This window comes from Cryptomeria japonica, chromosome 4 (assembly GCF_030272615.1).
Source record: "Cryptomeria japonica chromosome 4, Sugi_1.0, whole genome shotgun sequence".
NCBI lineage: Eukaryota > Viridiplantae > Streptophyta > Pinopsida > Cupressales > Cupressaceae > Cryptomeria > Cryptomeria japonica.
In genome coordinates, this window is record NC_081408.1 from 769,992,305 (window position 1) to 770,136,483 (window position 144,179).

The window sequence follows — 144,179 nt, forward strand, 5'->3', positions numbered from 1 at the left end:
AGAAATAACATCTCCTATGCCAGAGTATAGTTCTGGTTAAGCTCAATACCGGAGGACTAAATCCTCATACACCTAATTTGATCTTCAATGATCAACCAAATCCTTTGCCTGAATGATATTACATTATTCACACATTATATTCCTTGACCATGACCTCTTACATTAACCATGATAATCTACAATGAGATCTTACATCTATATAGACAAACCCTCGACCATAAACAATCTGGCCAGCCACCAGACAATAAACCAATTACGTAATTACTAACCATGTCGGCCTTAGACCAAACAAATATTAACCAACACATAAGACATCCCGAAAATACAACAATAGGTCTTATCCACACGTTACACCAATGCCTGTCCATAACCCAGATCAACCGAGACCAAGTATAGGTCCACACGCTTCAGCAATGATGTCCAAACACCAAGTCTCAAACATGATCACCAACAACATCCTGAAACTCTATAAGAAGTTACACCAATATTACATAAGCAATTCATCGAAGATCTCCACCAAAAGCTCTGTCAGTGAAACCCTCACTGAAACCAGAAACCAAGCTTCTTAGCAAGAAGGACAACATCCAAACACCAGACCAAAACCAAATAACCAAATATGAGTGTAAGCATCATGAACAAGCTGATTCCATCACCAAATCATACCAGAGTCTATCGGATCATGCCGGATCTAAGTAAACCAAAAAATACTCAACTTACCAGGACCAAAAGGGTGTCGATAAAGCATCCAAATAGATAGTGTTGACATCAATGCAACACATAATCAATTCCACCAAATGGCCAATAATCTCTCCCTTTGGAATTGATGGCAACACTAGATGTGAAAAACATCTAAGTACCAAGAAATGCCAAACAAGTCTCCCCCTATGGAAGAAAACCAACAATCTCCCATAGATAGCTCTGAATATCAATGTCTCTCCCCCTGTGAATAATATCTTTGTAAAGCTCTAAAAAAATTTCACATCACCATCTCTCCTCCTTTGACATAAATGCTAGAAATCTGATAGAAATATCAAAGCAGAAGTATAAACCTATGAATCTCAAAAGATGACTACTCCCCCCTAAGCAGCAACATCCCACATTAGTGCCGAAATGAATAATATCTCTGATAATGCATGTTAGATTGATGCCAAACCCTATCAATCAAGTCTTCCCCGGAAGGGCAAAAACCCCCAATCTATCTCTAAGGTACTCAAATGATTCCTTGGATAAAGGATTAGTGAAAATATCTACAATTTGTTCTTTAGTGTTCACATAAACCAGTTTAACTTCATTTGCTTGCACCTTCTCCTTTAGAAAGTTATACTTGATAGATATGTGCTTTGTCTTAGAATGAAATACCATATTCTTTGATATATCAATAGCAACAAAGTTATCACAGTGAATAACTATCAGTGCATCACAATCCACCTTTATATCCTTCAACATTTGCTTCATCCATAAAACTTGTGTATAGTTAGTAGCAGCAACAACATACTCAACTTCAATAGTAGATAGAGAAGTACATGACTATTTCTTGTTGATCCATGAAACCAACTTCTTTCCACGAAAGAAAGCTCCACTAGAAGTACTTTTTCAATCATCAACATCTCCAGCCCAATCAACATCTGTATATGCACATAAAGTGAAGTTATCATCCTTAGGGTATCATAAGCCATATTTTGATGTACCTTGCAAGTATCTAAAAATCCTTTTCACCGCCATCTCATGATTTTCTCTAGGATCACTCTGAAATATTGAAACAATACAAACAACATCCATAATGTTAGGCCTAGTATGAGTCAAATAGAGTAGACCTCAAATCATAGATTTGTATCTTGTAGGATTTACCAGTGCGGAAACATCTTTTTTTGTCAATTTCTCACTTGTAACCATAGGTGTACTTACCAGTTTAGAATCTCCCATACCAATTTTTTTCAACAATTCCTTCGCATATTTAGTTTGATAAATAAAAATACCTTTGTCAATCTGAGTAATCTATAAACCTAAGAAAAATTTCATCTCACCAATCATAGACATCTCAAATTCTTTCTCCATATTCTTAGAAAATTCTAAGCATCATTTGTCTTCACCTCCAAAAATAATGTCATCAACAAATACTTCAACAATCTGTATATCATCATCAGTGATTTTATAATATAAATTATTGTCAGCACTGCCCTTAGTAAAACCAAGTTTCAAAAGATATTTATCTAACCTTTCATACCAAGCTCTAGGTGCTTGTTTCAATCCATATAAAGCTTTCCTTAACTCGCAAACCATATTAGTATCATCTGATAGTGAAAAACCATTAGGTTTCTCAATTTAAACTTCCTCATCAAGGTCCCCATTCAAGAATGCATATTTAACATCCATTTGATAAACTTTGTAGTTTTTATAAGCAACATAGGCAATAAATAATCTTATAGCTTCAATTCTAGCTACTGGTGCAAAGGTTTCTCCATAATCAATTCCTTCCTTTGGAGAATATCCTTTACAAACCAATCTAGCCTTATTCCTTATAAATTTACCATCCTCATTCAATTTATTTCTAAAAACCCATTTAGTTCCAATGACATTTTTATTTTTAGGTCGGGGAACCAAAGTCCAAGTGTTATTTTTCTCAATATGATCTAATTCTTCTTCCATAGCCTTTAACCAATGTTCATCTTTACAAGCCTCAATTACTGATACCAATTCAACTTGTGAAATTAAACATACCTCATTAGTTTCTAGTCTTCTTGTCATCACTCTATTGTTCTTATCCTCAATGATTTGATCTTCAGAATAATTCAATCTCACATACCTAGGAGTCTTCTGACTCTTTGTTCCTCTTCCATGTTCTTTAGTTACTATAGAATTCTTTGATGTTGCCGGAGTAACTGGTTAACCTCTCTATTCCGGTAAAGGTGCTACAGGTTCAGATATAATCATTTCCACTGTCGGTTCCTTCTCATAAACTCTGATTTGACTTTTGCTTAGCTTATCTACTTTGACATTAGCACTCTCAATAATTCTCTACAATCTCTTGTTATAACATCTATATGCTTTAATTTCATTAGAATAACCAAGAAATATGCCTTCATCACATCTAGGATCAAATTTCCCAATAGTATCATCTCTCTTGATATAACATTTTCTACCAAAAATTTTGAAATACTTAACTGTAGGTGTATTGCCAAACCATAATTCATATGGTGTCTTACCAGTTTCTCCTTTGATATGTACTTTGTTGAATGTATAAACTGTTGTGTTGGCATTTTCAGTAGAAAGAAAGATTGTTGATATTCATTAAGGATATTGAGAAGGTTGTTGGAGATTATTGATATAACTGAAAAATGATGATAACTATCTTTATAAAATTATTTTGTCATTGATGTCAAGAAATTGATTTTCTGATTCAGTATGATGTTGCCATATCTTGAGGAGATTGATTTGAAGAGAATTAAGTGGTCGGTAAGTGACACAGAAAGAATATGAATAAGGGGAATAAGTTATTCAATGGGCAACTATTACCGAGTTAGACAATGATGAGATCATGATGTTTAGATTGTTTTGATATCCTACATATGTTGTTAATTGTAAGGTTAATACTATACTATATCACCGAGCAAAGAACCTAGTCGGTAAACCCTAAGGAACCTAGTCGATAAACCCTAAGGTTATTGATATCGGTTAATGAAGGTGGAATGTCTACTGAGTAAAGTTTAGTATTTATCGAGTTGCAACCGAGTTATGACAAAGCGCATTGAATGAATACAAGCATTATTTAATGAAGGACAATGATGAGCTGGATATGTATAAATGATTGGAATGCCGCACATAAAGTTTGTTAAGAATCTATGGCAATGAAAGATCGGCAGGAAGATCTATAGCACAGATTGAACTGCAATAACCTTGTGCAAGTTCCAAGAAAGGACTGCAAGTCCCAAGGCAAGGTGAAACATTTTTAGATCGAAAGATGCATTGAACCTAGTCAAGATTGAAGATCTGATGGCTAAGATTGATCATGGGAAATGTGATCAAGGAGATTAAGACATGATAATTGTTTATAAATAAGAAATTATTGGTAAACAATGTATGTGGGCAAGTGTAAGCACTGGGATGCTACATAGTGATTACCAAGCACAGAAGCTTGAAGACCTATTTGAATAAACAGAGTAGGGAGCCCAGTAGAAGACTAGATTATTTTGAGCAAATAAGAATCTGCTTTAGCATTTTAGATGTGAAGTTGTAGATATATTTACTACTGTTGTTTATTCTGAATAATAGAGAAATCTCTTAACCGAGTGGACTTAACAGTCTTATTTGTAAACCCTCTAGCAAGGTAACATTCTAAATGAGTGTTTGAAATCCTTTCACAAGGTCACTTCTAACAAAGTGAAGATCCTAACAGATCTGAGGGAAATCCCTTAATCGGGCCACATCTAGCAATGTGTTTGTAATCTTTAACAGGATTTGCTTTTAACCGAGCATACTCTAAAAGAGTATATTTCTTAGTGGGTCTAAAATCCCACAGTGGTTTTTACCTATTTGGGTTTCCACGTTAAATATGGTGTTATATATGTTGTGATGATTATGTGTTTATGAGTTTGCATGCTTAGCAACTTTTGGTTATATTGTTGAAGTATATGTTACCAAGGTTGAATCTGTTGATTTCATGGAAGTTTAAGTTTGTATGATTCACCCCCCCCCTCTCATCTTGTTAGCTATTGGCGTCAGTACTTTACAATTAGTATCATAACTATCACATTGTACTTACTACTTCTCTCCAGTAGATATGAGGTAGATTAGCTTCCATCATCATTGTTCTAGTAGCATCCAAGATAGTTATGTTCTTCCTTTCCACAACTCCATTCTGCTGAGGTTTTCGGGGAGAAGAATATTGTCTTCTTATACCATACTTGTCACAAAAGTTATTAAACTCATCGGAAGTGAATTCTCCACCATGATCTGATCTCAAAAATTTAATCTTCAATCTTGTCTTAGTTTCCACTTTAGCCTTAAAGATTTTAAACTTTTCAAATGCTTCAGATTTTTCTCTCAGAAAAGTAACCCACGCCATTCTAGAATAATCATCAATGATTATCATGAAATATTTATCACCATGAAAACTTTTTACTCTAGCAGGGCCACACAAATTATTATGAACAAGATCAAGAACATCATTTGATTTATCTTGTGTACTCCTAAAAGAGGTTCTGACCTGTTTACCCATTTGACATTCTTTACATACTAAATTATAGGGCTTCATAATCTTAGGTATATCCCTAACAGCCTTAGTTGAACTGATGAGGAGGACCAGCAAGCAAACTAGTACTTTCTTTCATCCGGGAGGCAATCTTCACAATGCAATCAAAATTCACATGACAAGACCTTTTATGCCATAACCAACTCTCATCAATATGTGTAATCAAACATGTTTTCTCACTGGAGTTCAAATGAAAGATATTACCTTTTGTCTGTGTACCGGTTGCAATCTCCAAACTAGATTTGTTAATGATTTTGCATTTCCCATCCTTGAATTGTAATTGAAATCCTTTATCTACCAATTGTCCTACACTCAAAAGATTATGCTTCAAACCTTCAATATAATAAACATTGTTAGTATTGTTCTTACCATCCAATGATATAGTTCCTTTTCCTTTGATCATACATGCCTTGTCATCTCCAAATCTAACTAGTCCACCATCAAATTTTTGCAAAGACAAAAACTTCCCTTTATCTCCAGTCATATGATGTGAATAACCATTGTAAATTACCCATTCATCCTTGTCCTTAATTTTAGCAGTAAGTGCCTTCTCTTCCGGTACATCCAGTGCCAGATCATCTTCCTTGATAGCCAAGAATACCCATTCTTTCCCATTGTTGGATCCACTAGCAGAGTCTTCTGTCGGTTCATCATCTGAATCAGTAATGCCTTCCTCATCCTCTATGTAGCATGATTTGTCTCTGTTTTTCTTGAATCTATACTTAATCTGATATCCAGGGTTAGGCTTAAATGATCTTTTAACTCTTTCTTCAAATCTTGAATTCCTTTCAGGACATCTAGATGTAAAATGACCAATCTTATTATATGCAAAATATTTAAAAGGCGCTTTTCCTTCATACTTACTTCCTATCGGTCCTTTCGGTACTCTTCTAGCAAATAGTGTTTCAAGTTGCTCAAACTCACCATCTTCTCTCTTCATATCTTCTAACTCTTTTGCATATAAAGCTTTCCAATCTTGCTTACCGATTGCAGATGTAGATGCATGAAAAGTAGGTTCAGTCTTCACAACTCCATAAGGTCTAAATTCCTCAAGCTCAAAAGCAAATAGTTTCCCAACCAAGGTATCTCTCTTGATAGATGTATTAGCCATTGTTCTCAGCTCACTGATAGCAGTAGCCTTCATTTTCTAAGCCGGTGGTAGGGCTCTCAGGACTTTAGAAATAATTTCATCTTCGCTCAGAGTTCCACCACAATATTGAATTCTCATAACAATCTCATTTACCCTTTCCATGAATGCATCAATCCTTTCATCTTCTTCCATCTTTAGGTTCTCATATCTCACGTGGTAACCATCACGTTTAACAATCTTCACTGTAGAGTCACCTTCATTAAGAGTCTCCAACTTATCCCATATAGCCTTTCCAGATGATTTGTTGGTTAATCCCATTATTTGTTGATCAGAAAGTGCACACAAGAGGGCTTCTCTTGATTTGCAATCATTCTCAAGCTCCTTGTCCAGGTTTTTGAGAGGAGGATTGCTAAATCTTGGATTATAGGGTGTGACACCATTCTGTGCAATCTCCCAAATCTCTTTGCTAAGACATCTCAGATGAGTCTACATCTGAATCTTTCATACTGTGTAATTTGTTCCATCAAGCCTTGGTATATCCCTTCTAAAGATAGCTCTAGAAGAACTGGATGAACTCGAACTGTTAGTCGCCATAGGATCTTCCTCAAGAAGTTAAGCTTTCTGCAAAGAGGACCAAAGCTCTAATACCAATTGTTAGACAATTTAGATAACTAGAAGACTACTGAGAGGGGGGGTGAATTAGTTGTCACATATTACTGAAAGCATTAACAATTTAAACATTAATATCAAAACCCAAAACAATAATATCGGAATAGAAGTTAATCCAATTAAGCATAAACAAAATAAAAGCCATTCACACAACACCAAGATTTGTACGTGGAAAACTCGGTAAAGGGGTAAACCACACTGGGAAGCCTACCCACAGTCAGATAATACTTCTGTAGTAAGTATGTGAATTATAATGAAGGGGATTGCACTTGCAGGAGGACCAACAACCTAGAGCACATTGCTTATCAGAAAAGGAGTCTCGCTGACTACATACAAATCCAGACTACAATCCGTAGAAGTGTTGAACTACAAGAAATATCATCTTCTATGTCAGAGTACAGTTCCGGTTAACCTCAATACCAGAGGACTAAATCCTCATACACCCAGTTCGATCTTCAATGATCGACCAACTCCTCTACCTGAATGATATTACATTATTCACACATTACATTCCTTGACCATGACCTCTTACATTAACCATGATGATCTACAATGAGATCTTACATCTATATATACAAACCCTCGACCATAAATAATCAGGTCGGCCACCAGATAGAAAACCAATTACATAATTGCAAACCATGTTGGTCTTAGACCAAACAAATAATAACCAACACATAAGACATCCCAGAAATACAACAATAGGTCTTATCCACACGTTACACCAATGTCGGTCCATAACCTAGATCAACCGAGACCAAGTATAGGTCCACATGCTTCAGCAATGATCTCCAAATGCCAAATCTCAAACATGAACACCAACAACATCTTGAAACTCTATGAGAAGCTGCACCAATATTACTGAAGCAATTCATCAAAGATCTCCAACAAAAGCTCTGCCGGTGAAACCCTCGCTGAAACCAAAAACCAAGCTTCTCAGCAAGCAGGACAACATCCAAACACCAGACCAAAACTAAATAACCAAATATGAGTGTAAGCATCATGAACAAGCCAATTCCATCACCAGATCATACCGGAGTCTACCAGATTCAAGTAAACCAAAAAATCACCCAACCTACTAGGACTAGAAGGGTGCTGGTAAAGCATCCAAACAGATAGTGTTGACATCAATGACAAAACATCAATGCAACACAATCAATTCCACCAAATGGCCAACAAATCCATTAAAAAAATATTTTTTGAATTATAAATAAAAATAATAAATTAGTAAAATTATTAATTAAAATCAATTCTAAATAACAAAAATGCAATGTAAAATCTTAATTTATATTTGGTATATGATATATATCATTTTCAATAAATTTGTAATAATATTTTTTATCATGATTTATTGTAATATACTTATAAGCCCCTAAAAAATAATGTATTTAATAAATGATTTTTTTCTTTTAGTTTATGTTTTGTTATATTTAATAAAAAAATATTCTATTGTATAGTATATATATATTTTTTAAATTAACATTTTTATATAAAAATAAGACCATATTAATATTTTATGTTATATTTAATAATATTATTAGATTAAAAATATTATCAGAACTTTTAATAATCTGTGAACATTTACATGATTTAAAAATTATTTTGCGATAAAAATTGATTAGAAAATATATGGAATCATTTTATTACAATATGTAGATTACCATCTTTTGTGATTTGAATTACTATTTTTTTTATCAATAATAATATGTTTTATTAACTTTAAGAAAATTTACATTCTAATTGTCCAAAAATTACCAAACCACCATCCAAAAAAATATTACAAAATCACCATCTAAACCACCATGTATTTGAAAACCACTAAACCCCACCACTATACAAACCACCTTGCAAAAAAATTACAGTTTGAGCACTCAAAAAGGTCTTGTTGCAGTAGTCAAATTATATAGACTAGGCAATCCAAACAGATTAAAAGCAAGGATTCACAAAAAAAAAGGGATTAATCCTTGAAACCAAAATCACAATGAAAACTCCATGAACAAAGCTACCTAGAGGAGGAGCTAGGGCCCTAATGCTTTCTCTTCCTTGTTCAACACTCTACATCTCCACTTCTTCTTCTTCCAAGGCTTTGGCCTCCTCGATGGCTCGCTATAGCTCCTCTTCCACCTCCATCAAATCAACAAAGGTCTTTAGAGTCTCCCACCTAATTCGAGCCTCCTCCCTAAAACTTTCTCTTGGCCGGTAATTGTTACCGCGTTATTTATTCTTCATGTCGAGAATGGGTCATATTTTCCTTTTTTATGTTGGAGTCCTAGTTCATACCATATTACCTTGGTTCAAGTCCTTAAATGTGGCCTCAAGTCCTTTCTCTAGTCATTTTCATTCAAGTTCGGACAATTCATTGTACTCCTTGAACGCGTCAAACCGTTGTGAACTAGGTTCACGATGTTCATTTAGGTTCAATAGGTTCTGAAGTGTTCAGAAAAGGCTCTTCATACTAACATTTTCTCTAAGTTTTTGCAGCGGCTCTTTAATAAAGTTTTTCTCGTTCGGTGATATAACATTTGTGTTGAACTTGTTGAACTAAGTTCAAAGGGTTCAAATATGTTCAACGTGTTCAACACGGCAAAGTGGTCAACAGTTTGACGCGACATACATCTTGAACTACTTAAACACTCAGGAAGTTGGTTCAAGATGTTCACACGGGTTCAATGCTGGTGGGTCCCATGATTTCTAATGTTTCGAGAAGTGCATTTATTGCTAAATACAAAGAGGCAGAACCATATTGTAAAGTGATGTCGTTCTTTGTCTTTTTCGAAGTGAACGTTTCGGGAACTGGCAGTTTCTTAAAGTACGCCGCCATGCATTCAATGCATGCGTGTAGGGGTCTAATCTATCAATTTGCCGCATTCGGAGTGAAATTGTGAAATCATTGCATTTAATGTGTCTGTATTATTACCTTCCTTTATAAGGTATGAAAATCATTTGTGTTTTGTGTTTGCTCTTGCTGCTGGATTTGTGTTTATATTGTCCCTGGATAGGAGTTTTTCTTGCCGCTAGCCGTCATCCGATTATACAGCTGTGAAGGTGAGTCTTTCCTTATTTTCTTCAGTGTTTTCCCTTGCATGTTCTTTCATACAGAGGTTTGGTTTCACTGCAATCAAGTTTGGGTTTCTTGTTTTGAAATCATGAAGTCCACCCTGCACTTGTTTGGAAACATCTTTAGCATGGCATCCATAGAAGCCATAGTTAGTGATACTGACCTGAAGGGTGAGAACCTTGAAGATTTGAAAGAAAGGGTGTTCAGGGGTGTTGATAAGTCTTTTTGTATAGAGATTTTAAGTAGTGGACTTTTAGAAGCTGCAGCCTTTCCTCCAGCAATTCCTTGTCCAGAGCTTGTTCGGGAGTGTATTGCCAGATATGACCCTGTATCTGAGACTATTGTTGCATCGAGCCAGAGGTTCTACCGAAGCTTATAGCTTTGATGATTGGATATATTGCTATGTACAATTAGTTCTGGAAGGAAAACAATATCTGGATTGGGCGGAGTTAATTGTTGATTCGATGAGAGAGCAGTTGAGTTTGGCCAAGCAATTTCAACAAAACTTCTTCATGTCCTCGTATCTTTTGTATTGTCTGGCCTGTGTTAAGGAGTTAACGGGCATACCCAAGCAGCCCACTAAGGAAGATGTTCCAGTGTATGAGTTTTATCCAGTGCTACAAAAAGACAATGCCCTACAGGATTTCAGAAGGGTACATAATGCATTCTTGGGCGATATGTGTCATGAACTGAAAGGTACAAAAGCCAAATGGATTTCAGATGATGCACAGTCCTTGATTAAGAAGTTCAGAAGCTTTTACATCTAGTTGCCACGCTTTTGCTATATACGAGTGGGAGGCTTTGAAGAGGAACCCTTCAAGCTTCCGCATTTCTGTTTTGATTGTTTTGTCCTAGCAGAAGTATGCAGACAACTGACTTCCGTGGTCAAGAAGGCACAACCTAAGGACAAGTGGGAAGGTCATTTTCCAATACATTTGGGAGTGTTATCCTGTAATTCAATGTCTGATGCACTAAGTATAGGAGCAGACCTTAGAAATTTTAATTTCTCTCTGTATGCTGAAAGAAAAGGGTTTGACAACAAAGGATTTTCTTGAAGCCTTGGCTTAATGCCTTATCTTCGCACGCCATAGTTAGAAGATTTCCGGGAAGACTGTTTAGATGAACTTGAAGTCTTCAAAAGAGAAAATATGAGACTGGTGCTAGAACAGGTTATTTCTCTGCAAATAAAGATAGATATTAAAGGGCTTGAAGAAGATTATCTTGAATTGTTTGAACCAGGGTATTTAGCCCACGCAGAGACTGAAATGCCCCCAATTAATTGGGATGAGGAGGAAAATGATGACATTCAATCGAGAACCAAACGAGTTCTGGACAGAACAGTGGCATGGGTGGTCAAGAAGAAAGCAATGAAGCCAGACGCCAAGTCTCTTTCTACGAGAAGTATGTCTTCACCAAAATGTCCTTCTAGTGCTCCTGTTCGTGCAGGTAAGGAAATCAAGTCAGCTCAGCCTAGACGCAGACCTAGCCCAACTCTGGATTTCAGTACCCCTCGACATACTCGATCATGTAGTGTCGCCCAGAAGAGGATGGACCAGGTCAAGGATATGGGAGCCAAAGATGTTGTGCTTGAAGCTCAGATCTTTGAAATTGAAGATTTGGATGGTGAAGTTGCTTGTGCTCTAGACTCCCAAATGGTGACTGTGGCTATGATGCCACCCCCAAAGATGATTGAAGGAACTTCTCATTCTGCTGCGACTCCTAAATGGGTAACAACCTCAGTGAATAAGAAAAGGAGCTTTCTTCCTATGACCATTCCAATTCAGGAGATGGTTGCCAAGTACTCCGAGAAGAATCCAAAGCCAAAGAGGTTCAAGACCACCGCACACCTAAACAATGATGAGGAAACTGGTAAATGGATGGCGGAAATTGCTTCTTACAAACCGAAGGATGAGAACAAAGAGGCCAGGTCTGATGATTTTGAAATAACAAAAGTAGAGTTGGGAAAGATGAGCAGGGATACATATAACCATTTTTTCCAAGTGTCAGCGAAGAAGATGCTTACCCGATCAGAGGAGGATGGACGGGAGAAAAGAGAACTTAAAAGACATATAAGTGTTTTGGCTCAGTTCATCGATAGCATCGGTTGCCTTGGAGCAATGCCAATATCCCATGCCACTGAGAATTTTGACCCAACTTCTCCGGAAAACAAGAAGTTGATGAATCAAGTTCAATGGGCTAAGAGCATCGCTGAAGCGGTTGAAAAATGGATTGAACAAGTAATCAAAGATGGTGAAAAATACATTACCAACTCCCGGAAGTTGTGTGATGAGGTACAGGGCCTGATTTCTGAAATCCAAAATTAGCTTGTACCATGGGAGAAAGAAGAGCACAAATGGCAAAATGTCCTGCCTCTGTTTACCAAAATCGAAGAGTATGGAACTACCAGATTTCTGACAAAACATTCAATTAAGCTGGTATCTGATGAATGCCAACTTTTCATGCTAAAGAAAACTATCATGTGGTGGGTGCTCACCTTTCAGTTGGTAATTACGGATGCGAAAACCTCAGTCTATGAACTCCAGGATTTGTAGAGTAGTATTGTCAAAGATAATAAAGTGGTTAATCCCGATCACGACTGGGAACTAGGAATCTACGGGGCAAGTACATAGGAAGCAGTCAAGTCATTCTGGTTGAACATGCAGAAGATCAGAGTTAGGAGTAGTTTCACGCTGGAGGATTTAACCAAAGTGGCTAGGATCGAATCTATGGTTTTCATTGGGAATGATTAGCTGCCGAAGCACTCAGAGAAAATGGTGCAACATAGGTGGAATAAAGAGGTGGCAAAGGTGAAGCTTAATGCAATGAAAGTCCCAAGCCAATCTATGATCCAAGAACTCACGACTGTTCATGATGCTCGCGAAGACGGAGAAGAGGGTGATGATGAGATATAAAATAATGCATCCGCTTTGGTCTTGTTTTCTTTATTTTAAAAAATAAAAAAAACATTTTTCATAGTTATGCAAAAACTTCAGGACAACTGTCCCAAAATACTTTCTGTTGGTTTCGTAACTATTTTATCGGGGAGTGGTCGAGTTTTCAGGGAGACCCCCCCCATTTAGACTATAAATTAAGTAGACCCGATGGTAGAAGGGTTAGATTTTTAGGAACTGATTTAAAAAAAAACTAGAACGTGTGTTTGTTTTGGTATTTTCCTATTCCTAATCAAAGGAGGAATCAGATGGTTGAAATCTGTGGTGGAAAAAGATTAGCAGATGTATCATTATGTCTTTGATTACATATATATATATATATATATATATATATGAAATCTGGTGATATTGTTTTTGGGGAGAAGAAAGATCTGTGTATTTTGAATCCAAATAGATAACATGTCTTTGCATATGTTCATCCGATCAAGAAACAGTATTTGATTATTTCATTGCAGTTTTTCATTATTCCTCTGATGTTCTTTCCTTTGAATGTGTTGTTTACTCTAGAAAAGATTCATGTTTGCGGGTGCATTCATTTTCTTTGAATCTATTCGTCTTTATTTGGAAGAAGTATATTGAACTTTGTTTCAGTTACTGTAATTACATGCTTTGAAAATTAAGAAGATGGTTTCCGTTATTTATGAGATATGAGAAAAGTTATAGCCTTTCATCCAAGAATGATATAGGCGGCCTTATATGCTTTCTGGTTAAAAGCTTTCATTTGGATATAAATATAAAAACAAAAACACACTTTATGAAAAATCTAGATAGGGAGCTGTACCTAGGCAAAAATTCAGAGGGAGGTGATTGAACAAACGCCTACCCAACTGTTCAGTGAACCATTTGTTCTTGAAAAGAAGGTAACAGAGTCCTAAAATTAATCATTTAAATGCAAAGAGCAAAATTTGTTCACTAACAGTAATCCAACCACCTTAGGAAAGGGGTGTAATTCTGCCCTGAAATACGATGAAAATTCAAAATTCCTTCACACAAGTTGAATCCTCTACTAGGGACTACCCATTTGAAAATGGATTCTAACCTCATACTATACTCCTTTAGGACAATAACATCCACCACCTTTTTAGCCGGCTCCAACGAATGCTCCAGTTCCAATCCCCATGCCACAATTAAGGAATATGCATCCATGTTTGTCTTGTAACGATGCTCTACCACCCTAATACTCTCGCACATCAACCTCTTAATGCATTCAACCAGCCTTTCATCTCTGTACAAGAACATGCCATTCAATCTCCTCTTCGAAAACGACCCAAGAAATGGGCAAAGTTGGTCTTTCTGGTCTTCAAAGTAAAATTGGCTTCCATGTCTGCCTGAACCGTCTCAGTACTCGCCAAAATTCACTCTCTCAATTGAAAATGGAGATGAGGATGAAAGCCAAATCACAAAAAATGGAATAAAGACCATTAAAACAATCAATGCATTATATTCAGATCGCTGCCTATTAAGCACGAAAAGATAATTCACATGCTTCCCAAAGAATTGAAAATAGCTTGCATTAAAGGCTTGTACTTGCTCGAGGAATAAAATCAAGCCAATATACAACTTTTATAAATCTCCCCATTAATGCCACTTCCTTGTCAAGTCATTGTTCACTCATTGCATTTGCTACAGTGTCTGATACTCTTTGACAATTACTCTGTTAAATTTCAAAAAAATCATCGAATGCCACCTAAGTAGCCCAATGTACCTCTTCATCTGCATTCCCCCACCACCTGGTTGCAAATTAGTCCAACTCACACACCACATTAGATAGATAATCCGCTACCCCATTTCTTGCCCTTTTAATGTGCGAAATTCGAAAATCTTGAAAAGTACGTAATTTATAGATATGAACTTACTGATATGCCAACATGGGGAGGACCCCTTAACAATTGCAACAACAACAACTTGTGAATCTCCTTCTAAATGGACATTCAAAACCTTCAAATTAGTAGCCAACTCTATTGAGGATTTTTCCTTCCTCATTACAAGCAACACACCTTGCACCTGAGGTGCCTGGGTTGCCCCTTGAAGCTCCGTTAAAGTTAACTTTTATCCACCCTTGCTTTGGTTTTGTCCAAACATAGACCGAGCCAATCTCAACAATAAGATTAATCTTAGGCTACCTATGAACGAGCCAATTTGAAAAGTGTATTTGGTGGGAAATTTGAATTACTAATTTTAATCTAATGCAATATTTTATTTATATTTGTATTTTTTTGATAGGTAATGGGCCGAAGTCGATAAGGTGTACATACCCTACCCCCTTGTGGGATTTGAACTTGTGACCTCTCTTTCAAAAGCACAAATTCTCCACCACTAAGCCAACTTGAGTTGTACTAATCTAATGCAAATATTAATTAATATATACCAAAATTAAATAATATGTATCATCTTTTAATTGTAGTAAGGGTTGGGATTAGAGGTTGGTTAAAATTATGGTTTTCATTCAAAGATAAAACTTGGATTAGAGTTAATATTAGGGTTCAATTTGAATTAGAATTAGTGTTCTTTTAACTTTAAATTAATTACTATCCTAAAAATATAAAAAATAATATTTTTTTAGTTTTAAATTATTATATCAATGTCTTAACATTCCTCCCTAAAATAAGTAATAAACAATATACAAATAGTTTAAATTTTGAAAATGTATAATGTTTTTATTTATTTATTTTATATTCATTTTTACAATATTTTAATTATCATTTTTTTTCTTTTATAAACAATAGTTGTAATTCTATCATCATTTTAGAAAACTTTATATTTATATGTAGTATTAAATAATATTATCATTAAAAATAATTTATTAGATTTTTTTTTTTTTTGAAAATTTAAATGATTTAAAATATTATCTTGCAATACAAATTAATTAGAAAATTTATAAAATGATTCTATTACAATATGTAAAATGCTATCTTTTATGATTTAATATTAAATACTATTTGCCAAAATTAAATAATATGTACTATTATAGTTAGACTTAAGATTAGTGTTAAAGGTTGGTTAAAATTAAGTTTCCAATTTAAGATAAAATTTAGATTAAAGTTAGGATTAATATTAGGGTTCAATTAGGGATAGGTTAGTGTTAGGATTCAAATACATGATTATCATTCTATCACAAAGTTTAGGATTAGATTTATAATTGAATTAAGATTAGGATAACATTAGAGTTTAATGATAATTGAAATTGGTATTCTTATGTTTTAAATTAAGATTAATATAATAATTAGAATTCATGCAAATTAAATTAAAAAAATAAGATATATTTATTTTGTGCATTACACCTCCTTTGAATCCAACTTAGTAAATAAATAATCCTTTCCGACAAATTATCAACCAAGCCTAAAACAGACTTTAGGCAAAATGCAACCAAAATACATTGGTGTAGACCCACTCAAGCTAATGTCCAAAGGATTAAAACTACCAATTGCACCTTAGTGTGCAACGGGTACGACGAAGAGATTTTGGAAGGTCAATTAGGAAAAAAATTGTTCTATTATTTGTACACATTTGTGGATCACATGAGGTCAATTGGTAGGTTATTTAGAAAATAATTTTGTTTGTGCAAAAATGTTCTAAATGGATAAGTGGTAACTTCAAATCAACTATTTGTCCACTTAGAAGGATTCAAACATGACTGAAATAAAACATTTGAATTAGGAACATGCTTGGGCTCCATTAGCAATATGGAGCGGGGTGCAATGAGATGGAGATGGAAAAGGAAAGGGATATGAAGAGAAGTGGAGGCACATAAAAAGAGAGGAGATGGTAATAGATATGGGTGAAAGAGATAAATATATAGGAAGGAGAGAGGGAGATAAAGAAAGAGATATAAATGAAGATAGAGGGAGAGATAAAGAGGAAGAGAAATAGATAGAGTGGTAGATAGAGGTAGAGAAAGAGACAAAGATATAGAGGAAAATCTAGAGAGGAAGAGATAGAGAGATATGAAGGAAAATGATAGGAAGAGATGGAGAGAGATATAGATGGTGAGATAGAGTGATAAATAGAAAAATATACAAGGAGATATAAAGGGAGAGGAAGATCAATGAAGATAAAGAGATAAAGAGAGATACAAACAAAGAGAAGTAGAGATAGACAAATAGAGATGAGAGGGAAAGATAAAGAGAGGGAGGGAGAAATAGGGGATATGTAGAGAGGGAGAAAAAGAAAGAGACATGTGGTAACTTCAAATCAACTATTTGTCCACTTAGAAGGATTCAAACATGACTGAAATAAAACATTTGAATTAGGAACATGCCTGGGCTCCATTAGCAATAGGGAGGGGGGTGCAATGAGATGGAGATGGAAAAGGAAAGGGATATGAAGAGAAGTGGAGGCACATAAAAAGAGAGGAGATGGTAATAGATATGGGTGAAAAAGATAAATATATAGGGGGGAGAGAGGGAGATAAAGAAAGAGATATAAATGAAGATAGAGGGAGAGACGAAGAGGAGGAGAAATAGATAGAGTGGTAGATAGAGGTAGAGAAAGAGATAAAGATATAGAGGAAAATCTAGAGAGGAAGAGATAGAGAGATATGAAGGAAAATGATAGGAAGAGATGGAGAGAGATATAGACGGTGAGATAGAGTGATAAATAGAAAAATATACAAGGAGATATAAAGGGAGAGGAAGATCAATGAAGATAAAGAGATGAAGAGGGATACAAACAAAGAGAAGTAGATATAGACAAATATAGATGAGGGGGAAAGATAAAGAGAGGGAGGGAGAACTCGATATATATGGAGAGAGAGAGAGAGAGAGATAGAGAGAGAGAGAGAGAGAGAGAGAGAGAGAGAGAGAGAGAGAGAGAGAGAGAGAGAGAGAGAGAGAGAGAGAGAGAGAGGAGGAAGAGATAGTGAGATACAAATAAAGAGACAAGAGTGAGAGAGAGAAGAAGAGAGGGAGAATATAAAGACATATACATATACATATACATATTAATCATAATTAAATTGATTGAGGGGAGATATTGAGAGGGGAAAGAGGGTATACAAAATATAAAAAGTAATTTTTTAAACTATGATTTAAAAAATATTTTTTGAAAAGTTATACAATAATATTATTAAAATATATATATAAACTATCATAATCAATTAGTTATATGTAATAATTATTAAAATAAATAAAAATACTATTTGAAAAAATTAAACATATAATTTATTATTTATATATTATAATATAGTAATTATTATTAAAATATTTAAAATAAAAAAATTAGAAATTTAAAAACCTAAATATACAAATAGCCGAAAGGTCCAAATATTAAAATGTTTTTTTTTTCTTTAATATTTTTGTTTGCTTTAACCATGTGTAACTCTCTCTACGAATTAACTAATGTTTGACTCACAAGGTTGATAGTCATTTACCTACTGTAGTAAAAATAGAAAAGTTAGATAGATTCATGTGTTTTGCTTTAATTTATTTTTTATTTAAAATTCAAATCCAAGCGGATTTGCTTTATAATTCATATCATGACTAATCATTATTCCCGACTAATTCACATTTAATGTTAGTATGACTATTTTTCTTTTTCGTCTATGCAAACGCGCGTAAATCTAGAATATCTCCCTGGCAATACCGGCTACAACCAAAAAAAACGTGTACGAAAAGCTAAAATCGGTGGACTCAAGACGGGCGGAGGAAAGATAGTACAAAACCCTACGAAAACCTAGCGCCGGGACGTGAAAAAGGGCAAAACATCTACGGCCAAATCCAACGGTCATTGCGTTTCGAATCGTCTTGTACGTTTTTCACACGCTCTGAACCGTCGATCCGGAAAAGCAACTCGTTCATCTCGAAAAAGATACGCCGAAAAAGAGGGAACAATCAAAAGCATACGAAAAGGAAAAACCCTCAGACAAGCTCCCGCCATTTTTTTCTGGCTAAATTCAACTCTCGTTGCTTATTTGCAGCGCCTTCAAAGTTAAATCTGCGAGGGTGAAGATTTTACAGATTCAACAATTACGTTCCAAAAAATCACAGCATTTTAAAGGTAAACAGGTTCTCTCCCGTTCTCCCGGTTTAACCCTCAAGCCTTTCGATATTCTTTTCGCATCTTTAACTCTAGCAATTGAATTCTAGAATGTTTGCGTTGTGGCTAAGTTTTTAATTTTTGTCGGGGGTTTGAGTGTAGATAAAGCTCTTAATAAATTTCTAAAATGTCTGTGCTCTGGGAAGATTAGCTTCAAGGGCTTTTCGACCCCCCTCCATGCTAAATTGTTTTAAAAGACGAGGTTAAGACCTAAAGAAGAATTCCATACTACGAGTACTTGGGAAGAAATACAAATATTGACGTTATATGAGTCCGGTAAGTTGTTGAACACAAAATGATTTGTGTGCTGTCTTGTAGGCCATATTTATTAGTAATGTTTGTTTTATGTGACAATTAGTAACATTTCAGGCCTCGATGGTACATTAATGGATGTTGGAAAGCTGCGGGTCTTTTACACTAGTATCAGACTATGTATCTTGATAAGTTGAATTCTATAATTCTGCTCACTGCATTGAGCATTTCGGTATTCCTGAAATTAGGCTTATGGAATACAAAGGTGTGCCTAATGTTAGAGTACTTATCTACCAATCCTTCGAATTTTTTTAATGCATTTTTGTAGGTTTTCTCTAAGGCCAAAAACGTTCAGCATAATTTGGATTCTATGTCTGAATTGCGGTCTTTGCTGTGGGCTTATTATGAACAATTTTAAGCCAATGTTTTCTGGAGTTGCTTTTTGTTTCAGGTGAAAGTCAACCGTACGAATAGATGAGCTTAAAGCAGTTCGAATACATTTCTTATGCAAATCCAAGCCTTTAAAAACCTAGCGTAAGTTCTTTAATTACACATCTCTATGGTAAATAGTAAAGCAAGCTAAATGATTTTTAAGCTGATCGTACGGTGTTATGAACTGTACATTTATAAATTCTTGTATCTGACACATTGTAGCACAAGGAGTACAGTTCTTCGATATCGTGTGCAGTTGGACTCTGCATTTGATACTGCAAGAGTACGAAGAACAGCTATTGCAAGAAGGATGTCAATGCAATCTTATTGTACTGGTGGCACTAAGCGAGGAGCTCTGATTGTGTTGGAAGGACTTGATCGAAGTGGAAAAAGTTCTCAATGTGCTAAGTTGGTCTCATCCTTGAGTGGTCAAGGGTTTCCTGTTGAAGCATGGCATTTCCCTGATCGCACTACAGATGTGGGCAAGATGATATCTGCTTACTTGTCCAGCAAAGCAGACCTGGATGATAGAACAATTCATTTGCTATTCAGTGCCAACCGTTGGGAGAAAAAGTAAGCTTTTAAAATTCCTTTGATAATTTAATATTTAATTGGTTTGCTTTGGATGTTGTTTTTCTCTACAAATGCTAGACCTTTGCTCATTTTTTATTTGTGTCCAGATATCCATGTAACCCGAGTAACCAATTGTGTTGATTATTCTGGATTATGTTTGCAAATCTACTTACCTACTGTTCATGAAGGGATTTTGTGATTTTGTATACCTGTGATTCCAAGCAACGATGTAAGTAATGACAATTGCACACCATGTATTTCAATTTCCAAAACATGTATGGGCTATTGTGTTGATTGTAACTATGGGTATAGGGGTTCCGATTGCCTTAAGGCAACATCCGAACCCCCTTTAGGACCGGGTCCTACCCTAACGTGACCCTATCTTAAATGCCACGCTAAAAACACACCAAAATAACATTAGGGCCAAAAATATCAAGGAGGCCGACTTACAAGGAGGTCGACTTACAAAGAATAAAGATGCATATAAGTAAATGTCAATTTGCAAGTCAATGACAATCAATCAAGTTCAATTATATCAGAAGGCGATTTAGCTCTGCTGTGCGAACCTAAGGAAGAGGGCGAACTTATTCAGTTTGGTGTAATATTGTCCAAGGGGACATAGCATATCTTGAGGCAAGTCATTGAAGCATACAAGGACAGATCTGATATGTGAACATCAGATTCGAGCTAAGTATTGTACTTATATTTAGAGGAGAATATATAATCTGACCTGTGGGTCTTTCATGTTGGGTTTTTCCTCCTTGGAGGTTTTCCCAGGGTATGCTTGTTTGCCTTCTATTCTATTTCTGATTTATGTTGTCTTACTAAATACTGCAAATCTGATTACAATCTAGGGCACAATTTAATCTATGTTGGTTTACTAAACTACTGCAAACCTAATACAACCTAGGGCATAATCAATTAGATAAATCTGGTTATTATACCTAGGGTTTAAATTAACATGGTATCAGAGCTCTAGGTGTTACTAACTTCTGATTTTAGCAGATCAATTGTTGCATATAGCTGTTGTTTGTGTTCAGATTAAAGATGTCAGGTTTGAAGGCTGAAGATAGGCTTGAGGGAGCCATTGATTTTGCTGCTTGGAAAGTTCGTATTCTGTTGATCCTTGAAGAAAATGACCTACTGGAATTTGTAGAAGAAGAAAGGCTGTCTCCTCCAGAAGATGCTGAAGAGCTGAAACTGTTCAAGAAAGATTTCCTCAAGGCTAGAAGGATCATAATTGAGTCCGTCAAGAATCATCTTGTCACTGTCATATCAAAGTTTACATCTGCTAGAGAAATGATCAAACACTTGGAAGGGATCTATGAAGTCAACAATCTCAGCAGGGCTCTTGCCCTAAGACAACAACTTTTACACATGAAAATGAAAGAAGAAGACTCAATCATAGCCTACGTCATGAAGATCAATGAACTAAAGGACAAGCTAAGCACTCTTGATTGCCAAATCTCAGATAAAGACCTTGTTATGATTGCATTAAATGGTCTACCAGATGAATGGGAACCATTCATTCGTAGCATTGGTGGAAGAGCTGATCGTCCCAACTTTGAGCATCTTCAATCTAATTGCATCGAAGAGGAATCTCGAATTGAGGTAAGAGGAAAACTCAAGAACTCTCTCAAAGATAATCATGTTCTCTTATCTAAATCTAGGAAAGGTGGTCATTGGAAGAAAGAAAAGAGAAGCAAAAATTTTAGATCCTCCTCCTATGATCCAAGTAAAAAGTCAAGAGATTTCTCTCACATTCGTTGCTTCAGATGTGATAAGTATGGTCACTATGCCAGAGATTGTCAAAATGACCCAAAGGAAAGGGAAGCTAACTTAAATAAGGTTGTCGAACAAAGTGAAGACTACCTTCTTATCTCTGCTCTTTCCAGCAATATTCCTACGGATAGCAATACGTGGATACTTTCCAGACACATCTCAGGATTTCGTGAGCATCTCTCAGATCTGATTGAAAAAGACACCAATCTTCATGTTGTAATCGGTGATGATGCTCGATACTCAGTAAAAGGTTCTGGCACTACCTCTCTAAAACCAGATTTTGGTATTTCCTTACAACTCTGTGATATTCTATTTGTACCTGGTATTAAAAGAAATCTTCTTTCCATTTCGGCTTTAGAAGATAAGGGTTTGCGAACAGCATTTTTTGAAGGGAAAGTACTCGCTTGGTCTAAGAAATCTAACTTCAAATCTGCTCGTATTATTGGAAATAGATGTGCTAGTTTATATAAGCTTGCAGCCAATCCAATTCAAGCTCTCATTCATGAGACCCCTGAATCATGCGTGCTATGGCATAGAAGATTGGGTCATCTTCACTTTCAAGCTCTTCCCACTCTTGGTAAAATGGTCAAAGGTATGCCTAATCTCAGTTTATCTCATGATGATGCTTGTAAAGGTTGTGCAGTGGGTAAGAATGTAAAGAATCCCTTTCATAAAAGCGATAGTAGGGCTAAAGAAAGGTTAGAGCTTATTCATTCAGATTTATGTGGTCCCATGTCAGTAGCATCTCCTAGCGGTTTCCTATATTATATTATCTTCATAGATGATTTCTCTAGGAAAACATGGATCTATTTTCTTAAAACTAAAGAGTCTGAAGAAGTCCTAAACAGATTTAAAGAATTCAAAGCCTTAGTTGAAAATACTACAGGAAATCGAATTAAATGTTTGAGGTCTGACAATGGAGGTGAATACACCTCAGGTAGCTTCTATGACTTTTGTGTTGAAGTAGGAATTAAGAGGGAGTTTTGTGTTCCCTACAACCCTCAGCAAAATGGAGTTGCTAAAAGAAAGAACAGGACCATTGTTGAAGCTGCAAGAGCCATGATACATGATCAGGACTTGCAACCTTTTCTATGGGCAGAAGCATCCAAAACCGCAGTTTATATTCAGAATAGATGTCCTCATCAAGTCCTAAAGAATGTGACACCTGAAGAAGCATTTTCAGGAATCAAACCTGACATCAGTCACCTAAGGATATTTGGAAGCCTTGTGTATGTTCATGTGTCTAAAGAAAAACGAACCAAGCTGGATCCATCTGGAAAGAAAGGCATCCTAGTAGGATACAACGAATCTTCCAAAGCCTTCAGGATCTACATTTCAGGTCAAAGCTATGTTGAGGTAAGTAGAGATGTAACTTTTGAAGAAGATATTGCTTTCAAAAGATCTAAAGGTTCATTAATCAACAATGATGATATGGTGATGGAAAAACAAGATTCAATTGTTGATGCTAACCCTGAGTTACAGGAGGAGTCTACTGATCTTCCAGATCAAGAAGTTCAGAATGACTCATTAGAACCCATGCAATCTACCGATATACCTCAGGATATTGTGGTTTGCAAGAAGAGACCACTTTGGGTTAGAAATACAATTCAAGATTCTGAAGGGTTTGCTGCTCCCAGAGGAACCTTCAAAAATAGCAAGAGTGTCCAAAATCATGCCTGTGTATGGTGAAAATGGATACAATAATAACGATATTGAAAGGCTAAATGAATTCAACCACAAAACCCTAGCCTAACAACAACAAAGATCCACCATAACATATGAAGATTACCTAAGACAATGCAAATCAAATGAAATCACAAAGATTATACCATCACATGTCCAATAGGGTTTGGATCTCCATTCTTCCTATCTCCATTGATCTTGCTTGATATATTTGCTCTCAGATTTTGTGTGCACAAGAGCTCAACAAAAAACGGAATGTGGTTGCAAGTAGGATCGCATATGCTCAAAAGCGTAGTGTAGTTAAGTGCATAAATTGATTAGCCAGGGTTTGATAATGAAGGAAGCATCTCCTTAAATAGAAGACCCTATATGAAATGGAGGGATAAGATTAAGAGGTGTAAAAGGAGGTTGGCTATGATTAGAGGGTAGGTAAAAGAAATAATAAAATAATGAAAGGGGTAGGTAGTGTATGAATTAAGAGATGAATGACATGTGTCATGGATAGAAAAGGCTAATGAATTAATTAAATAAATAAAGATTTATTTAATTAATAAAAGAAGTGGGATAATTAAATAAATAAGATATTTATTTAATTTAGAAAAAAGGGTAATTTAAATAAATAAATGTATTTATTTAAATGAGAAATAAGGCTAGAAGAGGATAAATGAATTAATTAAATAAATAAAGATTTATTTAATTAATAGAAGAATTAAGCTTAGATAATTAAATAAATAAAGATTTAATTAAATAAAGATTTATTTAATTAGACTGGACAATTTTGGGTGTCTACAACGCCAACGACATTTCTGTGATGTGCAATATAACTGAGTCTGAACCCCACAATATCGGAGAAGCTATGTCCCATCATGCTTGGAAATTAGCCATGGATGAAGAGTATGGGTCTATCATCAAGAATGATGTTTGGGACATTGTACCCAGACCCAAAGGTAAGTCTTTCGTTTCCTCTAAATGGTTGTTTAAAATTAAACATAATTCTGATGGTAGTATTGAAAAATATAAAGCTAGGTTTGTAGCTCGTGACTTTTCTCAAAAGGAAGGAATAGATTATGAAGAAACCTTTGCCCCTGTTGGTAGATATACCTCTATTAGGTCTATAATAGCTATTGCTGCAACCAAAGGTTGGGAGCTGCATCAAATGGACGTTAAGACAACCTTCCTTAATGGAGTCATTGAGGAGGAAGTCTATATTGAGCAACCACAAGGTTATGTAATTCATAAAAGAGATTCTCATGTTTGCAGGTTGAAGAAAGCTTTATATGGGCTCAAACAGGCTCCTCGCGCTTGGTATGAAAGAATTGATAAGTACTTACTAAGTTTAGGGTTTTCCAAGAATGATGCTGATGCTAACATTTACTTGAAAATTTATAATAATGAGATGCTTTTTTTAGTTTTGTATGTAGATGATTTATTTCTTACGGGTGAAAATAAATTAATCATAAGATGTAAAAAGGAATTAGCCTTAGAATTTGAAATGAAAGATTTAGGTCTAATGCACTACTTCCTAGGGTTAGAAGTATGGCAAAGAGCTAATGAAATCTTTCTAAGTCAGGGAAAATACACTATTGATATTTTGAAAAGATTTAGAATGATAGATTGTAAACCTATGCGTACTCCTATGGAATCTAACTTAAAGAAGTTAAGTGTTTCTGCAGCTAACTCAGATTTTGCAGATCCTTCTGAGTACAGGCAATTGATTGGCTCCCTGATGTACCTAATCAATACTAGGCCAGATATCTGTTATGCTGTGAATGCTCTCAGTCAGTTCATGAGCTCACCTAAACATGTTCACTTGGTTGCTGCCAAGCACATTCTAAGATATCTACGTGGCACGATTGGTTATGGGCTGAAGTATTCACTTAATACCTCAATCCTCCTGAAAGGCTACTCAGATTCAGATTGGGCAGGAAGTGTCAAGGACGGGAAAAACACTTCAGGCATCTACTTCAACTTGGGCTCCGCAGTAATCTCTTGGGCATGCAGAAAGCAATCTTCGGTAACATTAAGCACTGCAGAACCTGAGTACATTGCCGCATCTGTTGCATCCAGAGAAGCAGTGTGGCTTCGTAAGCTTCTTGTTGGATTATTTGGTCAAGTCAATGATCCTACCACCATTCATTGTGATAATCAAAGCTGTATAAAGATGTCAGTAAATCTTGTATTTCATGATCAGTCCAAACATGTGGAAACACACTATCATTACATTCGGGATATGGTGCAGAGAGGCGCCATTCATCTAAAGTACATTAGCACAGATGAACAGATTGTTGACATTCTCACCAAACCCTTATCCAGAGTGAAGTTCGAGTACTTCAGAGATAGACTTGGTGTCATGGAAAACGGAACCCTGATTGAGAGGGAGCTTCAATCTCAGTGACTATTGGTAGCACTTTGAATCATTCTTTGCTTGTGTGCAAGAATGAATTTCATCCAATCTATGCTTGTGTGCTAGATGGATATTTGTAATAATGTAAAGACCCACTGGTGTATTACACTTTCTATGCTTGTGTGCTAGAACCATCCTATGCTTGTGTGCTAGGTGGAAGATGTAATTCTATGCTTGTGTGCTAGATGGAACTTAAAAGGTTTGGATTATGTATTCTCCTCCTCCCTAGTTAAGAGGGAGTGTTGATTGTAACTAGGGGTATAGGGGTTCAGATTGCCTTAAGGAAACATCCAAACCCCCTTTAGGACCGGGTCCTACCCTAACGTGACCCTATCTTAAATGCCACGCTAAAAACACACCAAAATACCATTAGTGCCAAAAATATCAAGGAGGCCAACTTACAAGGAGGCCGACTTTAAAAGAATAAAGATGCATATAAGTAAATGCCAATTTGCAAGTCAATGACAATCAATCAAGTTCAATTATATCAGAAGGCGATTTAGCTCTGCTGTGCGAACCTAAGGAAGAGGGCAAACTTATTCAGTTTGGTGTAATATTGTCCAAGGGGACATAGCATATCTTGAGGCAAGTCATTGAAGCATACAAGGACAGATCTGATATGTGAAGATCAGATTCGAGCTAAGTATTGTACTTATATTTAGAGGAGAATATATAATTTGACCTGTGGGTCTTTCATGCTGGGTTTTTCCTCCTTGGAGGTTTTCCCAAGGTATGCTTGTTTGCCTTCTATTCTATTTCTGATTTATGTTGTCTTACTAAATACTGCAAATCTGATTACAATCTAGGGCACAATTTAATCTATGTTGGTTTACTAAACTATTGCAAACCTAATACAACCTAGGGCATAATCAATTAGATAAATCTGGTTATCATACCTAGGGTTTAAATTAACATATTGGATATCATATATTTGAGTATTTTCTAAATCATTTGTCATTTCTTTTTACCGGGACTTAGATCTTTTCATCTCTGAGCAAATGTTAGCAAGGTCAGGAGGAATTAACTTACCGCTTGGGCACTGACAAGATTGACATTTGTCGACAAATGAGAAGATGAAATGAAAAACTTGAAGAAAAGTGGGCAACTATCTTAAGACTGACAAGTCTATTTCAAACAAAACAATAGTATTTAACTTCATCTGATTGATGATGGGCAAGAGACATTTTCTCTATGGTGGTTGCAGTCCTTAGATACAAGAAAAATAATCAGGTGGATGAAACCTAGTTGAATATATTTGATGCCATTAATAGGTGCAGGCTACAACCTTTTTTTTTTAACAAGTAAATAGCTGCAGAGGGGCAACACCTTTGTATTAATCAAAATAGGAGAATACAAGGCCTGGTTCAGTGAGAGCGGTAGGGGGAAAGAACCAGGAAGAAAATTCCTTACCCTAGCTCTATTCCTCATACAAGAAGAATCCAGCAATGGAGGTTGGACAAGTACAAAATACCAGTCGACAACCGATGGAAGTAGATAACAAAACTGGCCAGAGGCCTTCAAACAAAAAACAATAACCAGAAAACAGAGAAACATGAGAAAGGTGACACAACCGAAATCATTGGGAGTCTTCAGAGTCATCGTCCACAGGTGCACTAGCCGCATCCAGGATTATTGGGCAGTGCCACAGGTCGAGTGAGCCGCCGATTCAGCCTTCTCCCTAGGGAGTTGGTAGTCATTTGGGAACCACTCCTCGCCAAGCCCAAACCCCCAGACATTGCCATCAACCAAATCTCCATTCTCCAAAATGCCAAATCCTTCTGCACTCGCTAACCCTTCATCTCGAAGATATTTTTCCCTCCATTCCGACATGAAGTCATTTTGAATGCCTACCGCCTTAAAAATAAATTCAATATTCCTAGTAATGGCAGGCCAGGTTTCTTGAAGAGCATCATAGTTCAGAGAGTTCACAATCACAAACTTTCTCACCTCCGCCCTGTTGCCCAAGAACATATAGTAATTTTGGGGAAGCGGTATTCTCAATTTGCCATCAATATTGTCCAACACGGCATCAATTTCCCCCAGCAGGCAGTGTTTAAACACCATTTGAGTTAAAAGCTTCGCTCTCTGCTTGCTAGTCCCCATGTATATCACCATTGCAAGGAAAAAGGTCGGGATATCGGGCATTGGTTCTGTACCTGTGATAAGCCATAAGGAATTCCTTCCCCAGTATCATTTTAAGGCTGTGAAGAATAAGAGGGTGTCGAGAGTAGAGGACCTCCTACGTTTGTCAGTGATTTCGCCCAAGAAGGCCATCTGTTGACAAGTAGCTTCAAGGAGAATTGGGGATTCCATTGCAAGTCACCGAGCGAAGAATGCAAATGTTTGATGGGGAAATGAGGGCATTCCTTTGTTAAGTAGCAAGACATCAAACCAGGGGATGCGGGCGCTTGGCAAGTAGTTCATGCCAATTGAATACACACACGCGTGAAGTGACAGTGTCCAATCAACTTCTGAGACAAAGTTCATCAACTTAATGTTGATCGTCTTTATCCATCAAGTAATTATATGCATATCTTGATAGGATCTAGTCGTAACTAGATATCAATTAAAAGTTCACACATGTCCAATTGCCACGGGGCGCATACCGACATAGACCAATATTGATGGCAGAGAGCCACGTCTCGGTGGCAAGAAGAAACCTTAACTGGTGAACCAAATCAATCAGTCGATCAATCCACCGGGATCACGACCATTAGGTTAAGTAAAAAATATAGAGGCCCAACCGAGGAGGCAATACAACCGGTTTGCGCCACAACTGGTAGGTCAATCAGAGAAACATCTCAACCAGAAGGAGAAATGGAGAACACAACTGACAAGTAACTCAACCGATGAGCACCACCACTGATAAGATAATCGGGAGTCCATATCAACTGGTGGAGGCAATACAACCAGTTAGCACCATCACCGGTAGGTCAATCGGAGAAACATATCAGCCGAAAGGAGAAGACAATCAGTTGAGACCACAACCGACAAACTCAACTAGAAAGCACCATTACCAGCAAGATAATCAGACCATATCAACCGGTGGAAGCTCATCTGGGATAACAAATCAGTCAGAAAGACCCAATCAGAGTGCCTAGGGGGGGGTCACCATCGACAATCACCATTTTAGAGAGTCTGTCAGCCTCTCCATTGCCTTCCCTATAGATATGGCTAATCCGAAATTCATCAAAGGTGGCAAGCAACACCAGAACTGATTGAAGCCACTGGTTAAGGCGTCAACTAGGGGTGTTGTTACAGCGGACAACATTAACCACATTTAGTGAGTCTCCCTCCAGATGAATTTTCTGCACCCCAAGCTCCATCCCTAGCTGCAGTCCTCTTAAAGGCGCTCTGAATTTAGCTTCGTTGTTAGTAGCAACTCCAATCTTTTCAGAGATTTCTTTTATACAAATACCATCAGAATTCCTCAATATACACCCAATACCACTTTGACCCAAGTTACCAGCAGAAGCACCATCAAAGTTTACCTTGAACCACCCAGGCTTTGGCGCTTCCCATTTAACACCCAATCTTGGATTGACCTGATCCACCGGGGATCCCTTGCCAAAAAGCGGTGGAATGAGCAGATTTGGAAGTGCCAGCTTAATCTTCCAATCCCAGTCCGTATATATATTTTTCTTTAATGATTTGGATTGAGTAGCCTCATTCAGGAGCTCAGTTAGATGTTTCTCAATTTTCCCACATAGAGTTGTTAAGCTCATCTCTTTACCCTGGAAAATTTTGCGATTCCTTTCTTTCCAAATTTCCCAAATCAGAAGAGATGGTAAAATATAAAGTAAATCAGCAAACATAGCCTTTCCTTCCGGTTTAGGCCATTGCAGAAACCACTCATCCAACCTTGATGGAAAGGGGCCAAAGATTCTTAATTTTCCCATGAAATGCCACCAATAGTGACTGGAGAACTTGCAGTGGAGAAGTAGATGATCCACAGTCTCTTCTTGTTGTTGACATAAAATGCATCTACTGGGCCCATTGATGCCCATTGAATGGAGTCTTCCTTTAGTTAGAATCTTTCTTTGACAAGCCAGCCAGGCAAATGAACTTGCTTTGGGTAGGATGGTGCAGGCTACAACCTTAATCCTATTAATATTGGTGAATATTCTAATGAAATGCCAGATTAATTTGGGGATCTTAGATAGATAGAAGAAAGAAATAAATTTGGAAGAAATACTAAATCTACTTGGAAACTAGAAGGAAATGATGTAAATTAATCCAAGCATTGAATTGTAACATATTGGAAATTAAATCAAAACAATGATAGTAACAACAATCTTATTATTAACTATTCAATCTAAATATGAAACAATAATTAAATAAAACACATACATATAAACTAGTATATCTATATTTAAAAAATATAGCTAAATTATGCCGAGAGGTATCTTATAATAGAAGGGAATCTGATGATTGCAACAATATTAGTAGTATACAAGAGTGTCAAAAATATGGATAATAATAGAGTTGCCACTTGATTTTATTGATTGTTCCCTTTTAAATATTATGGCACTCTTCCACTATCATTTGAATGTAACGGTTTCATATGGTAGGAAACAAGTGGCGAGGGTTCTATTTTATTTGGAGTAATAAAATAACACCTCCACAAAAACCAAAAGATGACATATTTCATGCATTTACCCGACATTTGCATGTCAAATTGTTTCAAATTTGAATTTTTGTTTATAGACATTTTGATGTCATTGTAGATGCCTCTCGGCATAAAAACAAACTTAAGTAGAACACCAATTCTCTTGAGTGGGCTTTTTCCTAAATATATCTTAGTAAAGGTGGCATTATTGTTTTAGATGATGGCATTTGTTTATAATATCATCTAAAACAATAATGCCACCTTCACTAAGAGATAAACAACTCTTACACAATCGTATAACTTGTTACAACAAATTTGTCCATTACCTAACTTTGGTTCAGGCAGTTTTCTTTCCCAGCAAGTACCAAATAAACTCTCCCACAAACTTTTAGGTTGTTGTACTACAAGTGCAACTTCCTTGCAGCATAGTATAGCCATTTGGAGTGCTGCTGTTATGGACAGTGTTTAGATCTTGTGCAACAAACTACTCAACAAAAATAGTCATATTGTGTAGCAGGTTTCTTGGCTCGCACGCCATTTTTTCCTTGCGCAACAAAGGTGCTGGTTTGCATTGGAAAGGGTGTTGGCTTTTTTCATGTAAAGTTTCACTAGCTTGCACAACAAAACATTAGATTGCACCAAAAAGCCATTCGCTTCGAGGACAAAAGAAATAGCTTGTGCAGCATATAAAGTCTGTACAGCTCAATGAATCTGTTATAATGGTCATGTATTGCCCAATGGAAGAGTCACCTTGTGCAACAAAAGCATTTAATTGTACAATAAAGTATAAATGACAAGTGCAATTAAAGAATACTTGCATAACAAAGCTGTCAAGTAGTGAACAAAGGAATCCTCTTGCATAGCAACGGCAACAACTTGCACAACAAAGAAACATCTTTTGTATCAAAAGTGTTGAAATTAGACTTTCAGATTTAATGGAAAACTCAGAAACTGAATCTTAATTGATTTGCTGTTTAGTTTAGTCACTTTCAGAATTAGGCATAAACATAAAGACGAACAATAATGAAACACAACACGCAAATACCCGGGAAAACCTCCTAAGAGGAAAAACCCAGCAATAAAGACCCACAGGTCTGATTATGCATTCAATTCCAAAAGGTAACAATGTGTACTTAGCTGCAACTCAGATCGGAGATTTGTATTCTGCACACTTGCATAAATCTGATCTGCTTCTTTATCATGAACAGGTTTGCACTAGGTTCTTACTTCCACAGGGAATAAGTCTGCCCTTTCAAGTGAATATATTTGCTTCAGGTCTGTATCAGATCTGCACCTTGAAGAACTTGCTATCAACAGCAACAAAGTATCAGATCTGCACCTTGAGGGACTTGCTATCAACAACAACAGTATTCGCTATGATCTTGAACAAATTCGCCAAGTTCAGTAACAACTTTCACACCTTTAAAGCAGATATCCTTTTTCGCTGTTTGTGTGTGTATTGAATGGCAAATGACTTTGTTATATATGAGTTCTAACGTGCAAGTTTTCCTTTGGGGTCAGCCTCATATTTTGGCGCCCATATTTTATATTTAACCTTCACACGTTACCTTAATTGTTCTGCCCTATTTAAGTGTCACATGCTACATGGGAATAGGATCCAGCTGAGTCTCCATGTTACATCAAGAAGAAGGGCCCAGTCCTATAAGGATTTGGATCCTTATTTATTTTCCTCACTAAGTTACAATAAACTAACAAAAAGATTACCTTGCATAACAGAGAGGGTACCTTGCACAATAGAGATTGTATCTTGCACAACAACACGACTTGCTATTACTATTATTTTGATATTGCACAATTAGTAAAACATGTAGAAGCCCACAAATGCAACTTTGCAAAATCACTTAATCATATCCTATTTAGATCAGTAATAAATTTGACCTTTTCCTACTTAGAAAGCAATTGATTTATCAACAATAATTCTAACATAAAATAGGAATCACTTTAGGGATATATGTATATGAAATAGATGGAAATGAACCGATTAAGTTGGTTTTCTAGATACAAAAGCATTTTAATGGATATAAAGAGTGTGCAAAATAGTATACATTTCTAAGGCTGATGCAAGACAGTTAACACTCCCCACTGTTGCAAACACAAATCTCAAGAACTAAACAGAACAAAGACTCTCTGTTCATAAACAATAGAAGATTGTAATAATTAAAAACAATCAATTTATTATCAAATCTGTGATTACACAAAATGTCCTCTCATAGGCCTCTCACACATTTCTCTATACACTTCACCATCTACACTCTTCCTAACCAAGTCTATGTAATTCAAACCTTTCTGTGACTGCAGACCCACCATACATTCCTCTTCATTGGGCCGATTCTTACACCTACGCAGCCCCTCAAGGAGTATTTCCTCCACTACCTCCCCTTCCTTCTTAGCTGATGCCTCCTTTTTTTTTTTTTGATCGGTAATTGGCCGAAGCCTGAATAGCTTTTGACTGGAGCTATGAACCAGTGGGGACACAGTAGGGGCCCCCATCGCCATTACATATCTTTGAATTATTATTATTATTATTATTATTATTATTATTATTATGTTTGATTAGATTGACCCAAGACCTTCCCCATCCTATGGAAGGCCAAGAGTCACAGCTTAGAATTCCACTTCAGATGTCCCTATTGGGAATTGAACTTGGGTTTCCACAGTGAGAACCCAGTGTTTTAACCAGTTAAGCTCAACCCCTTGGACAGCTGATACCTCCTTTTTATATCATAGTCTGCTATTAATTCATATTCCTGATTTCTTTTTATATTTTTGGGCAGATAATACTATTGGTGCCCTGTTCCTTGATCTTCACTTCGTTTCCCTTTCACTTCCCTTCCATTTCAATGCCCATTCACCATCTTGGTTTGGGAAGCTGTATCGGCAGGTTCATAAAGCCTTTTTTAAAATATATTTTGTAAAGAATCATGATCGTCCTGACATGTGTTTGTATATGTTGGCAAACGGTTGCTCAATCACATTTGCTTTGAAAATTTCATTTCTAAAATCTTTTCACAAATCCATTTTGTATCCTTCAATCGCTGCAATCGATGAGATCATCATACGAAGAGGCATTCTGTCAAATAGTTGGCATGCCTTGCAAAACTTTTCACAAATCCATTTTGTATCCTTCAATCACTGCAATCGATGAGATCATCATACGAAGAGGCATTCTGTCAAATAGTTGGCATACCTTGCCTGTGCCTCTAGATTTGCAAACGTGTCTACCAGGGCAATTCTGGCATCTTCAACATCTGACAAAAGTTTCATTCTCTTTATACTTTTGATGGATGCCACACCCTATTACAAAGGTCACATTTTGGCATGGGTTGGGGAAATGATGGCAAAAATGGTGGAATTTGGCTCTATGCCTGTCAATGACATTCCATGAGATCACATTTCTATCAGGCATTTTTGTCAAACAGTTCACAGGCTGTGCCTCCACAACTCATTTCCAACTATGGAGAGATGCCAATAGAAACAAAAGCAAACCGAAACTAAACCAAAATTTGAAAAGGATAATCTGGAAATGTTTTTGGGTGGTGCAGATCATCAGTTCACCCAGGTGCTCCTGCACTAGACACGCTGGGTAAGTGAAATGTTCCTTGAGTTGGGAACTAAGGAACATTGGAAGATGCATGGGACAGTAATCCCATGTTTATTTCTGATCCACTTTTGCTCCTTGTCCATAGGAGTCTTCCCTCTTCCACTTTTATGTCCAACGTACAAGCTGCCTTCATTGGTGTTGTTCCATATATCTGAGCAATTTCCTGCCACATTCTCTTTCCTTTTACTGTAGTGCTGCAATAAATGGGAATCTAATTGGCGTTTTTCCCTTGAAATTGGACTTTTGATTGTTTGGAAATCAATATGTCCAGCCCTCTCCTCTTCCTCTTTTCGTGGCTTTCCAGCACTATGACAATCTACAGAGCTTAATTACTTTGCTTGTTTCTCTTCCTCCCTTAGAGGATTCAATTTATATATTTGACCATCTTTTTGGATGGTGTACACATTCTTGCAACCATCATGAACGGCCTTTTTATCAAATTGCCATGGCCTACCCAACAACACATGACAAGCACTCATAGGCATCACATCACACGACACCTCATCATTATAAGAACCAATATGAAAATTAACCAAACACTGCTCTCTCACTGCCATTTCATGTCCCTCTTGTAACCAAGAAACTTTGTACGGACTAGGGTGTTTACACCTTTTCAAACCTAACTTGTTTACCATCTTGTCAGAAACTAGATTATCTGTACTACCACCATGTACTATAACTTTGCAACACTTACCTCCAGCCTTACATGGTGTGAAAGAGAGTCCTCCTTTGGAATGGTTCCTTCTCAGCCATTTGGGTTCACCAACACTCTCCTCATCATTAGAGATTTACCTCCATCGGGGTCTTCTCCTTTTGTGGATGCATCACTTTCTCCATCCTCTTGTGCCAAGTGGGTTTTGGCTGGACTTTTCTTATTTCCTTTTGTATTTGAGGACACTCATAAAAGCACGATAACCAGCTTCTCCACACTGAAAACATTTACCTTGGAATCCTTTACTACTGCTACCATATCCTCTTGATAGAAACTCCTTTGCCTTTGTGCTTTGGCCCACTTCCTTCCTCCATTTGGGCTTGGATTCTTTATCAATCTACTTTCCTTTATTGCTGCTTGCTTTGTTGAATTTAGGCAATCAGATGTTAATGTAATTAATTAAATTATAATCAGACTGAGAATAAGCAGAAATAACAATAAAGTACACAACACAAGACACAAATACCCTGGGAAAACCTCCCTCTTGGAGGAAAAACCCAGCATCAAAGATTCAGATCAGTTCCTTTATTTATAAGTAGATTACATGAACAATATATATCAGATTACTTATCTGATTGTAGTGCCAATCTAGGGCAGATTAGACCAAGTATATGCAGCTGTAGTATATCTTTAGAGAGAGCAGAATATCGACACCACTTGGAGAAGGAGATCGCTGAAGTATAGAACACCACCTTGCCCAGCAAACTGTCCAATGGATTTGCTCAACGAACGGATAGACTTGCAGCAGTATGGAGACTTAGATCGCTTTCTTTCCTTCCAAGTTCGCTGAATAAATTTAACATAAGGCTAACGGCACTTGATGAAGATGATGCATTGTCTTTGAAGTGTGAAATGAATCTTGTTTATATACAAGATTCATGTTCAAGTTTTCCAAGTCGGCTTTAACAAAATTGCCGCTATTTTACATATTTTAGTTTTGCCCTTTTGGCGCCCAATTTGGAGGTTACATAAATTGCAAGTTATACCACATTTCATTTTGGGCCCAGCCCTATTAGACATGCAATCACTTAACTTTATTACAATATGATTAATACTTTAATTGCCACAAGGCAACATTAAAATATAATTCGAACTAGCTATCCATTTCAACACTCCCTCTTAGCTAGAGAGGATTCTATGAATAATCAAGTCACATAGTGGCTACCACCATGGCTACTCCCATGGATGAAACAAATGATAAATTCACCATGGCTACTCCCAGAGGGTGAACGAACTTATCATGGAATTTCTTCCATGATACCCACCATACCTACTCACAGAGGGTGGGACCACCATGCCTACTCGTAGAGGGTGGAATTTCTTCAATGATGCCCACCATACCTACTCGCAGAGGGTGAGTCCACCATACCTACTTTCAGAGGGTGGAACGAGGGCTTTCACCTCAAACTTCTCCCAGAGAAGAATGCATTACCCAAAAGATGTGGCTTCCTTTGAAGCTGAAAGAAACTAGCTCCCTCTGAAGCTAAAGATGTCAAGCTCCCTCTAACATTTCCTCCTTTTAGAAAAGGAAGTCTTCTTTTGACCTTTGCTCCTCCTGAGATGTCCCTATGCCAACTTCTGCAGAAGAAGCAAGAGGAGTGGACTTGAATTTGCAATCCCGAGCAAAATGACCATACTTGTCACACTTAAAGCACTGGATGTGAGATAAGTCCTTCTTCCTTTTTGACTTAGGGGCAGGATCTGAATCTCTGTCTCTATCCCACTTCCTTCCTATGCCTTTAACCATATGCGAAGCAAGGACTTGATTGTCTACATCATAATGATCATGCTCAATTCCTCTTGCTATCAATCGTGACTCTTCTTGTATGCAATTTTCTCTCAAACGATCGAACTTGGGAAGTTCTGATCTTGCACTAATTCCTTGAATGTAGACTCCCAAGATGCCGGAAGACCATTGAGAGCAAGCATGGTCAAGTCACTGTCATCAACAATCTTCCCAATGGATGAGAGCTGATCTCTCAAATCAGAAATCTTCATGAAGTATGCTATGACGGATTCACCTTTCATCATCTTGATGTGATAAAGCTGTTGCTTCAAATCTAGGGCACGGTTGGTGTTGTTGATTTCGTACATCTCTTCCAATGTCTTGAACATTTCGCTGACAGTCTTCAGCTTAGAGATGATAGGTACAATATGATCCTTCACGGACTCAACCAGCATTCTCTGATCTTGAAAATCTTTCTTCCTCCATGAAGTCTTTTCCTCTTCTGCCTCAGGTTCAATGGATGATCTCTCCACAAAGTCTGCAAGATCACTTCCATTCAATGCAAGCATGATTCGGAATTTCCATGACGTGAAGTTGGATGCACCATCCAATCTATCTTCAACCCTGAGACAGTTCAACATTTCAAATGAAGTGATAAGAGCAAATAGGAAGAGGAGGAACAACTACAATCAATCTGATTACTCCTAATTCGAACCAAGCTCTGATACCATGTTGAATTTAGGCTAGGTTGCCGGTTTGGGTTCGGGCACGGGTTCGGGTTCGAAGAACCCGGTACGCCGGTACGGGAAAATTTTGAAAAGGGGTTTGGGTTTGTTAGTACAAAAACATGTAATTTTTTTTTTTATATATATATATATATTTTGATATTTGTGAAGCCTATAAGCATGAATTAAAATTTGCATGTCACATAGCATCATATAAACAACAAAACAAATATAAACTTGTAATCATAGCATCATGATCATACCATAATAGCATCATATACATCAAGTTTAATATCAAAATGACAAAATATTCAAGTATCATTGTTTCAACTTTCAACAATATAAACTTAAAGTTTAATCATCAAATGGATCATCTAATTCATCCTCCTCCTCCTCATTGACATTGACATTAGATGAGCCAATGCCACTTGCACTTGCACTATAAGTTGGCTCAATTTCCAAGTCATCAAGTGTCAATGCAAGAAGCTTAGAAGCAGGAGCATCCAAATCAGTATGCTCTGGCTCTATATCCCACATCTTTGTTTCCCCTTCTGTGTAGTCATGTTGTTTGTGTGAAAGAAGACGTAGGTTGGAATGCACATGTACTAAATTCTCCGCTCTTTTTGATAGCAGCCTATTGTGCTTTACAGAGTGGATGAAAGAGTATGTGCTCCAATTTCTTTCTGAAGCAGATGAACTAGCAATCTATGAAGACAAAGTAAACAATTAAAGTTATACATTAATAAAAATAAAATTACTAGCAACCTATGAAGACAAAGTAAACTATAAATAAACTAAAACTTGTAAATTTAAAATTTTAATTAATTAAACTTACTTGTGATAAAACTTTTATAGCGAGGGGTTGTAGGTGTTGGAAGCATGTGCCATGGAAGTACCACCAGCTATGAGCATCCTTCTTGGATCTATGACGAAGTGCATCAACACTTAGACCATTCCCATTTGCGAATTCTGTGAACTCATTTGTAACAACATCTCACAAATCATCATCGAGATATAGTCTAAGAAATGCTGCCTTTTACCCATCAGATACTTCTAGATCTCTCCATGGTGGAATCCTTCCTGGTTTATCAAGAAACAAATTGCTATAGTACTTAGGTGTCAAGGCATAGGCAAGAAGGTGCAAAGGAGTGGTCATCTTATTCCACCTTTCTACAATAATTACTTCCAGTTCTTTGAAGAATTTCTCCTGAGGATCATTCTCTTTTTCATTTATAGTGACCTTTATTTTTTCAAGCATTGAGTCAATGCCATCATAAATCTCACCTATGCAAAGCCTATCCATGTCTGTATAGCGAATCATGCTCATGATGGGCTTAGTGATACTTAGGAGATATGTAACAAGATCCCACCATTTCTCACTCAATATTCTATCCCTAATTTTTTCTGCCCTCTCAGTGCTACTTTGCTTCCATATAGTCCAATTGGTGTTGATCACCATATTGCATAGTGCCACTCTAACTTTCACAAGTCGTCTTAAGACGATTGTGTTTGATGCAAAACGGGTCTCAGCAACCTATAACACAAATTAATGCACAATATAGCTTACACAATGATATTATGAACATTGAAAATGTAAAAAAATCAGAAAATGTAAAATTAAATTACTATTTCACTTACCTTCAATAGCTCCAAATTCGAATAGGTTCTAAAAATCCCTTGAGACATGTGGTGGTTTGTGATGAACATCTGGATGTCCTCAGCCTCTGCATACACATCTCTGATCCATTTTATTTTTTGCCCAATTCTTTGTAGCATAAGATTGAGTGAATGTACCGCATAAGGTGTCCAAAAGATGTGATCATAGCGTTGGTCAACCAACAAACCAGCAGCTCTACAATTTTTTGCATTGTCCATTATGACTTGGACAACATTGCGGGATCCCACAGACTCAATGGCAGAGATGAGAATTTCTGCAATAAATTGGCCATCTTTTATTTGGCCCTCACAATCCACAGCTCTCAAAAACATTACCCCTTTAGGGGACACCGCTATGACATTGATCAAGGGACAGTTTTTAGCATCTTTCCACCCATCTGAAACAATTGTTACACCTGTCTCAACCCATGAATCCCTTATGGGTTTCAATGCATCTTCAACCCTCTTCACCTCTTTCTCCAATAATGTTCCACGTACCTTCTCATAACCGGGGCCCTTATACCCTTTTGAAGCCTCATTAACACTTTTTATCATTTGCTTCCAATATGGGGAGCGAACAACATTGAATGACAACCCATTTGCATAAATGCACCTTACTATATCTTCGTCAACATTGTCTCTACTCTCATTTTGGAATGCGGTTTCTAAAGGCCCCTTTGTTCTTTTATGTGTCAAGGGTGGTTCACTTTGAGGTTCATTTGTGGCAAAGAAGGGGTGGTCTTCTACTACAATAGTGGGATTAGAAGGGCCTTGCATTCCCTTTGTTTTCTTTGATTCGGTTTGGTTCAATCTACGGGCTTCCCTCTCTTCTGTCGCCTCATGCTCCCTAATATATTTCATCATTGTTTCATCTGGTATAGGTTTACCATTTTTTCCAGGGCATTTTTTGATGCCTCTCCCTTTTATTCCACACAAATGGCCTACCACCCGATAATATGAACTATTACGTTCAATATCACATCCATGGCATTTCCAACGGAATCCCCCACCTCCCGAAAGTTGTTTTATAATGTCCACATATTTCCATAAGGGAGAATTTGGATCATTTCTTTGTTTTGCAATTATTTGTTCATTGCCAATGGAGGAAGATGTAGATGCCATTCTATTTCCCATGGCAAGAAATAATATAAACATATTCAAAAACAAAAACTAAATATTAAATAATGAAAAAAAATTCAAGTTTCATGTTTGACAATTTGTGAAACAAAAATAGTTGGAAAAAAATGTTTAAAAACCTACCTCTTGCAGCCAATGGAAGCTTTAAAATGTACGGAAATGATGCTGCAACACTTGTTGAAGCTTCAAAAATCAGTCTTCAACTCCTCCTCTTTGATCTTGGAAGCCAAATTTTTTTCACCCTTTCTTCAACCTGCTCTCATAAAACTTTTGTTTGCAACACAAATGAGGTGAAATGAGTCAATAAAATGTTTTAGAAGTCAATTTTAGGTTATAATTTTCACTTTTTACAAGGCGGAATTGAAAAAAAATTTAATTTTGCAATGTTTTTTGACTTTACAGGCTGCCCAGCCACCCGGGTTCGATTGGGTTCGACTAGGGTCGAACCCACTCTGGGTTTTTTGAACCCTGGTCGAACCCAGGTCGAATCAGACCCGTACCACGGACCCGGTCGAACCCGGACCTGTACCAGGGCGGCCCAGGGGCGAACCCGGTAACCTAGAATTTAGGCAATCAGATGTTAATCTAATTAATTAAATTATAATCAGACTGAGAATAAGCAGAAATAACAATAAAGTACACAACACGAGACACAAATACCCTGGGAAAACCTCCCTCTTGGAGGAAAAACCCAGCATCAAAGATTCAGATCAGTTCCTTTATTTATAAGCAGATTACATGAACAATATATATCAGATTACTTATCTGATTGTAGTGCCAATCTAGGGCAGATTAGACCAAGTATATGCAGCTGAGTATATCTTTAGAGAGAGCAGAATATCGACACCACTTGGAGAAGGAGATCGCTGAAGTATAGAACACCACCCTGCCCAGCATGCTGTCCAATGGATTCGCTCAACGAACGGATAGACTTGCAGCAGTATGGAGACTTAGATCGCTTTCTTTCCTTCCAAGTTCGTTGACTAAATTTAACATAAGGCTAACGGCACTTGATGAAGATGATGCATTGTCTTTGAAGTGTGAAATGAATCTTGTTTATATACAAGATTCATGTTCAAGTTTTCCAAGTCGGCTTTAACAAAATTGCCGCTATTTTACATATTTTAGTTTTGCCCTTTTGGCGCCCAATTTGGAGCCTACATAAATTGCAAGTTATACCACGTTTCATTTTGGGCCCAGCCCTATTAGACATGTAATCGCTTAACCTTATTACAATATGAATAATATTTTAATTGCCACAAGACAACATTAAAATATAATCCGAACTAGCTATCCATTTCAACATGCTTGTCCCATCTCTACTGCATATCTTCCACGACTTTTGGTATTGTTTATTTGTTTTCTCGTTAACTTCTCAGCCTTCAATGCATATTGGTATGCTAACTCCACATTATTAATCTGAAACATACTTAGTTCATCTTGAATATTGAATCTTAAGCCATTCACATACCTTCTACCTTTTCCATATCAATTTCATTCCTTCCCGATTGAATGGCCAGCTTGGAGAACTCCTCCGTGTATTCTTTTACACTGATATCTTTGTGCTTCAGATTTTGCAACTTCTTGAATAACTCCATATCATAGTCTCCAAGAATAAATTTTCTCTTCAATTTGGTTACCATTTAATTCCATCTTTTTATCTCGGGTTCTCCATTCATTACCTGCTCCTTCTGCAACTCTTTCCACCATAATGCAACATGCCCTTTCAACTTTGTTTGAGCCAATTTTACCCTTTGAGGATCTCTAATTTCCTCTACTTGAAAGTATTCTTCCAGCTCCCCTATCCAATCAATCAACTCGTTTGGATTTAATATTCCAGAAAAGTTTGCCACATCCATTTTGTTACTCTTTGTGATTCTTGAAAGAGCTTTGAAAAATCTTTCTTCTCCAGGATCTACACATTGCTCTTCTTCTCTTTCATGTGCTTGTTCTTCCGTTTCACTTCCGTCATTACTCAAATGATCTCTTGCATTTCCTGTAGTTAATCTCACCTCATTTCGGATCTCATCTCTAATATCATTTCACATCATCTCTCGAAATCGCTCCAACACTTCTTCAATTTTGGGCATTCCTCTTCGAGATGGCATCTTGATCACTCTTCCAATCAACAGCTTCAATCTCTTGCTATTCAGGACTCCTCTCTCACTTGTAACAATTCTTTGGAGCTCTTCTTTACTGTGCTTCATCTATTGACCCATCCGTCCTAGCATAGGCTGCCTCACATTCGGTGTTTTGCTTATGCATTCAAAACTTGGCTTTGATACCATTTGATGTAAGACAGTAAACATCCCCTACTACTGCAAACACATATCTCAAGAACAAAATAGAACAAAGACTCTTTGTTCATAAACAACACAAGATTGTAAATTTGTAATAATTAAATACAGTCAATTTATTATCAAATCTGGGATTAGACAAAATGTCCTCTCATAGGCCTCTCACACTTTTCTCTATACACTTCACCTTCTACACTTTCCCTAAGCAAGTCAATGTAATTCAACCCTTTTGGTAACTGCAGACTCACCATGCATTCCTATTCATTGGGCCGATTCTCACACCTATGGAGCCCCTCAAGGAGTATTTTCTCCACTACCTCCCCTCCCTTCTTAGTTGATGCCTCCTTTTTATATTGTATACTTCGCTATTAATTCATATTCCTGATGTCTTTTTATATTCTCGGGCAGATACTACTATTGGTGTCCTGTTCCCCGATCTTCACTTCTTTTCCCTTCACTTCCCTTCCATTTCAATGCCCATTCACCATCTTCGTTTGGGAAGCTGTATCTACAGGTTCTTAAAGTCTTTTTTAAAATACATTTTGTAAAGAATCGTGATCATCCTGGCACATGTTTGTATATGATGGCAAACAGTTATGGTATCCAATCAAAACAACCCATCCAAAATAACCCGTGACACAATAACCCAATGACAAAATATCCTGGGGTAATAATATCCCATATTCAAAATAACACTGCGTTAAAAATCCCAGACCCAAAACAACCCAATCATGGTCATTTCTTGATGATTACGTTATAATATTCTTTTTGAGTTTAATATTTTATTAGCAAACACTTTAAAAATCATCTATGGAAGACTAGTAGTCACTACCAGCATCATCCATGGCCTTTTTAATAGGACCCATTGTTTTCCTGAATAGGTCATTATTTAATTCCTCAAAACGGGCCCTTGTCAAAGGCTCCGAGAAGTCTATACCATCAAAGAGAGATTGATATAATGCTAGAGAACTATATCAGATTAGTTTTGGGGCATTGTAACTAACCATTCTGGAGAATAACTACTGCAAGTGGGTTCTTCTGCAAAAACGAATTTCAGGCCTTGACACACTTGAGATCTGCAGAGCCTTGTCATCTTTTCACTAAAAAACATACTTCAGATGCATAGAACAAAACCCATTTATCAAATCTTTTGGTTCTCCTGTTCTCCGTATATATTTGCTATTATTCTTTCTTCTAAGCAAAGAAATGTATGTGGTACAAAACAAAAAAATAGAATACAAATTATGGACTGCCTTTGGGTGGAATCTAGCTGGAGAAAGCTCAAGGTTGCTTCCATTGTTACAGGATTTTTGTGAGTGTTTGTACTTGATCTACAGTATTGACATTACAAGAAACATCAAACTTTGTTATCAGCCAAAGCCAGAGTGAAGCTTCATACCCATGAAAGAGAGTGCTCGGTACCTTAAGTCACATGTGTAAGAACACCATTAGACGATTACCATGGTCAAGTCTGCTATAGTATATTATTCTATTGTAAGTGTATAGGATAATAAGTCACCACCTTTCTTATCCAAACCGTAAGCAATTTGCTTTTCGAATCATACTTCTTCATCCACTGTCAAGAAAATGATTGGGAAAAATACATACAAAGTTACTCAATCACTTAAATAGACTATGAAAACATTATGAATTGCCTTGAATTGATGTGCATAAATAGTCTCTAAACTTCACCACTGAAAAGTAACAGCCTTATTTTTATGATTTCGTTTTAACAGACATTCTCATTCGTGCAGATCATCTAATTGCTCTGAAACAATGGTGCATTGTTGACTCGAGATTGTGGAAGGAATAGAGAGGATAAGGTGACACATCAGCTATTCTCGTACATTTTAAAGGTAATGCTGAACGGGAAGTAGATTCTTGGTCGAATCCGATGATTACTTATTCTTGGTCGAATCCGATGAGTACTTATTGTGGTCAGCACTGGTATCGCTACTTGTAGCATTTGGAGCCGTGGTACACTTGGTCATCACACCATCTCCACGGTTAGCAAGGATTGTGTGGAGTATGTCGTGGCTTGTTCCCTCTACCATATTTATGCAGATCATAGGTACCATTCATGCTAACAGAGAACAATAGCTCCTACATTGGATGTTATTACCATTGGTTTTAGCAATGCCATTGATGTTATTACCATTGGTTTTAGCAACGCCATATTTCCAAGAGAACCCTTGCAATGGAGAGACATAATTAACAACAGACATGTCTCTTAATATGTAACCTTTCCTCTTGTGCAAGATATAGGATGGAAATCAAACTCATGCTAGGGGGAATCATGGAATCTTGCAAATTGATTAATTGACTTAATATTTCTCCTTTTCATAAAGGATAGCAAAGGGGACATTACACGATGCCTCTTCAGTTTTTAATAAGTAAAAAAAAAAAAGAGATTACTTGTTTGAAACGGTTACACATTTTTGTTTCACCGACAAAGTACAAATAAAATGATTTGGCATTGTACGGATTATTTTACAAATAAATGTTCAAGCTGGTGCGATACTATGACATAAATAGAATTAGGTGATGTGATAAGTAGTACAAAACATAATCATTCTTCGAAACTTGAGATGTTCATTGTCAAATGCAAATTGAACGAAATGAAAGACAAGGCATGCTTGACTCAAGATTCTACAAGAAATATTATTGCTGCTTCATGCTCTAATATTTCATTATCTGCAACGGGAACATTACCATCAACCAGTGCATTGTCTAGAATGATTCAAAGAAAAGGATTAAGGTTTGAAACGCTACCACCAAATCCTCAAACATAGACAGATCTTACCTTACTAGTTGAATATACAATTACTGATAGAGGGGAAAAGGTTCTTTTTCATGACAATAATGATGAGAATCGTTTTTTAATATTCACCACCACACAAAATTTGCAATTATTGAAAGAATCTGAAAATTGGTTCAATGACGGTACATTCAAAACAGTGCCAAGTATTTTTCAACAGTTGTACATGATCCATGGCTTCAAAACTGATGCAATATTTCCACTCATTTATATTCTTATGACTAACACAACAAGAATTGCTTATACATAAGTACTTGCAAAATTAAAACAGCTTCAACCTGATCTAAACCCGAAAAGTATACTTATTGATTTTGAATTAGGTTTTGTGGGAGCTATGTCTGAAATTTTTCCAAATGTGGATATTTGTGGATGTTTTTTCCATTTCTCTCAATGCTTGTGGAGGAAAGTTCAAGAAGAAAGTCTACAAACATGTTACAATGTCGATGAAGTCTTTGCATTTGAGTTCAAGAAACTTGTTGCATTAGCTTTCGTGCCTTGGATAGATGTAATTGATGCATTTGAAACACTTCTACAATCTCCTTATCATACAAAACACGAGGATAATTTGCAAGGAATGATTGATTATGTTGAAGACACTTGGATCGGTAGACTAACCAAAAGAGGCAACAGACGATCACCCAAGTTTCCAATCGCAATGTGGAATTGCTATTCAACTATTCAGGATGATCTTCCCAAAACCGATAATGCTATTGAGGGATGGCACAATGGATTTAGTGAATTGCTTCAAGCATTGCAAAACTCAGTCTAAAAATCATCAAAGCAGTGAAACAAGAATAGGGTCTCCAAGAGAATAAAATGGAGAAATTTATGGCTGGATGCATTGGGCAACTAAGCAAGAAAAAATATCGTGATCTTAAAGAAAGACTAAAAGACTAGTTGATGGTTATGACAACCGTAACATTTGAGATTATTTAAGAGGTATTACTCATAATTTGACACTGTAATTGAAAATTTGAATAATAAATTATTTTTGCCAACGTACATGTAATTTGTAAATTTTATTTTCCCTCTATAATCTTATGAGGATAACCTATCAATGGGTTATTTTTACTGGAGTTATTGTTGCCTTGGGTTATTTTGACGTGGGGTTATTTTTTACATGGGTTATTGTGTCGCGAGATATTTTGATTGGGATATTATGTCGTGTAACCAACAATTACTCAATCACATTTGCTTTGAAAATTTCATTTCTAAAATCTTTCCACTAATCCATTTTGTATCCTTCAATCACTGCAATCAATGAGATCATAATACGAAGAGGCATTCTGTCAAACAGTTGGCGTGCCTTGCCTGTGCCTCTAGATTTGCAAACGTGTCTACCAAGGCAATTCTCTCATCTTCAACATCGGACAAAATTTTCATTCTTTTTATACTTTGGTGGATGCAACTCCTTGTTACAAAGATCATATTTTGGCATGGGGTGGGAGAAGGTTGGCAAAAACGGTGGAATTTGGCTCTATGCCTATTAAAGATATTCCATGAGATCACATTTTTTTCAAGCATTTTTGTCAAACAATTCACAAGCTGTGCCTCTACAAATCTTTTCCAACTGTGGAAAGATGCAAACAAAAACAAAAGCAAACCAAAACTAAACCAAAATTTGAAAAGGATAATCTAAAAATGTTTTTGGGTGGTGTTGATCACCAGTTCACCCAGGTGCTCCTGCACTAGGCACGTTGGGTAAGTGAAATGTTCCTTGAGTTGGGAACTTAGGAACATTAGAAGATGCATGGGACAATAATCCCATGTTTATTTCTGATCCACTTTTGCTCCTTGTCCATAGGAGCCTTCCCTCTTCCACTTTTATGTCCAACACACAAGCTACCTTCATTGGTGTTGTTCCATATATCTGAGCAACTCCCTGTCACATTCTCTTTCCTTTTATTGAACTGCTGCAATAAATGGGAATCTGTTGTTGACATAAATTGCTTGTTAATTGCTATATGACAATGTATTAATTAATTTTATTAAGTGGGTCTGGTAGCTATGTGTCGGTTGGTTGATGGTTGTGTACCTCTCGGCAACCATCGGGTTCTTTAAATATATTGTGTACCGCCAAGGAAGGTAGTATGGTATTGTTCGACTGTTGTAATCCTTGGCCAACCATCTCTGGTGCTCTTCTCTATAATAATTGCATGTGCGAATAAAGATATATTTTACTGTCATGTCTGGTATGCATTGTCATGTACATTATTATTTTTTGTATTTAATTTACCAGTTGTAGCGGTAAACATTTTGGCACTGTTGCCTTAAAATATATTGGGTCAGCCTTGAGTGATTCATGTCCGTAGATCCCATTAAAGGTGAGAAGAGGCCACAGTGTGGTCAAGACCAAGCGATTAGGTGATCCGTCGACCCTTGTTGGCCGTTCGGCGGGTCAGCGCCTCTTGTGGATTCACGACATGGCTTTCTCTCGCCTCTCGTGGGTTCGTAACTCTGGCCGCACATCCGTTCATTGACAACTCGAGCTTTTGGCGCAACGGCAGCGGTGATTCCAACAAATGGTATCAGAGCCAGGTTATGGGTTCGAATCCTTGGAGTTGCCCCTGGAATCCTCAGTAGTCGCTGAGGGGGGGATTGTTGGCTGTTCGGCGGGTCAGCGCCTCCTATGGATTTGCGACATGGCTTTTGCCCGCCTCCCGTGGATCCTTAACTCTGGCAGCACGTCCGTTCACTGATAGCTCGAGCTTTTGGCGTAATGGTAGCGGTGATTCCAACAACCCTTGGTCGGAGGGAGCACAGAGATGAGTCAGAGATTGGGAGTACTCGGAGTGTTGGTACGCTAGAGGTGGACGTGTAGAGGATGCCTGCGCATTTGAGAGTGCAAGGAAAGCACTAGAATGTAGCGATCGGAACAGTCCACCCAAATTCGACACACCTGGAAATACTCATAGTGTTGGGGATGCTGAAGGTGGACGTGTAGAGGACTCCTGCGTGGCCGAGAGTGTAGGGAAAGCATCGAAACGTAGCAGTCGAATTAGTCCACCCATGTTCGGCACACAAGGCGAATACACACGTACCTTCTGAGTGAAAACAATGTTGAGCACCTGGGAGAAGCAAAAATTGCCGAAGTTCACGGGGGATGGATCAGAGGACCCCGTACGACATTGTAAGACATGTATAACAATATGGGAGGCGAATGGCCAAGATGACAAGGACTATTGGCTAAAGGCATTTCTCGCCACCCTTCAGGGGATCGCCATTGACTGCTACACAGACCTCGGCACCCAACACAAGATGAGATGGAGTGATCTGAAGAAGGCATTCCAAGAGGAATTCAAACTCTTGAGGGATGATGATGAGATCGTGGTCGAAATCTATAATACCAAGCAAGGAAAAAATGAGAGTGTACGCGCTTACAACTATAGGCTCAAAGAATTGTTGAACAAGATGGAGAACCAACTAGTCAACAGGTTGAAGAAGAGGTGGTTCATGGAGGGATCGATACCCTCACTGCGCAAGAAGATGAAAGTAGTGCAAGTAGTGCCTCCGTCCTCGTATACCGATTCTTACAATCATGTGATGGACATCGAGAGTGAAAACAAAACCTCCTCCCGAGAGAAGAGGAATACCGATGATGATGAGAGCACCGAAGGTAGCAGTGACGAAGAATCCAAAACAATACGAGCCCTTCGATAGGATATGTTGAGAATGATGAAAGAATTGAAGGCCGAGAAAGGAACCGACAAAGAAGGTAATGAACTATGGTGTATAGAGTGCAAATCTAGGGGCACACGAAAGACAATTGTCCTAGAAATGTGTTTCGTGAGATTTGCCAAGTGCTGGGGCATTCAATCAAGGAGTACCCATACAATTTGAAGATGAGAAGTACGCAAGTACTCTTCACACAGGGAGAGTCTAGCCCATCAAAACCTCAAAATGTATCACCTGTTGGCAATGGAAATTAACGAGGGCGAGACCAAATATAGTATGAGTCTAGAGGACGTCCTATCATACAGTGCCGACAATGTTGCGAATGGGGGCACTTTGCGAGAGATTGCCATAACAAGAAAGACAATGTACAATTATTGTGCAAATGGTGTGGACCAGGTGACCATGAAGACACCAACTGCTCGAAGCAGAAGGGTATTAATATGCTGGACGTGGAGGAACAAGAGGATGTAGTTTTGGCAATCATGAGAACACAGACAAAGGAGGTGATGTATTCAAACTCTGGTACGGAAAAGGAATGAGCCAAAGTAGAACAAGTGTTGGCGAAGGAATGAGTAACTTCCAATGGAATTGTAAGTACGCCATTGCGGGAGTCAGAGAAGAACATAGTCCGGTAGGTGCTACTAACAACTGTACCCATCAAGGTGGCAGACCTGTTGATGTGTTTTTCATGCACATGCAAACACAAAATAAAATACCCAAAAGTATCTTATCCTCTCTTGAATAAAATCTCTCAAATGCTGAAGATTAGCTTAAGGATCACTTGACAAGACTTCAAGGTTCATGAATGTAGGGTCACTACATGTGGATAAGCTCCGTTGGTTGATGTGATTGCTGGTATCACAAGGGGACTTACATTGAATTGTCGAATGCTTGAATTGCTGGAACTTGATCATCTAATATTTCAATCTTGTGATGCTTTTTGTCCTAAACTAACTTGAATTGAAAAAAAAGGGCAAAAAGAAAGGGTTTAGAGAGTCTATTCTAAGACCTAGAACGTAAGAAGATAGTCGAATGATTAGCTGGAATCCTATTGGGTGAGGTCTCACCATCAACTTGAACAATTTGACACAAGCTCAGTGCAATCTTCTAAGGACATTTCAAAGATGTTCAAATCATTACCATCAAACACTGCTCACCATTCAAGTTAATGCATAAACAATGGACGTATAGCAATTTGAAGTTAAACGCATAGTATTCCAATTAACCACACAAGGCACACTTACAATCAGCAAGAGGCTAGTGGTATGGACTAAACGGATTCCACATAAATGCATTCAACAAATTCCTCCATTTAATCTAATTAACATGAAAACAAAATGAGAAGTAGAAACCATGAGACTTGTTGAAATAATACATTTCACCATAACTTCAATGAAAAGAGTATCTCATTTACAAGTCTTGAGGTAGTTGGATTATCTCTTGTTTGCAACTTTTGATCTCCCCATGTCAATGTGATAGAATGAGAACCTTGAAGATATCCCGCTTTACTACTTGCAGCTGTTGAACATTTGAAGTCTTTCAACCTAGTAGCACTTTGAGTCTTCTTCCATGCATTTGAGGTGTTTTTGATGCTGATGAAGCTTCTTGAAGAGGTTTTCCTTGTATCTTGACCTTGATGTTGAAATTCTCTCCTTGAGATCCTTGCTCCGATCCTCCTTCAACCTGGTCCATTTGATTTCCTTCCTTGCCTCCTGCAAGACAAACAAATGAGCATCAAACACATATGATATATAACCTTTTCATACTCCCATTTTGACTTGATCTCTCATTCTGATTTTATGTGATTTTCTCTAAATCTGATCAAAAGAAGAGTCATACTAGTCAGTGAAGAGTGATACTAGTCAGTGAAGTTGCTGTAGTTGAAGGGAGTTTGCTGTATAGGAGATGAATTCTCTGCTTATATGATGAATCTGGCTACTTAGTGGTGAAATTCGTTCTCCTTGATGACTGGATCTGCACCTTCAATGTCTAAATTTGCTTTAACACTGACTGATTTTGCTCCTGCATTGACAAAATTCGCTGACCTGCTGAAATTCGCATTAGGAGAGGGAAATTTGGTTTGAATTGATGATCAAATGATTCATTTTGACGCTTCTTATATAGGCGCTTAGGGTAAAGGTTATGTCTTTTGGGGTGCAAGGCCAACTTGATTTAGCAAAAACAAAACAACAAATTACCTTTCTCATGCTAGCCGACTTCACCTTCTTGCCTTCAAATTCAAATTTTGAGTTGATCTTGGCACTAGATGTGCTGAATTGAGGAATTCGCTCAAAATGGGGAGCGAGGTACATGACTTGGGGTGAATTCGCTCTTTTCAAGAGCAATGCACATGATCTTAAGGAAAGTTCGCTCCAAACTTATAGTGGTGTACATGATCTTAATATTACTCCGCTCAAAATACATTGCAAGGTACATGACTTAGAAAATTTGCTCTAATTGAGGGGTAATGTACATCCTTAAAAAATTTCGCTCAAATTTGAGGGCAAGGTACATGATCTAGCTAAATTCGCTCTTGACCCTTGGTATGGTACGTGGTTTAAATGCAAAGTTTGCTCAAATTCCTTGGCAAGGTACATGGTTTGGAGGGATTCGCTCCAATTTGTTTGCAATGTACATGCCCTTTTGAAAAAATTCGCTCAAAATCATGAACAAGGTACATGCTTAGAAAAAACTGCTCAAAATCATGAGCAAGGTACGTGACTTTAAGATGGGTTCGCTCAAATTTGTTTGCAATGTACACGACCTTAGGGAAAATTTGCTCCAAACTTAGAGCAATGTACATGTCTTTAGGGAAAATTCGCTCCATTTTGTGAGACAATGTACAGTCCCTAGGAAAGTTCGCTCCAATGGGAGGTCACTGTACATGACCTTTGTGTTGACCCTTAATTCGATTCCCTCAATTTTCTTTCGCTTTATTGATTCAAGCCTTAAGTGTTTAAACCATTCCACATGAAAACATTGTCAATTTGACCTTCAAGAAGGCATAAAGATGAATTTTGCTTCATTTGGAGGTCACTGTACAGGGTCTTAGGAGAAATTCGCTCCAATGAGAGAGCATTGTACAGTCTTCATGATGATATTCGCTTCAACTGGAGAACATTGTACAGTCCTTAGGAGAAATTTGCTTGAATTCATGGGCAAAGGACTACACCTAAAGACAAATTTGTTAATTTTAATGATCAGATTAGGTAGACAGTAAATCAAACACAAATGCATAGAATTTACCCTGGGAAAACCTTCCTCTTGAAGGTGAAAAACCCAGCAATGAAACATGTCTTTATTATCTCAGTTATGTCTAGAGACTTTACAAGGAATTTGCTTCACACTTGCAGCTATATATGTATGACAATAGTTTGCTATAGAGAAAAATCTGATCTGCTATATAGGATGTATGATCAGCAATGAACTCAATCTTCCTTGATAAATTCTCAATCCATTGTAGATGAATACGAATTGCTGATATATGTTTATTCGATCTGCTGAAGGTTGATATACAAATCACTGGAGTAAGTATTCTTCGATCTGCTGTATGTAAGAATAATTCAATGCCCAAGGAGAAGTCAATCTATCTTCCTTTATACCCGTGCAAGGTGACTCTTCATTAAGATTCGACTCTCTTGGATCAACTCCATTCAAAGCAATGTGTCCTTTCATTAAGGGTGATGAACTTTCCCAAAAGTCGTCCCCCTTAATAAACATATTTGTTATATTATTTGCACGTAATCAAGGGATCGCATATTTTAGGTACTTATCGGCAATATAAAAATATGCAAGGCCAAAGGTCAATTGCATATTTGGCAGAATCGGTCTCCCAAGGAGACTCCCGCAGATATATACATCAACACTCCCTCTTAGCTAGGGAGGACTCCTTGCAGATATGAACTAACACTCACCATGGCTACTCCAAGAGGGTGAATAAGCACAAGTGCCAAGTCATGGAGTCTCTCACATGACATCCACCATACCTACTTGCAGAGGGTGGAAAAAGGGCTTATACCTCAAACTTCTCTCACATAGAAGAATGCATTAACAAGGGCTGATACCTCAAACTTCTCTCACAGAGAAGAATGCACAACAAGGGTTAATACCTCAAACTTCTCTCACAGAGAAGAATGCATAACAAGGGCTTGCACCTCAAACTTCTCTTACAGAGAAGAATGCATTATAATACATATCAAGTAATCACTGATGCTGAGACTCCCTCTCAGCAAGGGCTTCATTCTCCACAATTCCAAGCTTGTCTCGAAAATGCACAAATTTCACTTTTGCAAGAGGCTTGGTGAAAATGTCAGCCGTCTGTTCTTCAGTACAAATGTATCTCAATTGAACAACATTCCTCTGTACCATATCTTTGATATAGTCGTACTGAATCTCAACATCCTTTGTTTTGTCATGGAATACTGGATTGATTGAAAGCTTCACACAACTTTGGTTATCACAATGAATGGTAGTAGGTTCCAATGATTGTCCAAAAAATCCTGCAAGGAGCTTACGAAGCCACATTGCTTCGCGAGTTGCCACACATGCTGCAACGTATTCCGCCTCTGTAGTTCTCAGAGCTACTGAAGACTGCTTCTTGCTACACTAGGAAATCATAGCAGATCCCAAGCTAAAACAACCACCAGAGGTGCTCTTCTGATCAGTAACACTCCTTGCCCAATCAGAATCAAAATATCCTTCAAGAATTAGGTCCACACTGGAAGAGTATTTCAAACCATATCTAACTATGCCATGCAAGTATCTCAAGATATGCTTGGCTGCAACTAGATGTATCTGTCTAGGTTCACTCATGAATTGGCTAAGTGCACTCACTGCATAGCAAATATCTGGTCTAGTGTTAACTAGATACATCAAAGACCCAATCAACTGCCTGTACATAGTAGGGCCCACAAGATCTAAACTAACTGCAGCTTCCCTCAATTTTTTCAAGTTAGTTTCCATTGGTGTGGACATAGATTTACAATTTGTCATTCCAAATCTCTTCAAGATATCGATGGTGTATTTTCCTTGACTTAGGATAATCTCATTGGGCCTTTGCCAAACTTCCAACCCTTGAAAGAAGTGCATGAGTCCTAAGTCCTTCATCTCGAATTCGGAAGTCAACTCCTTTTTACATCTATCAATGAGATGATCTTCTTCGGTAACAAATAGGTCATCAACATAAAGTACCAAGATCAACATATCACTATTGAATACCTTGAAGTAAAGGTTTGGATCAACATCATTCTTGCAGAAACCCAAACCTACTAAGTATCTGTCAATTCTTTCATACCAAGCTCAAGGAGTCTGTTTAAGACCATATAGGGCTTTCTTCAATCTACACACATGAGACTCTTTCCCATGAATCACGAACCCCTTAGGTTGCTCGATGTAGACCTCTTCTTCAATCACACCATTTAGAAAAGCAGTCTTCACATCCATTTGATGCAACTTCCATCCCTTAGCTGTTGCAATGGCAATGATGGTTCTAATGGAAGTATAGTGAGCAACAAGAGCAAATGTTTCTTCGTAGTGTATTCCCTCTTACTGAGAGAAGCCACGAGCCACAAATCTAGCCTTGTACTTTTCAATGCTACTATTAGCTGCATGCTTTATCTTGTACCACCACTTGGAAGATACAACAGACCTCCCTTTCGGTCTAGGCACAATATCCCACACATTATTCTTGAGAATGGATTGATACTCCTCATCTGTTGCATCTTTCCAAACTTGTTGTTTTGGGCTTCCTCTACGCTAAAAGGTTCAGATTCAATAAGATTACGCATTAATGCAACATAACTAGAAAATCTCTGTGGTCTTTTTCTTTCTCTGAATGTGCCTCTAGGAGCGGGAAACTGTTCTGCTTCTAACTAGGAATTTAAATACGGTAGGCTTTGGAGGTTTCATTGTAACCCACAAATATTCCTCTCTTGCCAGAAGGTTCCAACTTGGTTCTCTTGTCCTTGGGAATATGAACATACACAGGACAACCAAATATTCTCAGGCGGCTGATATCAGGCTTAATACCTGAAAAAGCTTCTTCAGGAGTCATATTTTGTAATATCCGATGAGGACATCTATTCTGAACATACACTGTTGTTCTAGAGGCTTCTACCCATAGAAAAGTTTGAAGGTCTTGATCATGAATCATAGCTTTTACAGCTTCAACAATAGATCTGTTCTTCCTTTCAGCAACCCCATTTTGTTGAGGGTTGTAAGGAACACAAAACTCCCTCTTGATCCCTGCCTCAATACAGAAATCACGAAAGCTACCCGAGGTGTACTCACCTCCATTATCAGACCTTAAAATTTTAATTTTCTTTCCAAATAAATTTTCTACAATAGTGTTAAACTCTTTAAACCTACCTAGGACTTCATCAGACTCTTTAGACCTTAAGAAATAAATCCAAGTCATCCTAGAGTAGTCATCTATAAAAGTTACATAATACAAACATCCACTTAGGGATGGAATTAACATTGGACCACATAAATCTGAATGTACAAGATCAAGTATTTCCTTAGACCTACTTTCACTGCTATGAAAAGGACTTTTAATATTTTTGCCCATAGCACAACCTTTACAAGTACCATCATTTACATGAATAAGTTTAGGAATACCTTTTACCATCTTCTCCAATGATGGAAGAGCCCTAAAGTGAAGATGTCCAAGTCTTCTATGCCAGAGTTTGCTAGAACTGGAAGAATCATGAATAAGAGCTTGAACAGTGAGACTGGAGAGTTTGTATAAACTCTCATGTCGATTTCCAATCACACGAGCAATCTTGATGCTGGAGTTCTTACACCAAGCAAGAACTCTTCCTTCAGAAAATACAATTTGATAGCCCTTATCCTCCAAGGCTGAAATAGACACAAGGTTTCTCTTGATCCCTAGCATGAACAACACATCACTTAGGTGTAGAGAAACTCCAGATTCAAGGTTTAAAGATGTGGCACCAAATCCTCTTACAGAATAGCGTGCATCATCCCCAATAATTTGAAGATGTGACTCTTTCTCCACTAGATTAGAAAGGTGCTCCCGATAACTAGTGATATGTCGAGAGGCTCCACTATCAATTAACCAGGTATCACTGTCCATAGGAACATTGCTTGATAATGCTGATATGAAAAGAAAACCATTGGAGTTATCTTCAACCTCCTTCTGAGATGAGACTTCATTGATGTTTGCTCCTTGATGATTAGGTCTTGTCAAACAATCCTTTGCAAAGTGACCGAACTTGTCACACCTAAAACAGTGGATGCGAGAGAGATCTTTCTTCCTCTTCCTAGAATCAGGTGCAAAATCTGATTTGAAATCTCTATTCCTTTTGAAGTTGCCCTTCTTCCAATACTTATATTTCTTGGTAGATTGAGTGGCAAGAACATGTGTATCTTCATTTTGAGAACTCTTGACAATTCCTCTAGCGGTCAATCTTGATTCTTCTTGAATACAATCTGCATGGAGTCGATCAAACTTAGGTAATTTGGATCTTCCACTTATGCTTTGGATAAATGGCTCCCATGAATGAGGCGGACCATTCAAGGCTAGCATGACAAGGTCTTTATCAATCACTTGATCCCCAATTGCGCTTAGTTGATCTCTCAATTCTGAAATTTTTATGAAGTAGGTGATGACTGAATCTCCTTTTGCCATCTTCACTTGGTGAAGTTGCTGTCTCAAGGCAAGAGCCCTACTTACGTTGTTAATCTCATATAAATCTTCCAAGGTTTTGAACATATCTCTCGCAATTGTCATCTTGGAGATGAGAGGCACCAAGTGATCCCTCACGGAGCCGATTAATATCTTCTTTGCTTTGATGGCATTTGTAAAGCGGAAAATCGCGATCGAACCCTAAGTGTTCCCCCCACCACTCCAAGGAGAGAGAAAGGAGGTCACTAGGGTTGACGGTTTTCACTTAGGGGAGATTTTACATTCAAAAGAGGGGTTGAAACCCACAAGATCCAATCCCACACAATGCAAGATTGGATTCTAAATGAGTTTCAAGGGTTGTGACAGCAAGGCTACCCTCTTTTGTAAAGAATGTAGATAGAAGGATTGAGCTAGGAATGCATGTAAAGTGAGAAAGATTCACTTATAAACAGAGATAGGAATATAGGATGAAGCTGCGGACCTGGAATTAGCAGTAAAATGTCGAGACGATGCTGTCCTGCAAATTTGAGCGAAAGTTGACGGGACGATGGCGCCCGACGTGCACACGGTCCTTCGAAAAATCCGCGAAACGAAGGGGGATCTGTTCGTCTCTGCACAAGGATTCCAGATCTTCAATTACAGCCGCGTACCTGCAACCTACACACAGAAAAGAGAGGACGATTGGGGGGTTAGGGATTAGGGGTTTGCCCTTAGGTCAAACCCCGGTTTCAGAATTAACCAAGAAATGAGAATGCTGTAAATGTAAATGATTGTAATGTAAACAAGTACTGATACCTTGTTGTAAGAATGTTTGTATTCTTACATGCGAAGGTGTAAATGTTGTTGTATGTTGTATGTTGTATGTGATCTCCTCTTCAATGGTTGAATCCTTGTCTTGAATGCAACACTTAGCCTTGAATGGAGACTTAGAATGCTCAATTGCTTGAAGGAATGCTTGAATGCTTGAATGCTTGAATGTTTGAGTGTTTTAATATCGCTTCCGTGTCTTGCACACATATGTCCTTCCTTCCCAAAATGGGAGAGGAAATGTAGTTTATATACTTGCTGATAGACTGATTTTTCCGACCTTAGGCCGACTAGGAAACATTATTTCCCGAATTGCAAACATAAAGACCCGAGGCCCAAAAGAGACCGGGCCCAAAATAGGGCCAGGGACCAGGGTGCTGGGCGCCATGGTCCTGGGGAACCAGGGCGCTGGGCGCCCTAGTCCTGAAGGACCAGGGCGTTGGGCGCCATGGTCCCACCTCCCAGGACAGCAGGGTGCAAGGAGGGATCATGCCAAGGTGCAGAAAAATGCAGTTTTTGATGTCGTAAGCAAGGTTCGGGGTCTCCATTCAAGTTCAGTGTTGCGTCGCCATCGTGAAGACCCAAATGCAGTCGAAATTGCAAGTGTCGCAATTTTAGGACGCTACAACATTTTTCTTAATTTGAAGCTTCTCCTCATGATCTTCAGGTTCGGATAAATCCTTTTCCTCCACGAATTGAAGATCATTTTCTTCAAGTGCAATGAGCACTTTAAACTTCCATGAGGTGAAGTTAGATGCGCCTTCAAGCCTATCTTTGACTTTAAGACCGTTCACCATTTTCGAGACTTAGAGATACTGCTCGACGAAGAGAGAGAGAAGAGAATACTCAGAAGTTGTAGAGAATCTGATCACGATCTTCTTTCATTGTGGCTCTGATACCATGTTAATTTTAATGATCAGATTAGGTAGACAGTAGATCAAACACAAATGCACAAAATTTACCCTGGGAAACCTTCCTCTTAAAGGTGAAAAATCCAGTAATGAAATGTCTTTATTATCTCAGTTATGCCAAGAGACTTTACAAGGAATTTGCTTCACACTTGCAGCTATATATGTATGACAATAGTTTGCTATAGAGAAAAATCCGATCTGCTAAATAGGATGTATGATCAGCAATGAACTCGATCTTCCTTGATAAATTCTCAATCTGTTGTAGATGAATACGAACTGCTGATATATATATTCGATCTGCTGAAGGTTGATATACAAATCACTGGAGTAAGTATTCTTCGATCTGCTGTATGTAAGAATAATTCAATGCCCAAGGAGAAGTCAATCTATCTTCCTTTATACCCGTGCAAGGTGACTCTCCATGAAGAGTCCGCTCTCTTGGATTAACTCCATTCAAAGCAATGTGTCCTTTCGTTAAGGGAGGCAAACTTTCCCAAAAGTTGTCCCCCTTAATAAACATATTTATTATATTATTTGCACGTAATCAAGGGATCGCATATTTTAGATATTTATCGGCAATATAAAAATATGCAACGCTGAAGGTCAATTGCATATTTGGCAAAATCGGTCTCCCAAGGAGACTCCTGCAGATATATACATCAACAAAATTCGCTCCAAATTTAGAGCAAAGGACACTCACTTAAGCAAATTTCGCTTAAGTCCTTCAGCCACTTCACGTGAAAACATGTCAAATCGACCCTTAAGGAAGGTCTTAGGAGGAGTTTTGCTCCAATCATAGAGCCATGACAAGATCTGAAATAAAGTCATGCATTAAACCAAGGTCCGATTTTGCAACTTGAAGTATGATCAGATAACACAAGAAACCTAGGCATGATACAAAGGAGTCCTATCTAACTTTCATGCTCAACTCACTTGACTTTCTTAGTCCCTCATTTCAATCATAACCCTGCAAACAAAAGACAAGTCATTCATTCCAAAAGCCTCGACAACTGACTGTCTTCACTCTATTCTCAGGAGACCAACCTGACTTGATGAACTCTCTGGCTACTTAAGAAACTCTATCCCTTCAATGCAAGGATTAATAGCAAAGACTCTAAGACTGACCAACAACTAAGCTAAGAGGACTAATCCTAGAAAGCGAAAAGTGGGGGTCCCCATTTGCAATGGGGCAATGTATGAATACCTCACAACAAGACCTTCAAACTATGCCGCAACTGAGAATGGGAATTGCCAACACAGTCAGTGATGACACAGTGATCCAAAAACAATGTAAAAGCCACATGAGGAGGAACTGATGGGAAAACCACCACTCGAAGGGAATGAGTCCAGTGATCTAATGTTGCTGACGGTGAGAATCGGGAGGAAGCCTGTGGTCGTTGAGATGGAAATAATGGGGAAGAAGTTGACAAACACCATTGTCGATGGAGGCTCGGGAGTAAACATACTGCCAAAAGACACATGGAAATGTCTAGGAAAGTTGAAGCTTTGGCCGCCAACCTTCCACTTGGTAGGTGTTGATTAGCACGACATCCAATCGTTGGGATCATTGATGGCACAAAAAGTAATGATTGGGACACAACAATTTTTCTTGGACTTTGTAGTCATCCGGTTACAGAAGAAGGCATATGATGCACTCCTCGAGAGGGGATGGTTGGTTACTGCCAAGGCGAATCATAATTGGAAGCGAAATACACTCTCGATCGAGAGTGACAGGAGGAAGCATGTCATTGACTTGAGGAACCAGGCGGTGAGTGAAGAACTGGCACCCTCTGACTTTGAGTTTAATGGTGGAGAGTTAGGTATGGACGGAGGGAAACCCAACGATTAAGGGGTGCTTGAACTGGAAGATTGCTTTGAAGATGAGACGAGTTCATTGAATGGATTGTTCCACTGACAAATGGAGGACTACAAGGTATTTTCACCAATGCGTAATTTTCTTGAAGCTACAACTCTTGGTGAAGAGCAATCGATGAAAACATGTAAAGTTATGAATGATACATCCAGTAGTACAGGGATGGAAAGTGGAAGGGAAAAGCCCACGAGTGAAGGACAAAGGCCATACAAACAAGGGAGTCTGCACGAAAGGAAATCATACTCGTATGGAGTCAGATTGTATAGTGTACATTTAAAAACTATGGAATTGAGAGAAAAAAATTAAGCAAAGACAAGAACGCAACGCAAGATGTCTATACACCGTACAGAGAGCACAGAGATCGATCACGAGGCTATTTCCTTACATTGTATAGAAGACAAGAAGGGGTCGTGCAAGGAGCAGGTTATTCGTATGGGCACAACAAGTATAGACACACCATTGGTGTACGCCATCCACCGTACGAACACAACATGTACAAGCCCAAGAACCGCTTCATTTGTATGTTGTACGAGATGAGAAATTGGTACAGGTTGAACAAAACAAAGAGTTTACATGGCATTCGAAGAAAATCGTACGGGGGCAAGAAGAAACAAATCCGTACAGCAATTGAAGAGCTTCGTATGGTATTTGAATGGAAGACATGAGTCCGTACAAAAATTGAAGAGGCATGTATGGTGTCCAGGGGAAGCAAAATAGTACGAGTCCGTACGACAATTAGGGAATCATGTACAGTTTCTGAAGAGAGTAAATTCGTACGAAGAACATCAATTGAAGAAATACGTACGACAGGGGCAATACATTGACAGGGGGCTGTCGTACGAACCCATATGAAATTTGGAAGACAATGGGAAATCGTACAAACAAGTATGAAAGGAGCAGGGTGTTGGCGAAAGGTTGCCGTATGAATCCGTACTGTGGGAGGTGATTGCAGGCAAGACAAATTCATCGTATGAACCCATATGGAAGGAAGAAATTGGCCAAGGCGAGTTACCGCACGGAAAGCAAGGCATATGCAACTCAAAATCGCTGTACGAATTTGTATGGAAGTATCAGCTTGGCAAGGCGACATTGTTAGGAATCTGTATGGAAGATCCGAACAAAACCGTACATGAAGAGCATCAAAACTGTGCAGATTCGGCCGTAAGTGCTATGTTTCAGATTTTGAAGGACAGAAAAAGTAGGTGGTGGGAGTGGAATCTGGATTTTTTGGTTTCATCAACAATATTTTTGGCGTCTCAAAAAATCACAAAAATCATGTGCGCCATGGAGTTTCGTGTGGTTCTGAAGTTTGCAATTTGGTGTTGGCGGTGGGGGTGCTGCCCCAAGACCTTGTGAGGGGTGCTGCCCCTTGACCCCCATTTCATCTGGCAGGTACACTACAAGTTGGGGTTGTCGAGCCCAAGTCATTGTTTGTCCTTAGTCTTCTTGGATATTACTTGATGTTTGCTCGTCGTCTGGAAGATGACTTTTTCTTTTGGGGGGCATGATGTTGTTGGCATTAATTGTCTGTTGTTAATTTCTATCCGATAATGTATTAATTAATTGTATTAAGTGGGTCGGGTAGTTATGTGTCGGTTGGTTGATGGTTGTGTACCTCTCGGCAACTGTCGGGTTCTTTAAATATATTGTGTACCACCAAGGAAGGTAGTACGGTATTGTCGGATTTGTTGTAATCTTTGGTCTTCTTCTCTGTAATAATTGCATGTGCGAATAAAGATATATTTTACTGTCGTGTCTGGTATGCATTGTCATTTACATTATTATTTTCTGTATTTAATTTACCAGTTGTAGCGGGAAACATAATCTAATCTGCCTTTTTCCCTTGAAATTGGCCTTTTGAGTGTTTGCAAATCAATGTGTCCAGCCCTCTCCTTTTCCTCAATCTGTGGCTTTCCAACACTATAACAAGCTATGGAGCTTAATTCCTTTTCTTGCTTCTCTTCCTCCCATAGAGGATTCAATTTATATTTTTGACCATCTTTTTGGATGGTGTACGCGTGCTTGCAATCATCATGAATGGCTTCTCTATCAAATTGCCATGGCATACCCAACAACACATGACAAGCACTCATAGGCATCCCATCACACAACACCTCATCATTATAATAACCAATCTGAAAATTAACCAAACACCGCTTTCTCACCATCATTTCATGTCCCTCTTGTAACCAAGAAACTTTGTACAAACTAGGGCGTTTACACCTTTTCAAACCTAACTTGTTTACCATCTCCTTAGAAACTAGAGCATCCATACTATCACCATGTACTATAACTTTGCAACACTTACCTCTAGTCTTACACACAGTTTGAAAGAGACTTTTCCTTTGGAATGGTTCCTTCTCAGTCACCTTGGGTTTCACCAACACTCTCATCATTAGAGATTCACCTTCTTTGGGGTGTTCTCCTTGTGTGGATGCATCACTTTCTTAATACTCTTGTTCCAAGTGGTTTTTGGCTGCACTTTTCTTACTTCTTGTATTTGAGGACACTCAATGACCAGCTTCTCCACACTGAAAACATTTACCTTGGAATCATTTGTTGCTGCTACCACGTGCTCTTGATAGAAACTCCTTTTCCTTTGTGCTTTGGCCCACTTCCTTGCTCCATTTGGGCTTGGATTCTTCGACAATATGCTTTCCTTTACTGCTGCTTGCTTGTCCCTTCTCTGCTGCAAATCTTCCACGACTTTTGGTATTGTTTATATGTCTTTTCATTAATTTTTCCTCAGCCTTCAATGCATATTGTTATGCTTTCTCCATAGTGTTAATCTGAAACATACTTAGTTCATCTTGAATATTGAATTTTAAGCCATTCACGTACCTCGCTACCTTTTTCCTATCAATTTCATGCCTTCTTGATCGAATGGCCATCTTGTAGAACTCCTTCGTGTATTATTTTACACTCGTATCTTTCTGCTCCAGATTTTGCAATTTCTTGAATAACTCCTTATCATAGTCTCTAGGAATTATTTTTTTCTTCAATCTAGTTACCATTTGATTGCATCTTTTTATCCTGAGGTCTTGTTGTGACCATTTCACACATCGCGCCATTGCAAATGGGGACCCCTGCTTTTTGCTTTCTAGGGTTTGTCTTTTTAGGTCTTTTAGGGTTTTGTCTGTTAGCCTTTAGCTTTCGAGTGTCACCAAGGGGATCACCTGGATAGCAAGTTCTGCTTGAGTTAGGTCAAGTTGGTGAGTGATGAAGTCTGGAATGTCCTAATCCTGAAATTTGGCTAAGTCTGGAATGTCCTGATCCTGAAATTTGACTAAGTCTGGAAACTGAAAATCCTCCAAAAACTAGATTTTGCAATATAGCTCCTGGAGGTCTGAAACCACTCTCAAACATCCTGAAAGTATATATGGAATATAACTTAAAGTATAAGAACTTAAATGTTATATTCCATAAAATTATCCTGACGGAGAGTTCAAAAAGTCAAATTTCGCTCCTGACCCTTCCAAAGGGTCCAAAGCGAATTTCGCTCCTGACCCTTCTAGAGGGTCCAAAGCGAATCTCGCCCCTGACCCTTCCAGAGGGTCCAGGGCGAAAATCAATCTAGGACTCATTTCTTGCCTTATTTGACCAAATTTTGACTTGCAAGGCATTTTGAAGGGAAAGTTGGAAATGTTTGAAAACCTTGAAAAAATGATGATGGATTGAGTCTAGATTGCAAAATTCGCTCCTGACCCTTGCTGAGGGTCCAGGGCGAAAAACTTTATAAGAAGCTCTTCTTGCTTGGTTTGGTTGAAATGAAGTATCAAAGGCATATTGAAAAGAGAAATGAACATGGTCTTGCGTAGTGAAGGAGTTCCAAGTTTGAAAAATGAAGATTTTTAGTCAAAATTGCAAAAATCGCTCCTGACCCTCTTTGAAGGTCCAGGGCGAAAATTTGAAAATCCCCTATTTTGCCTTGCAGGAACGAACCAAGCTTGGATGGAGTGAAAGAAGAAGACCTTTGCCTAGCCTTGAAGGGTGGATTCAAGAAAAGTTGATGAAGGAGTAAGCACAAATTTGAAAAATCGCTCCTAACCCTTGCTGAGGGTCCAGGGCGAAAAAATCCTAAATGCACTTTTCTTTCAAAATTCAAGTGAAATCAAGCCCAAACTCCAGTAAAAGATGCCATTTGGAGTGCCTTGGTGATATTTTGGATTTGCAAAAATTGGATATTCAAGGTCTAATTTGGAAAATCGCTCCTGACCCTTGCTGAGGGTCCAGGGTGAAATTATTGTCAATCTTCATTGTGGCCTTAATCAAACATTGATATTCCTCAAATCCCCCAAAATTGCTAACTTCGAAGCATTTGGAAAGATTAAATCAAATTCGCATTTATTAAGGCATTGGCAATTTAATAAATTAATTTTTAGGCCTTGAAATAGATAAAAAATTCCCCTTGGAGGCATTGAAATTAATTTTGAAAATGAAAAAATTAAGTTGGGCGCTCAATATTTGTTATTTGCCTTTATTTGTCAAGTCGGCCTCCTTTTTAGTGGTTTTTATTTTATTTTAAGGCTTATTTGCTAGGTCGGCTTCATGGTTGATTAGGGCGAGTGCTCTATATAATGGGGGAGTATTGCTTTAAGTTTCAAATCATTCATTCATCCTTCTAAGTGCGAAATTGAGGAGCAAATTGGAGAGGCGAATTTCTTGCTAGATTGAAGGATAATTTCCAGATTTTGGAAGGTATTTGAAGGCAAATTTCCAGATTTTGAAGAAGCTAAGGAGGGTGGAATTCATTTTGAAGGCTAATGGAGGCATAATTCATCCAAGGGAAGACTATAATCTAAACCTTGTCTATCAAAATCCGGTCTTCTTTCATCATTTTTCAAGGTTTTATAGTTAAGCATTCAAGGGGGAGGTATGAAGAATCTTTTTGAAGTTCTTATTCAAGACTTATTGTGATCTCATTGCGATTTTGTAAAATCTAAGTCTTGAAAATCCAATTTCCATTCATAGTTAATTTGAAAATATATAATTCTTGATTTATCATGACTTTTTCAAATTAATATCTTAAGTTATACCCTTGAAAGATCTTAAATTTCATGCTTTAAGGTTTGATGCTCAAAGACTAACTTTAATCTTTTGTGTAGGCATCAAATGGCGACCCCGGAGTCGGAAGATCAACTACTTGGCGGACCCTCATCAAAGAAGATCAAGTCAGGACAAGGACGACCTCCTCCCGTCTAGCATCGACAAGGACGGCCTTCTTCGGGCAAGCATCATCAGGAATAACTTCTTCCAATCCAGCATTCCAAGGCGAGGTACATCATCATCCTGCACATCAAAGACAAAAGAAGTCAGAGCATGGGTTCGTTGAAGAAGCAGATAGTTTCAGATGAATTAATTAAAGCTAGCTTCTCAGCATCATTGAATTGGATTTCTACCAAGTTACAAGTATTAGACAAGGTGGCATCCCAGTCATCACTCCTCCAGTCGGATTGGTCCACCTCAGCATGTCCAGATTCAATGTACCTGACTCATTAAAGGTGGCACAAACTTCGATGTACCTACCCCAGCTATCCATTGGTCGAATATTCCAGAGAAGACATGTGTCCAATTAATACAATTATTTCATTATTCAGCATTAAGTTTGTTGCAACAAACCCTAATTAGGGTTTTCATTGTAGAATCTTGGCCATTGATCTCAAATTGATCTTAGCCATTGAATTGTATTAAGGGCACTATATAAGCCCCAACTCTTCATTTGTAAAGGCTAATAGAAGAGGGAATAGAAAATAGTTAGTCAATAGTTAGAAGGTGAGTAGTCAGTTGATAGAATAGCAATTAGAGTAGAATAGGAAGACAAGGCAAGAATTGTTGCCATTGATTGTAAATAAACTCCATTTTCATTGAAGTAATGGTGAAGTGTGTCGTTTCTTGCAATATGCATGGTTTCTTGTTGAATCTTCAATTCTAGATGGTAGATGATTAGATCGAATGAAGGAAATTGTTGAATGCACTTGTGTGGAATCTGTCTAATCCAAACCACTAGCCTCTTGTTGAAGGTAAGTGCGCCTTGCGTGGTCAACTGGAATAAAATGAGCTTAATCTTAAGTCATTACACGTCTATTGTTTCATGCATTATCTTGAATGGTGATCAGTGTCAGATGGTGTACGATTTGAACATATTGGAAGCATCCCTTAGAAGATCACACTGAGTTGGTGTTGAATTGTTCAGCCTGATGGTGAGACCCAGCCCAGTAGGACTCCACCTAGTCATTCATCCATCTTCTCGCATTCTAGGTAGTAGAGTAGACTTCTTGAACCTTGCATCTTTTGCCATTTGTTTGTCTTCCAGTTAGTAAATAGGACTCATGATTCTAGCAAATCAGACGTTCAGTCATCAAGTGTAAGTCCCCTTGTGATTCCAGCAAATCACACCATACCACTGGTGCTTATCCACACGTAGAGATCCTACAGCAAAGAACCTTGAAGTCATCCCGATTGATCCTTTTCGCGACATCTTCAGCATTCGGAGACTTTATTCAAGAGAGGATAAGGTACCTTTAGGTATTTTATTCTGTGTTTGGTCGTGTACAAAATACACATCAACAGGTCTTCATTCATTACCCACTCCTTCTACAACTCTTTCCACCATAATGCAACATGCCCCTTTAACTTTGTTTGAGCCAACTTTACCCTTTGAGGATCTCTAATTTCCTCTACTTCAAAGTATTCTTCTAGCTCCCCTATCCAATCATTCAACTCATTTGGATTTAATGTTCCAGAAAAGCTTGCCACATCCATTTTGTTACTCTTTGTGGTTCTCTAAAGAGCTCTCAAAAATCTTTCTTCTCTAGGATCTACATGTTGTTCTTCTTCTCGTTCATGTTCTTGTTCTTCCATTTCACTTCCATCATCACTCAAATGATCTATTGCATTTCCTGTAGCTAATCTCACCTCATTTCGGATATAATCTCTAATATCATTTCACATCATCTATCGAAATCGCTCCAACACTTATTCAATTTTGGGCATTCCTCTTCAAGGTGGCATCTTGATCACTCCTCCAATCAACGGCTTTGAGCTCTTGCTATCCAGGACTCCTCTCTCATCTATGTTCTTTTGAGATATTCTTTATTGGGCTTCCTCTATCCACCCACCGGTCTTGGCATAGGCTGCCCCACATTTGGCGTTTTGCTTATGCACTCAAAACCTTTAGCTCTGATACCATTTGATGCAAGACAGTTAACACTCCCTACTACTGCAAAGACAAATCTCAAGAACAAAACAGAACAAAGACTCTCTGTTCATAAACAACACAAGATTTTAATAATTAATTACAATCAATTTATTATCAAATCTGCGATTACACAAAATGTCCTCTCACACTTTTCTCTATACACTTCACCATCTACACTCTCCCTAACCAAGTCCATGTAATTCAACCCTTTCTGTGACTGCAGACCCACCATACATTCCTCTTCATTGGGCTGATTCTCACACCTACGCGGCCCCTCAAGGAGTATTTCCTCCACTACCTCCCCTCCCTTCTTAGCTGATGCCTCCTTTTTATATCATATACTCTGCTATTAATTCATATTCCTGATGTCTCTTTATATTCTTGGGCAGATACTACTATTGGTGCCCTGGTCCCCAATCTTCACTTCTTTTCCCTTTCACTTCCCTTCCATTTTGATGCCCATTCACCATCTTGGTTTGGGAAGCTGTATCGACAGGTTCATCAAGTCTTTTTTTAAATACATTTTGTAAAGAATCCTGATTATCCTGACACTTGTTTGTATATGCTGGCAAATGGTTGCTCAATCACATTTTCTTTGAAAATTTCATTTCTAAAATCTTTTCGCAAATCCATTTTGTATCCTTCAATCACTGCAATTGATGAGATCAAAATACGAAGAGGTATTCTGTCAAATAGTTGGCGTGCCTTGCCTGTGCCTCTAACTTTGCAAACGTGTCTACCAAGGCAATTCTTGCATCTTCAGCATCTGAATTTTTTTTCTTTCTCTTTATACTTTGATGGATGCCACACCTTGTTACAAAGATCACATTTTGGCACAGACTGGAAGAATGCTGGCAAAAACGGTGGAATTTGGCTCTATGCTTGTCAATGACATCCCATGAGATAACATTTCTTTCAGGCATTTTTGTCAAACAGTTCACTGGCCATGCCTCCATAACTCTTTTCCAACTGTGGAGAGATGCCAACAGAAACAAAAGCAAACCAAAATTTGAAAAGGATAATCTGAATAGTTTTTTGGGTGGTGCTGATCACCAGTTCACCCAGGTGCTCATGCACGAATTGTGAAGAGAATTTTATGGTTGTTTCACATCAAATTAGAAGAACAGGTTGAGAAGAATAGGATCATCTATCATTCTGTTAAAAGGATGGAAATTCGAATGAGGAGTTGGTGCCTCTAGTGAGTTGGTTGGTGCATATTTGAATGAGGGGTTGTTGCCTCTAAAATGAATTAGGGGCTATTGTCTCTAAAATTGTAAAGAAATTTTTATTTATAGAAAGCAAACATGCTGCTGTGGTTTTCTCCCTTTTAGGGTTACCACATAAATATTGTGTTCTTGTGTTCTTTGTATTTGAATGATTGTTGCAATTGCGATTAATAAAGTTTAATTTTGATAAAGTAGTAGTTATACTGATTTACTTCTCCCCCCCCCTCTAATTTGAATGAGGGGTTGGTGCCTCTAAAATTGTAAAGAAATTGTTATTTATAGAAAGCGAACATATTGCCGTGGTTTTCTCCCTTTTAGCTTTTAGGGTTTCCACATAAATATCGTGTTCTTGTGTTCTTTGCATTTGAATGATTTTTGCAATTGTGATTAATAAAGTTAATTAACTGCTCTTCTCCTCCTCCCCTTCTCCCCCTCTCCCTCTCCCTTTCAGTATAACTGTGTGCGCAACAGCTTAATATTATGACTATGCCACGTTAAATTCTTCTGGAATCGATAGGTTAGAATTTTTAGTGTACAACATTTTGGATCTCTACTGGGTCCATATTTACAGGGAAGATGGTTGAAGCCCATTTTTACAAATCCAGAAAGCTTTTAACATTGTCTAACAGTGAAAAAATGACAACCTTAGGTCAAGAACTAATGAAAAGAGGTGAGGATTGATTGAATTCCAATGTTATGGGGTAAACGCAATTGTTTGAATAATGGCATCTTTTTTCAAGCTTGTGTGGTAGGTATGATTTTAAGTCAACCCATTCTTTATTTAAATTGCCTGAGATTTCTGCAGACACATCAAAATTATTTGTGCCTGAAATTCTATTTAAGATAATTCAGTATGCTTTCCAATCTGCATTATGCATTCCCATCAAACTCACCTGCAGGGAATCATTTATCTATAATGTTATTAATACCATGAATTTTCTGAGATCTTACTCATGTTTCTTGGAAAATGTAATTTCCCCACTTTGGATTAGAAATTAATAATAAATAATAATAATATTAAAATACAAAATAATAAAATTAAAATATAAAATAATATAATTAAATATAATTAAAATATAATTAATGAATGGTCAAAAGACATGGAAGGAAAAGTTGTGACTCCCTCAAACATGGGATATAAAATGGAGAAGAGAACCTCATTTGAGAAGGGGGTAATTTTGGGAATCAGAGGTGCAGATCTGATTGTGAAAGGTTGTGTCCCTTTCAAATGACAGAAATAATGAAGAGTTGCATTCTTTCGAAGGGTGCTAATGGTGAAAGGGTATGTCTCTTGCCAAAGGGCATACATGATGAAGAGGTGTAACCTCTCCGACACATTGAGAGATATAAAGGAAAGGAATCAAAAGCCTCCAATGACAGCACCATTGATCAGATCAGATCAGAACTGTTATTAAGTTACAGGCAGTAACATCCTTGTTCTTGGTGGTTTGCATGGAGATTATGGAAAAGAAAGGAAGAAGTATACGCAGCAGAGATTATTGAATCAGAATATAAGAGGGTCCCATTAGGGGACATTACAATTGGTATCAGAGTGGGATGGCTTGTGTTTAAGTTGAGTTAATTATTTAGATGGTTGTCATATCTGCTGCAAGATGCCAAGGAAGCACCATGCTGATATCAAAGAACCTCCTGCCCGTGTCTGATCCATGAAGTGTGGGTAACGCAAAAAAATTACAAGCATTTTGATGGGCATCAGTCTTGCAAAATATCATGAAGATAACCAACAGCAAAATAGGAGAGAGTCCTGAAAAATGCACAAAAAGGCATCATCAAGAGCAAGATCTTGCAAAGAATATTGACCAAGGAAAAAGACAGAGTTTCAGATATTAATTTTGAGTCTCATTTTCTCATATAATTTCCAGCAAGCTTTGATGTGAATGCTAAATCAAAATATTTCTAGATCTTTTACACACATTATGAGTATATGTAAAAGTGGAGGGTTAATCATACAGTTCAATGTCAAGGTAAGTTCTTCTTTTGCGTTCTAATAATTATTTTCCTTTTCATCTGCAACTAATGGCGTTAGTGTTTGCTTGATCAGCATCATGAGTTCAAATTCTTGGAGCTTCCCAATTGTCAATTGCTCACCTCCCATATTTCCACGAGCTTGCTATGAATACTTTGTGGACAAAAATCTAGGGCAAAGATAATAGAAGAGTTTGGCTTAGAGGCAGAGGAGTCCCATCAGTTCTTCACCAAGCATGGTCTATTTTTTCTCGAGGCAAAAATCCTTGTAGATGACTCTATGCAGGCCTTTGATAGAAATGTGGCTAAAGTAGATTTTTGTGGGCCTAAACCAAACGCAACCTAGAAATCTGCTCATGCTTGAAGATTTGAACAAAAAGGAGTGTTGAATTTCTCAAGGAGTAAGCCGTGCACTAATCTATTCTCTTCGCTAGGCAATGTTGATATCTTGCCTTGGAGCCCTAGTGTGTAATGTTTAGCTGTGAAAATTCAGCGACCTGCAATATATATGATCAACATGAAGATGGAATTAAGGACCTTGGTTGAGAAATGCTTAGTGTCATGGATCAACTTGTTCAAAGCAGTCTAACTAAATATTTCTCTTCATGCTATGAAGGTATGGGAATAAGTGGAGGTGTTAATTTTGGGTTGTAGGTTATATTTTAGGATGTCTTATTAGTTGAAGAAATGGTAGTATATGTAAAGTTGAGTTTTATTTGATTAGCAGTAATATATGAAATCACAGAAGGTTCCTAGGTTGATGGTCATGAACCTTCACGTGACTCACTGTAGTTTAACACAGAAATCATTGGAAGGTTCATTACCAGCTCCATTTACTATAGTTGTGCTGCTCGTGTTCTGTATTTATGTTGCTCCTTATCGGCACTATGGTTTGTAGCTTATGTTGTCCATCTCCAATACTTTGTTCTGTAGCCTAAGCTGCTCCTTACCAGCATTGTGCTCTTTAGTATATGCTGATCATAACCAGCACTAAAGTTCTGCTGTATATGCTTTTCATTCCAGCATGATGACTCTGTAGCATGAAGTTTGAACAGTTCGTTGACAACATTATGAAGTTTACATTTAGCACTGTGAAGCTCTGCTATGAAGTTCATTTCCAACACAATGTCCTAAACTTTTGCATTTATTATCAGCAATTATCCTATGCTCTACACTTATAACCAGCAAACATATGCAAGTCTTGGTGAGCTTTGTAGTCTCCAACTTATTAGATAAAGTATATATAACACAAACTATTGTTGATTCCCTGTAATATGCAAAGAGAGAATAATACATCCGAGTGTTATTGGTTAATGGAAGTGCCATTATTACTGTAATAAGAATGATATAAAGGAGTGTAAATTTAAATTTTAGGAATGTAATAAGAATCATATTAAATTTTACTCCTTTCAGTGTATGTTCCATGCAAAGCATTGATCTCCAGTATAAATTGTTTGGTACTCCTCGCTTTTCTTTCTCTGTAAAAGATCAAAATAGAATTCAATCTTCTTTCCATTGGTGAAGGATGTAAATGTGTTTAGGCTATTTCAGGTCGTTAATTGAGGCTAAGCTAAAGGATGGTATCTCTCTAATTGTTGATCGTTATTCATATTCTGGAGTTGCATTTTCAGCTGCAAAGGGACTTGACCTTAGCTGGTGTAAGGTATTGTTTGTTTCATAGATGCAAAATTTTGTTGGTGCATATGTTAACTTTAGCATGTGGAGTTGCAGCTATTTTTGATAATATTACAAAATAAAATTAGTATGGTGATTAATTGCAGGCTCCTGAAGTTGGGTTACCTGCTCCAGATCTTGTCCTCTACTTAGACATTCCTCCAGAGGTAAAAACATGGGCCTAATTACCATTAAGTTTGTATTTGATATCAGACACAAATATGATGTCGTTTATATGAGAAATGCTTTGCATGTAATTTAAAGGATCAAAGATTTAGTTCAATTTAACAATAGGGTTAGATAGAAACTCTTCCTAAAAAGCTACTCTTACCCGTGCCCCAAGAGGAAATGACTCAATCTCTTTGCAGAAACTTTTGAATATAACCATGAACAGCAAAGTCAACTCTGCAGGCAAAGCCAGAACCTCCCTAATCTGAGAGGGGACGAAACCACTGCAGAATGTAGCTTTACACCTGAATTTCTGCTAGAATCCAACACCGGTGAAGCAAATCGTTTGCCATAACAATTTATAGCTGTCTGATCATCGAAGTGTCCCCAAGGAGAGGTCCTCTCCAAGAAAGGGATGTGAAAATATAATTGAATCGAGCTTGATTTCATTTTTGAGTTTTCAGGAGTCATGTTGAGTTTTGTTCAAAGCAAATGACTATAAATAATAAGTACAACTCGCACTAGGTTTGCAATTAAATAGTACTGAAATTAAATTACAGAAAGCAGCTGAACGAGGAGGATATGGAGGAGAGAGATATGAAAAGTTAAACTTTCAAAAGGAGGTTGCCAAGCTGTTCAAGGCCTTGCAGGATTCAAATTGGCAGGTATTATTATTCTCTGGCATAGCTGTTTCAGAGCTTGATCGTACTTTCTTGTGGTTATTCTCGTTGCCTTAATTACATTTTTTGCATTATATGACCGAGTCTCATCATATTCATTATTACAGGTTGTGGATGCATCATTGCCAATAGAGGATGTACACAATATTTTGAAGGAACTTGTCCAAAAATCTATTACGGACTGCCAAAGAGGCAAGGAATTTTCCTTTTTATGGCCTGCCTAGTGTAAATTGTGGGGATTTTCCATTTGGATTACACACTCTCGTTCACTTACCAAGGGTAGGTGGATCTCAACAGTGTGCAGAAGTCATTCCCCGGTTAATCACAGATTATCATAAAATAACTGCTAATTTGTATTAAGTGCGAGAAGAGCATTACTGCAGTTGTTTGAATTATAATTACCATTACAATTACAATTACGTATTTGAGTAATTCTCAGTGACAGTCATTCCAATTTTACAAATGGCAGAGTTGTTTTGGCTTTCTTTACCAGAATATTAGATCCCCAAGTCAAGATTAGTTGATTGCTTTAACTATTCTTTTTGATTTTGGGTTAGAGTACACAAAACTATGAAAATCTCTAGTTTTTACTGAGAACTTTCTAAAATTACATAAATTTCTTTTTTGAAATTAATACATCCCATTTTTGTTTTGATGTGTTATTTTTTATTTTCTCCTTCCATTTTTTGTTAATTTTATTTTTGTACAGTTTCGTATATTTTTCATTTTTAATTATTTGTTGTGTTTACATTTGAACTTGATTAGCCGATAGGCTATATTGCATGGGGTTTCAATCAATACCTGTCTCATGCCGGAAATCCATTGTCTATCTGGTAAACAGGGCCAGAAAACAAGCTAGGAATCTGTCTCCTATCCTGTCACCTGAAAACCAAATTTCACTTGCATTTAATGCTTTTATTTAAAAGACTGGAAAAATATGGCAATAAAATCTCCCAATCAAATCACATCCATTTTTCATTTATTATGGTACCCTTATTCTTCGTTCAAGCTCAGAGAGCAAAGCCCTGTGTCGGTGCTTCAGTCTCCTATGCCCTGCAGCAGTACCACTTCCCCACCTGGAAGGTTGCACAGATTTAAGCCAGTTTCTTTCATCAAAATTGTGCCTTTGAATTATATGTGCAGCAAATTCAAGGAAATTGGAGGGGTTTAGGATCAGCAGGGATGCTAATTTCTTCCTCCGTAGCACTCTGAGTCCCTGTGTTCCTGTGGATGATCAAAAATCAACTACCAATCTTGAAGGGATGTTTATTAGAGATGATTTATAGCCTTATGCAGAGGATATTTTTAATTCTTCATGATGCACAGGCGCAGCACCAGGCTTTTAAGGAGGATTCTGTTGTTAACGTCTTTCATTATGTCAGTAAAGCACACCAAGGCCAGGTGTGTTTTTCTTTAATGTTTCTTTCTCCCCTTCAAGAGTTCTTTAATTTATAATAAATGGAAGACACCTTTAAGTGTGGCTTTGGATTAAAAATAATAAATGGGGCATGTCTATAAATGAGATATTTCAATTTTGCTTTGGATTCGTAATAATAAATGGGGCATGCTTGTAAATTAGATTTTTCAAGTTTTACTGTTGGGCATTTCTTGGATTTATGATTTTATGGATTCAGTGTGATTTGTTAACACCCCAAAGATTTTATTTTTAAATCTATAAATTGAATTTTTTGCTCTGCTATCTGTTTTTAATGTATAATGAATCTAACTTAATTCAGTGAATAACTAATTATTTAGGTCCACAGGAGGCCCCTTAGGATTTGTGGGTCCTGTTGTCATTTTATGACACCCTTGGTCCATCAGTGAGAACCAATCAGAGATATTTTCCATGGACCAGCTCTGCCCCAGTTGATCAAGGAGAAAACCAATGGAGGCTTGAACTTTTTAAGTGTTGTCTTGTCAGAAGGAAAGTTCCTAAGTCTTCTCTTCCCTGGAACTCATAACTCTAGAACCCTGAAGTTCTCAAGTTTAAAAGTCTTCTCTTCCTCGGAACTCCATAAACTTCGGAACCCTGAATTTCCCAATTTCCTAAGTCTTCTTTTCCTCGGAATCCCGTTACTCTGGAACCCCGAAGTTCCCAAGTTCCTAAGTCTTCTCTCTTGGAACCGCGAAGTTCCCAAGTTCTCAAGTCTTCTCTTCCCCAAAACACCATAACTCTGGAACCTCGAAGTTCCTAAGTTCCTAAGTCTTCTCTTCCCTGGAACCCCGAAGTTCCCAAGTTCCCAAGTCTTCTCTTCCCTGGAACCCCGTAACTTTGGAACCCTGAAGTTCCCAAGTTCCTAAGTCTTCTCTTCCCCGAAACTCCGTAACTTTGAAACCCTGAAGTTCCCAAGTTCCTCAGTCTTCTCTTCCCCGGAATCCCGTAACTCCGGAATCTCAAAGTTCCCAAGTTCTTAAGTCTTCTCTTCCTTGGAACCCCATAATTTCGGAGCCTGGAAGTTCCCAAGTTCCCAAGTCTTCTCTTCCTCAGAACCTTGTAACTTTGGAACCCCAAAGTTTCCAAGTTCCTATGCCTTTTCCTCCCAGACTCCGGAAACTCGAGTCTCCCAAAGTTTTCTGACTTTCGACGACTTGCAACACTTCTAGATGGCGTGATCAATACTCAACCTTAATGCTCCACCAACTCTTGCAACTTGTACACTTTCTTTCATGGAGCTACAGGGGGGAGTCCAGGTTTTTGTTACCTTCAATGGGGGGAGTCCTCTTATTTTGATCCAATCAAATGATATACTAGTGGTTGCGTTAAAGAGTATACCATATTTCATTGGTGAAACAACTACTACCTGTTGACATGGCTAAAATCGTATCGCTACAACTCTATCTGGCCAACATAGAATGTTGAGAATCCTATCCTCTTGAAATAAGGAAATCCCTAATGTTGTTTTAGTTGATCAAAGGGGACAACCTCAAGGTTCCAAATGCAAGTTCATGATTGCGGGATAGCTCAATGATTGATGTGTTTTGTTGGGAGCACAAGGGGCCTTATGTTTGCAACAAGCTGGCTTGCATTGAAAATGATGTTGCGTTTCTTAAGCTGGGGAATAAAAGCAAAGCAGAAGGGTTTAGGAGACCTAAAATTAACAAGACTGGTGTGAGGGTAGACAGATTCGACATAACCAATCCCTGCTTGGCCAAAATAACCCACAACCTCACAAGAACGGTGCAATCTTCAAGGGGACTTAGAAGATTTTTAGACTACAGGTGCATGCCTAAGCACCCAATTCTGACGTAGCTTAGACGAACACCTGCAATTGAACTAAACACAATTTTAAAGGCTCAAACTAACCATACACAAGGATACACAATCAATATATCCCCAACAGTATGAACCCGAATCCATCAAATACCTGCACACCAAAAGGAATCTATCTAAACCTGCTGAAGGAAACCATGCAAACAAAAGAAAACCAAGACAACAAACACCATACTTCAATGTTCATTTATTGATTTTGGCTGTCATTACAACAATTTCTGCAGCAGTTCTCTATTCCAAACTACTAAAATCTAACTATAATCTAACTCTCTACAAAAACTCTAGCTATCTAACTGCAAAAATCCAACCAGAATCTAACAATCTAACCCTTTACAATGAGAGGCAGCCTCTGCCTTTTATAGATTTTACAATTCTAAATCAAGGCTCAAGATTGACTGCATCCAAGGGCCTTAATCTGCCTTCTAGAACTATGGCAACTTTAACCCATGCCCATTCAATCCTCAATTATCCTCCCAACCATATTCTCAACTACCTACAACTATTTGTTTTAATCTAGTCAATCACGTGGTTGGACCTAACTAACTTGTGTCACCTCATTTTGAATTCATTAGATGGGGCCCACAAGTAGTCCTTTACATTTAAACAACTCAGTTTTTAAATTGACTTCCTGCAACTTCTTCCAGCTGTGTGTTTCTGAGAATGCATATTTATAGCATTCTATGTGTTCTTTGTCTTTGGTTTGGCTGGTGGACTTCAACTTGTGGTGCGTGGTGGCGTGCTTCCCAATGCTTGGTTTTGATCCCCCGCAACACGCTCTTCATTAGCAGTGCTTGGCTTTGTTGTTCTGATCCCGTGCTCCTCGTTCCCAACTTTAATTATGATCAGGTCTTCAATCTGCGTTTAGGTTTTTGCTTTAGCTCTTCCCAACATCGTCCTACAAACAATGAATTCACTTTTAATAATCTATTTGAAAAATTAAATAAATTAATTTAACAAATATCAAATTTTACGCAATGTCGGGCTTTGTCCCGACGAAGAACGAAGACAAAAGATGTTTGCTTTTAAAACAATATAAGTCCCCTCCCTTGTGAATTTAGGGTTTAATTGAACTTCTCTTGCTAGCAAACTCGACCAGTTTAGTGAAATGTATGACCTTTGGTTGGCAATATTCCAACTTTAAAGTGCCTTTCTCCTAAGTTGTAGATTCAACCACTTCAAGTGTTTTATAAAGTTTGGTCTTTCAAGTGGAAATGCACAATTCCTTGTTTTGGGCGATTGGAGTCTTGCAATATGTGTTAAATCGCCGAATTTTTAAAACACCCCCAACTCCTTTGATGAAATTAGGGCTCTTTGGGTTACTTGCGCGATTTAGACTCTTTCTTTGTTATATGTATGAGCTCGACTTGGCGCGACTTGATCTTTTTATCATTTTTGGTCTACATGGGGATTTTACGAGATTCACCTTTTAAGCTTTTTGTGAGTTTTCAAACTTTGATCTTTTTCGGCATTTTAAGCCGATTTTGAGTGGTTTAAGTGTTTTTCGGCCTTAGAGGTCAAATTTGCAAATTTGAGCTTTGTTATGGTTTTCGGCTCATAGAGCCATTTTTCGCGATTTGATTCCTAGAGTCGTTTTCGGCCTAAAAGCCGATTTTGTGAGATTTTTAAGCCTTTGAAATTTTTGGTCTAGTGAAGACCCCTCTGCGCATTTTGAACTATTTGACTAATAAGTTATATTCATGCGAGTTGGAGAAAAAGAGGAAACTCAACTTCTAGTTCGACCATTTGGAGAAAAGCGTGATTTACCCTATATGTCCAAATTTGGCCTTTCTGGTGTTTGTGCCCTTTATTCTTCTTTGTTATAGAAGTCAACTTTTTGAATCAAAACGCGTGACTTAGGGTTTCGTGATTTTCAGGCTTTACAATGAGAATGCACAATTTTATCTTAGATGCCCACTTCATTGCCAAATTCGGGATGTTTAAGCACAATGCGCAAAAATCACTTTCGGCTTGAAGGCCAAATTTGCAATTTTTGAACTTTTTGGCTCAAAAGACTTCATGCGTGACTTTCTTTGTTTCATTTTAGATGCCCTCTTTGATTTAGGGTTTTCTGAGTTAATGGCGTGATTTCAATTCTAACTTTACAAAAATCACATTTCACCCCTTCACTGATGATTTTCGAGTTAATGGGGCTTTTTGCGCGATTTTCTCCTCCTTACATTTCGGCCTTATGAGCCGATTTGTGAGCTTTTGAACTTCGCTTCTATCCATTTTTGGCTTGAAGGCCGAATTTGCGATTTTGAAGCCTTCCCAACTTTTCATTGCTCTCTTTCTCCTACAAGAGAAGACAAACATGGGGGTCCCTGTCAAGATCGGGGTGTGTGTGCAGAACACACAACACTACCCCCATAGAGCACATTCAAGACATTGCAAACATTTGCTCCGTCCATAATGTCACTGAGGATGATGTTGTTGTCAAGCTCTTAGCCACATCCTTGAAAGGAAAAGCTTTGCAGTGGTATAGAGGGTTGCCGCCCAACTCCATTCACAGTTGGGATGAATTAGGGGAGAAGTTGTGTAACGATTTTGAAGACAAAAGTGATCACCTATCACTTGTTGAAAAATTAACTACAATAAAGAGGGCACCTCATGAATTCATGGGAGACTTCAATTTTAGATTCCAAAAGACGAAATAGAAACCTTGCTCTAGTGAAGCCGTCTCCCAATCATGCCGCCTTGTATTATCTGAGAGCTCTCAACAGTGATATAGCTGTCATGATACAATCAATGGGTGGAACCTCTCTATCGGATGCATATGACAGAGCCATAAGGGCAGAAAATTGTTTGATACAGGCTGGGAAGATAGCTCCAAGGCCACCAATGCCTCTATTCCTAAAAGTTCCTACTTAGGCGCCCACCTTGGTTCCTATTCCCATGGTGCCCACAAGTCAACCATCCACATCCTCTTCATCTTCAAATGAGCTCCATGAGGTCAGGACTCTATTGCAAAACTTTGGCAATGGGTTGGTGACACTAAAGAGGCAACAAACTCAACATAGCAGGCCTTATCAAACACAAAATTAGAACTATCAACGGAATAGTCCACCCTTTCAAGGGCAAAACCAATGGAGCAATGTCAGGCCCTTGATTAGTGTGAACCCCACAGTTGCAAGTAACTCAAAAGCAATAGTTCCAATGGAAAACAATCTCGCCCAAGAGCGAGATTGGTGTCAACCATGCAATCAACCACACAACCAAGGTGCATGCCAAAATGGACAGTTTGCCTAAGCTCTAGTAGTGCAAAATGAGCCAACCACCTCTGGCCAGCAATATGACCCATATCAGCCAAGTCTTGGCAATCAGGCTCACTTACAAGGAGATTCTACTTTTTTCAATTAGCAAATGGCAGAATTCTGTGGTATCAACCAAACAAATGGTGAGACTATCCTATGATATACAAGGTCAAAGAAGAGAGCGATGGAAGCTGCCTCACCTTCAACATCAACCCAAGCTCCAACACCCAAAGTAGTTGTCCAAGATACAAGTCAAAATACCATGCAAGGTAGCATGAGGCAAGAGGAGGTCCAAGTTGTCCAAAGCACAAAGGTAGACCTTGCAGCTTCAAAGGGGCCTTCAAAATTAGCTGGTGTTTCATTCAATATAGTGGATCAAATGAAGAAGGCCAACCTCGATGTCACTATGTGGGAAGCCCTTTCCATCCCATCTCAAAGGGATTTGCTCAAGGAGGCATTGAAAGACATCAACTAGTCAAGTGATGAGGCATCGATCAACAAGAAGACAATCTCCACCAGTTTGGCACAACCCAAGGAGGAAGAAGATTCAAGCAAGATCAGTAGGAGATAACTTAGTTCACAATTGCATGATAGATTTAGGAGCTAGTAGCTCAGTCATGCCTAAGAATGTAGCTGATCTTCTTGGCATAGAATATGAACCTGTGACTAAGGGGGTTGTCCAATTGGATGGCACTTCTATTAAGACAATAGGGGTGGCTAGTTGCACTATCTTACAAGACATATCATTCATTGACCTCCCTACTTTCTTTGCCATTTGTTTGTCTAGAGACTTCACTGCCAAGTTAGGTGGATGCTTGTCTTTTGATTGGTCCCATATGCTATTTCGAACAAGGTATGGTACTAAAGTCACCATAAGGGTGGATCCCATTGCACAAAACCACATCGAGCCCTACACTCCTGGCCCTATAAACATGAATTGCACTTTGCGCGAAGAGGGGGAGGAGTGTATTGTCTGTGAGCCTGCTACTCTATTGCAGGAGGTCCGTGATTGTTTGCTAGAGGAATGAGCCAATGCTTTTCAGTTTGATCCATTAGCTGAGACTGAAGAGATTGGGCTTGGTACCTATTGTATTTATGAGGATGATACTCCTATTCCTAACCTCATCAAGACACAAGAAGATTCAAAGGGGTTATGGAACCTTTTTTTTTATGGTTCAAGAAACAGACAAGTGCTGGTGTGATGCTTGTTTCTCTTGAGCAGGATAAATATTTCTTCTCTTTTAGGCTTCAGTTTGGTTGCACCAACAATGTGGTCGAGTATCAAGCCTTGATCCAATGCCTCCAACTTGCGCAAAAAAGGAAAATCAAATCTTTGCAAGTATTTGGGGATAGTGAGTTGGTTGTTAATCATATCTTAGCTCAAAACATAACAAAGAACTACCTACTCAAATCATACAAACAGAGGGTTTGGGATTTGATTGATGGATTCGAGGCCTTCAACATCCAGAGCGTTCTTAGGAGTCAAAACAAGCATGCCGACAAGTGTGCAGGTTGGTGCTCAATCTAACATACCAACACATGTTGCAAGCGAGAAGGATCAACACATCAGGTTTGTTGTGAGGCTCGTTGTTCCAGACGATCAAGCAAATTGGTAAATATTTAAAAGTGATCAACAAATTGTCAATTTCTTGCGAAATGAAGCAGAATTTTCTGCTAAGAATCAGTGTATGCTACAAGACCAATATGTAGATCAGATCATGCTGCAAGTTATGTTCCTCAACCGAACATGTAGCCTTTGTTCATCTTTGTCAAAGATATGATGACATAGTTGCTTGGACCTATGAAGATTTAAAGGGTTTTGACCCTAACTTAGCCTAGCATACTATAGAGCTAAACCCAGATGAAAAACCAGTTAGACAAAAGCAAAGGCCAATAAACTCCAAAATTGAGCTACTAATGAGAAAGGTGTTAACCAAACTCATAGAAGCCAATATCATCTTCCCTATCAAACACTCCTCTTGGGTGGCTAACCTTGTCCCTGTAAGGAAGAAGAATGGGGAAACTAGATTATGTGTAGACTTTAAGAACCTCAATAGAGCCTCCCTTAAGGATCATTATCCTCTTCCCTCCATGGAGAAAATTTTCAAAAATGGCTCAGAAATATTTTCATTCTTAGATGGATATTCAAGCTACAACTAGATTTTAGTTCGAGAATCAGATCAATACAAGACTACATTTACTACTAAGTGGGGTACCTATCCTTATTGTAAGATGCCTTTTGGGCTAACCAATGCAGGTGTCACGTTTCAAAGAGCAATGGACATGACTTTCAAGGGTATATTAGCGAAGTTTGTGTTTATATACCTTGATGATATAACTGTTTATTCGAAGCATGTAGCTAACCATCTTGGTCGTTTTGTGCAGGTGTTCATGAAATGCAAGGAATATGGCATGTCCTTGAACCCAAGCAAGTGTGTATTTGCTACTGATCAAGGAAGATTTCTAGGACACATTGTATCCAAAGATGGCTTGGCCATTGATCCAAAGTGTGTGGAGGCTATTCTTTCTCTCCCACTCCCCAGTTACAAGAAAGGATTGCAGAGTTTCCTTGGTAGGATCAACTTTGTGAGGAGATTCATTCCCAACCTTGCCACCATGGTAAAACCCCACTTTCATGTTAAAGAAAAACATGGTTTTCAGTTGGACCAAGGAAGGGAGGGTTGGTTTTGAAGAGATTAAAGAAGCAATTGCTCGGGCCCCTACTCTTGTTAATCCTAACTATGTAAAGGATTTTATCCTCTATACTTTCGGAGGAGAATCCAACATCTCAACTGCCCTAACACAACTGAACAATGATAATTTGGAGCAACCTATTGCCTTCTTCATTGAGGGATTAAAGTATTATGAGCTCAGGTATAGCTATGCAGAGAAGTTGGTCCTCACTGTTCTAAGAGCATTGAAAACGTTTAGACACATGTTGTCTAACAACATGATCCAACTCTTAGTTCCACATGCAAGTGTCAAGGATTTCCTTCTAAACAAGGACATTAGTGAGAAGAGGGCCAGGTGGATAACCAAGGTCATGGAATACGACATCAACATCAAGATCACCAAGCTTGTAAGAGGTAGGGGCCTATGTGAACAACTTGTCTCATCTTCTGAGATTACTTCAAAGGTCGCCCTTGTGTTACAAGAGGATCAACCAACAAGCAATGACACTCAATTCAATTGGGTGAGTGATATAACCACCTTCTTAATGGAAGGTAGATAACCCCCAAGGTCTAGACACAACCAAAAGAAGGCATTTCAGGTTGCAGTCCATCTCTTATGTCTTAGTGGATGGCACCCTTTTCTAAAGAGACTCTAATGGAGTCTTGTTAAGATGCATCGAGCAAAATCAAGTCAGTAGATTGTGAGAAGAATTTCATGATGTCTCTTTAGGGGGCCACTTATTTGCAAGGACTACAACTATCAAAATAATGAGGGTTGGTTATTACTGCCATCCTTATTCAGTGACTCACATAGGTGGGTGAAGAATTGCAAGAAATGTGTTTTCTTCTCTGGAAAGCAAAGGCTAGCTGCCCTACCTCTCCACCCTATCCGAGCAGATCTACCATTCACACAATGGGGTTTGGACTTCATTGGCATGATAAATCTACATTCTAATGCTGGTGACAAGTGGATCTTGGTCTCAACAAACTAATTCACTAGGTGGACAGAGGTAGTTGCATTGAGGGATGCCACTGAAGCCTCAATGTTGGAATTCCTTGATGGAATTGTGACAAGATTCAGTGTCCCCTCCACGATCATATGAGATAATGCCAAGGCATTCTTTGGAACCCAAAGCAGTTCTTGTGCAGTTAAGCATGGTGTATACTTGAATATGTCATCCAATTATTACCCTCAGGGTAACAGCTTAGTTGAATCTTCCAACAAAAACCTCATTAGGATAATCAAAAGGACGATTGAAGACAACCAAAGGTCGTGGCATGCTAAGTTGAGGATAGCCTTATGGGTTGACAAGATCACACCCAAGAGGGCGATTGGTAACTCTCCTTTCATGCTGGTGCATGGGAAAGAAGCAAGACTCTCAACTTCCCTAGAGTTACCCTCTCTTGAACTAGCATGTTAGCTAGAATTGACAAAGAATGATGCCATGACAGTAATACTAGCTGAGCTAATTGAGCTGGAAGAGATTAGAGGTCAAGCTATGCATACCCTTGAGACTCATCAAGAACAGGTCAAGAGAGGTTTTGACAAAAAGGCTACTAATAGGGTCTTCAAGGAGGGAGATCTAGTTCTCAAGTGGGATGCAGACATAGCTAAAGTAGGGCGACACTCCAAATTTGATGCTATTTGGAGTGGTCCGTATGTCATCACTAGTTGTAAGGAGGCCAATGCATTTCATCTCTCCAAGCTTGATGGCGAAGTTCTTCCAATCTTAGTGAATGTGATTCATCTCAAGCCTTGCTTCTAAAGAGGGTCGTGATGACTATGCAAATATTAGATTAGAAGTTGTTTTGCTTTCACAAGTGCTTTTGCACCTGCTACATTCTCCTTAAGAGGGTGTGTATTCTAGTTTCCAGTTTCCCTCCAAGTGATGGCACACACATGTTTTGGGTTCTTTCAGTAACCCAGTGTCCAATGGATACTAAGGCTTTTGGATTTCATGCGTAGCAGGCAAACATCTTGCAAAGATCACCAAAATGTTGTCATTTTATGACACCCTTGGTCCATCAGTGAGAACCGATCAAAGATATTGAAAGGAAATACAAGATCAAGAAAATGAAAAATAAATCCAAGTAAGTATACTGATTGAAGTAATGTTACCAAAGTAGAGAGCAACTTGAGAGCAATCACCCAAAACTTGAAGAAGAGACACAAGAGCTTTTGAAAGGGGAAAAACAAAGAAAAACCCCTTGTGTATTATGAATGTGAGAGAGAGAGAGAGAGAGAGAGAGAGAGAGAGAGAGAGAGAGAGAGAGAGAGAGAGAGAGAGAAGCTCATTACAATGATATCATAAAGTGAAGAATGAAAGGAGAAGCATCTCTTAAATAGAGATGAGAAGAGGAGATACAAAGTAACTCCCAAATCTATGAATGCCACCATTCATGATATGTGTATGCAATGTGTCAACATCCTCTTAAGGAGGATAAACTAATATTCCTTAATAAAGGAAAATTGTCATCACACATGTACAAGAGGACAAATTACACGTAAGGATTTCAAAATAATATCTCAAACTAAATACAATAAACCTAAGCCAAGTAAAAATTAAATATTCTAACACCCCCCCTTAATCTCTACCTGGGGAGTTTACATCAAACCTTTCAATGGGTTGCAATCCAAGATTTTTACAATGAAATTGAAACTTCTCTTTACAAAGTAGCTTTGTTAGAATATCTGCAACTTGATCTTCACCTTTGCAATATAGAAGTGAAACTTGCTTGTCTTCAATTTGTTTTCTAATAAAGTGGTGTTGGAGAGAAATATGTTTGGTCCTTGCATGGAAGATAAGATTCTTAGCCAAGGCAATGACACTTTGATTATCACAATACAAAGGTGTTGGATCTTGATGAGGTAGCCCCAAATCTTCAAGCAATCTTCTAAGTTATAAAACTTCTTTAGAGGCATTAGTGCATCTTTTATATTCAGCTTCGAAGGAACCAAGTGAAGTAGACTGTTGTTTCTTACTATTCCAAGAAATGGCACCTGAATCAACAAAGAAACAATATCCACAAGTAGATTTCCCATTATTGGGATCTCCCCCTAGATCTGAATCAGTAAATCCTTTTCAAGTAAAATCACAATTTGCATCATAAAATAAACCAACATTAAGAGTTCCTTTAATATATCTCAAAATTTTTTGTTCAACTTTAAAGTGAGTTTGTTGAGGTTTAGACATAAATCTAGAAACTAAACCCACACTATAAGCATTAACTGGTCTAGTAAGAGTTAAATAATTTAACCTTCCAACTAATTGTCTATATAAAGTAGCATCAATTAAAGGAGTATTCATATCAAGCATTAACTTTGTTCCTAATTCACAAGGAGTAGACACATGATTAGCATCATTCATTTTAAACTTGTCTAAAAGATCTTGAACATATTTACTTTGAGATTAAAAAAATACCATTATTTGTTTGCCAAATTTGCATTCCCAAAAAATAATGTAAAAGTCCTAAATCAGTCATTTGAAATTTTTGATTGAGTTGAAACTTAATTTCAAAAATCAAATTATTGGAACTTGAAGTTAGAATTAAATCATCTACATATAAAATAATAATCACAATGTCATGTTCACTATGTTTAATATATAAATTTGGGTCATTTTTACTTCTAATAAAACCTTGAGAAAAAAAGAATGCATTTATATTAGAATACCATTTCTTAGGAGATTGTTTTAAGCCATAAATTGATTTCTTTAACTTGCAAACTAAATGTTCATTACCTTCCTTAACAAAACCTGGAGGTTGAGACATATAAATTTCCTCATGTAAATCACCATTTAGAAAAGCACTTTTAACATTCATTTGATGAATGAGCCAATTCATATTAGAAGCTAAATCAAAAACAAGTTTAATAGTAGGCATTTTAGCAACAAGAGCAAAAGTTCCATTATAATCTAAGCCTTCAATTTGAGAAAAACCTCTAGCAACTAATCTATCTTTAAAATTAGTAACTTCATTATTTGCATTCAATTTAGTTTTATATAACCACTTACAAGAAACAAGATTTTTACCTTGAGGTAAAGAAACTAAATCCCATGTTTCATTAGCAAGCAAAGTATCATATTTTTCTTGCATAGCATTTTGCCAATGAGATTGATTTTTAGCTTGCTCAAAAGAATTAGGATCATTTAAATTCATAATAGTAGTCATCAAAGCATAATTTCAATAATTTATTCTTCTAGCCTTAAGTTTATCCATTCTAGCTAAATAATCATCTCTCTTGAATCAAAGTCTTAAACCATTTAGGCTTCCTTTTAGAAGTAATAGAATCATCACTAGAAGAAGAATAATTAAGAGTAGAAGTATCATGATCATCATCACTATCACTTTTAGAAATAGATGTATTAGGAGTAGGGTTGAGAGGAGGAGTAGGGTTTAGAGAACGAGGTTTGTCTTCCACAACTACAACCTTACTTTCAATAAATTTATTATCCTGCACATTAGAACAATCATGAATACCATTTTCAATAATACACACATCTCTAGCAACTTTAACTTTGTTAGTGATAGGATTGTAAACTCTATATGCTCTAGAATGTTCATCATAACCAACAAATATATAAAGAGAAGATTTAGAATCTAATTTGTGCCTCTTTTGTTTAGGTTTGTGAACATAAGCAATGAAACCACAAATCCTTAAATACTTTAAATTTGGCTTTCTACTGGACCAAGCTTTTTCAAGAGTTATATCCTTTAAGGCTTTGGTAGGTGTTCTATTATTGAGATAAGTAGCACAAGCCATAACTTCAGCCCAAAATTTATAATGCATATTCTTAGCTTGCATTAAACATCTAGCCATTTCAACAATGGTTCTATGCTTCCTTTCCGCTGCACCATTTTGTTGAGGTGTATAAGGAATAGTAAGCTCATGTTTAATACCAAAATATTTCAATTAACCATTGAATGCATTATTAACATATTCCTTACCATTATCAGTTCTAAGGATTTTAATCTTAAAACCAAATTGTCTTTCAATAAACATATGAAATTCAGTAAAAACATCAAGAACTTGATCCTTACTATGAAGGAAATAGATCCAAGTTCTCCTAGAAGAATCATCAACAAATGTAAGTGCATACCTTGATCCTTCGATGGAGGTATTCTCCATGGGTCCCAAAAGGTCACTATGAATGAGGAAAGGGCTCCCTATGCATCTTACCACTCATGCAACCTGTGCATACAATCTTAGAAGGAACAATGCTAGGCAATCCATCTACCATATTTGTTTTTTGCATCAAGGAAATATTATTAGAATTTATGTGGCCAAGTCTTTCATGCCAAACATTAAGATCAATGGTAGTAAGCAAACAATACTTTGAACGAGCAAACTCATAAAATTCAAATAAGTTATCATTGTCCATTTTAGCATTAGCAATAACTTGGTTATGCTTTGGATCAATGATATAACACATATCCTTATAGAATTCAATCTTATAATCTTGGCAAAGCTTAGCAATAGAAAGCAAATTCGATTTTAATTTAGGAACATAAAGAACATCATGTAATTTACCATTAGAAACATTGACATCACCAATAGCTTCTACTTTACAAGTATAATTGTTAGCAAGTTGAATAGGAATATTCGAAGTATTGGGATGCATAGAATAAAAAATTTCTTTATGAGAAGTAACATGTTGAGATGCACTACAATCAATAATCCATTCAAGAGGCTTTGAAGCATTGCAACTATAAGTAAATGCATGATGAGATGAATTACCATGATTATTACCTTTCTTATAATTAGGTTTATGTTTTTGATTATTTTGGTTCATTGGCTTTTTACCATTTTGTTTCTTAAAACAATTATGAGTCACATGACCATCCTTACCACAATACGTGCAATGGGGCCTCTTAGAATAATTATTCTTTTGATTATTATTAGAATTGTTATTACAGGATTTAGAATGAAATTTATTATTACAATAATGATTATTATGATTATTATTATTATTGGATTTAAAATGATTATTAAGATTTTGATTTTTAGACACAAAAGCATGTTCACTACTTTTATGACTACCAAATTGAATTAATTTAGCTTCCTTTTGACGTAATAAATTACGAAAAATATCATAAGTTAATTGAGTAGCTAAACTAGGAATAACAAGCTGAGCATGAATATTAGTAATAAATTGTTGAAATTGACGAGGAAGACATTTTTTAAGAATAAGATGAATTAAACGTATATCAGCTAGTGTAACTCCTAAACCAGTTAATTGACCATTAAGAAATTCATCCATGGTTTTAAAATCCGTATACTTGAGATCTTCGAGTTGATCTTGAAGTTGAATTTTGTGGGATTCATTTGAGCTATCATAAGTTGTTTTAAAAATTTCCCATGCTTCATATGCCTTTGTACAATTTTCAATATACGATTCAAGAACCATCGAAACACTGATTAAATCAAGTGCTTCCTCATTTTGAGCCTTCCACCTATCTTGGTCGGCTTGAGGAGCAGTTGTAGTGGGCTCTGAAATTTTATCAATAGCAACATCCAAAAGGTGCTTGAAACGAAAAATAAAAGAAATATGCGTTTTCCATGAATGATGATTAGAGCTATTTAATTTAATTTTCGAAATTAAAGTAGACATGATAGCAAAAATAAAAATAAAAATAAATTACCCTTTTGATTAAAAGACAAAAAATAACCTCTTGATAAAAAATAAACCAAATTTTAAATAATATTTTTTTAAAACTTATTTATAAAAATATAAATAATTATTTAAAAACTTTAATTTTATTTAAACAAAAAATAATATTTAAAACTATTTTCATTTAACAAAAACTTTATTTAGAAAGATTTATATTAAAAAAAACTTCTTTTGTAAAACTTTGATTCACACTTTGAAACTTTCTATATATTAAAAAAACTTAATAAACTTTTGAATCTTTTAAACTTTTTAAAACTTTTAGAATATGTGGAAGGGGACTTAAGTTTTATAGTAAAGGAAAAGAGTATGATAAAGAACATAAAAACTTAATCTTTTAAAAAACCGAACTGTTAAAAAAGATTGAAATCATTGTTTAACGTTAGCTACGAATTAGATAAGGAAAGAATAAAACCAACAAAGAAAATGCAATGAACTTATTTTAGAAGACTTAATGCAAATGATAAGATGAACTGTGGTGAGCCTTATACGTGGTGAAATGTTCAAGTGAAATGATAATTTTTTTAAAACCGACAAAACTGATATTAGAAATGCAGAAACGTTAAAGGCACACAGATTTAATGATGGAGAGCCGTTTCACAAAGAATAATTGGGACATAAATAACAAGAGCAAGAAAAAGAAACAAAAAGAGAACGAAAGTGAGCTCTGCCCCAGTTGATCAAGGAGAAAACCCATGGAGGCGTGAACTGTTTAAGTGTTGTCTTGTCAGAAGGAAAGTTCCTAAGTCTTCTCTTCCTTAGAACTCTGGAAACCTGAAGTTCCTAAGTCTTCTCTTCCTCAGAACTCTGTAACTCCAGAACCCCAAAGTTCCCAAGTTCCTTAGTCTTCTCTTCTCCGGAACCCCGTAACTCCAAAGCCTCGAAGTTCCCAAGTTCCCAAGTCTTCTCTTCCTCGAAACTCCGTAACTTCAAAACCCTGAAGTTCCCAAGTTCCTAAGTCTTCTCTTCCTTGAAACTTTGTAACTCCGGAGCTCCGAAGTTTTCAAATTCCTAAGTCTTCTCTTTCTTGGAATTTCGTAACTCCTGAACCTCGAAATTCCCAAGTTCCTAAGTCTTCTCTTTCCTAGAATCCCGAAGTTCCGAAGTTCCTAAGTCTTCTCTTCCCCAGAACTACATAACTCCAGAACCTGAAGCTCCCAAGTTCCTAAGCCTTTTCCTCCCAGACTCTGGAAACCCAAGTTTCCCAAAGTTTTCTGACTTCTGACGACTTGCAACACTTCTAGATGGTGTGATCAACACTCAAAGCCTTAATGCTCTACCAACTCTTGCGACTTGTACATTTTCTTTCATGGAGCTACAGGGGTGCATTTAATGATTTTTGCAAGATTTCCATCTGGTGGAGTGCAAGGCCATGCTTATTTATGGTTACTTGTTGACCTTCATGTCATGCCTGCATGCTCTGACTTTGGAATGTCAGGCAATCAACCTTCTGAAGTACTTTTATTCTTGGGATTGCCTTGTCAGGGTATGGCCAGGTTGCTTGCATGTACACCATGTCAGGTCCATGCCCTTCCTTGCATTCCGTGACTGAAATTCATCTGCACACACAAGGGTCTCTCTTCTTTGACCAATGGTCTCTCCTCTGCGACCAGTTTTCTATATGAAAGCTATTAAGCCTCATTGTAAAGGGTACTCTCCTTGTTGGCTTGAGCTATCCTTTTCTCTTTCACTTCTTTTGAAGACTTGTATTTATCTTGCATTTATGCAATTGTAAGTTCGGCCATTGGCCTTATAATGAATTGAAATCATCATTCTTGTCTTCCTTCCACTTATGCATGTTGTGTATATGTTCTTACCTTCATTGTAAGTGTATGTTGGTGTCTTTCTCTCACGTGTATGTTGTGTTAACCTATTCTAGGTGCGACTCATGGGAAACCTTCTCCCCTTTTGACAATTTCTAACCTCCATATATGCGTTTGGGGTCACTCATGCAACTGAAGTTTGTGCATCTCCAAGGCATTTCAATTGATTATTTGTGTCATTTCTAGGCGGGGAGAGAAACATCTCTTATCTTGGTGCATCACCTCCTTTCATTTTAGCATGTCCTTCCCTTTTCGTCTGCAAGTTGTTAGGGTAGGTTTAAAAGTAGGATTTGAAGTGTTGAGTTGGTTCAACACTTGGACTTGGATCAAGAAGGAAGCTGGCCGTCGTCGAAGATTAGGTCCCATACTTCAAGGTTGTTTCCATGTTTCACAAGGTTGTTGAGTTGATAGCTCAACAAGGGTGACAACTTTTGTGACAACATGTCCTAATACAAAATAATTTTTTTAATGTTTTAAAACGTCTTCAATATAATTGCCCATATGTTTAGGTTGCAGACTGTTGGTGTAATTAATTATTCATGTTGGATATTATTACACCTTACTTAAGTTTACTTAGGTACATGCACATCATAGTAGTTTGGGTATGAGACACTTGGGTGTTTGTGCCACATTGGGATAGTGTGTGTAGGAGAATTTCCACCTTTTGTGGTCTTATCTTGTTGTTACATTCCACATTCGGTGGGTGATCCACCTCATGTGGAATATTATATTGTTTCTCCTACCTACCACACCTATTTTCTACCTACCCTTGTTTCTTATTGAGCCACATGTCATGTTTGTGTGATTACATTCATAGAGCCTTGCCTATATAAGCAAACTCATATTCATTGTATGTAAGAATGCTTGATGATCCAGTTGATCAGTATTTTCATCTTGATAGAATATAATTTATTCCTATCATCTATTTTGTCTCTCTTTTGTACTTTTCATTGAGCTTTTGATCTTGACAAAATCTCACAAAGACTCAACATGCTATCTAGATTATTTAGAGTTGAATTCGAAGGCCTTTCCAACTTTGGGGGTTTTTCTTGAAATCCATTTTTTATTCACACTAAGACTATACTATGTAATTAGATCTGAGAGTGCAATCTATTTTGCTCTACTTATCCCGATGAGGGATGACAAAGTGTGATCTGAACCATTGATATAAAAACCTCCTATGCAATTTTAATCCAAAAGTTTTTGAATTTAACATGTAATTAGATGGATGTTTCAGGAGAAATTGCATAAAAACAGAACAAAGAGCAAAAACTTTGTGGTGCATCGTCAAGTCCACAAATATTGGTGAAAAATACCGATCTAGCTCCCGCATCTAGGCAGTTTACTTTGAAGCATTATCTAGCTATAGTTTTTAAGAAATATGAAAGCGTGAAGACTTTAAATCATAGTTGATTGGAGTTACTGGAAATAACACTAATTGTTGCAGAGGAAGTCCAGTTGAGTAGCTTCCGTTAGATGAGTGGGTTTACTTGAGAGACCAAAAACTATGCCTCCGCTGATTGTGGGTCCAATAGAATTTTAATACAATGAAGTTAAAGTCAAATAAATGTAAAAAGCCTGACAGAAAAGGGAAAATATGATTTGAGACCAGGTCTCATAGTCAGTCAGATCAAAATAAATCAATACAAAGTTAACTTGATTTATCATATGTTATGAAGTACATATACTATAGAAAGCTTTTAATGATGGTTACAAGGGTTTTGGGTTCAGGTGTGCCACTTTTTGAATTTGGGTACAAGAAGTGTTTGATATTATCACACATTCAAATTGAAAGTTTCAAAGTTAATTTAAATTCACATTTTGAGATTTTAAGTCAAAATTTAGCATTCCTAAAGATTGAATCAAAATGAGATTGTTCCTCTCTGTTGGCACCTGTTGTGTAACCAATTCTCTTGCAAAGTCATGTTACATCAACTTGGAATTGCTTTTTAATAGTATGTTGTCTTCATTTTCATTGTAGTCATTCAGACCTGTTTCCACACTCTTCAATCTTCTTGCTAATTTCCTATTTGAGTGAGTGAGAAACTGATTGTGTGAGGTATTTTGAATTTTAAATTTTCAAGCCTTGAGAGTAATCATTTTTTTTCTTCTGTAGTAGGATACTGTTGACATGTCTAAAGGTGCATTGCTGCAAACTCCATTCGGCCAACGCAGAATAGAATGTACTGGTTGAGTATCCTATCCTCTCTTGAGATAAGGAAATCCCTAATGCTGTTTTTGTTGATCAAAGGGAACGACCTCAAGGTTTTGATTGTCAGGTCTTGACTGCGGGATTACTCAGTGGTTTGATGTGTTTTGCTGGAAACACAAAGGGGACTTATGGTGAAATGGACAATTGCTGGATGAGTTCCCTAAAATTCTAACAGTCTCATTATCGATTGGTTCCAGTTAGATGATACTATTTCAGCTGGACTGCAGATTCTTTTTGATAAAAAAGGGGAAAAAGAGGGATAGGGAAAAGAGATACAGAAAGTCTAAACTATTTAACTAAGATAGCATATTCAAGAAAAACATACAGACACCTCCAAATAACCAGATTAAACACTATCAGCTATTTAAGCACAACGTTTGTAAGAATCTAGTGCGATCTTCAAGGAAAATAAGATTCTCATGTTATTAAACATAGATTCAGAAATTTTATATTCATTCACTAATTGTTTAATAACCGAACTAAGCATGTGAGAGGGTTCAGATTAACCATGCAGAAGGAATGACAATCAGTCATTCCCTAATGGTATGAACAGCGAGGATTCTATCAGATGTTTATCGAGAAAATGCTATAGAGAAATGAAAGAAACATAACAGAATAATTCAAATTGGTGAAGAAGGAGACCATGCACTCACAATGAAATTGAAACAATCTTAACTTTGCATTAAATCCTGTGTAAATTTCGCCAGAGCTTCAGCAACAATCCATGAACTTCTTACAAAATGAGGGAAAACCAGTCCCCTTTAAATAGGCTTCCAAAAACAGATGAATGGCCAAGATCTAAACTAAACAAGTGGCCCAAATTCATCCTTACAAAAGGTAGCCATACCCATAAATGGAGGGCAAATATCAGTAACTACCCCAAAGGGAGCAATAACTACCTAAAAAGGTAATTAAAATATAAGCTATCCATAATAATTCAAAAAGTGCACATGCACAAAGCTTTTTAAAGATTACAGTTGACTTGGAAGTCAAATATGAACTTTGGCCAAAAAGTGACCTTTTCAAATTTGAAAGAAAATAAATCACTTTAGGAAAGCACTTTTTCCTTTCCAGCTATAGATTCCTTGGTGATGAATTCAACCTTGTCGTAAAGGTACTCTCCCCAGATATCCCGATCGGCTGCACGCTCTACCCGAACGTAGTCCTAAAATCTCAGGCATAACTTGAATAATTCGGTCGTCGGAGGCATAGGTGGATTGAACATTTTGTAATGGATACCCTGTAGGAGGCTATCCAAATTCTCCAGCTCCTCTCTCCAGTATGACTTGTAATTTTCAAAACATGACATGTCTTCTTGCAGCCCAACAGCAAAATCTAGATCCTCTACGAAGTAAGTGACCCTGGGATTAAGCCTATCCTCCCACTGTGGTTGCACTTCACTAGCCTCCATACTATTTTTCCACCGGGAACCATGGATTTGAGGATCCTCTCACCAAGATCCTTCACATTTGATAAAGTGTCATCATACTTATCATGCTTCTTATTGATATTATCCCTCATGTTGTCCTTCATGCTGAAGGTCCAATACCACTCTTCGAAGGTATTGACACAATAAGGATTTAGGATAGCATCAATAGAAGGGATTTGAGAGCAAGTCCAAAATAGAGCCCTAATAAGGGGCAATGCCCTGGCAATTGCCTCATGAGTGTTGTAGCATTCTTTCTTCAGCTTACACATTTTGATAATAATGGCTTCCCTATGGAGGGCCATTTTGCGCAGATCCTTGAAGATTTGCTCTCCTCTTTCTTTAATGCCTCGCATCCACTCCTTGATGGCCTTGACAGTATCTCATACTCCTTCGAATTCTGTGGTGGTCCTTTGTGCCAATGTTGTAGGGGGAATGTGGGATTCGGAAGCATTATGCAATGGTCTCAGGAGTTGATCAATGTATCCCTCAACCTATTCAGCACGAGCTCGATACATGTTCTTTTCAGTTGTTATTTCTTCGAGTTGTCTGAGCACGTTTTGCACAGTCTTTGAATTCCTCCCTTTCCTACTCCTTAGTGGCTCGTCTGATGGGGACAATTGTGATGCTATAATCAGCCAGTGTAATTTGATCTGCTGGCTTATCGATAGGCGGGGTGGCGATATGAAGGGTATGGTTCCTTTGCTCATCATGGGTTATCTGGGAATATGCCTTAGGATTTTTCTTTCCCTTGGCCTTGGCTTGGTCTATGCATGAGAAGATGTCCTCCAAGTCAATGGGTGGCTTGGTGGCTGCCTTACGATGAGCTCGAGCAATTAACCATTCTTGAGGTACAGTCTGGGCTGATGCTATGGTTAAATTGGCACTTTGTTCTTTAATGTTTTCAGTCGGTTCATTGCATATTTGCAGTTGCTCGGTTAATGGAAGAGTGGAGGAAGTGTCAAGTTCCTTGCTCGCAGCTGAATTTTCTCCCACTTCACTGAACAATTGTCTAGTATTTTCATGTGATGGTTGCTCTTCTGTCCTTTCAGGCTCGCGGGTCTCATCTGTCCTTTGCTCTCCTTCAACAGTGGAGACATCCTTGGTAGTATTATGCAGCTGCAATTCATGGCGGCTCTGCTGGGTGGGTTCATGCGTCTCCAGCCCCTGAATGGATGGAATCTCTCCTTCCTCCACTTGATTATCAGGTTCGGCTGGTTCAATGGCTCTTACCTCGGTATCTAGCATGTTGGGTGCAGGAGGATCATCAACTCCAAATGCGTCAATATCACTCTGGGAAGGCGGAGCAGGTATATAATCTAGTTCAACTACATCATCAGATTAACTGGGGTCCTTTGATGATGAAGTGACCTCTGGTTTCCTAATAGGGATCTTTTCCCTTCTTGTTCTTTTAGATGTTCGAGTTCCTCTGCTAGCTTTAGCCTTCTTCCTTTTTTCAGGCTTTTCAACCTCTTCCTTTGGTGCACTGGATGTTCCCTCATCTTTGGAGGATTGAGAATCAAGGCTACCCATCATTTGGTAGGTGAATTGGACTCCCTCAATTTGCTGGTGCAACCATTGGTCAGTATATCTTCCTGGGGCTGCCATAACCGCCTCAAAATCAGTGATTGGATCCTACGACCAATCGATGCCTGGCAAAAGATGTCTTACCGCCTCAAATTCTTGGACTTGTAGGCAATTTCCTGAATTTGTTAGTTGATCTGGGACCCGACGGTATTCATAGAGTCGCATTTGTTGCACACTCAGCCTTGAATATTCGCGTCATCGGACCTCATAGTTATTAGAGCAGTTCTTCCAATAATATTCAACTGATTCCTTTGCTTTGTATCGCCTGCCATAGGCCTTCTTTGCCAAATTGTCGTGATCAAAGCATTTCCTTGGGAAATGTTCTTGTAGGCCGTAGGAGGCTAGTTTTGCAAAGGATTCCTCTGCTTGGGCTGGGTTCTGTAGATGGACATCACGGTTACCTATAATCATAGGGAAGGTGAATCCAGACTGCTTCCTGTCTCTGAGTAAACTGTTCGTCGGACGTGACTGCCTTGCGACTTCTAGGAGAACTATCTTGTCAGTTGGGTATCGCGGAAGTCGGAAAGGAGCACCCTCAAAGCCACAACTATCTGGATGTAGGAGAACCGTGGGAACTAGATGAACCAGACACCATACCTCTGTACTAGAATAGTAGCTTGCTCTGAGAGCCTTATGTGTAGTCCTCCTTGCATCAGCTTGACCAGGCGCATTGTGAAGGCGGCATTGACGCGCTCATACTGACCAACTGCATAGGCAGGGCTGTTCTTTTCCCTTTGAGATATGTCCTGATAGTGTAGCTGTGGATAACAATCATATACCTTCACTTGATTGGGTCCATTCCCGATCTCACCCTTCATGATTAAACCCGACAGTGGCTGGTTTCTGGCGAACATGTAAACTAAATAGGATGTCATGGTAAAGTATTTCTTTGCCTCAAGTTCGATCAATTGGGTGTGGATGTTGTCACTTATGATCTGAGCCCAGTCAAACTTGGATTTACCAGCGAAGACCTGCTCTATGAAGTAAAACATCCACTCTTCAAAGTAGTTGGATTGGGGGAGTCCCATAATCCTGCTGAGCAATGTGACCATGTCTCCATGCTCGTTGTGAAAGTCTCTCCTAGGGGTCTTTTTCCCAATCCTGACGCTTGGAGGTCTTCTCTCCTTGTACCACTCCTCATTTATCAGTGTTCTGCTTTTGGCAGGGTTCATATCATATGCCACTTACGCTTCATCTATAGTTGTTGCTATGGGGTTGTTTGGGAGGGGAATATTAAATGCATCGCCAATGGCCTCAGGAGTAAAGTCAACAAGGACCATATTCTCAAGGAGCACCAATCCGGAGTTTGGCTGGTAATGTCGGGCAACTTCTACTACTAGCTCATAGTTTTGCACTGTCGGGGGAAATCCTGTTGCTTGGGCAATGCCACTTTCCATCATCCGCCTAGGCCTGCCATAGGCATTAGGGGAGAAAACTCGGTCCCTGAAATCTTGAATATCAATATGCCCTAGGTCAGTATCACCTACATTTTCCCAGACACTCTGAACCTTTGATTCCCTCAGTCCTCCTCTCTGATATTGATACTTCATCTTTTCGACTCTGCGAGGGATATCTGACTTGGATGCTCGTGATGTCTCGACTGCAGTAGGTGTCTTTGATGATTCTACCGCCGATTTAGGCATTTATCCGGCACAACCGAATGTGGATTGCGAGACAATATAAAGGAAACCAAGCGGGTTAGATAAAGGGATACGCCAGCATACAAAGATTAATTAGAAAACCAAACTTAAAGAACAGCATGACACTTTAGCTAAAAAGATTGATTGATTTAGACATGAATATTTATGAAGCTTTTCGACTACGAATTTACTCATTCGGCTGCGGATCAAGGATTTAGACGATTTCAACTGCTAAATTTACACTTAGGCATTCTAGGATTAATTTTCAAAATGGACGAAGCTTGAGAAATTCCTAAGTCTGAAAATGCGTTTTCTAGTTGACTCCTAGGAACAGACTTGGATTTTAATTGCTCTTGACGTCTTATACATGGGGAGAAGATGCGGTTTAAGATTTAATTGCTTGATCAATTTTTTTACACAGACACATCTATCCAATTCTGCATATATTTCGAAGGATTTCAAGAGAGGCGAAGCACACTTACCTAGCGAAAATGAATGGCGTGAATCTACACAACCTGCTTTGCAAGAATGATTCCCTTTGGATTTGAAAAATGATGCCTCTTATGCCCTGCGTTTTGCGAAGACAAACTCACAATTTGTAAATTTGGAATGGGAGAGTTCTTGTAATTTCAAATTTCAACGGTTAACTCCCATTCGTGATTTTTGTGCCCAAGTCTCGGAGGGAAAAAATGCAGTTTTTAGAAACTTAGAATTAGCAATTCTTTTACCTTAATGATTTTGCCTCCTGCGTGGTAAAAATGAATGGGGGAGTTGCAATACTTTGAAAACCCTATCTTGTGTTTTACCCAATGGCGATTTTCAAAGGATGGGGCCTCTGCAAATTTTCAATCCTTAACATCTACGCCTTATCTGGCAAATTTCGGAGAGTGGGAGGGTTTTGTTAACTCCGGCGAAAATCGCGATCTCCTTGAAATTTCTGCTATCTTACCTTGGTGACTTGTGTTAATAGCGATTTTAACTGAAACGAAGTCTTAAAAGCATTGAGATTTTCCTAGGTCACGATTTTCGGGGTTCCAAGGCATTTTGAAAGCTTTCATTTTTATGCACTTTTACCTCCAAAGTGCGAACTTCGGCAAATGGGTTGCTTTTGCCAACTTCGGACTTTTAGTGGCGTTTGCAAACTTTTAACGTTTCGCATTATTCCTCCGAAGTGCGATTTTCGAGGGTTTCGGGGCTTTTGCTAAGTTCGGCATTTTGGTGCACTTTGCAAGTTTTAAAACTTTGAACTTTTTATCATTTTCTTCCAGATCGCGCTTTTCGGCGATTGGAGAGCCTTTTCAAACCTTTTACATGCATCACCTACCACTTAAAATGCGAATTTCGGCAATTTGAGGGTGTTTGAAAACCTTTTTAACTTTTGGCACTTACCCTTTAGATCGCGATTTTCGGCGTTTAGAGGCATTTTTCAAACTTTTAACCTTTACACACTTTACCTCCAAAGTGCGAACTTCGGCGATTTGGAGAGGTTTGCGAGCTTTCATTCCTTTTCGCTTATCGCTTGGAATGCGATTTTCAACATTTTCATGCACCTTTTAAACTTCGCACTTTTACCTTATGATGCCATTTTTGGGGTTTTGACCCACTTTGCCAATTTCGGCATTTGGAGCCATTTTGCCAACTTCGGCACTTTTGAGTGCTTTGCAAACTTCACACCTTTTAGGCGTTTTTCAAGCTTCGGCACTTTTGGCAATATTCTCCTCTTTCGCGATTTTTTCCTCTTTCACGATTTTCGGGCCTTGGAAGGAGTTTGAAAGTTTTAACTTTTCACATTTTGTCCTTATTACGTGAATTTCGGGGTTTAGGGAGGATTTGAAATGTTTTACTCCCTCTCACAATTACCCTCTGACTGGCGAAAATCGCTATTCTCATCCATTCTGTAAACTTTAAAACCTCATGTAATTTCCTCCTTAGTGCAAATTTCAGGATTTGGAGGAGTTTTGAAATTTTAAACCTTTTGCATCCTTTTATCTCTCCTATATCCTTGACGAAAATCGACACTTTGGGTCCTCATGCGACCTTCAGACATTTTACCTTTCTACTTGGCGGATTCTGCCAATTTCTATCATTCTATGCCTATCTCAGGCATTTTTACAAGTTTAAACTGTCTCCTAGAATTTCATGCCCGAAGGCTCAACTGATCTCACGGATTTACAGGCTTCCGTTCAGAACATCATCATCTCATGGACTGATTACGGGCACGCTCAGAAGGATGCAAGATACCCTGCACGGAACTCAATAGGGCAAAGGCGAAAAGACCAAAAAGGAAAGGGGACCCTGTTGGCGACAGGGAGCGTGTGCAATGCACAACAGAGACTCAGGCATCTGTAGATGTCAAGGTATGTGGGGCTGGGGTGGGTGGGTGGTAGAAGTGGAAGCAGGGTGATACTTTCTGATTATGAAGCAGGGTGATAATTGCAACAATCGAGTGTTGACTGGAGGGCTAGCAACTAGAATTGCTATACGTAACCTTGCCTTCTAGATATGCCTTCCATCTGCAGGGAACATCTGTTACTGGGTCCAAGTTGTGCACTGGTCTTTGAAGTGTTAGATGGTGGAAGACTGCACACAACTCCCTGGATCAATTCCTGGTTTAAGGGCCTTCAAAATTGTGTCCGAGTCCTGGCAACCCAGATGTCCTGAAAGGCAAACTCAAGGAATGAGGCCTGATGCAAATATTAGGAAATTTAATGTTGATTGTTCAAATTTAAATTCTGGAGCCAACTTTATGATAGCAATATCAAACTTTTAATCAGATGACATGTTCAGGTAGTAAGTTCTCATTGTATGTTTTGACAAGAGAACTTTTATATTGACTTAACGGCTGTTATGTTGATTATCCATGTATGTATTGTTTTGAAGAGAATAGTTATTGAATTTGAGAAGGATCAGGTTGAACGTGAATCTTCTTGTGCAAAATGGTTTCATATAAGGTTAGGTCCTATCTTTTCTGGTTCCAAAAAGTGTCAGGTATTAAAATATTGCATGTTTATTTGATTGAATCAATTTTAACTTTAACGATATGATTGATTAAAGAGCAACCTTGTGCAGTGAATTTCAATTTTAGATCTTGTTCCTGGTTTTGACGATTAAATATCCTGTTTGTTTCAAGCTACTGCTTGTTTTTCTACCTATAACAATGTCAAAAGTTTGTCAAAATGAACAATTTTAGCACATTGCTACATGTTTGAATGACAGAAAGGGCCTTGTAACATTTCAATAGCATTTTTCAAATCAATATTTGATCCCAAATTTTGTTGAACAAATTTTAGTTCCTACATTTTTTTTATATTTTCCTAATTTCTCAAACTGTTTCATAACTGTTTCATTTTTTACTTTTTAAGATTATATATATCTATATATTAGTTTTATAGGTACATTGTTTTTTTTCGCTACATATTGTGATAATTTTTCTATATGCTGCATAGATTTGATTGTTTCTTAACACACTTTGTTACTGTGTTTCTGAAAATTCATCATTTTCCTCATCTTATGTGTATTCTTTTACAAGCACTCTGGCCCCTTTATTGCCTTCTATTGCCCTTTCTTGTTCTGTCTCTTCTTTCCAACACTGCCATTAAACATTTTTCTATTTTGTTTTTCTTAATTGCATTTCTTCTGACAGTACATCTTGATTGGGCTTGGCATGCTTCATTTCTTAGTGGAATGACTTTTCAGCTTCATCACAGTACAAGTTCCTTTTGCAATTTTCTATAGCTCTATTACTAATTTTTGAATTTCACATGTATATTGTTTTGTTATATTCTTCATTGCCCAATTCTGTTTTCTTCATCGAATTATATCTGGATTTTGGTATTAATGTTTCTTACAGTTGTTTCTTGTTTGCCACTGCTTGTCTTATTAGGCAATTGACCATTTTTATGGTCTCTCAATGCTATGCTCTGCCATAGATGGTTCATGAGATTCAATGCTGGATCTCATGTTTGGGCTTTCTTTCACCTGTAGATTAGACTATGGCATTTGACTATCTTTAAGAGCATTGATGAGATATCCAAAGACATTCCTCAGTTTCCATCATTATTCTGCCATATTAACTAACGAGGTTCTTAAGATCATGCAGGTTTCTTCTTCATTACATTGTGACATGTGTTGTATTGTTGATTCATTGCTATGATACTTCTTGTGAATACGTAGAAGATTTATTTGAAATGCATTTCATATTTGGGAGTTTGAATGAACAAGAAAAAAATGTTCATGAGATGGAACCATTTGGTTGATAGATGCAAAGGGAGATCCTAAACCATGAAAGAAAACTTAACGACCTTAAATAGAAATCAAGTTTTTCCAGGGACCTCTGAACATGCCTTAAAATTCCCATGCCGATTTCCTGGGATTGCCTACTGAATTTACAGAGCAGTTTTACAACTGTAATTTCCAAGATTTGTTCCAGAATCATGCTATGGACGCCTTTGTTATGGCTTCAACCTAGGCTCTTCAATGTTAGTGGGTGGCGTGCTTATCTACCTCTTCTTTAGCAACTGTCTTTTTCATGGCTTTTAGTTCAATTACCTCAGATTTAATGATTATTGATTTGTCTCTTCTATATCAGCTATTTTTTATTTTTTTTTGCTTTTGCTGCAGTTAGCTCTGATAGATTTAATTATTAATAATTATGGATATGATTTGGAAGTTACATATTTGAGCTCTTCTTCTCTTTTGCCCAGAACATAATATTTTTCATTCATTTGATTACAATATACATACCTTGGAATTAGAATTCATATTTTGGCAACAATGCTCTATTTTTTGAGGGCACAAGTGTAACTTTTGCACTACTTTGCAATTGTTCTGATGTAAAATAATTTTGATAGTTTTGAGGAATGTGGAATATATTTTTTTTTGTTGCCAAGCTTGAGTATTTTCCCAATATAATCTAGTTGATCGAATCTGAAATGTATTGAATTTCCTTTCTTCTCAGCCACGAGTTGATATTTTAAAGAGCATGAACTCCATACAAAGGTTGTTTGCGAAGGATTGTCACTCTTGGGGACCCAAGAAACATGACTTTTGATAGAATTTCATCTTAACTTTAGAAAGACTAAGGAAATGTAGAGTCAACAACAAGAATTTTAAAATTGGATGATGTCCATTTCAAACATCTCCACTTTCTGTTGTTGATATATATAGATCAAATTGTATCTGGTTAAGTACTATTTTTGAGGAAAAATGCACTTTTTATTTTGGAATTTTCCACAGATTTGTCTTTCAGATTGTAAATATGTTACAAGGATTACAACATAATCGTTTAGAATCTAAACCTTATTTGTTTTATAAACTTAAACATTCTTCTAAATATGTTAGAAGGGTCATGATATACTCTTTTTATCGTAATAGATTAAATTCGGCATTCAAATTCATGATTTTTATCATATTAATAGAAAGTTAAAATCACATTAGGATTCAATATGTAAAGTTTTCGATATTTTTTGTGATATTTTATAGCTTAGGACAGCTTAGGTTACAAAATTTTCATGTTGATCATTTGATGTGCATTACTAGGATGGAAATTTCTTTCAACTCCCAGTTTTTGTTTGCCTTTGAATGTGGCTACTAGCTTCAAAAGCGCAGAAATGTTGGTTCTTTTGTTCTTCCTACAAATCCAGAGGATAATGAAACATGGGAAGATAGTGCTCGCACAAATTTTCATGTCTTCAAGACAACTGTAATTCATAAAGATATAGTGCAAATTCAAGATGATCATTGGTGAAGAGTATTTTCTTGTGTAACACAATGTGCTACAATGTATCCTCAAAAAATAGATGCATTATTCTTTGCTCATTTTGTAAGTCAGGTTGTGACATTGCATCGTCTTTTGTTTTTTAAGTTTTAATCTGTTGAAGAAAATAAAACTTTATTTGTTATCTTGGGAGGGTTGCATTGTCCATGTGAAAAGAGTTCTTTAGCTCTAGGTTGGCCAAAAATAGTTCCATGAAAGGCGTTTCAAAATATTTGATTTGGAACTTGATTGGTTGCATTTCAAAAGCATCACGTTGTCTGAATGCAAATGTTAGGGATCGACTGAAGCTAGCTGTCTTCTTTGATCCATTTACCAAGATATATTGTGCCTAAAGTTCTTTGGATGGCAGATCTAAAGTCTATTTTTTCAACTAAGACTCCTCTCCTATTTTTTATAAATAAACTCATTTTATTGAGGATCCTACAAATATTCTATATTGAGAAATGTAAATTTAAATAATGTGTAAGAATCAATGATTTTTTCTTAGTTAATTGTAATGCTATTTCTATTGTAATGTATAAGTTTATTGTAAGATATTTTCTATCACATGTATCAAAGCATAACCACAACAATATCTATAGGTAAGTTTGGACTCCATGAAGCATTTAGAAGTAATTTTATTGAATTTTGATTTTGTAAGTCATGATTATGATGTTTATGCTTGAATTGTATATAATGGCTCCAATAAACTATGCTCATATGGCTGCCACACAAATGGAATAGTTTTCAAAGGCTGATGACCTTTTAGAATCTATCGTCTTGACAACCAAAAGAGATAGCTCAAAAAATATCATGGATTTGAAGGCATTAATGTCTTTAGATTTGAATTTCTCCTTAAAGAGATTTTTTCATTGATGTGTGGATTGCTATCAACAACCATGAAAGCTCCTAATGTGTATTGCTCAATCCATCAATGAGATTCAAGGTAGGATACACATGAAATTAAGACATTTAGATCTCCATCACAAACCCTTACTACTTTATTTTAATAGGGAACATAAATTGTGTTTTTTAAATTCATTTTCATATTCGATCTTCATTTAAATTTTATCTTTAGTTTCTTATCATCATATCCCTTGAACCTCTTATGGGTGCAAGTGCTAGTTTTTAATTATTTGTTGTGTTTACATTTGAACTTGAACTTGTTTTTTTAAATTCCCATTAAATTAGTATTTTGTTAACTTAGGTCAATTTTGTAGGTCTTCAAATTGATCGTGAATGGCTTTGGAGGATTAAGTGTTTTGACTTGTTATTTCTTACTAGTCCTTATAAATGATTTGTTGATTTAATGCCCAATATTTTTGACAATGTTGCATCAAAGGTTGTGACTTTAAAGTTGTCATTGTTTAATGATGGTTACCCATATTTCAATGAAATGTATCCCTTAAGTGTAAAAAGCAACACACAAGTATCGTTCTCCCTTTCGCACAAGTATTGATCTCATTGTTTTTATGGTGTATTTTGGATACCTTGGCAAAAAGCTTGCTAATATGGCATCATATTTGATGATGTGGACTTGAAACCTTTGTTATAAGCTATTGTAAAAAATTGGGAGTGATTTGAAATTTCCATGTAGGATTTTGAGAAGTGCAAAGTTAGGGTGTTCAATTATTGTGTCATATCCCATAGCACCACATAGGTCATTTGGATGTTTGAGAATGTTGTGTTTGATTATTCAGTTATTGTTAAATTAACCCAAATAGGGAGTTGACCTAGGATAATTTGCCCTAGTGATTAGACAATTACCCCTAAAGTGTTTATAAATGTCAACATGATAGAATTAGATATAGGGAAGGTAAAAGTGAATGGATAAATGTTGAAACTCTTAGCAAAATCATTCTTGTGGGCCATAAATTACTACCATGAATCTAGAAATTCTTGCTATGAATACGTTCAATTCCAATCTCAAGTTCAATCCATAAAAGGAATTCTTGGATTGCATAGAATGTAAATAATCTATTAGATCATGAGCACTATTTTTGTATGAATATTAGGTGATATCAATAGTAATTCTTCATTGTTGTTCTCAAAGTTAAGTACCCCATCTATAGAATTTAAATTCTAAAAATAACATTTTAGTTTATTCAATCAATTGCAATAATATAGATTAAATATGTTTAATTGTTGTATTTGAATTAATCAACTTAAATTACTTATGCAAAATGATTTATTAATTTATATCTTTGGTGAACCCACATACCTTAACCTTAGGGTCTTTTTTTATCAATTAGGGTTATAGATAAATAGGTCCTAATTTACATATTTCAATTTCAAGTATAATTTTGGTTTGATTCACCTTTCATGTTTGTTTCATATTTGTATCTTTATTTTAGGGCTTCAACTTCATTTAGTGATTTAAGGGTCTATTTTTCTATTTGAGTTATTTTTGTATTGAAGTCTTATTACACTTATATATGGATGCAAAAATGTTTTAATAAAAATTAGAAGCAAAATTATGATGTGTTTGTTACACTTAAATGCATGAAAAGCAAAAAAACATATTATTCTTATTTTCAAATTTTATATTATTTTTAATTATTTAATGTTAATTATATCTTCGTTTTCACCTCTCAGGTGCTCCAAGTTTAACTGATCAATCAAATCTCTTTATTTGTGTCATACAATTAGTTCACTTCGTAATTATCATATTATTAATTATGGGGATTAGAAGTGTCCCTACATAAAAATCCATTTTTTTCATGGATAAGATTGAATATAAAATAAGAATTTAATGATAAGTTAATATAATAATAATGTAGTCTTAGTAGATTTATTTGTTTGTAATAATGAGGAATTTGAGCATACACTTTTCGTCCATCTTAGTTTCAATCGATTTGGTCTACTTGAATGCTTCTTTTCTTTCTTTTTTTCTTCTACAAGCATATTTAAATAGTTTCATAATTGTGCTCAAGTAGTCACGTAAAAATTAAAAAAAACATGAATGATTGAGATTATTTGTATGATCTTACACCCTTATTTATATTATTCAAGTAAATTAAGTATAATTAGTAAAAGGTTTGATTATGTAGAGTTATACAAAGATTTTAAATATTTGTATTTTTTTTATATGATAATAATGTATTGTATATCATACAAATAATGGACACATAAAAATTGAATAAAGTATTGAAAAATAATTAAAACATTAAATTAGATAGACAATACATAAAGTGGGTAGGTTTTTTTTAAACTACAATGTCTAAGATTTCAAGAGAGGTATTTCTCACTTGGTTGGGAGGTATGAAGTTCAAGAAAACAAATATTATCGATAACAAATTAGATAGCAATAGGTAGAACTTGTTTATGCATGCAAGGTCTACAATCTTACATGCAAAGAGAGATGATCATCAACTTTACTTATGTAATAATGGAATTCACAACATTCAAAAAAACAATTATGCTATCTAGAATGAGAGAAGATATCAGACTAAAGAGATACCAATTTCATTCAACAACAATCATGGAACATGCGAATCACAGTAAATGGCCCTTGAAATGTAACAAAGTTTGGAAATTGAAATCCTATCTAGGGCCTCCAATCTTCAATTTTTGGACCCTTGAAAATGCCTGATTAGTTACATTTATAGTGCCCTTGCCTCCTATACTCTAAGAATAGACTATTCCTAAAACCCACTTACAAAACTGTGGGAGTCGCAATCAACGTACAAGTCACTACTTTTGAACTCCACTCATCTGATTCTATACACAGGAGAACAGTGAATTTTCTTTAGTCTAGTGGTGTGCAAAACCTTCCATGTATGTTGTTGTTCTTGGAACTGTGTTATGCATGACATGTGTGACTTAAGGCATTCTTCAGAACCGCAACTAGCACCAAAGTTGAGTCCTCCTTCATGCTAACTAGAGTGCACTGCATAATAGTTTCAGGGTCTACTAGAGTATTCTTTCTAGATTCAGACCTCGTCCTCCTTACATACTCCTTAGTTGTCTTAGACTAGGGATTACCTGTAGCCTTCCCTTTCTTCTTGTCTTTAGATGAGTTGGGGCGGAGCTTGAGACTCAGCCATTGCCTTGTCCTTTCGACCACCTTTTCAATGACAGTGCCAATATCTACCTTCTCTTGCTCTGACCACCTGATTGGGGAGAGAGGTCTTTGATCTACCATTGTTCCATCATAAGTGGGGTCGAGGAGCATCTCATTATTTTTTAGATCACTGGGGATATTTGTCTCTATCTTGAACTCCTTGACCTGGGGAACTGTTAACCTATGTAACACTCTTTTCCTTGCTTCAAAGCTATCATGCATACCTGCTCAAAAATCCTCCAACGTAGGTAGATGATCATCATAAGATACCGACATCATTGTTTTGAGTTTACCAAATAGGTCATACCTTTATCGGGCATAGTCTAATTCCTTAAGGCTAAGATCTTGTGGCTCATGGATAGTTGTCTTGGCTGTTTGTAGATTATGGTACTTGTAGTACTCAAGAGCAATTGGAAAGGTGACCCCAATCTTATGTTTAAGGGTCATGAAGGTCTTAAGTCCCACAACCTGCCTCACATATTCAAGAATAATAATTATGTTGTTGCAATACCAAGGGAGAAGTAGAGGCTTACTCGTGAATATGCTCAATTGGATATAGGTGGAGGGTTGGTTCTGGATGAACCATATTCCCCATTCTTGTATCATTTCCATAACTTTAGGAGAGAACCGATATCCAAATGCATAGATGAAGGCATCATTGATCATTGGGCCACCTCTTTCTTGATCACATCTAGTTCAATATGTCATATCTTTGTATTGGTAACCCATTGTATCTTGTTTTGAAATTTGAGATCAATGTCAAGCCTTGATACTGGTACTTCATCTTGACTAGGTTCTTTTCAAGCCTGACTTCACTTTTGGTTTTCTTCTTGGGAGTGGTTGATGTTTCCATAAGACAACTTCACACTACACAAAAGAATATACATAATTAGTGCCTTAGGAGATTTACTTAAAAACAATGGACTCCGGAATCTCGGGGTTTCGAGGTCAAAGGAATCCTTAAGCATGATTTCGGGATCCCAGGGTTCCGGGTTCTCAAAACTTAGAAACTCCAAGGTGATTTTGGCAATACACCCATTGATTTCGATCCTGATACGGAAAGAAAGAGGCTCATGGGATGAGTCTTGGAATAGAGATTTTGAAGTTGAAGAAAGACATGCAAGAACCAATTTTGGGATCCTAGGAACTCGAGGCCTCGAAATGGATAACAAGATAGCTCAAGAACATACTTCGGGACCCCAAGAATCTAGGGTTCCAAAGTTGGGCAATCATGGGGATAGGCACCTCCTCTGGAATGCTTGGATTCCCGAGTAAAAGAAGGCAACCCTTGAAGGGACTCTGGGATCCCAGAAACTCAGGGTTCCAAAGTAGAAGAAAAGCAAACCACCAAAAGACTCTGGGGTCTTGAGAACCTGGCCTTCTGGAGTGAGGTTAAGGCCAAGGGTTTGGGATCTCGGAAACCCAAAAACAAGGGAGGAAAAAGGGACACAATAGGCATTGCAGAGAGACCGAAACATTGAATCGCAAGAGGGCAAGGAAATTTTGATGAGCAAAAAGACTCATAGAGGGGCAATTTATAATCCTGACCCAACAGAGAAATTGAGGCACACCCTAGGGTTCCAGGGTTCAGAAGTTTTGGGGTCATTGAACAAGTGACCTCGAAGCTCCAAAGTTTCAAAACTCTAAAGGAAGACTACAAAACAAAGGGAGGTGAGAGAGAAGGCTTGGAATTTTGAAAACATGGGATCCTAAGGCCTTCAAGCAAAACAAAGGGGAATCTCAAGGTTTCGAAAAACCGAAATCCCAAGGGGGAAGACAAAAAACCAAACAACAGGGCTTGGGAACTACAAAGAGGGACACTTTGAAGTTTCAGGATCCCGAAATTTTGAAGCATCCAAGGGAAACAAAGAAGACTTCGAGCTTCTGGGATCCCAAAACTTTAAAGTCGAACAGGACAAAGGGACAAATGGAGCGTACTCGGGATCCTAGGAACTTGAAGTTCCAAAATGTGAACAAAGAAGAAAAACAAAAAGGACTTTAGGTTTCAGAAACCCAAAACTCCATAGAGGCAAAACAAAGAACACAAAAGGGGAAGGTAAACACCAAGAAAAATAAAATGGAAAAGGGGGACCCACATTTCTAGGAATGAAATGGAGGGGGCGAGTGTGCAGGGCGTAATAGTTTCCATAAAGGCATTTAGATTAGTATTGTGACTGTTGGATATGTTGCTGCCAAGATATGTTGTTGTCATTGATGTCAACATACTCATGTGATTTATTGCTCTGATGATTGCATATTGGTTTATTGTGTTTGTGGTTCAATGATGGAGTATTTCTAGTATCATTATGTCATTCCTTGATGGTTTCAGTGATCTGGGAGCTTGCTTGATCATATTATTTGATCTGGTATATGGTTTGGTTCTTCTAATCAGGTTATTGAAGAGTTTGGTATTTCCTCTGTATGCTCCGGTGGGATCTGACCTTGAGTTGCGGTTTTGGGAGATTGTTTAAGATGTTCATGTGTATCTTTATTTTGGATGGTTCATGATTTGGTGCTTCATAGGTTATCTTTCTACGTGGTAGTTGTTGTTGTTTGAGTGTTCTTGAGTTTCAAGTGTTGATCGATGAAGATTTGATAAGTAGTGTTGGTGCAGCTGTTGCGTATGATTCTAATGTGCTTGTTGGTGTTCCCTAATTGTGTCCTATTTTATTTGATGGTCTACATTGATCTTTGTGTGTGATATTGGTGATCTTGTTATTCTGGTGGTGATCTTGTTGTTCCGGTGGTGTTCTTCATGTTGTATGAGACCTATTTGGTGGTGTAGCATGTTGCGGTTGATCTTGGAGATTTTTCTGGTGGTGTTGCATGTTTGGGTTTTTTATTTGGGTCCATGTTATGTCATTCATATCATAATATTGTTCTGGTGGTCGATCTTTGTATCATGTGATGAGATTTTTGTAATTAGGTCTTTTTGGGTTGAGCCTACCTTATTGTCTAGGTTGATGATTGGTATATATAGATGTGTTATTTATGTAATTTGGGAGACGGTGTATGGTGAAGTGTCTTCTTTATCAGAGAAGGTTATACGTGTGAGCAAAGTGATTACATCTTTCAGTGAAGTGATGAGCAGATATTAAGTGCTGCAGAGTAGACAATTATGCTTAACCAGAACTATCATTGGGCATATAGAGATGTTATTATTCCAGTTCATGTAATCCAGATTGTTGTTTGAATATTTTTATAGGTCAGTGAGACTTCCAGTAAGGTAGTGAACATTCCCTGAGGGTTGTAGCCTTTTGGGTTATTGTATTTTGAGCAGTGAGCTCTAGGCAGTGTGCCTAAATGCATGTGCATTCTCCAATGTAACATTTTCACATACTATTGTAGAGTATCATCTCATTGTGGGTAAGGTCTCACCGTGGTTTTTCCCTTAACCGGGTTTTCCATGTCAAAATCTTGGTGTTATGTGTTATGTTGTTAATTTGCTTATCTTTGTTATTGCTACAGTTGATCAAATTTGCATTTAAAGGTCGAATTGTTTAATCCGATGAAAACTTATTCACCCCCTGCCCTCCCCCTCTCAGTTTTCCTTCATTATTGTTGCCAACAGTGAGTACCTCTAAGTCAACCTAAGGGTCACTATACATTTTTGTTATTATCCTAGTACCAAGGATTGGAAACTCATTATTGTCAACCCCAAATAGTGCAATCCCAAATTGGTGGAAATTGGTGTTGTATGCTACAAAAAGAGAATGTTGCATGACTCCATAAGATATAGAATAAGCCCATGTTTAGCCTTTCCTCTGTCCAATCTCCATGTGTGAAGACCCAAGCCTTGTCTAATGGCCCATGATGGAAACTAGTGAATGTGCTCAAGTGAGTGGTTTTGATTAATGTGTTGTAGAAGCCCTATAACTCGTGATTGTCATTTCAAGTCTAAACCTTGCCTCTGCATCACCTCTCCAGGGTCACTTTTGCACCATTACAAGGTCAACTTAAGGTTAGTGTTAAAGGTTGGTTAAAATTAAGTTTTCATTTTAAGATAAAATTTAGATTAGAGTTAGGGTTAGTATTATGGCTCAATTAGGGTTAGTAATAGTTTTAGGATTCAAATACATGATTAGCATTCTACCACGTAGTTTGGGGTTAGGTTTACAATTGAATTAGGATTGAAGTTGGTGTTCATGTGATTTAAATTAAGGTTAATATTATAATTAGAGTTAATGTGAGTTACAATAAGATTAAGATGTAATTATTTTATGTATATATTTAACCATTACAACTCCTTTGAATGCAAGTGCTAGTAAATAATCATTTCTAACAAATTATCAACTAAGGCCTGAAATAGACTTTAGGAAAAATGCAACCAAATTTCATTAGCAATTGCACCTTGGTGTTCAATGGATACACCAAAGAGGCATGGAAGGTCAATTAAGAAAAAAATCGGTCAATTAGATGCATACATTTGTGTAGTACACGAGGGCAACTGGTAGGCCATTTAAAAAATGATGTCATTTTTTCAACAAAGCTAATAATGACCTTTAACATGATTAGTGGAGTCTTTCCCTTTGTGCACCCACTCTTGATGCATAAGTGATGCCATCTTGTATGTCATTGTGCTTATCATAATACCTTGTGTGTACATTGGTATGTCAACATGTGAATGTCACTTATAATGCAAAAAAATTGTTGAAGTATATTAATTTTTTACTTTGTCTCATTTGTGTCATGATCTTTTGGCTTAAGCACACAAAGTTCAAAACTCTATTAGAGTTTTACTTTTCTTAATATTCCACTTAGCAACTAAACCATCTAAGAGAAAGAATTAGTGGAGAAATAATAGCTTTAAATCAATTATGCATTCACTTATAAGGATTGAAATATGAATTAAACAAAACCTTTGTATCAAGAAGATAATCAGGCTCCACTACCCATAAGTTCATGTTATGTTTGCAACTGGGGGAGAGAGAGAGAGAGAGAGAGAGAGAGAGAGAGAGAGAGAGAGAGAGAGAGAGAGAGAGAGAGAGAGAGAGAGAGATGGTGATATATATATATATATATATATATATAGAGAGAGAGAGAGAGAGAGAGAGAGAGAGAGAGAGAGAGAGAGAGGATGGAATGAATGAGGGAGAGATATAAAAATAAAGATAGAGATAAGAAGTAATATATGTAGAGAGAGGTAGAGAGATATGGAGAGATAAGGAGGTAGAGGTATGTTGAACACAATACAACACTGAGAGGGGGTTGAAACAATATGGACCTCAAAATACTTAATTAATGATCTTTTAAACTTCATACAACAACTATATAATTACTACAATAATAAATCATAAAAGCCCAAAGCACAACAAACACATGAACATTGTTGCACATATGAATCTTTTTTTTTTTAAATGTCAAACCTATTGTTGTGGTCCAAGATGTCAACCTACTTAGCATGGTTGATTTATTGGCAATCTTTCTCAAGATTGTTACAATTGTTTAACAAAGTATTAAAAAGTGGTAATCTTTCTCAAGATTGGTTGGAATGTGTGTTGAAAGTGAGAATGCTTCTTTGCAGATAAGATGAATGCTTAATATCATGTTAATGCTTTAATTTATGTATAATGTATAGTATAGCATCACAGAAAGAAATGGTAACTCTGTTTTGGGAATGAAAGGTTGTGTTTTTTGCTAAGCAGTAGGGATGTGGTTGTATATACCACAAACCATAAATGTTATTTAAATTCATGGTATCTTTTTGGAAAGAGGAGTTTGAGTTGTGATTGTTAGTTATAGAATTCATCTGTAACTTGTGATTACTGATTTGTAGTGAAAAAGAGTAACCCTATGTATCTGTTTTTGTTTGTATGAAGGAGTTGGTGCTCCTAAATTTGGAAGGGGTTGGTGCTCCTTGGGTTGGTGCCCTGAAATTGTAATTAGTGAGGCATAATAAAATTTAGTTTTAGAGTGGTTTTTCACCCTTCAAGGGTTTCCCACTCATATATCTTTGTGTTATGGTGTACATGCATAATTCATGCGGTTCATGAATTAATATTTACCTCCAAGTTAATTGAGTGTTATGCAACTATCAAAAATATATTCATTTTTATAAACCTGTACTTGTAAGAGTGTTTAATTTTATAGACCACTGATTCACACCCCCCCCCCTCTTAGTGGTCTGAGTATTCCAACAACATGTATCATATACAAATTGTACCCTATACAAGTATATCATATACAGATGTGTTTCATATACAATCTATTGCTTCCTTTATTGAACACTACTATCAACAACATAGAACTAAGATTCTCATATTGTTCCATTAGCATGTTTGAAGTCAAAAAAATGAATTGATGACTCTGAAAATTTCCTTACTCCTCGATCCATTTAGTCCACCCAAGGGGACCTTCCATCCATATGGTACTTCTATTCCACTTTATCGCTCCAACTATTACCAGATGAGCCTGGTACTGGTGCTCACCTTCTTAGCTTCATTAATCTCATTCATGAATTCTTCGAACACATTGAGAAATGCAGACCTCTCTATGTTGAACTTGGACCACGTGTACCCATGAGATAGTTTAGACAGGTATACCCCAGGGTTGTGCCATCTTCAATAGATCTCTCAAATTTATTCTTTGTAAGCCTCATAACAATGGAAACCTGCAATTCAACATTGTGAATAATGAGTCTCCTTAGACACTCATTAAGAATCCTATACCTACCTTAAAACTTCTCCTCATTCCTAATGATCAAGATAATCCAAAGTATGTCACATGATAAAAGAGACCAAAATAGATTATTGTCCTTTTTAATACCATTAATGAAACCAAAAACAACATCATGATAAGAAAAACTAGTACAAAAGATGATTCCAAAAATGTTCCAAATTTATTTAGTTATAATATAGTAAAAAAAGATATATATAGTAGAATCAACAACTCTACAAATGCTACTAACATCAATATCTTGTTACTTATCCTTAATGGAAAACCTATAAAGATTAAATAACCACTTAAAGCCCTTCTTTTTAGGCGTGATATTATTGCCTCATAGAAGGGTGAAGACTTTATGCCAATCATCTTTACTACAATTCAAATTCCACTAAGTTAGTATGAACAATCAAATCAATATTACAACATAGATCATCATAAACCATTTTAGCTTTGGTGTTCATTAGTAGGATGCAATCCACCCAGGTGAATCATTTGCACTTGTCTACTTCCACAAAGCACTACTTTGGAAGTTGTAGACTGAGATAATCCCCCCTCATAACAAAATGTGTTCTCCAGTTAGAAGAAGGTAGATGATACTTCTGACTAAGCACATTCCAAGAGATTAATTGCCCATTAATAATAATATCATTGAACCAACAAATACCATTAAGATTCTATCTCTTAGCAGAGCATCCTTGGATGAGGGATGGAGGCCTACCTTTGGGGAATAGGTTCCACCAGATGGACCCTTCACCACTTAAGGAATTATTATTGAGGATTTTATTATTAGAAATCATGTGTCTGATGTGCTCTCGTGCCTTCCATATCACCTTAAATACATTAGAGCTAGCCAAGGAGACAAGAAAATTACTAGCAATGAGGTCACAAAAGGGGAACAATTTCTAGGTCTTGGCCTACTTAGGGACAACAAGCCTTATGTTATTTATAATTAGAGCTTTCCATGGTTCATCACCCTCCAAAGCATGAAAATTCCATATGGCAGTTAATGCAATCCCTTGCAACTTGAGGTCCTTAAGACCCAAACCACCCATCTTCTTGCTTAGACAACACCAATTCCATCTGATTGAATTCCACTTCCTATTTTGATGTAGGAGCATCCCCGGTCGATGAGTAATCTTGCATCAACCTAAAATATATTTGTTTTTTGTTTGTTCTTGTTTTGTGTTGCATTTTCTGTGTTACTTTTGAAATTCTTCGATAGTTGTTCCTTTTTCGTTGCAGATTAGATTATTGGCTTCCAAACATTTTCTTATTCCTTTTTCTATCTTTTTAGTTCATTTAGACTTCTTTCTAACAAGTTATTGCTTCTGGATTGGCTATTTCTTGGTTCTCAAAACAGTTTTGAGTGTATTGGCTAGTTGGAGATTTCTACTCGCGTGGAGCAATTTCTTGACTTGCAAATCTAATTGGAACAATGCATGATTTTCCTAGGACCCTGGATGACCTTCCTTAGTGTTTTTAATTTTTTATTGTCTTTGGCAGATGTGATCTTCAGGCTTTGGGTCCAACCTATCTTACACGTTTCATTTTCCTGTCTTTGGAGAATGTGATCTTTTGTGGCTGACCCAGATGTATTCTAGATGCTATTTATATTGTTGTAGTTGATCCTTTGGGGGTAGTGGGAGATTGTATGAGGATGAATTCATGTTATGCAATTTGGATACATCTTGGAGGTCCAGATGGATTGTAATCTAGAATGAAAATTGTTCTAGGCCTGTAAGCCTATTTGTACACCGGATGTTGTCATTTGGTTTATGGTGAATCTATGGTGTTGCAGATGTCTGAATTAACATTTTCTCTATGTATTTTTTTAGCTTCTATTGTGTTACTCTTGTTGCATGGTCCAAACTGTTCTCTTTGAGGACCCTCCTATTGTGACTGCATCATTTTTCTTCTACCATCAAACCATAAGAATTTTCTGATGGATTTTTATATGCCATTGATCTAATAATTGCTAAACTTCCACATAGAGGCATAGTAGAGGCTATAAGAGAAGAGGATCTTCTGACACACCTGAATTTTGTTAGCCAATGACAGAAACTGCTTATTCCATTTGTCTAATTTTCTCTCTAGTTTCTCTTTGATCCATAACCATATTTCTTTCAAACGTGGGTTGACAGCAAAAGGAACACCCAAATATCTAACTTGTTTAGAAGCCCCCCTATTTATAGTTAATACTTATTGATCCATGAGGGGGGGAATCTTCCCATCCAAGAAGGGTGGATTTGGTTTTTGATATCCTAGCCTCTAAAGATTCACAAAAAATGTTGAGTTTCAACATCAAGGAATCGATATTTACCTCTTTCATCTCTAAGAACAGGGTTGTGTCATAAGCGAACTAGATATTGATTAGGTCCATCTTATTAGGAAAGGAGATGCCTTTAACCCTTGGGGAATGGGTAGATTCTATAAGAAGATAAAAGACAACACCAGATGCAATAACAAAAAGGACAGGAGCTAGCGGGCACCCTTGCTTGATAGACCTCTCCAGCTTAAGGGATTGAGAGTGGGAGCTATTGACCTCAACCTATGCAGTGGAATGATTAAGTAGGACTTAAACTATTTGGTAGAATTCATTTGGGAAACCAAATGCTTCCAACATCATGATGAGGAAACTCCATTAGTCACATGCCTTCTCGAAGTCAATTAAGAACGCAACCACTTTTTGGTTGGTGCATTTGGCCCAATTCATGGCTTCCCAGCTGCTGATGAGACTCTCAAGAATGTACCTTCCTTTGATGAATTCATTTTGAGTATTGCTCACAAAGTTGGGCAGGATATCCACTAGTCTAAGCACAATAATCTTTCTTAGGATTTTATAAGATACATTTAACAGAGTAATGGGCCTTCAGTTTTTGATGAGGGATTTGTCCCCATCCTTGGGTAGTAATTTATTCACCCCTTTATTGATTTCGGTGCCTAATGAGCCTTTGTCTAAAGCTTCCTCATATATTTATAGTAAGTCCTTACTAATCCTTTCCTTAGCTTCTTTGTAGAGCTCAATAGGTAGCCCATTGGGGCTTGAAGTCTTGTCATTATTAAAGGTGTTGATAGCCTTGTGGATCTCCTCAATTGAAATAGGTTTCTTGATAATTTCAGCCTCCCCTTCCATAACCTTCTTCAAGATCAGGGGTTTACATTTGCCTCTTATAGAGTGGCTAGAAGGGGAGTTACCTTTAGAGGAAAAGAGCTTTTGATAGTACTGGAGGAATACAATTTTGATGTCATCATTGTCTATCAACTCTCTACCTTCTTCCCAGATTTTGTCTATTATCTCTTTGAACTCCTTATGTCTCAAAATATTAAAAAATAATTTGGATCCCTTACCTCCCTATTGTAACCAATTGAGTCTAGCCCTCATTTTGCCTGCTTGAATCTTTTTATGTTGAATGCCTCTTAACATATCTCTGGTTTGCTATAGCGAATGAGATAGATCTAGATTGGTAGGATCCATTTGGGTTCAAGCCTCCAAGACCAAAAGGTTATCAATCAGGTCTCTTTCTAATCTTCTTTCATATTTAGCCTTTTTCTTTCCCACCATTTGAAGCAGGGCCCTTTTACCATTGACTTTTCTATTCTATTTATCAATGGCAAAGGGGTTCTGACAATCCCATTTATTAATTTTTCTTATCATGTAAATAACACACCTAACATCTTGATCTTTTAGAAGACTAGCCTTGAGGATAAATTTTCCATCCCTTTTAGAAGGAGGGTCAATATTATTGTTTAATGCAATCTGAGCCTTGATCAAGTGATGATCCAAGAGAGTGTATGGGCATACCTCAACTGTGGTTCCATCATCCCCTTTCTTGAAAGACAAAATTTTTATTAACATAGAATTTGTGTAGCCTATAGTAGATCCTTCTCCTCCCTTGTTGGAAATTGCACCACATATTCCAAATTGACCCATAATTATTCTTCATTCATTTAAGATGATCAAATAGTCTGAGTTTTTCCTTCATCCCAAACTAGTATAGTTTCTCCTCACACTTCCATTCTAAATTCAGGCCTCCTAGCTTGTCCTCCTAATGTTCAATCATGTTAAAGTCTCCTTCAACTATCCAGGGGATATTCAGGAGAGTACATAGCCACTTCCATAGGTCTATACTTCTCTATAGTCATTGGAGGCATACAGGGAGAATACACCAACTTTAGTATCATGAAGGTTAATAATGGTTCACACAACCCTATTGCATGGGGAGGAAATTTTATCCAATACCTTATTACCCCATTTGCCTCCAATCAAAATGACAACTCCCCTTTTATCTTTGTCATGCAATTTGTTAGAATAATAGATTGTATCTTTCTAGATGTATGTGAGGTTCACATCCAGAGTGAAATTAATGGATTTTACTTCCTAAAGAAGCATAATATCAACGTGCTTATATTGGATCAAGAATCTTGACCACATATTTCATGTTTGGGGATTCAAGTCCCCTAACGTTCCAAGAGATGTAGTTCAACTCCATGAGACAACCTAGCCAATGATGTCCTTAGTAACCTAAAATTTGTCAAAACATTTAGGGAGCTCTTTATTATTATCCTTTTTCTTAGGTAGAGGAGATTGTTTACCTTTAGGTCCCCCAAGGGCCTCTTCCTCCTAGCCTTAGTGAAAAGACCATTTCTAGCAGGGATCAAAACCTCATAATCATCTTTTTTAGATTCCATCATTTGGTCATGACCTACGTTTTTCTCCTCTTTAGTGACCAAATCATTGGACATAGACCCTATTTCTAGGTCTAAATCTAATGGTTGAGCTTTAGCCATGTCAACACTAAGGCTCATCCTGGACTTATTATATGGTATTATGGCCAGGTCATGTTCCTCATTAGAGACCTTTTATCTGATAAGAGGATCCAAAATAATAATATCAAAGAATACATAATCATTGTCAAGTCTATAATTGTAGCTATCATCGACTTGAGTCGTGCTATCACAAAGTTGGGTAGAGGGAATAGCCTATTTATCACCAAGGGGTGGGGGGACTGCCAATCTCACTATCTTGGGGTTTCTCAAATTGGGAATTCACAAGAACACTGAAATTGTTTGAGATCTTTAGAGAGTTTGTTCTCCCCATGGAGGTAATTGGGCTATCTGACTCACTTAGCTTCACACTTGAACATCTCCTTTCTTTGATAACCCTAACTATAGACTTGATGAGAGAGCGGTTATCCTCCTTAATCACATTAATCATCAGTGGCAAAAATTAAGAGTCATCCTCCACTGGGACAGAGGTAGGATCGACAGGAGATGGCTCATTAAGAGATTGTGTCACCTTCGTCATGTAGCCCCTGACCACCTTAAGATTCTCCTGAGCATGTTGTTGGGCATTTTTATTTCTGGTCTTGTGTGCCCTGGGTTGAAGAAATTGGTCAAAATTATCTTCCTTGGGTTCCCTAGTTTGGGATAGCGTGACAAAGATGGCTGAATGGAGTGGAGGGGGGGGGGGGTCAACATTTAAATTCCCAAATTTAACACTCTTCAAGGATGGGGAGGTTAGTAGGCGAAGCAGTAACTGCAACCTTCTCTATCTCTTTAAGAGAATTAAGGCACTCCATAATAGGCACTTGCACATCATCCGATGCACAATTGGACAAAGTTTGAATAGGAAGGGTAGGATCACTACTAGATTGCTTAGGATGACCACCAACAAGGGTATCATTTGATTTAGTATCCACCTTCTCCTCCTCCTAAGTCGCCATTACCTTCGGAAAGGGTAGAAATGCTCACGCCAAATTATGCAAAATTAGGGATAGAGAATGGGGAATCAATAAGCATTGACTTGAAAGATTTAGTACCATTCATAGAGGCACCAAGGATAACTTTAAGAAACCACCCCCTGGGCAACTATGTAAAATCCTGGCGAATCAGACATTATTTTCGGGGGGAAATTTTCATATGGATGGCGAAAATTGTTTTCAAAATAGGGCAAAAATTTATTTTGTATTAGCGATTTTTTTCTAGGGTATGAAAATTCCATAAATTTCTGTTGAATTATACCTTGTTCTATGGGGAAAATATATATTGTAGGAGGCAAATAATTTTTGTTAAAAGGAACAAATATATAATTTGTATAGCTGAAAAATATTACTCCAAAGGAAAAATTATTTAAATGTATTGGCGATTTTTATCCACCGCTTGAAAATTATTGAATTTGTTTTGGCGAATATTTTGTTATTTATGGAAAATTATATAATTTATTGGCTATTTCATGAATTCATTGTCATTAATAGACAAGGCACATCACATCACATCAGTACATCACATTGAATCCAGACTGTGCATGATGTATCAATAAGTGTGGCCTCTTTGACACGTGAAGGGTGACACATACCTAAAATCCATCAATGATTTTAAACCGTTCGATGATCGTAGATCAATGGCTGAAGTTTTATTTCAGCCCAATTTTTTGAAGAGAACATAGCTCACCAGAAAGTGCCCGGAATGGAATTGGATTCAATAAACACGTATCAAATGTCATGAATCATGATTGATAATTTCGTTCATTTAATATATATCTATTCACTTACGACAATCCACTATGTCCCCACGACTTCCAATGTGGTACTTGCCAACTTGGTATTGGTTTATAGTTGTTTCCAAATTTAAAGCAATTAATACGATTAGAGAAGTAATTATTACAATCAAGAGCTTTATTTATATATGATCTCTGCTTCTTTCATCTTCAATTAGCCTTTGCCATTTGGTAGATAAATCGTCGGAGCTCACGGTATTAAAATTTTTCCTCTGGTTTAGGTTTATAGGCTTAGGTAGTTTAATTTGTTAATCTGTTTTCTCAAGATGGACACTCCCATCCGCTTGAGAAGTATTTCTGCAGAGGACCAGAGGGCCTTTCTGGGCTTCGTTAAGGACCAAACCCTCCAATCAGTCTGTAAGGAGGTCGGGTCGTTCACCAATGATAATGTGCGGATGGTGTTGGGTAGAGATTTTCTGCAAAATAAAAAATAGATACCGTGTTAACACAGACATTACATCCCATTTCTTAGCATCTCTTCTGGACCTCGGAGGAGACAAGGTGGATATGTTGATGCTATTGAGGAAGGTTTTTAAGGAAGACTTCCTTGGAGATGAAATTACTGTTGTCATCCTTGCAGAAGTAGGGGTGGGGATCCCTTGGGCGAGTGAATTGTCCAAGTTTATCCTCCCTGACCAAACAATGCCAGTGTTTAGGCAACCGTTTCTCCTGAACCTAAATGCGGAGCACTTGACGCGTCATAGGAAATGGGCACAGATTGGCAGGGACTTTCTCCGAAAATGGTTGCTCCTAGACGACTTTCCAAACTACACATGGCTTGAAGAATTCTCTCAACTTATGTTGTCTAAAGAATTCTACATGGAAGGAGGGTCGGATTCTTAGTGCAAAGTTGTAAAGCATCCACTACCTGTGCCCTAGCCCCAACCCCCTAGGCCCCTAGTAGTTTTTTTTTCCTGTGTCCTTGAAACCTAATAGGCTTAGTGGCTCACTCAGTTTGGCTTTTAAGTTTTTGAGGGACTCAAATCTCAGACTTCAGACATAAAAAATGTAAATTTCCAAAGCATAAATATTAATTATAATTTTTCAAATTCCAGTTTGTTTCAATTTGCCTCTTACAGTCTTATGGATATAAAAAAGTTTTCTATAATTCTATTTCATTTTTATTAATTAATTTTTTTCAAATGCTTTTTGTATATGAGCTACGTTATTTCAAGTATTTGTTAAACAATGGAAATAAATTTAATATTGTGATCTTTTTTATGTAATGCTATAAAAAAAAAATTAGTTCGTTCCATTAATTATTTGTACATTGATTATGGTTGATTATAATTTTATAAATATATAGTTAAGATTTGAACTAAAACTCCAACTTATATTAAACTAAATTTAATTATATTAAATTTACTTCTTTTTTTAATCGGTAAAGGTTTTTTCATTCTATTAATTCAAAAGTTTCAAGATACAAAATTTGCAGTCATTCACCATGCATAAATGCAGACAGAGAGAAAACCATACTGCCCATAGTCCAAACTTGTAAATTATCCTACCCTACAGCTTATAGCGAGCAGACATAAAAACCAGTTCATTGTTGGATATCCATAACAAATGTTCCAACAGTAATAAAAGTTTTGGAGCTAAAACTAACAGATGAAATCATTTGGAAGAAAATTAAAAAACACTAGCCAATAGGCCGCTCACTCACTATCCCCCTGGGTCGCCTCCTCCCTTCCCTCCTCGGAGGTCGATGCTTTCCCTTTTGCCGCTTCAACTTTCATTTTTGGAATGCAGTTTAGGCACCTGAAGTCGGGGTCACCCTCCAAGCTTGTCAGTAGTTGTATGACCCTTCCTTCTTCAGACCTATCTCTCAATTCCCTACCAACCTCCATCCTTGCCACCACATACAAAGCCTTCAGGACTTCATCCACCTTGGCTAATTTCACAAAGAGTTTCATCGCTTCCCACCCCACTCGGGCACGTTTACGGTATTGGTATTTGATTTCATCCTCTAGGCCACGAATAAAAGGAAGCAATTCCTCCTGGTCGTCCCCTTCCTTAATTTGAATGCCAACTCGTGGCACCACCCACTCCAAGATTGAATCCAGGTTAATAAAAAAATCCACATCAATCAATTTGACCAATGTGAGTTTTACCTTTTCCACCTTTGGTTTGAATTCATAGGCCCATGCCAGGATCAAAGAGTAAACCTCCATGTTAGTTCGATACCGGTGACTGATATGTGCCACCTCCTTCGCAAGCATCAGTCGAGATGCTGCCCACAACTTCTCCTCCTTAAACTTGAATAGTCTTTGCATTCGTTTATCATATACTTTGCCCAAAAAGGGCACCAACTTCTTGTTTGTTCACAGTGTGAAATTGGCCTCCATGGTCACCTACAATTTCAAAAGCACTTCCTGCAAAAAAATGTCTTACAAAAGCTACAAACTACAGATTTGTTCTGCTTCAAAGCAAAAACCGGCACACAAATCAAAAGGTAATAAATTTTGCCTCCATCGTATAGGTCGGGTAATGAATGTGTACGATAAGGCATTAATGCCATGAGATCAAGAAAAAGATTTCTTGCCATCCTCCCCTTCCTTCGTTCATGCGACCTGTCGCAGACAACTCCTTCTGTAACAATTAATCGCCACCTTGACATTTGTACTTTCCAAATTTGCTCGCCTTAACAGGTTGAGGACTGCACATTTTTTTAAATTAATACACTAAATTTATGTTGAACTTTTAAATATATTTTAAAACTATTTTTTAAAATTCTATATCGTAAAAATATTTTTAAAGAATTTTGTTAAACTTTAAATTAATATTTTAGATTTAATATTGAATGTTTTCTTTTTTATATTAAACTTTTACCTTTCAAATTGTATATCAAAATTTATATTTTTATTTAGTTATTTGTTTTATTCTAGAAACTAAGTTTCATGTTTTATATTATTTTTGAGTTTCAATTTTTTACAAATAATATTAACATTATATTTAATAGTTATCTCAAACTATTGCACATCTTTAAAATTTAAATGTCTCTTATTATGGGACCAACAACATCTGACAACACTCAAGTTCTCAACAGGTATCATTGTCCGTCGGATGAGCAAAGATCAATGACTTAGGGTGGATTTCGGCCCAAATGTGGGAAGGGAACACATTTGTGAGAACTTCGCCCGGAATTGAACATTTTAATTTAATTAAATATAATTAAGTCTATAAAGCTCTTTTTCGGGCGGAAGTTTAAAATGATTAAATAGACTTAAAAAACAGACCCAAAAAGTGACACGAGTATGGTGACGTGTCAGAAAAATGGCAGAAGTCATGGGACCCACTACATCTGTAATCAGGTACCATCGTCCATTGGATGAACAAAGATCAACTGCTTAGGGTGGATTTCAGCCCGAATGTGGGAAGTGAACACATTTGTGAGAACTTCGCCCAGAATTGAACATTTTTAATTTAATTAAATATATTGAAGTCTATAGACTATAAAGCTCTTTTTCAGGTGAAAGTTTAAAATGATTAAATAGACCCGAAAAGTGACACGAGTATGGTGACGTGCCAAAAAAATGACAGAAGTCGTGGGACCCACTACATCTGTAAATAGCTACCATCATCCGTTGGATGAACAAAGATCAACGGATTAGGGTGGATTTCAGCCTAAATGTGGGAAGTGAACACATTTGTGAGAACTTCGTCCGGAATTGAACATTTTAAAATTAATTAAATATAATTAAGTCTATAGACTATAAAGTTTTTTTTCGAGCGGAAGTTTAAAATGATTAAATAGACTTAAAAAACAGACCCGAAAAGTGACACGAGTATGGTGACATGCCAGAAAAATGGCAGAAGTCATGGGACCCACTACATCTGAAAACAGGTACCATCGTCCGTTGGATTAACAAAGATCAACGGCTTAGGGTGGATTTCGGTCGGAATATGGGAAGTGAACACATTTGTGAGAACTTCGCCTGAAATTGAACATTTTAAATTTAATTAAATATAATTAAGTCTATAAAGCTCTTTTTTGGGTGAAAGTTTAAAATGATTAAATAGATTTAAAAAATAGACCCGAAAAGTGACATGAGTATGTTGACATGCTCGAAAACTGGCAGAAGTCATGGGACCCACAACAACTGACAATAGGTACCATCATGCGTTGGATGAGCAAAGATCAACGACTTAGGGTGGATTTCAGCCTGAATGTGGGAAGTGAGCACATTTGTGAGAACTTCGCCTAGAATTGAAATGTTTTAAATTTAATTAAATATAATTAAGTCTATAAAGCTCTTTTTTGGGCGGAAGTTTAAAATTATTAAACAAACTTAAAAAACGGACCCGTAAAGTCACAACAAGTACCTTGGTCCCTTGTCCGTTGGATGAGCAAAGATCAATGGCTTAGGGTGGATTTCAGCCCGAATGTGGGAAGTGAACACATTTGAGATAACTTCACCCGGAATTGAACGTTTTACATTAAATGTCCTCAGAATTTATACTGAAGTAATGAATGTTTTGTCTTTCGGCATCAAATAGTTATTAATAATAATTAATAAAATTACAACATGATTCTTAATGTCCTCGGAATTTATACTGAAGTAATGAATGTTTTGTCCTTCGGCATCAAATAGTTATTAATAGTAATTAATAAAATTACAACATGATTCTAGATATTTTGCCCTTTAGGTATTACTTTTCTACTTTTCAGAGTTTTCAAAATGAGAGACTCATAAATCATAATCGTATTTCATTTCATGGACAAACCTGTAAATCGAGGGAGATTCAAAAACAACTACTAGATTGAGGAATGCAAGTTGCAATAGAGACTGTCTGCACCAATCTAGTGAAATAGAAATTCCAGGTAAAATCTAGAACACCTACATCTTGTCTTTTTTGCTTTTTTTAATCTCGTGGTCCAATTTGAGGGTTAGCATTTTCAGGTTTTTATCTAGCATTATTTTGAATTATTAACAATAACAGCAATGGGGAAAACGAGAAGTAGTAGTTCAACAGGAAGCAAAGTGAAAAACAAAATGTACTTAACCGAACTGGTTAAAACACCAGGTTTCACTGATGAAAACCATGATATTTATGACCCTGATATCCATGGTGAAAAGCGTATCATAGATATTAGATATGCATTGTCTAGTAAGGCGGCAGATGCATCCAGGGCAAAATTTATTGTTTTCAACCCAATGTTAAAACAAAGAACATATAAAATCGCATCGTGGGATGTTGGATTGGGAAGCATGGTGTTACCTAAAGTATTCCCTTGCCCTGATTTTGTCACGGTTTGTGCCGAAAATTATGATGAAGATAAAAAAGCAATTGTCAATAAAAATACAAAAGAGGAAATTCTATCCATAAACAAGGGAGAATTTGCTCGTTTGTTGAACCTAGGATTTGAACCCCAAAACTCAAATGTCCAAATTGACCTTGAAAAGATGGCAATGAATTATGAGAGTCTCGATCCAAGTTGTAGAGTTTCATTTATCAAAGCTCTAATAAAGAGTGGTACTGGTATTGTGATGGATCAGAAGCATAAGCCTCCTTATGATTCTAACATTTTTGTTCCATGGGTTGGGGATACTATTTCTTTGTTGTCGTTTTGCCTGGGATTGGAAAATGATAGGGAAGTGGGTGCAAGCCTTCTTGAAATGATTTATAATATCCATTGTGTAGGTCAGCTAGTAAGATATAATTTTATTGAGTACATCGTAAAATCCATGCAAAAACAATTACTAATGATAAAAAAAAGGTTCCTGTAAGACATTTAGGTTCTCATCCTACTTATGTTATCTCCTTCTATCCAAGTATCGTGCAATATTCGAGACCAACAAGCTTCAAATTGTGAGCTATAAGATTGATGAGAAGACTGGGAAGAGAACAGAGTGTCCAATATATGAATGGACACCAAAGATAAGGATGCATGATAACGGAAAGAACTACGACCATTTTGTAGACTTCTTTTTGGCACCAATGTATAATGAAATTACAAGCACTCGAATGCCTAGGTTGCCTGTGTCTTGTAGAGATTGCATTCAACTCAGAAGTCAAATAGAATTGGTTGATTGGTTCTTCATGGAAGAATTCATAGTGTTAAGGTTTTACGGATCGGTAGTAAAACAATACATACTTCCAATACATGTGACAGAGAAGATATTTGCATTAGAGTATGTACGACAATTGGAGAGCACAGATAGGCACTTCCATGGTCAGCAAAAGAAGAGCATATTTCCTTCCTTGCCTTTCTCATGTGGAGGTTTCACATTTGAGAGAAAAACATTCAACGTGGCACATGATTTTTTGACAGTTTTTAATTTTGGTGATGAGGGTCTCTGGCAATATGATCCAATTGGTGTAGTTCAAGAAAGGTTTAAGAAAAATGGGAACTCTTCAGCGTTATGTCAACATGAAAGTAAACCATTGCTAGAAAAGCTTAGAAACATGGACTCCTGGGATGAGGTTAAAAAAGAGATGGAGAAAATTGCAGCTGATAATAACATTTCAACAGAAGAAATTTCATCACAAATTATGGCATTGCACACACAGAGGACAACAGAGGAGGGTCAGGGAATCCAAAATAGGAGGTCCTACAATTTCTACCTAAAATCTGCTAATCCATCTAAGAAATCTATTCCCAAATCAATTATGCACGAATGTAAAAAGAATTATTGGACTCAAACCAAAATAAATGATTTTTGGACTATGAGGAGGAATCTCGGTGAACCAAAGACAAGTGCAGAATTTGAGAGCATCGATGAGGATGCAGAGTTTAGCAAATTGTGGAATATGGAGCATGACAGGACTGAAGATGATGATGAGTATGAGGTTGATCCCCCTCCAACAACTACTACAATCTCAAAAATATTAGGTGGAGTCAATGAGTCCATGAAAGAAAAATATAGCAAAGGGGCAAACATTATGGAAAAAATAGGTTTTGAAGGTGGTGGTCTAGGTGCTAGAGGAGAGGGAATTTGGTATCCACTTCAGGTACAACTTCCATCAGGGTCAAAATCAAAATCTCCTGTTAAACTAGTCATTAGACTTGATTCTTCAGATTCATCATGGATAGGTACTACTCATTACCCTCAGGGTCCACCTACATTTGTTTCAAGTTCAAATCCACAACCACCACCACATCATGGTATTCCCATTGGTGGTGAATCAAGTGCCACTGCCACAGGTGGGGAATCTGGGGATAGTATTCCCATTATTGTTCATTCAAGTGGCACTTTGATTGGTGGGGTTGGCATGGGTACTACTAGTACTACTAATACTAGTTGTCTTGTTGTTGGACAAGGGCTACAACAAAATATCTCTCGCAAGAGGCCACTAGTGGTAGATACTAATACTATTCAGAATCCTATATCAAGTGCCACTGACACTACAAAACAATCATTTGTAGCTTCAGATCACACACCTAAAAAAGATTATGAAAACTACACATGAAAGTGATAGTGGGAGTGGGACAGGATCAGGAACTGTTGTTGGTAATCCTAGTCAAGCATTAGTTAAAACCATAGGAATAAGTGGAACTAGAGCCTATGGTATTCCTATGTCACCTTTCAAACATTCAATTTCTTCAGCAAGCCCAGATTTTCAATTTCGTGATTACTATGAAAAATATGAACACAACAAAAGCAAATAAAGAAAAAAAGAAAGCATTTCATAGGGTTTCCCTGACTGAAGTTGTAAATGAACATGTGAGATTTTGCCAAGATCAAGAGCTCAATGAAATGTACAAAATAGAGACACAATATAGGACAAGAATAAACTGTATTCTCATCAATAGAAAATGATCAATAATAATAATTACATACAATGTAGATGAGCCTGCTTATATAGGAAAGGCTAGGGATATGTGAGCACACAAACATGACATGTGGCTCAATAAGAAACAAGGGTAGGTAGGAAATAGGTGTGGGTAGGTAGGAGAAATAATATAATAGTCCACATGAGGTGGATCACCCACTAAATGTGGATTGTAACAACAAGATCAACACCATAAAAGGTGGAAATTCTCCTACACATATTGTCCCAATGTGGCACAAACAACCAATTGTCTCATACCCAAACTACTATGAAATGCATTTCCTAAGTAAACTTACGTATAGTGTAATAATATCCATGATGAATAATTATTTACACCAACACCCCCACTTAAGTGCAACTTAGGGGAATGCACTTAAGTCTACAATGCAACTAAGCAATGCAAGATGGGTCCCGGCTATGAGGCCATGTTAGGTACCCATGTACAAATGCAAATGCATGCAAACCAATGCAATGAAATCTCTCACAAAGTGGGGAAAGAGAGAAAAACCCAATGGGAAAAAAACCTCCCCCAAAAGAGAGATGAAAAACTAGATACAAAGAACTCTCATAGAAGTATGTGAAGGACAAAACCCCATGTGAGGAAAAAGTCCCCCCCATATGAGAGAAGAAGGGAAGCTAGGAAGCCCCCCCTCAATGTGGATTCTGCACCAATGATAGAAGCTCGATGTATGAAGAAACTGCTCCACGAATGTCGAACAACATTCCTTCCCTTAGGAAGAAACAAAACCAAAGGTGTATCCATGAAGTCTCCCCAATCATGAAGGGAAGATGTATGAAGAAAACTCATGATGAAAGGAATCTCTAAAAACTACTCAAGTGTCCCCATGTTGATGCTGAAAGATACCTCCTCCAAAGGTGGTAAACTATGCCACACTATTGAAAAAGGCACTCCAAGATCTAGTGGAGATGGATGTAGATCATGTCCCAAAGACTCACATGTCTCCTCAAAACATAAAGAGACCTCCTCCAACTGATGTACATAAGTATCCACAATCATGTCAACCTCGAAAGAATGACCATGTAGAGAATGAACAAGAGGGTCAAAGTGTTCCCTCGCAACAATCAAAGAAGGATCACCTTCATCAAAGAGAAGATGAATGTCATCAATGATGTCTCCCAAATCTGCAATGTAGGATTCTACAAACAAATCTGCAATGTCTGTCAAGTAATCATCCCATGAATCTGAAGCTGGAAGACAATGAATATCTTGCTGCACTGAATCACATGAAGGCAAAACTGTCGCACTATCTGCATCATCAGGTGCAATAGGTGACGTGATATCAATATGAGGAGATGAAATACAAGGCTCAAGAATGGGGTCACATGTGAGAATCCCCATGTTCAAGTGTCCAAAGTTCTCCTCAAAAACCAAACCATCACAAGAAGTGTGATCATCATGTGTAGAATCATCAAATGTGAAATCATCATCATCAACAAAATCTGAAAAGGAGTATAACCGAGATGCATGATCAACCACCCCAGTCACAATGATAGCTCTAGTCTCCAACTCTCTAATGAAAACTGAGTCAGGTGTGAACTCCACAACTCTCTTAGTTGTGCCATGTGTGATTTGATAGATAGAAAGGAGATTGTTTGTCAAGTGGGGTACACATAACACATCATTGAAGGAGTTATCCCCAATGTCAATAGATCCTTTCCCAATCACATCCATGTATTTATGATTGCCCATCAAAATCTGCGACATGGTGCAAGGCTCAAATGTAGAGAACATAGATTGCGAAGATGCCATATGATGAGAAGCCCCTAAATCTAGAAGCCATCTCTCTGAATCATGACTGATAGTAGCACATAGAGCTTTTCCTTTTCTTGTTCCAAAAGAGTGAGTCTTCCCACTTGTAGAAGCCATGAATGCTTGCCCTTTTCCTTTTGAATGTGAGGAAGTGGAAGTTGATGAATCATCCTTCTTGTAGACTTTAGGCAAATCAATGTTATGCTTTTTGAGGATATGTGTGAGCTCATCAATCTTCTTAGAATGGCAACGATGCTCCTCATGACCAACCTTTTTACAATAGGCACAAGTAGGTCTCTCCCTCTTTGGTGAATTATCTCTCTTAGAAGAGGATGTATCTCCTTGCTGTGGAGAAGATGATGCTTTGTCCTTAGGCTTTGATTGCCATTTCTTCTTGTTTGAGTTGTCCTTTCCTTGATTTCCTTTGTTCCCTTGATTTGCCACTAATGCTTGAGACTTAGAAGCCCTAAGAATGCCCATGCTTATCAACTTAGTTTATTCCATCATCAACATTTCATTGAAAACATCAACTGTAGGCATTGTGTAGCTTGAACCCATTGTCATCCTATGGGTTTGGAAACTAGAAACAAATGCTGCATATTCTTGTGGAAGCTTGCCTATCAAGTTGAATATCAATTGAGTATCCTTCTTATCAATGCCACAATCTTTGAGTTGTGCCCTCAACTCATTTGCCTTAGTGACATAATCTTTTATAGTATCAAAGTTCTTGGGATCCAACATGGTGAGATCACTATCAATTTGATATCCCCTAATCTCATCAACTTGACCATACAAGTCTTGAAACTTTTTCCAAGCATCCTTGATTAGAGTACACTTCTCAATATGAAAAATGAGATCCTTTGATACATACTTTCTTAAGGTACCAATTACCATGATATTTTTAGTGAGCCAATCCAAGTGACCAACTGGATCAACCTTAGGATCAGCGAGAGCAACAATAGTTCCATCAATGTAATGAGTGAGTCCTTTTTCCATAAGTTTACTCCATGCATCAATTTTTCAAGTAGCATAAATATGAGGAGTTAATAGAGGAAAATTAGAAGAACTCATAGTAGCAGAAAGGAAGGAACACAAGAGCACAAAAGCACAAGATACACCCCCCCAAATTCACTCAATCAAAGTACCCCCCCAAAAATGATGATTTTGGCACTTTATATGTAGTGCGTGTACAACAGGCCACTTGCAAACAATGGCAAGGTGGACTTCTGATTTTGTTTTACAACTGCCCCAATAGGCTGAGAACTACAAAGCAAAAGATCAGAAGATAGATCTATGCAATACAAATGCCAAATTGGCCAAATAAGGCCATATGATGAAAGTAAAATTTCTACCCATAATTGCTACAAAATGATAGCATATTCTGAGAGTAGACAAAAAATAATGCACTTTCAAAAAAAATGGCACCTGAAAAGGAGTTCGTATGAGCCCAAACGGAGACCTGGAAGTTGTAGAAACGGGGATTGGACAGGTACAGTCACCAAAAACTAAGAATTCTGAAAAATCTATCCATCAAAATCAGAAAATAATTCCACCACGTGAAATTACATGAAATTCTAGCCCATTTCAAAAAAAATTGCACCCAAAAAGGAGCAAAAATGAGCAAGTTATGGCCATTTGAAGTTGAACTGCAAAATAAAAAAGCTCAACTAGAGGGGCCTGCAAATTTTTTGAAAAATGATGACATCAGAAAACTGCAAGGTTAAATTTGATGACTGTATGACCGTCGCGAAAAATTCACCTTGTTGTTGATTGGGCGTTCGTACAATACGGACTGATGACATGGCGCGAGCTGATTGGTCAAAAAAAAGCTGATTGTGCATGCTGATTTGGCGGGTGACTGGGCTCAGTCTGCTAACGTGGCGCTCAGGCGGGTCCCGGTGTCCACATGGCAGTTACCGGAGTGGCTAGAAAGCTGCCGGAAAATCGATGGCCGCTGTCGGAAAGTCAAGACCCAGCGAGAGGGGGAGCCGGTGGTGGTGGGCAAGGGCAGCGCGGGGCCGATGGCAGGAGGCTTCTATGCAGTGGCTGCAGTGCGGGAGGCTGTGGGTAGAGCTAGGTAGTGCCGCAGTGGGGGAGCTGGGCGGTGCCGCGCGGGGGAGCTGGCAAGGTCGGAGGGGCCGATGGGAGTGGCGGCGACGTCGAAGGGGCTGGAAGGGGAGCGACGGCTACGACTTTCGACTGAGCTGTGGGCTGCGGACTGCGGCTGCGGCGAGGGAGCTGCTGGTGGGCGGTGAAGGAGGAGCCGTCGGTGCCAGAGGAGCCCTGCAGACCTGCGGGTTAGAGGGGGGCTTTTCGGACCCCCAAAATATATATATATATATATATATATATATTATTTTTTTTTTTAAATTGATTTTTTTTTTTGACAAATTTTTTTTTTCAATTTTTTTAAATTTTTCAGAAAAAACTATTTTTTTTTTTGAAATTCGTACAATAATAGCAAAATTGGCAAAAAAAAATTTCTCACCAAAATAGACCGACTTTATAACCAAAATTCATGGAAACGACCTTCTGGACACAATGGCGGGGTTAGATCTGGTCTAGGACGCCTCCAAAAGATGCTACTCCTGAGATCTACCTCTTGACGTCGCAATAATGCCTCTTTAAGATGAATCAATGAAGCCCCAATGGCTCTGATACCATGTGAGATTTTGCCAAGATCAAGAGCTCAATGAAATGTACAAAATAGAGACACAATATAGGACAAGAATAAACTGTATTCTCATCAATAGAAAATGATCAATAATAATAATTACATACAATGTAGATGAGCTTGCTTATATAGGCAAGGCTAGGGATATGTGAGCACACAAACATGACATGTGGCTCAATAAGAAACAAGGGTAGGTAGGAAATAGGTGTGGGTAGGTAGGAGAAATATTATAATAGTCCACATGAGGTGGATCACCCACTGAATGTGGACTGTAACAACAAGATCAACACCATAAAAGGTGGAAATTCTCCTACACACACTATCCCAATGTGGCACAAACACCCAAGTGTCTCATACCCAAACTACTATGAAATGCATTTCCTAAGTAAACTTAAGTATAGTGTAATAATATCCATGATGAATAATTATTTACACCAACAGAACAGCCTGCAAGGAACATGGTATTTCCAACATATGACCCATAGAAAGATATGATGGAGTTCATGGTTGTTATGCCCTCAACCCCAACTAAAAATAAAAATTCACCACAGTCACATAGATCCCTCTGAATTTCAAGTTAGCACCCTCCAAATGGAATTTTCTAAAGTACATAATGTGGACAAAATTAGTGTGTCAAAAAGAACTAACGAAGTGGTCTACACTTCACTGCTGAAGGTGGAGAGAGAAAAAAATAAATTGGAGAAACAAATAGAAAAGTTACAGGAAGACCTAGAAAACGAAAAAATCAAGGAGGAAAGCAGTAGATAGCAAGTGCAATGATTTACAGAAAAGGATAAAAAATCCGCACTTTGCAGTAGAAATTGCAGAGCAGGAGAAGATGGATGTAGAATTGAAGGACCTAATAGAAAAACTAGCTAAAAGCAGTAAACAAATTGATGAGGAAAGAGCCGGTTTTCAAAAATTATATAAAAGTTATGAGTCTACTGCTGCCGAAATGAGAAAATTACAGGACCTATTGGATCATGGGAAGGAAAAAGAAAAACATTTGCAAGAGGAAGAAAGAAAAAAATGTTCACAAATGAAAGAAGAATTGCACAATGCAAATGATAAAATAAAAACTTTGGAGGATAGATTGAAAGATAATATGAAAAATACAACGAAGTATATACAAGAAAACAATTGGCGGCAAATAATGCAGAGGAGTGACAAGTTGTGTGAATGGTTTGAATTGAATGAAAGTCTGAGACTAATTTATATGAAAATCAAAGGGCACTATGAGAAGAGCACACATATTTATTCAAAATAGGATATGGCAAAAAAAATTCTGAAAGTAGTCTACAGTTCCACTGACAACTACTTGGCATCCAAAGGAAATAAGAGTCGCATTGATGCCATAGTTAAGACATCATCTATCATTCAAAAATGTCAGAAGCTAAGGGAAACATCAATAGTTATGGAAAATTGTGGAAAAAAGATATTGAAAAAAGATATTGAAGCTGCAAGAAAAGAAAAATAATTTGATTAAACTTGGTTTGCCTAAGACCGTTGACCCATCAAATAAATTCATTGGAGAAGAAGCTTACAAAAAAAGCATGGAGATAAAAATGAAGTCTGATTTAGACTTGTTTCCAAAGGACACAACTCCCCCAAGCTTTATGGAATTCATCCAATCATTTACAACTCTAAATTTGGTATTGGATGAAACGGTGATGTCAAGTCAATCTTCTAAATATGGAATGTTGACGAAGTTGGAGTTAACTTTCCATAGTTTACAGAATATTGACCTTTCATTAGACGAAGAGTGGAGCACCCTACAAAAACTGGCACAAAAATCTTAAGAATCATAGTATGTATTGCACAATTTTCTTCTTTTACTCTTAATTTCAAGGTTTTATGTTTTTTCTATTTGCTATTTTGCTAATCCAGCCTATGAATCTATGATGCACAGTGCAAAACTTCAGCCAGTAAATTTATATTCTCAAATTCTCCCTTGCTTTAACATTTATGCATTTCTCTATTTCTGATTAGTATGTTTTAGGCACTACTATTGTCTATGTTTAATTTGTCATGGCATGAATTAATATTTAATTTTGAACTCTATTTTTTGAACAGGAGACATCAAACATGTAGCAGATGTTAAATTTCTAATACGGCTTGTAATGGCCATATAAATCTGTGTTGAGTTTGTGATTTTGATGTTGAGTCTTCACATGTTGCAAACTTGCAATTTGACATGAAGCTGTTGTTGCTCCCTTGTTTCTATAAAAGGGAATTCAAGGTCATTTGCAAAGGGTTCTAAAAATTTGTATTCACTTTTGCATGGACATTGGAGAATCACACAGGAGCTATTGTTGCTCTCTTGTTTCTATAAAAGGGAATTCAGGGTTATTTGCAAAGGGTTCTGAAACTTTGTATTCACTTTTTCAATTTGCATTGAGAATCACACATATTGGTGTATTACTATTGAATGAATTATATCATATGGCTATATTTTGAAAGAATTAATGAAAATTTAAGTTCTCGACATGTGTATTAGTATTGAATGAATTTTATCATATGGTTCTGAAATGTATCACACAGATTTGAGACTCAAACATGTATAAATAAACAATAAACATCTTTGTATCAATAAACAAATTATGGTTTGTTTTTCTATTATGCTATTTTAAATCTGGAAATAGAAAGTTGAAAAATACAATTACAAATCAATATTAAATTCTAATTGCAAAAAGCAATATGCTTTTGTAATATGAATGATGAGATACAATAATAAGATTAATAAATACCCATCTCTTACAGTTGCCATTCATCCTCATCAAATTTAGTGCTTTCTTGATTCTTGTCTATGATTTCTTCACTTTGAGTCAGCATACCTTTGTTAAACTACATCTCAATGCTACCAGTAGGTCCAGTACATGAGTCAATAGTCTCACTGACACTTCGGTTTGAAGTGTTGCCCAAACCTCTTCTTTCACATTTGGACCTCCAGATTTGCAGTGCCCTATCGTAAGGAAAAGTGTGGACATCATACCTAGATGTATAGAGCCTCAAGCAATTTTCCAAATTTTTGTCTAGTTTGTTTCTTAGCTTTGATTTTAGGAACCCCAAAGGACTGAAAACTCTCTCATCTTCCACCAAACACAATATTATGGTAAGACATAAATTAGCAAGCTTCACATATTCTGGCATTGAATCACGCAACGTTGAGTTCTCGGCTATAGTTTTCCAAAGCCTTGTTATTGATCCCTTTTTGCGGGGGTTCTACATTTTGCCATATTGTTCTTTCATAGTGTATGCAAAATGAGATGATTGCTCTTGAAGATGAGTTTCATCTAATATTCTATTTATAGTTACTCCATTCAATTCTTTGGATATGCAAAATTGTTTTATCAAAGTCAGTAGCTTACTTAAAAAATCAGCTACACTATTGAGGCTCCAATATTGAGGAAACACAATAGACATGGCTTCGAGTAGGTTGTGAGGAGGGAATTTGCTTCTAATTTGTGAGGAAAGATCATATGCAATTTTCTTCACGGAAGTAGTTACAGTCTCAACAATCTTGTTGAAATCTTCCCTTGTAACTCTTGCTAGTTGCTTCCTGGGGTGCTTTCCTAGTTCCTCGGGGTCGACCATGGCATAGAAGTGCATTGGTATCTCAACTCCCCGTACATTGGCACATGCCTCCCCATCTACACCGATTTGTAAAAACTTATCAAGATTGTTCAAATATGTTAGTGTCCACCACTTAACAAATTTTTCATTAGATAGTGTTGGTTGATTTTGATAGAGATTGTCGAGGGCATGCATGTCATCTTACGTAGCGTAGCATATTCTGCAATATATAGAGCTCTTTTTTGGGCAACCTTCATAATATTCCTCATTTCATCTAGAATGGACAAAAGATCTGCTAAAGTTAAGAGTGTCTCTAAATTACTTAACCTCCGAAGAAGGTTAGGAAATTTTGGTTGATCTGATTCGTCGCAAGTTGTGTGAAATAGTCCAAACAAGGATGGATATTCTGAAAACACTCGATGCATTGGACCATCCAAAGAGATCCATCTGGTATCATTATCCTTAAGATGTTTGTTCCCATCAGTTATTCCATCAGCAAAGTGTTGAAAATCCATAAATCGCTTGGGACTTCGACAGAAATGTGAGTAGAGCTCTCGGATTAAAATTTTAATTTTTTTAACCGAAGCAAACTTGCTCACAATTCCAAAAGCTAGATTCATTCTGTGAGCCATGCAGTGAATTGCAGTAATGTACAGTGCAAATGAAATTTCAATATGTGTACAAAGACCATTCCTGTGACCTTGCATTACTGAAGCTCCATCTGCCAATTTTTTGGCTACAGTCATGTCATCCATACCTCCATAGTTAATTAAACTTCTCTTTACTAGTTGAAATAAATTTTCTAATGTCGCACTCTCCTTCATTTTAGCAATAGATAGTAGATGAGGTTGGCGGGTATGATTCTCTATAGTATATACATGCATGCATACCCATGAAGTATTGTCTACTGCCGTAACTTCGTCTAAAGAAAATGCAATAAAGTTTGACTCTCTTATTTTTTCCTTTACATTTCTTTTTCAACCTCAACAAGACAACTTGCCCATTCCCATCCACTATTTACTAACCAGTGTCTATTAGGATAGTTAGGAACTTTCAAAAAGTATAATAAACCACTAATTGATGGGAAAACTATCATAGCACGCCCTCTACTCAAAATATAAAAAACAACGCTGAACTGAACAACTTTTCCCAGTTGTTCTATTTGCATTGCTTTTCCAAAACTAGCTTCAATAGAACCTTTAACTTCAATAGGCTTCGTCTGTATTTTTTCATGAAAATAATACTCTTCGGCATTCCTCACATGCTTACATTCCTCCTTTGTTTTCCATCTTATCACTGATTTTTCAACCCCGTCTATCATTTGTTTTTCATAAACTTTACCCATATGCTTTTCTATGGTGTCAAATTTTAGCTGCAACCTAATTTCCTTGTTATGTTTCCAAGTGCAAATCTTACACCTGCATTCTATTGGAGGCTCGCCTTCAATTGGATTCTCCACTGGTTCAATGAATGGATACTTTGGTACCCAATTAATTTGAAAATTCCTCACTGACATATCCCACTCTCGATCTTTTTTTGATTGTGGTTCACCCTTTTTTGATATGGCTTTTCTTTTCCCCTTATGTGCATTATCATCAATGGCATTATCACCCAAGTCGATTATATCATTCTGGCTAACTTGGGTATCTACCAGATAATCTTCTTCAAGATCATCCTGATCTGAGATATCAGGTTTGCCGTCATCTTCAACATGCGGTGTAGGTGGCAAATTTTGTACTTGTACTTGTGATGATGTACCTTCCTGATTTTCACCACAATCTTTTCCAATGCCAAAGTACGAAGACAACGTTCTGATTTTTGTTGGCCTCTCATGGCCTTCCCCATATTTAGGTTTCCTACCCCTCTTCCTATTCGACATCTCCAACGAAATAAAGGCTTCCAAAAAAATATCAATTTGTTGAAGAAGCAATAATAGACTATAATGTATAATATATGTTTCATTGGTCCTATGACCTACAATCTAGATGTCTGGGGTCTGAATGTCCCCCTGAGTCCTGACTACTTGGCACTAATGGGTTGCCACTGAATAAAAATGAACTCAACAATGCAAACAAATATAGATAAATTTAGAATAATATTATAACACTTCAAAAATATGATCGCTCACCTTTAGGTCACTAGTAGTCGCCAATGCAGTCAACAACAATGATTTTCCTTGGTCTGAAACTTCGCTATTGATTAGAATTCAGAGCCTAGAACCCACCAGATTGTGTTGAGATAGATCTAATCTTTGCATGTATTTATACCAATCCTTATATGGTGAATTCTATGGGATTTTATATGGTATACAAATATTTGGCAAATCCCACATAACTATAACACGACTTATGTAATTTTCGAGGCGATTATAGGTCGTCCAAATACGACATGTAATTTTTGAGGTGATTATAGGTCGTCCAAATAATTGGTGAATACAATATAGTTGGCAAAAGTTGGGGTGAATGGAGACACACGTCAGCAAGATGTCGGGCGAATTGGGTCCCCCTGGCTAACAAATCTTCACATGCTTATAGGCGAATTAAGGTCATCTCTTAAGGCAACCTTAGAGAGTGTAGGCGAAAAAATTAAATTTACCGTGTGTCCACTATATATTGTATTGGCGAAATCATCACATAGAAACATTTAATTACATATTACATATGGTGATCGAGCTGTGACTTTGACGGAAATTGATAATGTTCTGGCGACATGACCACCCCCAGTCGATACAAAATATTCGCCATTTCCCAAGTCACCGATGTGAAAATTTCACCATTGGCGAATATTCGCCACTAAAGTAATCTCTGAGAAGAACTATCCTCTTTAATGACATGTTCATTTGGATTAAATGCCTCTAAGGTCAGATTGTCATCCATACGGTTGCATCAACCAACCCTTATGCATGAACTGAATGCACAACACACCAACACGAACTGACATTAAATGTAAAGAAAAACAAGGTAAGGAATAGGCAGATTACCTAAGTGGAGGAGGTCATACACCCTCCTCCACAGTCTAGATGACCCCTGCAGAGGGACAACCCCTATAACCTTGCATTGTGCATTATGGAGAGTCAATCTTCTCTCCTCATAAAACCATTCTTCAAGCTATCTGGCTATCGTAAGCATTAAATATTTGCAAACATGGTAAATACGTATTTTAAGTTACATTTAAATGTATTTAGAAAATAATTTAAACACATGAAAAGGACCAAACCACACGTTATGGGTTTTCACAACATACTTATTTTATAAATATCATTGATTTGGATCTCAATTATATAGGGATTCACAAGGACTAAGAAGGGTGAGATGCCTAAATTGAATCCATGTCAATTTCTCCACATACCAACCACTGGTTTAATACCAGTAAATTTTTCGTATATTGAGGTCAAACATTAGGCATACCTACTCCACATAATAATAATTGAAGCAAAATAATCCAACCAATGTGATATAATGTATCACATGATATCAAATAATTTATATTGTAAATCATTACAACTAGCATGATCTAGGAACAAAATGCATAATGAACAATAACACATAATGCTAAAACACTAAAATGATCTCACATATGTAAACACAACATTTGCACCCCATAATCTATAGTTCGGATATCAATGTCAAAACATAACCTCGTTAGAAACACCTCAATTTTCATACCACGCATCTCCACAAAAGCATCCACAATACACCATCTGAACACCTCAATGACACAACAAATCTCATTGGAATGTTTGGTGGAATAGATCACAACACAGGAGTCAAATAATACACTAATAAAACACTTAATACAACATATATCATATGAATCAATAAATGCACAAGGAAAACACAAGAGTGGGCATCAAAAAAGGTGTTGTATTCTTTACATACTAAAATAGTTTATATTTTGTAATTGTACAAATAGTCTTAGGGGAGGTTTTATTTAACATTGCAAATGTATTTAATATCCAAATGAAACATTAGGGTGGTTGTTGTTTAATAAGCATATAGTCAATTAGGCTCATTAGAAGAATGCATTTAATATTTTCGCTTAATCATAAAGTGTATTCAATATTGTAAAATCATTTAATGCTTGGGGCACGTATTGCTAGTCAAGTTAGTTTGAGGGAGTCAAGGATTCAACATAGAGATGCACAAACGTTAATTATTTGTGCATTGGGCGCATTGATTATTTTTCTTGAGGCATTAAGCAATGGTGGCTAAGAAGCCATCACTAGGTTTTCTCTTGTTGCTTTATTACTTGTAAATAGGAGAGTTGGGATGAAATGTGCTCATTTTGAATGGAGTTTGGAGCTTAGTGTTAGACCTAGATGGCTTGTTGAGGAAATCTTGATGAACATTGAATGACAAAAGGGATAATAACAATTGTTCCTAGAAGGTTGCATCTTGGAAAAGATTATTTGGTTGAAATTGTTTATCTTTAGGGAACACTCAAAACTTGAGATTGTATTGTAGTAATTTTAATGTTAAATATATTAATATCAATGCTTTTAAGACTCAAAATATTTCAAAAGATTTTTCTAAAATATAAGTGTCTTTCTCCTTTTATATAATTATTCTTTCTTTTTTATTTTATCATGTTTAATCTTCCAAAATGCTGCTGAAATATTTAAAAATCTATAACAATACTATGATATTTTCTAATAGGATTCTTCCTATAGTGTGTTGGTTAAGTGGTGTTGTTGTTGTTGTTTTGTCCATGGAGATTCAAACCCTTGTAGGGCCATTGTGATTGCAAGCTCGTGCCTTTGCTGATCCAATGTGCTCACGGGCTTGAGTCTCAAATAAATGGGGATGAGGTCTCTCGTTTTGTGACCTCACCAGTTCATAGCTCTGGATCAAAAGCATTTCACAAAGTACTGGAGAGCATGTCGTGCCATGTCGTGCTAGTGCCACCAGTCACAAAAAAAAGTTCCGAATCAAAAGCATTTCACGTAATATCAGAGAACCTGTCATGTCAGCACCACCGATCACGTTAAATGAAAGATGAGGTCCCTCTATTATGACCCCAAAAATCGGGTGGTATTATATTACAACATCAGGAATAAACATACATCCTAAACTCTCTTTTAAAATCTCTGATTTTAATACTGGATTTCCTTGCAATGAATGCTGACCAATCTTGGACAGGCAGAAAAATCGACACGAAAGGCTACTGGTGTTATCATACCATGTCTCCCAAGGCCACGTTGCAATTTGCTTTCCTCTGTCTTCTCCAACACAACCCATATAACTTGCAATGAAACAAAGCAAAAATAACTATGTCAAAGTTTTTGTGAAGTACTGTAAACTGAAAGAGCAGCAGTCATGGCAGGAGTGGATAAGAATGACCAGGCAATGCAAAGGGTTTTGCACAAGGAGGGGATTACAGAAGGACCCAGTCAAACTCAGGGTATTGGCACCGACCTTCAATTGAAGTTTGGTAACAAAGGAGATAAAAGTGGTCCAGGCAAGCAAAATTTATCTAATTCAAATGATTTCTGAAACATTGAGCTTTTTAAGTTGTGGCTATGGAGTTAAATTTTGTTGCCTGTTTGTTTTTTCGTGCTTGGTAGGTCATTCAGAGCAAGTTCGGCCATTTTATAAAAAACCAGAGCAGAAGATTGAAGGCCCAACTGGAACAAATCCACCCAAAGTGGATTAGTATTATGGCTTCTTTTATCTTTGTTATCCTGTATGCCACTCTAAATATATCTTCTTCTTTTGCATCCCAAGAAACCATTACATCTGGAGGCATGTAGCTTACAATAGTTTTTATGTTTATAATACTGGAGGCATGTATATTTTTGTAATTTAAATTATGGATCTTTGAAACTTGATAAATGAATGATATAATGTTACGTAGTGGCATGAAACCCCAACAATCCTTTTTATGTTCTGATTGTTTCTCAATCAAAAAGGTATTTTGTATTTGTTGGTGTTATCATTGAATGTAGAAGCAAGAAATTGGATTGTCTTTTAACAACTAATTAAGTAAACAGAATTGCATAATGATAATTGATTTTGATCCTCTTTCTCATTTTGTAGTATGTTCAATGGCACAAATTTGAATAGGTATTAATCAAAGGAGAAATCTACATAAATTTATTTGCTACAAATATAAGTTCCTTTAGGAAAATTATATTTTGCCAACTTTGTGTTGGATGCCCTCCGTTCAATACGTTATTTGCCGGCAAACTTTAAGTTCAACCCTTAATTAACTCTTGTGTGTCATTCTTTCACAGATTTAGAAAAAGGTGGCTGCTTCATTATCCCTTAATAATTTTAAGGGAAGAAATATATCCCCAAGACCGTATTTGTTAGGTCATTCCTAATTTTGATTGATTTTATATAAACCATCACATATAAATCAATTCTGAATTTTGAATCAATGGTATCATATATTTTTTAAATATATTCAATGTTTTACTATATTATTTAGAGATTTACGCAGCAATTCATTTAACTAAAATGAATGGGTCATTTTGCTAGAGGTGAATTATAAGTAAAATGGGATTAAAATGAGATCTTGATTTAAAATGGGTTTAAATGGGATCTTATTCAAATTTATATAATTAAAATGGAAATGGGTCATATTTTGTAATAATGGGTATTTTGTGGGATCTTGATTCAAAGTGGGATTCAAACTTTATATATTTTTTTTTTGATACATTCATTTTTTTATTATATTATTTAGATATTTTCTCATTAAAATATAATGGATGTTTTGTTGGATGTTTTCTTAGAGATGAATTATAAGTAAAATAGAATTAAGATGAAATCTTAACTTAAATTTATAGAAATTTTTCATAATACACTTAAAATTTTATTATATTATTTATAAATTTAGGCACCAATCCTCATTAAGTAAGTAATGGGCCATGTTTTAAAGTAATGTCTTTCTGTTAAATGTGAATTATAAGTTATTTCTATATTTCTTATAGATTTAGGTACCAATCCTCATGGGTCATATTTACATATTTTATAGTAATGTGTCTTGTGTTAAAGTTATTTCTATATTAAATATTTTATAGTAATGTGTCTTGTGTTAAAGTTATTTCTATATTTCATATAGATTTAAGCACCAATTATAGATTTAAGCAATTTAATTCTCATTTAAGTAATGGGTCATGTTAAAAGTAACGCATCTTTTGTTATAGGTGAATTTTAAGTTATTTTTACTAGTCTTATGTGTCTTAAGTTGTTTCTTACTTATCTACATTATAATATAATGACACTCACATTCTACATTAATATAATGACACTCACACTTCCCATTAGAGAGTATATTAGAGAGTATACAATTGATTCTCAATCTTGAAAAAGAAGTTATATGTACATTTTAGAATCTTACAAGTTACATATGAAATAAAAATTTAAGGGCTTATATAGATTTAGGCACATCTTTTGTTATAGGTGAATTATAAGTTATTTCTTGTCTTTTGTTATAGGTGAATGATAAGTTGTCTCTTACTAGTCTACAAGTTT

The 144,179-nt window shown here is 37.2% G+C and overlaps 1 protein-coding gene across 8 annotated transcripts; it reads left to right on the forward strand.

The window, feature by feature from the left end:
- Positions 1 to 18,607: 18,607 nt before the first annotated feature.
- LOC131033458 (thymidylate kinase) lies at positions 18,608 to 73,812 on the forward strand. 8 transcript variants are annotated; one of them, XM_057964697.2, is made up of 9 exons: positions 18,614 to 19,010; positions 19,152 to 19,325; positions 19,419 to 19,566; positions 19,753 to 19,835; positions 19,956 to 20,306; positions 72,353 to 72,464; positions 72,583 to 72,642; positions 73,204 to 73,308; positions 73,431 to 73,812. In XM_057964697.2, exons 4-9 carry the CDS (start codon positions 19,807 to 19,809, stop codon positions 73,545 to 73,547), a joined length of 774 nt encoding a protein of 257 aa, XP_057820680.2. In that variant the 5' UTR covers positions 18,614 to 19,010; positions 19,152 to 19,325; positions 19,419 to 19,566; positions 19,753 to 19,806; the 3' UTR covers positions 73,548 to 73,812. The 8 variants fall into 8 exon arrangements, with proteins under 8 accessions (XP_057820686.2, XP_057820680.2, XP_057820682.2 ...); XM_057964699.2 differs by having other exon boundaries at positions 19,196 to 19,325; XM_057964698.2 differs by having other exon boundaries at positions 19,201 to 19,325; positions 19,408 to 19,566.
- Positions 73,813 to 144,179: the final 70,367 nt, after the last annotated feature.

Excerpts from the sequence above, each read along its gene's own strand:
- LOC131033458 (XM_057964697.2), top strand. The coding sequence starts at position 19,807 with ATGCAAATCCAAGCCTTTAAAAACCTAGC. Across the intron at positions 72,643-73,203 it reads ACTTAGACATTCCTCCAGAG|AAAGCAGCTGAACGAGGAGG; the intron begins GTAAAAACATGG and ends ATTAAATTACAG. Across the intron at positions 73,309-73,430 it reads TGCAGGATTCAAATTGGCAG|GTTGTGGATGCATCATTGCC; the intron begins GTATTATTATTC and ends TCATTATTACAG.